Source organism: Diabrotica virgifera, chromosome 3 (assembly GCF_917563875.1).
Source record: "Diabrotica virgifera virgifera chromosome 3, PGI_DIABVI_V3a".
Taxonomy (NCBI): Eukaryota; Metazoa; Arthropoda; class Insecta; order Coleoptera; family Chrysomelidae; genus Diabrotica; species Diabrotica virgifera.
Window position 1 is genome coordinate 4,333,226 of NC_065445.1, and position 144,179 is coordinate 4,477,404.

Below are 144,179 nucleotides of genomic sequence, written 5' to 3' on the forward strand. Positions count from 1 at the left end.
ATTGTTTTTCCCCATCCAAAAATAGGTTTTACATTTATTTTAAATTTAAATACTTCTATACAATTTATATATACATACACATAATGTATATACGTACAAAATTTATTTAGCCGAAGAGATGGCGGTCGCGAAATAAATCCTTTTTCCCCATCTTAAAATATGTTTTACATTTATTTTAAATTTAAATACCTCTACACAATTTATTATATATACATACACATAATATATAGCATAAGCGATGACGGTCGCAATGACGGTCGCGATGACGGTCGCGATGAGGGTCGCGATGACGGTCGCGAATTCAATGCTTTTTCCCCTATCCAAAAAGTGCACAACGTCCCTAAAGAAGTTTTCACTTCAAAAACACAGTTTGCTTCTTACATCCGGTATACAATTAAAAATTTACCTGTTTAGCAACAACATTATTACAGCGGTATTGATAAAGAATCGGCCTATAACATACTCAAAAAATCGTTTAAATCGGCCAACACTTTTAGGAAATACGAGACATCAAAAATTGCCAAATTTTTAAGTGAGCGGATTTCTATGCACGTAAGTTTAGTTAGATTGTTTCGGATTCAATCTTGTTCTTACCGGCAATCATGATTTTTGTTTTTTATTTGTGTTCAGAGCCATTCCACCTCTCGCAGTACTGCGTAGTGCGATCAATGAAAATTTGCAGCCCTTCTTTGCTTTCCGCAAGGAATATTGTATCGTCTGCATATCCGAGAGTATTAACTTCTTCTTGTTGTTGTAGTTCCTTCTCCTATCGGAGGTTGGATATCATCACAGCTATCCGTACCTTTTTTGGCGGCTGCTCTGAAAAGATCTATGGAGCTACAACTATACCACTCTCTTAAGTTTCTCAGCCAGGATATTCTTCTTCTAACTGGTTCTACCATGGATCTTTTACTCTTAATTTTACCCTGAATTATGAGACTTGATATCTCAAATTTCACATCTCTAGTAATGTGGCCCAAATATTCCAGCTTTCTTGTTCTGATGTTCTTTATCACCTCGCAAACTAAAAAGCTTCAAACTTCCTTATACTGTCTACTTTTAGAGTCCAGCTTTCCATTCCATACAACAAAGACGAGAACACGTAGCATCTTAAAGCTTTTATCCTCAGCTCCAAAGAAATGTATCGATTAACAAACATTTTTTTCATTTTTATAAATGCTTTTCTTGAAATTTCAAATGAACATGAAATTTTATTGAAATTTGATTGTTAACTATTGTTTGTTTTTTAACCAAGAGGAGTGATTCAAATTTACCGTGCCGTAATGCTTGTTTCTAATTGGTCCAACCGCAGGCAACTTTACTCCATTGTTATTAAATTTTGACACTAATGACATTTGGCACCTCTGTCATATTATAGGTTAGTTAAGTATATCGGCGATTTTTTGTGTTTTCTGCATTGTTCCTTTAATTTTTAGATTTTTAGTCTACTTTCATATAAAAACAGTTGTTTTTAGAACTCTTTAGCTATGTGTTAGTATAATATAATATGTGTGGATTATCATCGAAAGCTGATATGATCAACGAAAAAAGAAGATGAATTTGGTGACTTTTCTAGTAACTTTCTTGGGTGTGAATCTCTCTTTTTAGTTTACTCCTCTTGGTTAAAAAATCAACTATAGTGTTCCGTTAATTGATATGCCTTCATTGAAGTCTTCTAGTGCCTCTTTAATCATCTGTTCTGAGCACATAATAAAAAGTAGAGTGATAGTGCACATTCTTGTCGTACTCCTCTTCTTACTGCAATCTCTTTAGATTTTTGTTGGTTTACTCGAAATTGGTAATGATTCTCACATCCTGATCATCTATGTCTTTGTTACGTAATATGTTGGCAAGCCATCTGTGATGTATTTTGTCGAAGGCTTTCTCCAAGTTAACCAGACATATGAATACGTTACAGTACAATAGATAAGTATGTATTAGTGGAAAAATTCGTTAAATATCTCTCTTGAGATGTCCTGAGAAAAACTGCCATCCCTGGACTAATTTACAGATATTCAAAATGAAATTTATTATTTATTCATATCTCAGATGCGGAACAGAAGCTTCAAAAAGAACAAACACTCACAATACCGAAATCGATGAATAAAATGGAAAAGTTTAAAACTTTGCTCGATGCTATAAGTTCAGGAAAAAGTAAGTACTTATATAGTTTTTTACTACAAAAATACGCTTACGCCATTTAAGATTTCTGACGTCATGACGCGTCAGAAAGAAATAAAGGCTTTGGATTTGTTTTATCTAAATTATGTATTCAAGGGTACTTTATTATTTTTTATATTACTAAACTAACCCAAGACTAAAAAATAAAAAAATACTAAAGTAGGTATAGTTATTGAAATAAAAATACGAAAATAAAGAATAAAGCGCATCAACTAGGATTATTTTTTCTACTTGATTATTTTAAGATACTTGTACTAAAAGAAACAACGAAGCCGTGTCGGTATAATGTAACAAATAGGTATTAATTATTTTTAAAATGAGTATTTTATCATTAACTTTAATAGTTTATTATTAAAAGTTAATGATACTCGCTTTTTAATATCAGTTTTTAAAAATTGCAATATGTTTGATTTCAAGATTCAAAAAGTAAAAGTTATTACATTTTCTGCGCAAAATATTGAAGTGCACCAATGAACTTATTTTTTTGTGCATGTGCAAACAGATTGTGAAAATGTTAATATACGGGATGTTGTTTCAAAGGCACAATTACTTTATATTTTTTTGTTAATCTGGACCTGAGTTTCTCTTATTATTACTAAGTGGATCGGTCCAGTGTAGTAAATAGGTATTGATTATTTTTAAAATGAGTATTTATTCCTTAACTTTAATAGTTTATTATTAAAAGTTAATTATACCTACATTTTAATCTCAAAAGCTCTTAAAAATTTCAATATAATTTCAAAATTAAAGCCATTAAAATGTCTGACCAAAAAATTAAAGTGAATCATTAAATTTAGTTTTTGGGCTCTTTTTAAATATACAAACGGATTTTGAAAATTTCGATATACAGGGTGTTGTTTCAAGGTCACAATGAATTTATCTTTTTTGTTAATCCGGATGTGAACTTTTCTTGTGATTCGTATTTGAGTGGTTTGGGTTCTAAATGAGAGAATATATGTACCAAATATAAAAAAAATATACAAGTTGGTTCTAAAGATATGGATCCAGAAAAAAATGGGCAAAATCGATAAAACACCCTGTAATTCGGTTATAGATATTAGTGGGCCATCTATGTAGTACATAATATATCGATGCCTCAGAAGCAAATCGGTGTAAGTCAATAAATGTTTAAAATGAGATGAGAAGATGTTTGTGAAAGTAGTTGCAGGAAAATAATGAGTCATAAAAAATAAATAAACCGTTTTTATTTATCAGGATATATGTTGTTATTGTTTGTATTTATTCATAAATAGAAACAAGGAAGTTATATTATTATATAATATAATAATATGGGTAATATCTCATAAGTCATTTATAGTCACTAATAGAAAAGTCCACCCAAACCAGATTCTAGATATTCGAACTTTAAACTCAGCAGACGCAGAGTGTAAAGACAAACTAGTCCTAGCAAAAATAAGAATAAAAATAACACCAAAACATTTTCTACAGGATATCATCGAGGAAAAATTCAACGCAGAATTACTGTGGAACAACTCTACAAGAGAAATGTACCAAAGGAAGCTAGCACAGAAGATACAGCTGAAACAAATAGACGACATCAAAGGTATAAACGGAAGCTGGGAGAAAATTAAAAACAACATTAAAGAGGCAGAAACAGAAGCTTTAGGAAAACGCAAAGTTATCCTGAACAAAAGAAACAACAACAATACACCATGATTCAGAAAAGAAATAAAACAGAAATGTAAAGTGAAACGAGAGGCCTACATGAAGTACAAAACTTCAAATACTTCAGAATCCAGAAGCATCTATAGAAGAATACGAAATGGAACAGAGCAGTTGTTGGTAAGAAGAACAAAAAATTTGGTAAGAAGAACACAAAAACAAATATGAGGATTCATAAGAAACCAACGGAAAGAGATGGCAGAATTGAAGAAATACAATAACATACTAGCAAACGAATCGGAAAGATACTAGACGGAACTGTTTAAGGGAAAGAAAAATAATAATCAACACAATAACGTACCTGAATTAGGACACAAAATAGAAATCAGTTTTCTGGAAGTAGAGATAGCCATAAATTCACTCAAATATAGAAAGTCACCAGGACCAGACGGAATAACCAACGAGCTTCTAAAATACGGAGAAGAACCAGACGCATGGAGAAACAGCATAATGATACCAATCTTCAAGAAAGATGACAAAGAAGACCCCGATAATTATAGAGGTATAAATTTACTGAACATCGCACTTAAGCTAACCACAAAAGTCCTAACCAACAAAATCAATAAACTAACAACTTTATCAGATGAACAACAAGGATTCAGGTCCGGAAGGTCCTGCGTAGACGCCGCATTTGTACTGAGACAAATTACAGAAAAGGCCATCGAGTACAATAAACCAGCATATCAATGTTTTATAGACCTGACAATGGTTTTCGATCACATCCATGTCGAAGACGTCTTACATTTACCGTAAAGAAGAGACATACCAATCAATATTATAAAAACCATCGCAAACATCTACTTCCACAATCGAATACAGGCAAAGATAAAAGGAAAACTAACACAGTTGATACCAGTACAAAGCGGAGTCAGACAAGGTAACTCGTTAAGCCCATTTATCTTTAATATAATAATGGACGAAATAATAGGTCATGGTTACAAAATGGGGAACAAAGAAATCCAAATATTATGTTATGCAGACGACGCGCGACGCCTCATTAATCGCCGAGACAGAAGACGATCTCCAAGGATTAACACACATATTCAATACAACAGCTAAGAAATAGAATATGATAATATCAGCAGAAAAAACCAAATGTATGACAACATCTAAATACCCACTACGATGTAAAATCGAAATTGATGGGAAAATAATAAAGCAGGAAGCAAGGTTTAGATATCTGGAAATAGATATAACCAGTTACGGAGATGTTGAAGAGGAAGTACGACAAAAAAGCTTTCTGGAAGAACAAACACCTTAGACAAGACACAAAAGCAAGAATCTATAAAGCAGCAAGTAGACCTATTATATTGACAAACACGGCGGGGACAAAACCTGACATACCCCAGGCTGTGGGTGAAAAAACGTGATATAATTCAGGAATTTTTGAAACCTATCAGGTGTTGTAAAGGACGATGCCAGGAATAACTTCTACTAAAATGTGACCAAAAATATTGTGAGCTTTTTTTTTTAATTGCGATTTAGATTTGTTAAATTTGCAATTTTTAAAGATTTTTAATTTTGCAGCTTAGAATATTAATTTTAGAGAAAAACTTTTTAATAGAAAGTTGTAGTAAATTAAAAAACCTACAATTTGAGCTATGGTAAGTTTAATTTCGTTTATTGGTTATTGCAAAACAGCATGCGAAAGATCCAAAATGGCCGTTTTTTACAATTGCGTTATTTATTGTACAAATAAATTTTTTTATTTTTTAAAGCTTTAAAATGAAGATTTTCCAATTCCAAACATAAAAAAATTGCAAGGCCGGATTAACGAATTTGTTGCTTAGATATTATAAATTGTTTATCCCAAGAGGTCAAATGTCGAAGGCTATAACTTTTTGAAGAAAAATCGTAGAGACTTGTTGTAACATCCAATATCCTTCTAAAGAGTTATGTTTTCATATTCTAATGTAAATAAATGCGTAAAACTTTTTTAAACCTCTAATTTTTGGGTTTGAAAATAAGGGGGCAAATTTCGTTAAAAACATTTCGAGCTGAAGCGGCCCAGTACATCCTATGAGTTTTTAACTTACAGATTATTGTTGCTGAAGAGGAAACGAAGATTTAAAAAAAATAAAAAATTTCTACGACCAGCTGAAGCCGAGCTAAATGTTGGGTTTGAAAATAAGGGGGCAAATTTCGTTATAAACATTTAACTTCTAACTTACAGATTATTGTTGCTAAAGACAAAACGAAGATTTATAAAAAAATAAAAAAAAATTACAACCAACTGAAGCCGAGATAATTGTTTATTTTTTCTTAAATCGTAGTGCCTTTATTTATAACAATTAAGAAATTATTTTACAGTCATTGACTAAAGAAAGACTTATATTATCTTAAAATCAAAATTATTATAAACTATAATTACATTTAATTATTAAAAATTATTTTTAAAATCGCTGCTTAAGCGAGCGGCCGAATTTTGCAAATCGGCCCGGTCGCTTCAAATCCGCGCGCTCGGAAAATTTTTACGTAACTTGTATTAAATTTTGACCGAAAACAATTTAATAATATTACCATTATAATATACAGTATATTTACCACTGTATTTGTTTTTCTTGATAAACTTTTTTATGTGAAATCTCATTTCTGAAGAAATAATATTACAAAAATGATACATATAACTATATTTTTAATTTTTGCATTGTTATATAAATATAATAATAAAAATGTTACTTCTTATTATACAATATAAAACTTTTTCTTCTTGTAGTGACTATCCATTTTGGATGTTGGCGACCATCATGGCAATTTGGCAAACCCCATTTGTAAACTGAGAACCAGGAAGGCGAAGGATTACCTTGCTAGAAAATTTACGTACGTCGTTCAACACAACAACTACAAATCTTTTTAGAGCAGCAGTACCGATTTAGTGTGCAAGTACAGATTGCCATGAGGGTCGCCAACATCCAAAACGGATAGTCACTACAAGAAGAAAAAGTTTTATATTGTATAATAAGAAGTAACATTATTATTATTATTATATTTAAATAACAATGAAAAAATTAAAAATATAGTTACATATTTCATATACAGGGTGGGGCATTAGTGTGACAAAGTCCAATTACTCGTTTGTCGTAAGAGATACGAAAAAAAGTTATTTAGGTAAAAGCTGGGGCACACATAGTATCAGATTTTTAAAATATTTTCAAATATACAGAGGCGTCCGTATTGACAGGGTGACACAAACTTATGTTTTTTTAAATGGAACACCCTGTATATTTTTACATTTTTGGATTCTCCTCGATGTTTTGTTTCTTAAAATATATGGTTTTGTGATATTATACGAGGTAGTTTAAAAGTTAATTACGTTTTTTTGTTAATTTCGTAGCAAAATCTACACCCTGTAGAATTGTAGTGATTTGACATCGAATTTTCTATTTACATTCAAACGATTTTTAGTATAGTCTACTACTGTTAATCATTAATAGTATAGCGAAATGTTTAATTTTAGTATACAGGGTGGGTCGAAACTCGGAATGAGTATTTTCTGAGTTTTCTTAAATGGAACACCCTGTATATTAGTATTGTAATGAAATTATATTTTATGGTATTTTTTTATTTTTTAAGCATTCCCTATACCTAAGTGCTTTAATTTGTAAGTTATTCGTCATTCTTTAAGCAAACATTAATTGCAACAAAAATTACGTAAAATTTCATTAAGTAACCGTGAAAATATCCAATAAAAAGTAATTTTTGGAAAAAAAATACATAATAATCTCGCCTGATCCTTAATTTATTAATATTGGATGAGATATCCAAATACATTCGTAGTTAAGGTTGTTGGTGCTTAAAATATGAATCAAACATACAAAATTCTGCCTAGTTGGCTATGACACAAAATTTGCTTAAACATTTGACATTATACTATTTATATAGTTCCAGTTTGATTTGGTACCATTACTAATATTAATTTTTCTAATGAGGAACGGATTAAAATGGCTTTGTGCTTGGAGAGTTTAACAAAAATTTGCTACTTGCAATAAAAATTTATCATCAGCAATTCCCTGATAGACGACAACCAAAAAGAGAAACTTTTGAAAGTATACTAAAACGATTTCAACAGACTAGATACTTAGATTGTAAGAACGATTGTACCAATATGCAGATCCTCAGTGACACTAAGGATTACATTTAATTGCTGTTTTCTTCACTTACAATAGTTTTTATTCGAGCAGATTTATCATAATCTAAGTGATCAGTCCGTTGAAACCGTTCTAGTATATTTTTAAACGCTTCTCTTCTTAGTTGTCGTCTATCAGGGAATTTCTGATGAAAAATTCTTATTACTACTAGCACATTTTTGTTATATTCCACTAGCACCAAAATCTTATTAATCAGTTTCTCATAAGAAAAATACATATTAGTAATGGTAACAAAGCAACTAGATCTATAAAAATAGTATAATGTCAAATTTTTAAGGAAATTTAGTGTCATAGCCGACTAGGTAGAATATTTGTATGTTTTTATTAATATTTTGCGCACCAACAACCTTAACTACGAATTTATTTGGATATTTCATCCAATAGTAATAAATTAAGGATCAGACTAGATTATGATGTATTTTCTTTTCCAAAAATTATTTTTGATTAAATATTTTCACAGCCACCTATTAAAATTTCATGTAATTTTTCTTACAATTAATGTTTGGCTTAAAGAATCACGAATAACTTACAAATTAAAGCACTTAGGTATAGGGAATGCTTAAGAAATAAAAAAGTACCATAAAATATCATTTCATTACAATACTTAAATACAGGGTGTTCCATTTAAGAAAACTCAGAAAATACTCATTCCGAGTTTCGACCCACCCTGTATACTAAAATTAAACATTTCGCTATACTGTTAATGTTCAACAATAGTAGACTATATTAAAAATCCTTTGAACATAAAATAAAAATTTGATGTCAAATCACTAAAATTCTACAGGGTGTAGATTTTGCTGCGAAATTAACAAAAAAACGTAATTAACTTTTAAACTACCTCGTATAATATTATAAAACCATATATTTTAAGAAAGGAAACATCGAGGAGAATCCAAAAATGTAAAAATATACAGGGTGTTCCATTAAAAAAAACATAAGTTTGTGTCAGCCTGTCAATACGGACGACCCTGTATATTTAAAAATATTTTTAAATTATGGTACTATGTGTGCCCCAACCTTTACCTAAATAACTTTTTTTCGTATCTCTTACGACAAACGATTAATTGGACTTTGTCACACTAATGCCCCACCCTGTATATGTATCATTTTTGTAATATTATTTCTTCAGAAATGAGATTTCACATATAAAAGTTTATCAAGACAAACAAATACAGTGGTAAATAGACTGTATATTATAATGGTAATATTATTAAATTGTTTTCGGTCAAAATTTAATACAAGTTACGTAAAAATTTTCCGAGCGCGCGGATTTGAAGCGAGCCCGGGCGATTTGCAAAATTCGGACGCTCGCAAAAGCACCGATTTTAAAAATAATTTTTAATAATTAAATGTAACTATATTTTATAATTATTTTTAATTTAAGATAATATAAGTCTTTCTTTAGTCAATGACTGTAAAATAATTTCTTAATTGTTGTAAATAAAGGCACTACGATTTAAGAAAAAAGAAACAATTATCTCGGCTTCAGTTGGTTGTAGAAAATTTTTATTTTTTTATAAATCTTCGTTTCGTCTTCAGCAACTATAATCTGTAAGTTAGAAACTCATAGGATGCACAGGGCCGCTTCAGCTCTAAATGTTTATAACGAAAATTGCCCTCTTATTTTCTAACCCAAAAATTAGAAGTTTAAAAATGTTTTACGCATTTATTTACATCAGAATATGAAAACATAACTCTTTAGAAGGAGATTGGATGTTTCACCAACTCTCTACGATTTTTTTTTTCAAAAAGTTATAGCCTTCGACATTTGACCTCTTGGGATAAACAATTTATAATATCTAAGCAATAAATTCGTTAATCCGGCCTTACATTTTTTTTATATTTGGAATTGAAAGATCTTCATTTTAAAGCTTTAAAAAAAATTATTTGTACAATAAATAAGGCAATTATAAAAAACGGCCATTTTGGACTTTCGCAGGCTGTTTTGCAATAACCAATAAACGAAATTAAACTTACCATAGCTCAGATTGTAGGTTTTTTAATTTACTACAACTTTCTATTAAAAAGTTTTTCCCTAGAATCAATATCTTAAGCTGCAAAATTAAAAATCTTTAAAAATTGCAAATTTAACAAATGAAAATCGCAATAACAAAAAAAGCTCACAATATTTTTGGTCACATTTTAGTAGAAGTTATTCCTGGCATCGTCCTTTACAACACCTGACAGGTTTCAAAAATTCCTGAATTATATCCTGAAATCGACCTATTTTTCACCCACAGCCTGGAGTAACACATCTAAAATAAGACGACTAATGGAAATAACAGAGATGAAAATACTTCGACGAATATCAGGGAAAAGTCTGTTGGATAGGGTGAGAAGCGAAAACATAAAAAGATCATGCAATGTTGAAGACATCAATGGATGGGTGACAAAACGGAAACAGAAGTGGAACGAACACATTAGTAGAATGGCAGAGGATAGGATAGTACGAATAGCACGAGATAAGTCACCAAATGGACGAAGAAGTATTGGCAAACCAAGAAAAAGATGGTGCGATAATTTAAACAATTTAGGAGGCTAATGTTGAAGAAGAAACAGGCTTTAAAGCCTACATACAAGAAGGAAAAAGAAGGCATCTTATGTCATTTTTAGGGAGAATGTGTCTTACACCGTTTGACTTCTGAAGCATCCATATCTAGAACCGCTTCATGATTCAATAAAATTGTGTTTTGACTGGGAAAGTTTTGGGGTAGTTCTGATTTCTTTCATTATATATAGATTTTGGGCCGCTGAATCCGAATATGAGGTTTGCGGACAAAATTTCTTGCCGGAACATTGAAAAAATCGCGAAAAAAGCGAAAAATTTCAGCTTTTTTCCGCTTTTTTGCTCAAATCTCGAAAACTAGTAACTTTCAGTAAATGGTCTGTTAACAGAAATTAAAGTACTTAAAATTATCTACAAATATCACTAATTACTTTTTTTTTCAGACGAACCATTCGGTCAAAAGTACAAGTTGAAAATTGCCAATTTTTAACGGTCTCGGCAAAACTCACTTTTTACATTCCAAAATTTTATTTTTTATTAGAATGCTGTCATTTGAGAAATTTCTCCTAGTTATCTGTACAGATAATAAATGTTAGTTCATAGGTGTGGTATTGCTTTTCCCTTAGAGCCGCAGAAGATCAGGCACAGATGAAGTCACATTTTCAGTTGGTGTGAACATTTCCTTCGGATCTGTTATCTTGATTTCTGATAAGCCTTGATGTTTTGTCCTTTTAAAATGAATTAGTTGAACAGCTTCCTGACTTCTATAAAACTCAGGTGCGGATTTCTTTTTTATTCGATGAATGGATTGCTTAGGAGCTACTGCATGTTTTGGTGCAATACAAGAAATGCCACATATGACGTGAACAGTGTGGTATTCGTCAATTGTATGTACGTTAAAATCAGCGTTATCGTACACCTGCTGTGTAAAGCACGGCAGGTCAATTTTCTGCGGATCGTTTGCGAATACTGACACTTCCAGGCGAACAGCTTCTGTATAGGATGAACAAAACCCCAAAGAGGAAACTACAACAACCTATTTTCTTGAGCCGTACTTTTTGTAGAGAAAACGGTCAACCCTGCAAGGAATGGTGAGACCAACTATCTGGGCCTTACTGCCGCTACAAGACTTTGAGCAAGCGCGTTGCTTATCTGGAAGTGTCAGCAATCGCAGGCGATCCGCAGAAAATTGACCAGCCGTGCTTTACACGACAGGTGTACGAAAACGCTGATTTTAACCTTTTCTATGCCAGGCCTTAACTTGCAAGTTGGTCCCTTACTCCCAAAGGTTTTTTCATGCTTAGAGTCCCATTGCCTTATACAGAGCTAGTCAAAAGTCCGTACCCCCCCTCGTATCTTTTGAACGGTTATACCTATAATAGTGAAATTTGGAGGGAGGATATAAACGGACGTAAGCTTCTTAACTAGTATTGACAGGTGACGTAATAGTGACAGATGACGTTACAGAGCCACTGTGACCGATAATTTTAAATGGAACCTTATGGCAAGTGATACCTCGTTTGAATGGTATTCAAAATACCTATTCAGTCATACTAATTTTTTTGGGTTTTAGTTGATTTTGATTTTGGTGAATAAATTAAATAAATATAATATTGTAGTTTCGCATTTAATTAATAAAAATTCAAATGTCCGCATATGGTTTTTTTTTGTCAAAAAAGTTGACCTTTTTCAATTCTCTAGTAGTTTTGAGGTCAACGTCAACCTTTTTGACAAGTAATCATATGCGGAATTTTGAATTTTTATTAATTAAATGCGAAACTACAATTTTATATTTATTTCATTTATTCATCAAAATTAGCTTAAACTCAAACAAAATTAGTATGACTGAATAGGTATTTTTAATACCTTTCAAACGAGGTATCACTTGCCATAAGGTCCCATTTAAAATTATCTGTCACAGTGGCGCTGTAAAGTCATCTGTCATAATAACGTCACCTGTCATGACTAGTTAAGAAGCCTACGTCCGTTTATTTCCTTCTTCCAAATTTCACTATTATAGGTATAACCGTTCAAAAGATACGAGGGGGGGTACGGACTTTTGACTAGCACTGTATATACGTCGCATATAAATAAACAAATAAATGACCAAAACATGTTTTTAACGAGTTTTTTTAACCAACTTAAACGTTTTCTTTTCAAAAGTACTCATCAGAGAGCAAAACCAAATTGAAAAAATGTAACTAACTTAAAAAAATAATGTAATGTAAATTGACATTAAAAGTTTTCTTTTGTGTGGTACTCCTCAAAACATGACACTACGCAAAGACCGACTCCGCATCTTACACACATGTATCTCGATTCACTTCTTTTTTTTTTGGTCTTTTCTGTGGCTAAAAACGCTTCACCTTCTAGCAGCTACCTGTAAGCGTTGCCACCAGTGCTACAATAAAGCATAGATTTAAAATATGTGAACAAATATAAGCGGCAATTGGTCCGTATGACCTGTCTTAGGTGCCAACATTTTGAGGTTTTGGGAACAATAATCTAACATTTTCGGACATATTTCTACCGCATTAGGGCACCAATGAGTCTAAAATTTTATAAGCAACGCATATTTTCGGCTTTGGTAAATTGAGACCATAACACCTTGAACGTATATACGGCGGCTGGGAATACAGACCCACTTTTTCAAAAACATATATATGCAGCGTTGGGAGAGAAAGGGTTAACGTACATACAATCGACGGATACCACAATTTTTACATCATGGGTGTCATTTCTTGTATTGCACCAAAACATGCAATAGCTCCTAACCAATCCATTCCTCGGCTAAAAACTAAACCCGCACCTGAGATTTATGGAAGTCAGAGAGCTGTTCAACTAATACATTTTGAAAGGACAAAACCTCAAGCTTTATCAGAAATCAATGTGCTGTGCCTGATCTTCTGGGCTCTAAGGTAAGGGAAAAGCAGAGACATTCTCGGTATTTTAGGATGGAATGGATTCATGGAAGCTGTGAGAAGAGACATACCATATTCATATTATAAACTAACATTTATTATTTGTACAGAAAACTAGGAGAAATTTATCAAATAACAATATTCTAATAAAAATTAAAGTTTTGGAATGTAAAAAGTGGGTTTTGCCGAGACCGTTAAAAATTGGCAATTTTAAACTTACACTTTAGACCGAACGGTTCGTCTGAAAAAAAAGTAATTAGTGATATTTGTAGATAATTTTAAGTACTTTAATTTCTGCTAATAGACCATTTACTAAAAGTTAATAGTTTTCGAGATTTGAGCAAAAAAGCGGAAAAGAGCTGAAATTTTTCGCTTTTTTTGATATTTTTTCAATGTTTCGGTAAGAAATTTTATCCGCAAACCTCATATTCGGATTCAGCAGATCAAAATCCATATATAATGAAAGAAATCAGAACTACCCCAAAAGTTTCCCACTAGAGGGCTCATAGAGTACAAATTCACTGAATCATCAGTGACCTCTATTCACCATTCAAGTATTGCTGTTCTCCAATGAAACACTCTGTGCCTGTATAACCATATAATCTTGTGCTTTTCTTTTAGGGTGATTCATCTTCGAGGAATGCTGTAACACGTCTGCAGATTGCAGCTATTGCACCGCCGCATGTGAGGCGTGCTGCGCGCTCTATTGGCCACTAAGTGGTAGATGTTTCCAATCTGACGTACAAGTTAACCAAATTTGTGTTTGTGGGTTTTTTTAAACTGAAAATTACTATGTACTATATTTTAAGACAAACATTTTTGTACCAGGAATCCTGAACTTAGCTAGATGTACTTAAATGAATCAATGAAGTGATTTGCAAATAAATTATCTTATTTATCATGTTTTAAAACTCGTTCTTTTTTCCCTTACCAGCAACTACACTGGGGTGTAAAATTAACCGGACACCTTAAAAATAGGTCATTTTTGATGTCTCGAATTTTCTAAATCTGTTGTCCGATTTATGATAAGTGATTCATAAGTGATTTTTTAATATGTTATAACCTTATCCTTTAACAATATCGCTGTAATAATATTGTTGCTAAACAGGTAAATTTTCATTGTATACCGAGTGTAGGGGAGAATAGGGGAATGGGAACCACTTAACTATATTCTTTAATAAAAAACAAATTTTAAGTTATATAAAAAATCGGTGCAGGTTAAGAGCTAGTTTAAAATGTTAATTATCCTTCCCTATTATTATTGCGTCAATTTATTTAGTTATGTTAAAGTTATTATGAAATTACTAAAAATAGTGAATGGCTCCATTTGCCCCAATAGGTCGGGTAATAGGAACCACAATTTATTTTGAGTTTTATCTGTATTAAATTTTTAATTTTCATAACAAAAATAGTAATAAATTGTTTTCAACTCATTTTGTTTAACCCTTAACTACAGACATCCGGTATTTTTTACCGGCGGGCATTCCCAAAATGTGGATTTCGTGGTAACCTCACAACTTACAAGTTCATGTGTCTCTGTACCTCTCGGGCAGTTTGTATAACAATGCTAGTCAAAGCGTGTATTGTGTATTGTCAATATTTTCTTTTCTGGTACACATCAAAAATCTTAACCGGTAAAAATTACCGGATGTCTGTGTTAAGGGAGTATTTTTATATGAGTACTATATTTGTAAATCTGAAATGTTTACATTATTTTTTTGTGTTTTTGGGGAAAAAGTAAAGAAATGGACTGTGGAAGACATCCTGGACCTTCAATGAAGGTTAAATTTGAAGATAAAAATTTTGAGGCCACTTTGCAAAAATGGAATTGCCATTTAATTTTATTACAATTTTACCCCTTGCAGATTTTTTTTCATGGATGTAAAAATTTTCGTGGATGCTATTTTATATTTCCTTTGTGATTCTATGTTACGTTTATTTGTTAAAAAAAAGTTTAAATTTTTGTCCATAGCATTTATGGCCGTTTGTTTCAATAGACCAAAAATGTTACCAAAATTCTGGTTTAATATATTATTCTTCAAAAATCTTGTATTATATTATTAAAATCACTCATTTTACCATTTTTCACATATCTAGAGACTCCATAAAAACACATAATGCAAAACGTTTTTGTTTTTTATTATTAACTTTATATTTTGACTCTATTTTATAATGACCGGTAAAAAATACCGGGAGTCTGTAGTTACGTGATAATATTGGGATGTCTGTAGTTAAGGGTTAAGCAAAAGTCACAGAGATAATCTTTAGCTGTGTCAACCCCCGAACAATTTGCACGTACCCATCGACCACAAACTGTACAGCGATACCACAGTTCTGCCACTAAACGCCTAATGGTTCGCATTACCCGTGTTGTTTAGAAAATTTTAACCTATGAAAAAAATTACCAAAACCAAGTGATTAAAAAACAAATCACATGTAGTTATTCTTTAGGTAGTTAAGTTTAGTTTGCATAAAATAGTTTTGAGGAAAAACATATTGGGACCAACTTACCGTGAATTTTGTAAACCACGTGTATTATAACGATTACTGCAAAAAGTCTATTATGCTCACACAATAATCAAACAACACTGAATAAACATCTGCAACGATATCGCTGCTTCTCTGCATTGTTCTTAGCGTGTCGTCAGTAGGGAGTTTTTGTTGCTACGTAACGTACGCATCTCCGTATACGTAAAGCAACTAACGTGTCGTAGAGGATGAATGTTAAAATAGGTAGTTTTTGTAACTCCCTTAACGTAACGTAAAGCAAATCGTAAAGTCATTTTTAAATTCCGTTGACATTAAAAAAATAAAACAATGTTCACACAATATACAATTAATATACAAATGTAAAAAAAGATAAATGAATGATGAAATTGTATGGTTTTAATTGGTTCTATTTAAATATAAATATATTATTTTTCCTTAGGTTAAATTTTTTTATTTTTGTTTATACCTACTTTTTAGTTGTAAATTATTGTACCTACATCAGAATTCCAGTATAATGTAAATAGTTTGGTAATATTTATTTGAAAATTTTACTGAAACTAGGTCATTTGTTTATCTAGTTATTAATTGTCGTGATCACTGTATTTCTTAAATTAATACAAGATCTGTTTGTTTTGCTTTATTAATAGACAACTTAAAAACAATAAAATTTTAAATATATTATGAAGTTCCAATTTCCAATTACAAACAGAATAATTTTACTCAAATAGACTAAACCAATATAACCTTAAAATGTTGATAATCGCTGATGAAATGTTCATTTGGTAGGTAATCGGGCAAGATCCTCGTGTGCATTCGGTGACTTTCGTCTCGATAGGGATGCGTTCTCACGTACGTATCAGAACGTTACTTTAGGTAATACGCATCGAGATAGGGGAGTTCAACCATTAATGCGCAAGCGTACATGTCAAAAAGATGCGTTACGTTTACGTATTTGTGTGCACAAAAACTCCCTAATGTCAGCAAGTATTTAAAAGCGCGTAATTTAAATAAAACTGGGTGGTTCTCATTACCCGATGGCTTCCATTCTCCCATTCTCCCCTACCAATGAAACTGTATTTTTTCTCAAACTTCCCATCACCCTATAGTCCGGTAAAATAAGGATGCAACCTCGGAATGAAAGATAATAAGCTGAAAATTTGCATACGTCTTTATTTTGATGGTATAAAACTTACCTCAAAAGTCTCATATAATCACGTGTCCGCGACTTACGATATTTGAGGTCAAAGGTCACGAAAATGAGTTTTCTGCAAATATCTCGTTTCCCTTACACTTTATGACATTTAAGGTGGTAAGAAAAATTGTAGAATGGAAAATTATCTTCAATTTTTGTCTCAAGTACTTTTATGTACCTTCAACCCTTCTTAAGATAGAGCGCAAAGAGTGGGGGACCGCTTACCTGTGTATACGGTAACGCGAAGTCAGCCAGTAGGATTCAATAAATAATAAGTTATATAGTTAATTATTCACTTAAAATACTGTTATTATCATTAAATTTTTATTATTTATTATTTAATAAACTATATTTATAGATATTAATTATAAAATATATATTTTTTATATAATATTTATTTTATTTTTAACAAACATACAATATTAAATGAAATATTTCAAATGAACTTTAATGATATTTTTAACAGCTGTATATACGATAAATTAAGATCAAGTGGAGAATTCAACAATAATCATTTTTATATTTAATTAAATACTGAAAAAATCATATTTATTATTTTTTTAAATTATATACTTATTTATTAATTTAATAATCGATTTAGTAAAGTTACAAATATAATATATATTCTTTTATTATTTATGGTTAATATTTTTGTATTAATTTTCTTCTTCATCGTCGTCTTCTTCTTCTTCTTCTTCTTCTTCTTCTTCCTCTGACTGCTCAATATCGGATTCATCATCATCATTCTCGTTTATTAAAGTATCAGAATAAAAAGATTCAAGAATATCAGGTGCATATTCACTTTCTTCATTGAAATCATCTGAAGTTGATGAAGCGTTTAGACATGATTGTCCATTACACTGCCCACAAATTAAAGTACATTGCAATCCTGATTTACTGCATCCGCTATTAGAACAACAACCTTTCTTGCAATTGCAAAATATTGTATTCAGCAGTTCTTCTGGTGCTGGCGGTAATAATGTTGTTATTGGTTCCAGAAATTCATTTTGCATTACCCAGCCGAATTCTTGGGGTCCTAAATCATTTCCCAACCAAATTTGGGTCTGATAATAGACACGAATGATATGCTGACGAGCTGCTGCACTTGAAGGTGGAAGACTTGATAACTGCACTGGTTTGTTGAGTCTTGTTGATTTGATGAACTGGGTGTATCGAAAAGAGTCTATATCGTCTTCTGATGTTGGAGCATTATACGCTGCTAAGAAAATACGTACTCCATTTTCAAATAATTCTTGTACAGAGCAGTTTTTTTGTTGAAATAGTTGAGGTGACTGATTTAAATGGTGATTTTTTTCGAACATTTTAATAAACGATATTTTACCTTTCCTATAAATCGCAGAAGTCGTATCACATCCACTAAACGCGTGTAAAAATAAGATGTGTTTCTTAGAATGAGGGTATTTATCAAAACTTTTTGATGAATATAATTTTGTCTCCGTATTACCCTTACCAATTTTTTAAAAAAAAATTTCTTGTTGATGTGATTGAGCTCGTCCTATCAAGATAACTAGCAAATCAATATCTTCTCCTACAATGACGGAAGTTTTTCCTACATGTTCAGACTCTGCAATAGCTGTTTCTACAATGAGAACATCAGCATCATCTCTGGCTTGTTTTGTAGTGATATTAACAGCTTTTAATTTGTCGATAAGCATGTCTATAAATATTTTTTTATTAGATGTGTTCGATAAAAATTGTTCTTGGCTGATAGGCACATTCATTGTTTCATCAAAACGGAGTTCGTAAGATTTTGAAACACCGGCAGTTCTTCTTAGTTGTTCATTTGCTTTAATGTTCTTAGTGTAGTCTGAGTAACCATCAAATACAACAACGATACTTGAGCCATAATGTGTTTGTAAATATCTGACGTATTTATGTAAAATATGACAAAGGAGCATCTGCTACAGCTTCGCAGAAACAGCAAACGCCGTACAAGAGATTTGTATTTCGAGATATAATATTCGTAGTAATATGGACGAAAAGTATTTTAAGTCGCGGACACGTGATTATATGAGACTTTTGAGGTAAGTTTTATACCATCAAAATAAAGACGTATGCAAATTTTCAGCTTATTATCTTTCATTCCGAGGTGTGCCCCCTTATTTGCCTTATTTTACTGAGTTACTATGGAATATTCTAGCATTTATGAAATACTCAAATTAAATCCCAACTATAGCCTCATGTTTTCTCAACATTCTGTTTTTTGATTCATTCGCTTATGTTGGACCATAAAAAAGTTAGGTACTTTAACAATTATCCATATTTTTCATCAATACAGGATGTTTTTAAATAAGTATGGCAAACTTCAAGGCATAATTCTGTATGAAAAAATTTGAAAAAATAATGACAGTTTGCGTTATAAACGTATGTCCGCAAATGCTTCGTTTCTGAGATAGAGAATGTTAAAATTTTTCTTACAAACTGAAGATTTATTTATTACTTTAAAACCGGTTGAGATATGCTAATGAAATTTGGTGAGTTTTAAGACGTAGTTATTGCACATTTTTTTAACATACAAGTAAGATTTTAATATTCACCATTAACGCGCATCCGGCTAATATGAGCCGTCATATTACCTGTATGCGCGCCAATGATGAATATTAAATTCTTACTTGTACGTGAAAAAATGTACAATAACTACGTCTTAAAACGCTCCATATTTCATTAGCATATCTCAACCGGTTTTAAAGCAATAAAAAAATTGTCTTAATGTTGTTTTGCAGCTATTTTCAGGAACGTCCATTTATTGAAAGCTATTTATCGTCCCAGGAACGCAACTCATAAATATTGGTGATATGATTTGGATGTAGATATAGAACAGGGAACCAAGCATCATTAAGTAACAACTGAGAAAATCAACAAAATTTATTGTCGTCAGTTAGAATCGATGACTTTGAACACCGGTTATTTTAAGATATTGTAGGTTACGTCCAATGTTAGTATAGGTAATTTATACTTTTGTTGTCTGAAAGTAGTTGAAAAAATATCATTCATAAAATAAATATGCTACTTGGTTCCTTTTAAAAAAATTAAATTTCAATATTTTTTATACAATTTTAAAAAGAACCAGTCACTTGGTTCCATGTATAAATAGGAATATTTTTTTTGTAAAGAAACATAAACTATTTATATTTATAAAGTAGCAACGAGTGGGTTTCAATGAACACAGGAAAATAAGTCACCAAATAAAACAGATTTATTTTCCAACAAAGTAATGTGGTTTCTTGTAAAAAAAACGTAAAAACAATATTAATGCTAGACAGGTATCAATAAAGGCAAAAAAATAAAAAAAAATGGTAATTATTGTTTTTGATAGAAGTTTAACAAAATCAGCCTCATTATTCAGTTTCAGTTTCAAACTCAAAATCAACGTCACATCATAACCATCTACATCGTCTATAATAGCGTCATTAGCAAGCATCGATGTAAAATAGTTTTGCTCGTTATACGGTAACCAGTATTTTTTTCAAACTGACTATAAAAAAAACGGTATCTAAATATATTTTGATTTATTACAAAACACCAAAGTAATTATGTCTGACTGCCTAATATGTGTTCATCGAATAAGATGATTAGAAATATTATCGTGAAAATCGTACTTCAAAAAACATCTTAGAAAATATGGAAACATTTAGGTACATACCTATGTGCACATCACTTCAGATTCCATAAATGTCATATTTCTGAACAAAGAACCAATAAGAAGAAAATAAATATTATTCCTACTAGACATTTTAGAACATGGAACCAAACAACAATAAAAAGTACCAAACCCCCACATTTCACTTAACTTCATTATTGAAAAAGGAACCAGGTAACATATTCGAAGTTATAAAATCCATATAAAAATGTAATAATTTGTAAACTTACCTGCTGTTTATTACGTGCATTGGCTTTTAAAAGATTTACATATTTGTTTCCACGCGAGATTCTTACAAACTTTCAGATTATTTCGAAATCAGTCAATCGTAGTCTAAAAACCGTGGATCTATTTAAATTACTATTAAGTTAAAGATAAAATTAAGATAACTTAAGATAAATTAGCAAGAAGCTAAATCACCTCAGATTCGCTGACGACATTGTGATTATAGCGAGCTCATTCGAGGAACTGCAAATTATGATAGAGGAACTCGCAGGCAGCTCCCAATACGTCGGCCTAAAAATGAACATGAAGAAAACAAAAATAATGACAAACACAGATGACCCCAGACGCATAACTATAAATGGCAGTGAGATAGAAAAAGTCCAGGAATATATCTACCTAGGCCAAATCCTGAAACTTGACAAAGAAAACCAAAGTGCGGAAATTAATAGGAGAGCAAGACTAGCATGGGCAGGATTTGGAAAACTTGGTTGGATACTTAAGAACCGCAAAATACCTCAATATTTGAGGACCAAAGTGTTCAACCAGTGCATCCTTCCTATCATGACATATGGGTGTCAAACCTGGACCCTAACCAAGGCAAATATGAATAAACTAGCTACAACAGAAAGAGCTATGGAAAGAGCAATGTTAGGTATACGACTGTCAGATAAAAAGAGGAGCGACTGGGTAAGATCAAAAACAAAAGTCGAGGACATAACAACAAAAGTTGCCAAACTTAAATGGAGCTTTGCAGGCCACACTGTTAGACAAAAAGACCAACGTTGGAATGCCACGATACAACATTGGAGACCTTACCAAAGTAAACGACCGAGAGGAAGACCACAGATGAGATGGGTTGATGATATTAAAAGAGTAGCCGGAACGAATTGGAAATATGTTGCTCATGATAGAGACCGATGGAAGGAGTTGGGAGAGGCCTATGTCCAAACGTGGACGATAGAAGGCTAAGAAGAAGATAAATTAAGATAAATTAAGATACTATTAAGATAAAATTACTATTTCGCGAAACTGTACAAGAACATAGACCTTTCGTCAATAGATGGCGCTAGGGGTATTATTTAAGTTTTATATTCTGGAGCTGGGTGCAGGGGTATTGTGTAAATCTATTTAACGACAGAAACTAATACTTCAAAATTTGGCGGTTGGTTCCCTGTTCTATATCTACATCCATTTAAAGTCTTCTACTTTAAAATGTATAATATACGTCGGAATTGCCAATATAAATGAGTCAGATTAAATAAATTATTAGCAGAATTTCTTTTACTTAGCAACAACATTTTTGTTTATTTTAGTAGTATTTTGTATTTTGACAACGAAACCCGATTTGGGCTTCGAAACGTTAATAAAATATTTTTTTTGGTAAAATTGTGGCTTATTTCCCATTGAAAATAGTTGATTAAATAAATCGTCAGTTTGTAATAAAAATTTCAACACCCCTTATCTCGGAAACGAAGCATTTGCGGACATACCGTTTATAAAGCAAACTGTCATTAATTTTTCATGCAGAATTACCCCTTAAAGTTGGTCATACTTATTTAAAAACACCCTGTGTTGATGAAAAGCATGGCTAGTTGTCAAAGTACATAACTTTTTTATTATCCAACATAAGCGAATGAAGAAAAAAAAAACAAAATGTTGAGAAAACATGAGGCTATAGTTTGATTTTAATTTCAGTATTTTATAAATGCTAGAATAGCAGGAATGTTGTTATGTAAATTTCCGCTAACCGGGGTTTACTCGGAACAGAAATTTGCAGAAAGTACCGGTCCTTAGTGTATTATAAATTATTGTAAATAACAAATGAATTAATAATAAGTGTGTATAATTATAAAGTGTTTTTATTTAAAATAAAGTATTTAAAACTGTGTACAACACACAGATACTTACAAATATCTGGGACACGCTATCAATATAAGCAGAGACAATCAGACACAATCTGATACATGAAATATAGTCTAGTAAAATAAAATTGCACTACATGTAAATCAAAATGTAAATTCGTACAGGTTGAAACAAATTTTATATCAAAGTTTAGGTGGGTACAAAAGATATTTTCAAAAAAGTATCCAAATCATACAAGGGGATCATTGTTTAAATAATTAAAAAGGGGTCATTTTTGCAAAAAACTGTTTTAACTGCTGAGGTCATTCAATTACTAATGAAGGTCTATAGTAATATTTTCTGCAAAGTTGAAGAGTAAATCTGTGACATAAGACTTACTAAATTAAATTTGACCCACTATTTATTTAAATAATTATACATAAAACTTTAAAAACAAATTTGCAAAAAAGTATTTTTGGAGTTTTAAATAAGCACTATAAAATATCTTATTTTACAGGAGAATTTGCGCTATGTTATCAGTATTAATAAAAAAAAATTGGTCTAAAAATATTTAATATTTTTTAAGATATGGAATTTGTTTATCAAATTAATGTTACTCTATTTTCCATCGCAAAAACGCGGTTGTTGCCAAAAAAATATTCACCTGTATTAAATGATGTTATTTTTATTCTTATGTATATTTTCGATAAATGTATTGATAAATTCAAATTTCAATTAAATTTCCTCCTAAAATGGCATTTGAAAATTATTCATGTTTGTTTATAATTTGTTTTTTTAATAACGTCACAGGTATTAAATATTTTGAAATGCCGTTTCGATAATTGGATTCCTGGGAATTTTTCACTAATTAACAAATTTTTTTTGTTTTTTTTTCCTCTTCTTTTTTTTTTCTTGGAGTTATATTACTATGGGGCCTTTTAGGGTTAAGTTTCATTAAAAATGTCGAATCTCTAAGTTGTCGATTCTAGACCTAAAAATATTAAGATTGGTCTAAAATCACTTAAATAAAATGTGACTACTTACTGAGTTACAGGGTTACATTTATTTAAAAATTTAAAAATTTTACCAAGTACTTTCAAACTACTTGACCAAATAGTATTAAAGTACTTGGTAACAATAATTTTTAAATTTTTAAATAAAACACCCTATAACTCAGTAAGTAGCCACATTTTATTTAAGAGATTTTAGTTAAATCTTAATATTTTTAGGTCTAGAATCTACAACTTAGAGATTCGATATTCTTAATAAAATTTAGCCCTAAAAGGGCCCGTAGTAATATAACTACAAGAAAAAAAAAAGAAAAAGAAAAAGAAAAAACGACAAAAAAATTTTGTTAATTAGTAAAAAATTCCCAGGAACCCAAGTATCGAAACGGAATTTCAAAATACTTAATCCCCACGACGTTATTAAAAAAACAAATTATAAACAAATTTGAATAATTTTCAAATGCCATTTTAGGGGGGAGTTTAGTTGAAATTTAAATTTATCAATACATTTATCGAAAATAAACATAAAAATAAAAATAATGAGATCTTAAGCAGGTAAATATTTCTTTGGCAACAACCGCGTTTTTGCAATTGAAAATATAGTAACATTTAATAAACTAATTCAATATCTCAAAAAATATTAAATATTTTCCGACCAATTTTTTTTTTGCTTAATACTGGTAATATAGCGCAACTTAATCTGTAAAACAAGATATTTTATAGTGCTTATTTAAAACTCTAAAAATAATTTTTTGCAAATTTGTTTTTAAAGTTTTATATACAATTATTTAAATAAATAGGGAGTCAAATTTAATATAGTAAGTCTTATGTGAAAGATTAACCCTTCAACTTAGCAGAAAAAAATCCCATAGACCTTCATTAAGTGAATTACCTCAGCAGTTAAAAAAGTATTTTTTTTTTGCAAAAATGACCCCTTTTTAATTATTTAAACAATGATCCCCTTGTATGATTTGGATACTTTCTTGAAAATATCTTTTGTACCCACCTAAACTTTGATATAAAATTTGTTCTAACCTGTACGAATTTACAGTTTGACTTTTTTTTTATTTTATTAGGCTAATACAGAAGTCAATAGGCCTGACATGGGCAGCATTTTACAAAGTAAGCCATTATAAAAAGTTCAATTCCCATGTGTTTCATGCGAAAGGTTTATAACCAAGGTGTTTTGCCCGTACAAACTTATGGAGCAGAGACTAACAATGACGCAAAAATCTGCGAATACACTCAGAGTTAAACAACGAGCATGGAACGTGCAATGCTGAACGTGAGCTTTCTAGACCACATAACAAACCAACAAATTAGGCAAAAACAGGAGTTCAAGACGCCATCTAAAGAATATTAAGTAGAACTGGGCAGGGCACTTAGGTAGAACACAAGATGGACGGTGGACAAGACGAATCATGGAACGGAGGCTCAGAAAATATAAAAGAAGCCGAGGATCACCACCGACTAGATAGACTGACGATATAAAAAGAGTACAGGGAAACTGGCTACCTTATCTAGAAAGATCGACGTGGAATGTGTATGTGGAGATGGGATCTATTATACGAGGGTCGGTCATTAATTATTTTGTTACACTGCTCCTCTCTTAAGATCTGAGCGTCCCGATCAGCAACTCTAGATGGCTCAGTATGGCGGAATCTACAGGATTCTCCAGCTCTCCATACACCCCTAGAAAAGAAGTAACAGTCTACTGTCTTTGAAGGGTATGACTTCTCACAATCTTCCAATCCAGATTTTCTACTGCATGGCCTATTTTTGGTAAAGCCAAATCTTTGATGTCATAATTACACACGATTTTCTTCCAATTAGTTAGAGCACGCCATAAGTTCTCGTAGCTTGGCGTGTCCGTATAAGACTTCCTGGTCACCATATACAGCAAAGATCGAGGACCATCTTCCAATTGCAGTACTCTTCCATTTTTAGGTTGCTGATTTCTTAACTCGTCCAGGCGGCCGAACTTTCTATTGAGTACGGAAGAGATTCATTTAGTTATCTCGAGGTTTTGGGCAACACAGTGGGCTAGAGATACGTTTTCTGGAACACTAAACAGATCTTGCTGAAGTTCTGTGGTCACGCTAAATCTAGCACTCTTTCTCTCTGCGTAATTTGACATAAATTCCTTAAAACTTGGTTGTGCGGCATCTTTCATCTTCTGTTGGAGAATTCGTGCTTCTTCTGTTTCATTTGAGCTAGCATATGGTGCCAGACGATTTATGTGAATAACTTTTGGTTTACCGTTTGGTAACTTCCTAATTCAGTATATTACGTCATTTATTTTCTTCTTAACTTTATACGGACCTTCCCATTGTCTTTGCAGTTTAGGACACAAGCCTCGACAGCATCGGTTTCTGGAAATGGACCTGCAATGTCGATTGCTACTCTTTCCATAGGACTGCCAACGTTGTACTGTCTCATGGGTGCTTTCTTTTTACCAACTAAACCATTACTGGATGCACACAGTTCACATTTCCGGCACCATCTTCGTAAATCATCTTTACAGTCCACCCAATAGAACCGTTCTCGAACCTTTTGTAGAGTCTTCGTAATACCAAAGTGTCCACCTGATGCACCGTCATGCAACTGACGCAATACTTCTGACACTTTACTTTTAGGTACAATCAACTGAAGCTTGGATTCTGTACCATCATCACTCTCAAAGATTCTGTACAGGAGATCATCTTTTAGTCCCAGGCAATTCCATTGGCTCCAGTAGTCCTTGACTTCCGGACTACATACACTAATGCACTAATCCAATACTCTTTTTATACATTATGGATCATCTTCTTGGGCGTCTTGTAACTGTTGGGGCCTGTAGATTCCGCCATCTAGAGTTGCTGATCGGGACGTTCAGATCTTAAGAGGGGAGCAGTGTAACAAAATAATTAATGACCGACCCTCGTATAACAGATCCCATCTCCACATACACATTCCACGTCGATCTTTCTAGATAAGACGCGATGTAGCGGGACGGAAGACGAGAAATTATCCGAATGTGTGGACATTGTGTCCACACATGTGAATGTAAGTGATATATATGTGTGTTTTGTTGATTACCAGAAAGCGTTCGATAGAATAAAACATGACGAACTGATGAAAATATTAAATTCAATTGGTCTAGACAGCAGAGATCGCCGTATAATAAACAATATCTATTACGAACAAACTGCAGCTGTTAGAGTAGGGGATCAGTTAACAGACGACATAAAGATAAAAAGAGGTGTGCGACAGGGATGTATATTGTCCCCATTATTGTTCAATACATATTCAGAACACATTATGAACCTAGCGCTAACGGACATAGACGAGGGAATACTTATAAACGGAGAACGATTGAACAACATAAGATACGCTGATGATACTGTCATTTTTGCAGACAGTCTTGAAGGTCTGCAGACACTTGTCTCCAGGGTGGCAGAAGTAAGTAGCAGGTTTGGGCTTGATTTTAACATCAAAAAAACCAAATACATGGTTATAAGCAAAAATAGGATACCACCTGGTCAATTACTAGTTAACCAACAACCTATAACACAAATCACCAACTTTTGTTATTTGGGTGCAAACTTAAATGAACAGTGGGACCAATCGACGGAAATTAAGATAAGGATCGAGAAAGCAAGATCAGCCTTCGTCAAAATGAAAAAAATCTTTAACAGTCACGATATAAAATTGGAAATAAAAATTCGTTTACTAAAGTGCTACGTATTCTCCGTTCTTTTATATGGCGTGGAGTCATGGACCTTAACTGAAGCATCACTGAAGAGACTCGAAGCATTTGAGATGTGGTTCTATAGACGCATTTTGAGGATTTCCTGGATAGACAGAGTTACCAACGAAGAAGTTCTACATAGAATGGGTAAAGAGCGCGAACTAGTCGTAACCATAAAACGTCGCAAACTGGAATACCTGGGCCATGTAATGCGCAATGAACAACGATATGACCTACTTCGGACCATACTTCAAGGTAAAGTGCATGGGAAAAGAGGTCCAGGACGAAGAAGAATATCCTGGCTGCATAACCTGCGAAAATGGTTTAACTTAACCACTACCGGACTTTTCAGGGCAGCAGTAAACAAAGTCAGAATAGCCATGTTAGTGTCCAACATCCGTAACGGATAGGCACCATAAGAAGAAGAAGTGGACAATAACTAGAGATGAGCGTCGATTGTTTTAGAATAACGACTGGGCTATAAATACGGATAAATTTTGTAAATAGAGTTAGTTGATAATATAAATTCGATCTGTAACTTGTATAAATAAATTCGTATAAACGAACAGAGAGTATTATTTTAAAACGTAATCACGCTACAATAATATGATCGTCCCAACTCGGAACGTGAGACTGATTTGTACCGGGAAAGAAACAGTCTTGTATAGAAATCTTACCAAAAGTGAGAAACAATGGTCTTAACAAATATGTTTAACGAGCTTTTGTGTATTTGTATTTTGGAACTCGATAAAAGTGTTGTAAAAATAAAAGTGTTTTTTTTTGGTCGAGTATGAAAACATTTTAGTAGAATTGTAGAAATAAAAAATGCTTAGGTACGGTTCGGAGAGCTAGACAAATAATGCTATTAAAAGAAAATGAGAATAACAGAAATGTGTATAGGGACTAGGGACGCAAGAAGAGAAATGAAAAGACAATGTAGGAGAAAAAAGAGAATATCCAAAGAAGATAAGCTAAAGGAAATTGAAGAAAAATTTCAAACTAAAGAAATAAGGTCATTTTACCAAGAGGTTAAAAGAATGGACAAAGGATATCAGAGCCGAAGCATCTATATTAAGAATGAAGAAGGATTGCTAATAAGTGAAACAGCGCAGGTGCTAGAAAGGTGGAAAAATTATTTCGAAGAGCTATTAAATAATGTTGAAGATGACGAGAAGGACATAACACAGAACATGGAAGAAAACGATACGATAGTGGGGACGCCAACAAAACAAGGGGTAATGAATATAATCAGCCAACTTAAAAACAACAAAAGTCCAGGAGCGACAGAAATAACAGCTGAAATGTTAAAGGCAGGAGGAGAACAACTGTACGAGCAACTATATTGGCTGGTAAAAAAGATATGGGAAGAGGAAAAAATGCCAAATGACTGGGTGCTGGCTAGAATCTGCCCCATACATAAAAAAGGAGATAAACAAACATGTGAAAATTTTAGGGGAATAGCATTCCTAGAGACAGGGTATAAGATAATAGCACAATGCATACGTAGAAGACTGAACGAATACATGGAGGCTACTGTGGGAGAGTACCAGGCAGGCTTTCGATCCAACCGTTCGGTAACAGACCAGATTTTCACGCTAAAAGAATTACAAGCAAATTGCTATGAGTACAAAACGACCCTGTATGCGCTGTTCGTAGATTTCAAACAGGCATATTATCGTATAAATAGAAAGGAAATGTATCGTGCTCTTAAACAACTACAAATCCCCAAAAAATTGATTAGCTTGATTGAAATGACGTTGGCAAAAACGAAAAGCGAAGTAGTGTGGAAAGAAATCTCAGAGGAATTCAAAATCAAACAAGGACTCAGGCAGGGTGACCCGATGTCAACCACGTTGTTCAATCTTGTTCTTGAAGTAATAATGAGGAATTGCAGCATAAAAATGGAAGAAACCATATTTAAAAACGAACATCAATGTATTGCTTTTGCGGATGATCTAACAATATTAACAAAATCAAAGAAAGAATTGAAAAGAATTGTGAAAAAGATAGAAAAAGAAGCAAATAGGTTTGGTCTAAAGATAAATGAAAAGAAAACTAAATACATGATAATGGGTGATACACAGCAAGACAATGAAAAGTTTATAAAAATACAAGGGGAGAAAGATTACATATACAGTTTTGACAGAGTGGAAGAGTTTACTTACCTTGGTGTGGAAGTAAAGGAAAATGGACATGAAGATAAAGAAATAGAATCCAGAATTACAAAAGGCAACCAGAAATACGGAATGCTGAGATCCTTAATGAAATCGAAGTGTGTTTCAAGAAAAACAAAAGAAAGAATTTACAAGACAGTGATTAGAGCTACGGTTGTATATGGAGCTGAATTATGGGTTTTAAGAAAGGCAGATGAAGAAAGATTAGAAAGATGGGAGAGGAAAATTCTCCGATCCATTTACGGCGGCATAAATACACAAATGGGATGGAGAAGAAGGACAAATAAAGAGTTGGAAGAGCTGTATACGGAACCAAAAATCACCGCAATAATAAAGGCGCATAGAATAAGATGGCTGGGACATGTGCAAAGATTGGAAAACCATAGAATGACCAGGATGATATTGAACAGGAAACCAGTAGGGAAAAAAGGAAAGGAAGACCCCGTAAAAGATGGTTTGACAGCGTCCAAGCAGATTTACGAGAATTAAAAATAGATAACTGGAGAAACAAGGTATTAGACAGAAAAGAATGGAGAGGAGTGGTAAGAAGAGCGCAAGAGAAATTGTAACAGAAGAATGTGCCATGAATTGTAAAATGAGAGCTATATATATATATATATATATATATATATATATATATATATATATATATATATATATATATATATATATATATATATATATATATATATATATATATGTATATATTTATATGATGTATTTTTTAAATAGACAAATTAATATTGTATATTGTAGATATGTATAGTAAAAAAAATGTAATTGTGTTTTTCACGCCCAGGGCCTACATGGCCTGTTGAGCAAAATATATAAAAAAATAGGTACGGTTCGAGTACATCACATACACATCAGAGGGTAGATGCAATTGTTTTAACGAGGATTTGAATAGATTAACTGTCAATACAAAAAACGATTTTGAAATTAAGGTATTAAAGTAAGTAGGGTCGAGATAATAAAAAGTTTGATTTGTTATAAATATAGGACAAGTTTTATTGATATACGAGGCAATAACATCATCATTATCATCTAACTAATTTGCGTCCACTGCTGGACATAGGTCTCCCCCAATTGTTTCCACACTTTACGATTTTGTTGCCAGTTTTTACGAGGCATCAGGCAGTTGAAATACCGACCTCTTTTTACGTTAAAGATATACTTATAAGCACTAGTTGTACAGAGGCGTACTCTAAAATATTAATAAATGTAGGGTATTAGGGCCGTATTAGGAAAGAAGAATGTTTTGGCAACGTTACACGGTTATAACAAAAAGGAAATTGGTACTGACTACTGTTACATGCCACACTCCGTGTGAAAAATGTTTATTGCAAAAAATGGCGTGTCCGAGCATTTTTTTGAACACGCTCCCATTTATTTCTTATAGAATTTATTCCATTTGGCTGTTCCACTCTGTATAATACATAAACACATAGTACACAAACATACCGGGTGTCCCAATAAGAATGGCTCTCGGTCATATCTCAGGAACCATTTATAGTACTTACATCTTTGAGAAAAAAAATATTTATAACAAAAGTTTCCTCGGGAAAAACCTGGAAATAATTTCCATAATTGTAGGTCCACTGCTTGAGGGCGTAATTGAATATCAAAAATAAAAAAATCAAAATTTTAAAAAATTTACCTAACGAAAGAGCACTGGAAATCCAGTCATGCGCATATTCGATTTCACAAGTTTAAGTCTACCTTTGCAAATAAGAGGTGGGGGTGAGTGGGAACATTCTTATGAAAAAATGGCTCTAAGTCCCGTTCTGCTAAATCGAATTTTGCATACTTGGTCTTGTTGAAAACAGCTCCTTTTCGTCAATGTAAGTGTCTTATATTCGAAGTAGCCTAATAAGTAAAATGCAAGCTAGGGGCGTTACTTAATTATTTTCAGAAATCTAGTTTTCTTTGGAAAATATTAATTACAAGTATGCATTTTTAACCCTGTATTACAAAATTAGACCAAATTAGCAACATAGTACCAAAAACCGCATGTCGATACCTTCTTTCTATCTCGAGATATCTTAAGAGATGTGTAAATTTTAAACATAACTGCTACTGTCACCGGTAAACGAGGTTAAGGAAAAGTAGTGTGCTATGGAAGAAACAAATAAACATTTTCCAGATTTAAATGTATATAATTAATTAAAACAATAATAAGACAAACAACACCATAAAATATAACAAAGAAATAAAAGCAACTACTTACTTAGTGACGACGTAAATATTCAAATTGTTGCCCATCATTTTCGATGCAAGCATTTACTCTTTCAAGAGTAGATTAAATCGCAGTCTCAATTTCTGCTTTCGCAATGCTTTGAATGGCGTTTCGTATTCTCTGGATTCTAGATCATGTTTTCTCGAGTAGTGGGCCTAGCGGCAAAAAAAAGGTCTTTAATCCGTCCCCATAAATAAAAGTCTAAAACAGTTAAATATGTTGCTATACAACCTACTCTTGAAAGAGTAAATCCTTGCATCTAAAATGATGGGCAACAATTTGAACATTTAGGCAGTCACTAAGACTAAGTAAGTAATTGCTTTTATTTCTTTGTTATCTTTTATAGTGTTGTTTGTCTTATTGTTGTTTTAACTAATTATATACGTTTACATCTGGAAAATGTTTATTTGTTTCTTCCATAGCACACTACTTTTCCTTAACCTCGTTTACCGGTGACAGTAACAGTTATGTTTAAAATTTACACATTTCTCAAGATATCTCAAAATAGAGAAAAGGTATCGACATGCGGTTTTTGGTATTATGTTGCTGATTTGGTCTAATTTTGTAATACATGATTAAAAATGCATACTTATATTTAAAATTTTACAAAGAAAACTAGATTTCTGAAAATAATTAAATAACGCCTCCTAGATTGGATATTACTTATTAGGCTATTTAGAAAATAAGACACTTATATTGACGAAAAAGAGCTGTTTTTAACAAGACCAAGTATGCAAAATTCGATTTAGCAGAACCAGACTTACAGACATTTTTTCATAAGAAGGTTCCCACTCACCTCTTATTTGCAAAGGTAAAATTAAACTTGTGAAATCATAGGTAAATGCGCAGAATTTTATGAAGAATACGATGATTGAATTTCCAGTGCCCTTTCATTAGGTAAATTTTGTAAAATTTTGATTTTTTTAATTTTTTTTTTTTTTTGAAAAATGGCTTTGGCAGAGCCAATTAGCCAGACTTGTTTGTGATTGATTGCAGATTCATAGTCATAAATTTCTTATAAACATAAGTACATTCTACAATATTATTTTTATAGATACAATGGTACATTGTGTAGCTTTTTTTTTATTTTTTTTTTAATTATTTTACTGTTTTTTTAAATATATATTTTAATTTGTGGGAAACACTTCTTTTTTTTTTGTTTCTATTTTTTTTCTTTTTTTTATGTTTGTTTCAATTTTTTTTTTTTTTTATTTATTATTTTTTTGTTATTATTTTATTATGTGTTTTTTTTTATATTTCTTTTTAATTTTTTCAAACCACATTAACAAATTATGCTTTTTATATTACGTTTACAACTTGTATTTACATAATTTAACATGTTTATAAATGAGATGAAGAATTTCCATATCATTTGTAAATATTAAAGTATTAAGATTTATTGGGAAAAAACATTTTAAATCTTTTAATTCCTTATAAAGGTCGTTTATGTTATTTATGTTTAAATGACATTCTAATATGACATGTGTTAGATCTCCGATTTTGCCACAAGTACAATTGGGAGTATCTGACAAGCCGATTCTATGCATGTAATATGGCGTAAGAGCATGATTGGCTCTCAGCCGATTAATGGTCTTTATAAAATGTCTGTTATATTCTGTGTAAAACCATCTTTTTGAGAATATCCTAGGGTTACAATGAGCAAAATTTGAGCCAGTATTACATTCTCTGTAATGCAATTGCCAATTATTTTTAAGTTTTTGTCTGCTAAAAGTATCAATATCTGAAGCTGGAATTAAATTTTTGTTTATTTTTTCTCCGATTACATAAGCTGATTTAGCAAAATTGTCAACTATTTCATTGTCTTTTATTCCCGAATGACCCTTAATCCAAGCAATTGTTACATATACTCCTAATTGTGTAATTTCAAACAGAGTTTTAAGTATATTCAATTCAATGTGGTTTATGTGTTTGACTGTTTGAATGTTACTTAATCTGTCCACCACGCTTTTACTGTCAGTAAATATAACATAATTGCTAGTTGGATTCAGTAGTACATACAGAACAGCAAACATTACTGCTATCATTTCTGCTGTGTATATTGAGCATTCAATAGGTAGGCTATATTGATGATGGTAATTTTTATTTTCGTGGAATACTGCACAGCCCGTTCCATTTGCGTCTTTTGACCCATCGGTAAATATGTACTGAAAATTTGACCATTTTTCTCTAATAAGTATATCAAACATATTTGGCGGTAAATGTGAGTTTAAATAACATGTTTTAACCTTGTTAGAAAATAATGTTTTTGTCATTGCACTGTAGTAAGGCGGAATTGGATATTCAATTACGATCAATTGGATATTCAATTAGAATTGGATATTCAATTAATTGGATATTCAATTACGTCCTCTAGCGTCGGACCTACAATTATGAAAATAATTTCCAGGCTTTTTGCGAGGCAACTTTTATTATAAATATTTTTTTCTCAAAGCTGTACTATAAACGGTTCCTGAGATATGGCCGAGAGCCATTCTTATTGGGACACCCGGTACAATTACAAAAGCATATATAAAACAAAAACACGTTAAATAAATACAAGTTGATCATCCTGAGGGTATAAATACCATCCTCAGCTTAGTATATAAATATACACCAAAAACATGGCTATTTGTCTACAAGATCGAGGCCAATCAAATCAACTGTCAATTTCGGAAAACATAACTAAGTGTCGGTTATGTTTCATTAGCACATTTTTTAAAATAATCTTTTTTGAGAGAGATTTCCGTAGTGAAAATCTAAACGTCAAACAGTAGATAACAGTGTACATTTGTTTGTAATGTAATTACAAACAATTGTGGCTATTACAAACAAATGTGGCTTAATCCCGTATAAACGTAATATTTAATTTTCTGTTTAATTATTGTTTAAGATTTAAATAATATTTTTAAAAGTATTAGTACAATACAATGAACAAACCAACCAAAAAAATATTGAGTTGATTAAAATAATGTTATTCGTAAATATTTTTTTATTTGTAGACTGTTGTGCACACATAAAAACTACAAATGGGAAACAAGATTTGAATTAAAAAATGACAAACAAAGCATTATTATAAAACATAAAGCTAAAATTATTTTGCTGTACATAATTTCATACAGACATTGAAGATGAAAGGTCTATATTTGTGGCTTTTTGTAAATTTATTAATTACCTACATCTCAGCTAAGGAACAAGAACTTCAAAAACAAGATGTACATACTAAAATATTGAAGTCGGTGAAGAATACGGAACACTTAAAAATTGTGCCAAAGACCAAGAGTTTAGGAAAAAGTAAGTATGTACTTCAATTAGCTTTTGTTTTTAAATCTTTATCATTAAAAATATATAATCTCTAACCATTCCCCTACATGGTCGTTTCAAAACAAAAATTACGACGAATAAGGCATCTTTAGACACGACGACGTTAGACCATAAAAACTGATAGACACGCCTTGTACCGAACCGTTGAAGCAAAGACCTTCCGCGAAAGTGACGTCACAATACGGCAAGAACTCGTTTGGATTCTTAGCAAAGCACTAATAAAATTACCCAATTTTAGATTAATTTTAGTATAACTTCAATATTTTGTAAAAAATATGGAAGAAGAATCATTAAGCAAAGTAATTCATAAATATTTTTGACTTAAAGTAATTTTGTAAAAATAAATGTTTTATTTGAAAGTATATCGTTGGTATATCTTTTCTTGTTTGATAATCAAAAATAAATTTAAAGGAGAGTAATTTTCTTTTGGGTGTAAGTTTCACGTTAGGTGAAAAAATATGTTAGAACATGATCAAACATATTATGTTCTTTGTATTCGTTAAACGCAGAACTATGCACGTTTAAGATCAATTTTGTCATTAATTTAGAATCGTTCAATTTTTTTGAATTGTGCCTACATAATTCTAATTTCGCTTTCAGCAATTTTGCAAATATGAATTACGTCTTTAGAAGGTTGAATTATAAAACAATTTTTGATATGCTATAATTTTTGTGTCTAAAGGCTGTATGACACTATGCATTTTATTGTATCATTTCTAATATCGTTTCTGATATCGTTTCTTGTATACATTTTCTTGTATCATTTCTTGTATGTACATTTGTGCCCTGTATGACACTATGCAAGTTCTTGTATCGAAAACTGTATGAAATTCGGCACGTGATTGGTCGAAATTTTATAATATTTATAAACTTTTAAAAACAAATATTTTATTGTTATAATAACTAGAATTTTTACGTTGACTGTTGATTATTTGTGTTTTTTATTTTGTTTTGATATTTGTGCTAAAATATTTGCATTATAATTATCTTCAGTTTGATCCAAATTGGAACTATTGTATTTTCCTCTATTAAAAAATTATGCAATATGAAACCCAAAGTTATTCTAAATATATGGTTATTAGTAGAACAGTAGTCCATACCAAACGGTATATTAAGTATCAATAAAATATTTATAAATAATACCTACAAAACACAAATAAATTTATCAAGACATAAATCATATGATCTCATTTTCAGCCGCCATTATGAGATTTAGAAGTTTTACCAGCAGGTTTTACGTTTTTGCTCTTTGCGCAGAAATTGGCGCAGTTATTGTACAAGAATCTGTGCCTGACACAAATTCTTGTATCGTTTCTGATATCGTTTCTTGTATCTGTGTATGACACTATACATTTTTTTGACATATCAGAAACGATATTAGAAATGATACAAAAAATGCATAGTGTCATACAGCCTTTATGAATGGACATTGTAAATTATAACATTCAATTGCACACAAACATAAATATGTCACAATTTAATGTTTTCTTAACTTTCTTAACTACAAACCCAGCGATATAGTCAACAGCATCACAAACATAAGCTGAGTGTTTTTAAAAAACTTAAATTATTTACAGTATAAGCATGGTTACTAGTTATTATTTCCCTATTATTTTCATCAGTTATAAGGTTGTCAATGAGTTGATGATCAACAGTTTTCATTTTCACAGTATTTGTTGTGCTCATTGCTAAATTTATGGAAGGTGCCTGTTCTATACAATTAGCCTGGGTAGATCCTGTAACACTTGTGTGCATTAAGAGTCTTTTATATGCATCTTTAAATTGTTTTGTCGTTGGGTTGTTGTTGTAATCTCCATGACTCCTATAATAGAACTAAAGAAAACTTCTAAGTGATCCGGAGAAAGTTTATAGGCTGAAAGATACTTCAGACCTCCATACATATTAATTATCCTTCACGTAATTTTTCCAAATTCGCATTATTGGCTTTAAATTAATGATCATACCAATAAAACCCGTTTTTCTTTGGCTTATATGCAGTGGTTCACCATTGTTGGAATATTTGAGTGAATTAAGATACTTTATAAATTTTTAAATTTTTTGAAAAATCGCTTGTTTATTATGCTGCTGTAAAGTGGATTTTAGGTGTTTTTCCCCTTTTTTTGTCGCTGCGTACAATTAAATGCTCTGCAAGATAACACCATAATTAAAAAATTAGTGTATTGGAAAAATTTTAAATTGGAACACTTTAAAAAGTTTACAACGCCTATAAACACTTCTAATCTCTAACGTTTTCTGCCGTAAACTGACGTCACGCACAGCTGCGTGAATCGTTTTATGTTGGCTTCACTCTTCGAGACGAGAGAATAGCATTATGGCGTGTCTATCAGTTTTTATGGTCTAAGACGACGACGAATATAGAAATAAGGCGACGAGTCTAATAGAATTTAAATATCTAAGAACAACAATAATGACAACAAAATAGAACAAGAAGTCGAAACGCTCATACGGACGGGATATTTCTTTCCAATGCAAAATCTAACGAAGTCAAAAATCCAGATATACGAGACTACAATATGATCAGCAGTCGCATATGGAAGCGAAACATGGTCGCTAACAAAAAGAGAAGTAAATAATGCTGATATGGGGACGCAAAATCCTAGGAGAGATATTATATTATGGCCTTTGCGGGATGCCGTGACAAGCAAATGGAGACATATGCACAACAGCGAGTAAGTCTCTCTTCGGAAAAGAAAATTTAGTAAGGTATATAAAGACTAATAGACTAAAATAGACAGGGCATGTGATAAGCAGTAACGACAATCGCCTTATAAACAATGTGTTTTGGGAAAACAGATGGGTGAGGGTCTGTAGGACGGCCTATAAAAAGGTGGACAGATCCAGTCAGAGAACATCTTTAGAAAATGGGAGTGAAAAAATGGAAAATAGTGGCACGGGAAAGATAAACATGGAAGAAAGCGTGACAAAATGTCTTATAAGGAGTTATAAATACATTAACCCATTAACGCAAAGAAAAATAAATTTTTGATATCGACAAAATTTATTAAAAATCTTTAAATATAACAGTATTCTGTACACAACGTAAGAAGAAAATTGTTTGTAAATGAAATAGTAATGGAGAAAAAAACTGCTCCCATATGGGACCACTAGGCGCAAATCCGATAGATGTTCATTAAGAGTTACTTGGTATGAAAATGGCGAAACAGTCAATAGAAAAGACCACATCAGATTTGCAGTACAGTGGAACCCCCATAAGTCTGCCTCCGATAACCCGGAAGTCCGGATAACCCGGACCGATTTTTATCAGACAAACATTTCGACAATAAAAATGTATGTAATATAATATTTGAGAGATGATGGGTATTTGTGTAATTTTTTAAAAAAGACTAAAAGACTATTAAAAAATTATTTTTTAAACAATGTTCCTAGTCTTCACTGTTATTAAATAACATAACATCGTTGCAATTGAGACCGTATTGTGTGTAGTACAGTCGTATTATTCGCTTCCGTTCTGTAATCGTTCGTAAATCTATTCATATTTTGTGTTAGCGTGTTTTTTTTGTCTACGTTGTGAACGTTGTCTACGAAATGAACAATACTCTATACTCTATACAACTATATGTAATTTAGATTTGTACTGTGCATATATATTTCATGTTATTTCAATTATAACGGAGTTTATCTGTAAGTATATCGTATTTTATTAATTTTTACCATTTTCTCCGGCTAACCCGGATTTTCGATAACCCGGATCGACCGCGGTCCCGATTAATCCGAGTTAACGAGGTTCCACTGTATATTATTTTCCTCCGGACTAAAAATCCAATCCCTTCGCATCTTTTTCTTTTTTTTCTGTTACAGAAACCACAAAATGATTTAATCCGTTATACCGAATAGGGCTTTCATCGATTGTCATTTGTTTCGAGCTTCTGTCATGTGTCACATAATATTAATATATCTACGCCATACGTCTTTGGTTTGTAATATTGTTATATACCAATAACGTATGACGTAAATATATTAATATTATGTTACACATGACAGAAGCTCGAAACAAATGACTGTGAATGAAAAGCCCTATACCTCCAATTCGAGATTCATTTCTTGCAGCTGCGGCCACTTACTATTCCTGATGATCTCGATGAGTTTTTAGCTCTTAGATCTCTATTTTTGGATAATAGCTCCGTAAATTCCAATTGGCTAATGTTACGATCAGATTTTATATAAAACTATCATGCGTTTTGAATGTTCGTGTCCACTAGGTATGTAAAAATGGACCAATACCATTTTTTGGAACGGAATTGAATTCAATAGCAAGATACATTGCTTTCCATTAAATCAGTACCACCCATATTATTATGTATTGAGTATTGTATTGTAAAACAATATTTTTGCCTCAGAACAGCAATGTTTCTTCTCCTGTCTTGAAAACCTTTTAGCAGGTCTAGTTGGTGTAATCCAAAAAGTTTTGTAGGGCATACTTTAAGTAATCAGACTCTGGAAAATCATACACTGTAGAAACCAAATATCCATTCTTCGCAAAAATCTGCATTTAGCTGCCGCGTAAATATAAATATACCTCCACCAGTTAAAGTTAGCGCAGATAGAATTGCTCAGCTAGTAATGGGTAAATCTAAATGGCTTCTTCTATGATCTTCTTAAAGTGCCTATCCGTTTCGGATGTTGGCGATCATCATGGGGCTATCTTGACTTTGTTTAGCGCAGCGCGGAACAGTTCAGTGGTAGTCGTGTTATACCACTTACGAAAATTTTGAAGCCAGGAAATGCGTCTTCTTCCCGGTCCTCTTTTACCATTTACCTTCCCTTGGAGAATCAGTTGGAGAAGGTCGTAACGTTCACGATTTCTTATTACATGTCCTAGATATTCCAATTTTTTTGTTTTTATGGTTATGAGAATTTCACACTCTTTCCCCATTCTACGCAGAACTTCCACATTGGTAATTCGGTCAACCCAGGATATACGTAAGATGCGCCTATAACACCACATTTCTAAAGCCTCGAGCCGATTCATAGATGCAACCATTCCGTAGAGCAGAACTGAGAATATGTAGCATTTCAACAGACGGTATTTTGTTTTTAATGCTATGTCTCGACTGTTGAAAATGGGTCTCATTCTAACGTATGCTGTTTTCGCCCATATTATTCGCTGTTTAATTTCTGTTGAGTGGTCCCATTGGCTATTTAAATTCGTACTCAGATATGTATATTGCTCAACTCTTTCGATATTCTGTTGGTTGATTGTAAGTTGAGCGTTTAGTATTGGTTTCTTACTAATTGTCATAAATTTGGTCTTCTTTATGTTAAGAGCTAGTCCGTATCTGTTGCTGACTTCTGTTATACGATTTGTTAATATCTGTAAATCATTGAGATTATCGGCAAAAACTATGGTGTCATCTGCATATTTAATGTTACTCAACCAATCACCATTTATTAATACTCCTTTGGCACAACCGTCTAAAGCTTACTTAAATACCCATTCAGAGTAAATATTGAATAGTAGTGGAGATAAAATACAGTCCTATCGTACTCCTCGTTCTATTGCAATTTTATCAGTTAACTGGTCTTTTATTTTGATTTTGGCCGTTTGATTGTAATAAATGTTTCTGATAATTCTTAGATCTTTGTTGTCAATTCCAATTTCTTGTATTAGAGTTATTAATTTGTCATGTTTTACTCTGTCAAATGCTTTCTGGTAATCTATAAAGCATACGTATATATCACAATTTACATCTATGCACCTCTGAAATAGCACTTGCACAGCAAAAAGGGCCTCCCGTGTTCCCAGAACATCACGAAATCCGAATCTTCTTCTTCTATGATCGTATCTTTAGCAGTGCCTCTGATTCTAGTATCATCCGAAAATACAATTTTCGCGCCTGAAGATAGCTGGTTACTATTTAAATTATCAATAAAACCCGCGTCATCTTCATCGACCGGATCTTGTTCTGTCAAAATGTTACTAGCTGGAGATTCTATATAAACGGCAGAAAAATCGTTATTACTTTCGTTTATTACTTTCGTTTTTTTTTTTCGAAAGCAATATCGAGATCTTCTTTTAAAGAAATTTGTCGAAAAAATAAGAAAGGTAAAAAAATAGTGAAAACAACATATCCAGCAAACCGCCTAGCGGTTCCATTTGGGAACACACATATTTTTGGCGTCATGACGGAAAAACCAAAAGATGAAATAATATGAAAACCTGTACAATTTATTTATTGAAGTTTGTAGAAAATCTTTTAGAAACAAAAACGAGGATCCTACTGCAAAAAGTAATAAATAAAACACTTACACGAAACGAATGTCTATATTTTGGCACAAACAAAACCAACCGTAAATTCAAAAAGTTATTATATACGCAAATAGGTATTAAACTAAATTTAAGTTGTTCATTCAAAAAGGGGTAACCTTGAACTACAAATAGGCCGACTCTCTCTGCGAAATTTTACCTAACAATGTGGTAAATAGGTTCCGATGGCTACGAATTCTGGTGGCTTCATATGGTACCCGTAGCCGTTAATGGGCCAATGATGATGACTATTCTTCTACACGTGTTTCAAGCTTTACCTTTCATCAGGAAGACTTTGTGAGACAACTGAATTGAACTGACACGTACCATCCAGGTGACAATTTTAGTAAAATACTGCACCAACATGCTAATAGCGGCTTCTAACGAGGAAAAATTAAGTTAAAGTTGTTAACGATTAAAGTAACCTGTATATCTAAGAAAGATAATAGCTATCAGGCGAAGTTAGCTATCATGCTAACATATTAATAATTTATCCTTATCAAACTAATTTTCGTACTCTTTTCGTGGAGTATAAATGGTAAAGAAATTTTTCATTAACTTTCCTTTAATCCCTTATTTATTTTTTTACTTTAATTTAAAGATCTTTATTCTTTTAATTATTTTAAGAAAATTTCTTGTTTTTCAAGTTGTAGCTTAAATTGGGACTCCGATATTCAACTTTCATACTAGTTTTGGGAGGTGCCTGGGTGGTCTGCCAGTATTTCTCTTCCATTTTAATCTTTGCAAGCCTGTTATCACCACATGGTCTCTATATTATGCTGTGTACTCTAGAGCATTTTACAACGGTCTCCATAACACTTTGCTCTCAATTTTTTTATGTCCTCACCTTTGTCTACACTCCTTGTTTTTCCGTATTTTTTATTTAGGCAATATATAGGCTCATCCAGAATTCTTGCACCTTTATTTAATATTTATATTGTACATAAATTTATGCACAAGATGAAAACTATAAGTGCTTTTTTGTAATTTTCTTAGCTGCTCACATCCCAGCTATAAAACAACATGTGCAAAAACAACAAGCACCTACAGTATCGAAATCGATGAATAACTTGGAAAAGTTTTTCCCCAATTTTATGGGTTTAGGAAAAAGTAAGTATACAGTTCAATTAGCATTAGTGCTCAATCGCAAATTAATCCCTTAATTTGTAATCTCACATTAATCATAACTTCCTAATATAATTGCATATTTCACCGTGTATAATTGTGAAACATACCGATTAATAGTTTAATCACCAGTTTATTAAACTGAATGAATTGTCAAGTAGTTTTGCAAATAGTTTCACGTTTAAATTATATTTGTCAGCTTTCAAAGTATGTACAAAGTTTTTGTTACTAGGTATGCTAGATGCATTAACCTCTATGCTGAAGTATACATTATTGGTGAACTTATAAATTAGGGGATTCGGGCTTTTTTGTGCGTCGTCTACTTAGAATAGTTACCTCATTAACATCTCTAGTACATAATTCATTGTTTGAAGTTACGTCCACAGAGTGTAATTATCAGTAGCTATCAATTGGCTAAATTTGTCTTTCGGCAAAAGGATCTGCCGGGAACTGGATGATGGTAGCTCAAGACAAGGAGACATGAAGAAACTTAGAGGAGGCCTATGTTCAGTAGTGGACGAGAACGGCTATATTATGATAATGATAGGTATTTTTAGGCGGCTCGCACCTTTGTTTTGAATTTATATTGTAGATAACGCATATTTAAGACGAAATCCGTATATTTTGTAATTTTTTTAGTTAACTATATCTCAGCTACGGAACAGAAACTTCAAGAACAACAAGCTGTATTGAACTCGATGAATAACATGGAAACCTTTTTCCCCCTTATGGGTTTAAGAAAATGTAAGTATTCACTTCAATTTGCATTAGTTTATAAAAAGTTCTCAATAACTTTCTTTTAATTCTGTTAACTGACATTTTTCTTTAAATTGACCGGACCAATTTATTTTTTTAATACGGGGCCATATCTATTATTCTTCACAACATCAATCAGCCAATCGCGTCCACTGCTGGACATAGGCCTCCCTCAGTTCTTTCCAGTGTTCTCTACGCTTGGCCGGTTGTAGCCAATTTCTCGCTACTCTTTTGATGTCAATCTGAGAGCCAATTTTACTTGAATACTTAATTCGATTTCAAAAAAGTTAAGGTGCACCTCCAGTCGGGAGGGGATGAATATGACGTTTATGATATTAGCGCTAGAAAGTGTCCCCCTTAAGTTAAAAGTTGATGTATTTCAGCATTTCTTTTTAATACAAAATTCTTTCTAATAGGTCATGTTCAAATTAACACACTATATAAGTCCTTTCAAACGGATTGCAACTTTCTTTTGTATTTATATTTTACATATCTTTACGCTTATTTAAGCTGAAAATCGTATAAATGTGCATTTTTGTAATTTTTTTAGTTAACTACATCTCGGCTGCGGAAGAGAAACTTCAGAAACAACAAGCTGCATTGAAATCGATGAATAACATGGAACAGTTTTTGCCAAATACAAGGGATTTCGGAAAAAGTAAGTATATGTAAGTATATATTCTACAGGGTTGCGAGAAAGTCTGGCAACACGGTAATTTCTCGGAAACCGCTAAAACGATTTTTATGAATTTTGGTGGGTGAGGGTCTTTTAATACGGCCGCTATTATAGTGGTAATTATATTGTTATTAAATCTTCTGTTTTTCTCGAAATATAATGAACTTTCTTATTTCAAATGGAACACCCTGTATATTTTTGCGTTTTGGAATTCCCAAGATATACTGATTATTTTTCATATGATATTCCCTATACTTAAATGCCATAATTTCGGAGTTATCGCTACATTTATTAAAAAAAATTTTTAAACAATTTATAAAAATCAATTTTTTCGCCCCGGGTAGACAGTATTTTAGGTTCATTGTATCATTGTGAACAAAAAAGGTCTTTTGTAATTTTCCTCTAATAAAGTTAATCGTTTCCGAGTTAGAAACAATTTAAAACTGAAAAAATCGAAAAATGACGATTTTCTAGGTTCAAAAACACAAGTAAAAATATTATTTTTGAAACTACGAAATACCGAAATTCAAGTTGAACCCTCATTTTATCAGATACAGGTAAGCAATTTGGTCTTGTTTCATTTTAAAATATTATTTTTTAGTTGTTAATATTTTAGAATGTTAACCTGACGCGGACGATTGTTATCCTTTTTTTTTTAATTTTGGTGTTGTTTTAATAAAAAAATTTTGAAAGTGGTAATATCAAAATTAGTTTTTTAATTAAATAAAATACAAATAAATTTTGGGTATATTTAATTCGTTGAAATTATATAATAGAAGTATAACTTCTTACGTGCGTACAAAGTACACACACATTATTTTTTTACTTGTGTTTTTGAACCTTGAAAATGGTCATTTTTCGTTTTTTTCAGTTTTAAATTGTTTATAACTCGAAAACGACTAATTTTAGAGAAAAATTACAAAAGAGCTTTTTTGTTCCCAATGATCCAAAGAACCTAAAATAATGTCTACCCGGGCCGAAAAAGTTGATTTTTATAAATTGTTAAATTTTTTTTTAATAAATGTAGCAATAACTCCTAAATTATGGCATTTAGGAATAGGGAATATCATATGAAAAATAATCAGTATCCCTTATAGTCCAGGGCGCATCTCTTTTGAGATGGACGTTGAGAGGTGACTCAATTTTTTTTGCAGAAAATGCTTGAAAATAACTCAAATAATAATATTTGAGTTATCCTCCCACTCAAATAGGTCCGGAACATTGTTTAAATAATCAAAATGTCAAAATATGAAGAACAAATTCGATTTTTTTCTTCGTTTTTTGATTATAACTTTAAAAGTATTCATTTCTGAGAAAAGTTGTATTGACATAAAAGTTGTGTAATTAAATTATCTACGACATAGAATTAACCAAAGATTTTAAAAATAGTCACCCTTGTTGCAAAATAGCACTAATTGCAAAAAAACCATACAAAAACAAGTATTCGCATTTTACGTTTTTAAACCATTCATGCTATATCTAGGACCTTTATATTTTACCTAGCAAAACTTTATGATATTATAGTAAAACAATACTGTAAATTTCATTAAGATCGGTTCAACAGATTTTGCAAAATAAATTTTGCAATCCAGCTTTCGCAAAAAAATTCATTTTTTCAAAATGTTGCAGGACTGAAAATAAAGCAGATGCAAGTTGATTTTTTTTGCCTATAGAAGTGTACTGTACCTTTCATTTCCAATTTGCAAAATTAAAATCGATTAACTAACACCGCGTCAGGAATTTTTTTAAATAAACATTCATTTTTGATGCTACGCGCAGGACAGCGATGTTCGATTCACACAAGTTGATTTCCACCAAAATTTCTTCCAATCTTTACCTAATATATTATTTTCTTACTCTATATTTTGTTCCATTTTAATATTTTAATTCCACAAAAATCAAACTAATTTTATTATTGTTTGTGAAATATTGTTTAAACAATGGCATATGTTTAAAAATAATAAACTTTTATTCTCTAAATTAAAATATATGCACAAAGAAAGTTTTTGCTAAAAAATGTGTTATTTAAAAGGAGAGAGTATGTGTTTATATTTTGCAATAAACAAATTTATTTATTTATATCGAAATGTAATAAAAATTAAAATGTATCAATTATTATCATAGGTCATTGGAATTCCAAATCAGAGCAAACTATCCGCTGTCCTGGGCGTAGCACCAATATTAATGTTTATTTAAAAAAATTCCTGACGCCGTGGTAGTTAATCGATTTTAATTTTGCAAATTACAAATGAAAGGTACAGTACACTTCTATGTGAAAAAAATTTCAACTTGCTATCTGCTTTATTTTCAGTCCTGCAACATTTACAAAAAATGATTTTTTTTTGCGAAAGCTGGATTGCAAAATTTATTTTGCAAAATCTGTTAAACCGATCTTAATGAAATTTACAGTGTTAATTTACCATATCATAAAGTTTTTCTGTGTAAAATATGAAGGTCCTAGGTGTAGCATAAATGGTTGAAAAATGTAAAATGCAAATACTTGTTTTTTATGGTTTTTTCGCAATTATTGCTATTTTGCAACAAGCGTGACTATTTTTAAAATTTTTAACCTATTTTGTGTTATAGGAAATTTAATTACGCAACTTTTATGTCAGTTCAACTTTTCTCGGAAATGAATACTTTCAAAGTTATAATCAAAAAACGAAGAAAAATATCGAATTTTTCCTTCATTTTTTGACATTTTGATTATTTAAACAATGTTCCGGACCTTTTTGAGTGGGAGGATAACTGAAATATTATTATTTAAGTTATTTTCGAGCAATGTCTGCAAAAAAATTTGAGTCACCTTTCAACGTCCAAATGTACTAATATTTTTACAGATGCGCCCTGGTCTATTAAGGATTCCAAAACTTAAAAAATATACAAAGTTCAGTAGATTTCCAGAAAAACGGCCGATTTGACAACAATGTAATTATCACTATGATATCGGCCGCATTAAAAGACCCTTACGCACCAAAATCTATAAAAATCTTTCTAGCGATTTCGCAACCCTGTATGTAAATAATATACGAAAAGTAATACTCACACCTTCGTCTCTCCTACCATTCGTAGACCGGTTTCTGCATTTCTGCGTCATCAGTACTACTTTATAGAAAAGACGAAGACTAAGAATATTCCTTTCGTATATCGGAGGCCGCATACAGCCAAACAGTCATTCACATGAAACAATCCAGATTGCACCAGTCTGTAAATGACTGTTTGGCGGCCTCCGATATACGAAAAGGATATTATCAGTCTTCGTCTTTCCTATAAAGTCGTACTGATGACGCAGAAATGCAGAAACCGGTCTACGAATGGTAGGAGAGACGAAGGTGTGAATATTGCTATTCGTATATTATTTACACATTATTTTCATACTTTTTAAAGTAGAAAGTAGCAATTATTGCCTTTTGTTTTGGCGCTCTAGATATTTTGTATTAAATACAAATGTTTTGTTATATGCCCTTCAACTGTTTGGCCGTTATTCTTCTTTTTGCACAATTAATATCACCACATCCCTATAATATTATACAGGGTGTCTGCGTAACTTGGAACCATATGGGAAACTTTTTTAATATCAATTTTACGAAAAAAAGTCATTCTTTATAAAGTGCTCTGCATAGTCTAAAACCTAAGATGCAATCATCAGATATCAAATTTTGTCAACAGTATACGAGGTATGTCAAAAAATATGAATTTTGCTAAAGAGCAAACTACCTTTATATTTCAAAATATCAAAAAATTTCATTATCAAAAGTGATTTGTAATTAAAAACCATATTCAAATATGCAATAGCAGCCTTCTTCTTGAAAAAAAATTTCTTAAATTTTCCTAAATTACCGATTCCGAACATCATTTTTATTTATTAGACATGTAATAACTCTTTTATTAATAACTTTAGGAAAAAAGTTATTCTTCATAAAAATCTGTGCATGGTCTAGACCTCAAGATGCAACCGTCAGTTATCCAAGTTTGTTAATTTTATACGAGGTGTGTCAATATGAATATAGAAAGAATTCTTTCTAAATTCTTTCTAAATTCATATTATTTGACACACCTCGTATAAAATTAACAAACTTGGATAACTGATGGTTGCATCTTGAGGTTTAGACCATGCATAGATTTTTATGAAGAATAACTTTTTTTCCTAAAATTATTAATAAAAGAGTTATTACATGTCTAATAAATAAAAATGATGTTCTTAGTCGGTAATTTAGGAAAATTTCAGAATTTTTTTTTTTCAAGTAGAAGGTTGTTATTGCATATTTGAATATGGTTTTTAATTACAAATAACTTTTCATAATAAAATTTTTTGATATTTTGAAATATAAAGGTAGTTTGCTCTTGAGCGAAATTCATATTTTTTGACATACCTCGTATACTGTTGACAAAATTTGATATCTGATAATTGCATCTTAGGTTTTATACTATGCAGAGCACTTTATAAAGAATGACTTTTTTTCGTAAAATTGATATTAAAAAAGTTTCCCATATGGTTCCAAGTTAGGCAGACACCCTGTATAATCCGCCGCTCTAGAAGAAGAATGGCGTAACTGCAAATTTTGTCAATTCCTGTTTATTGCGTAATTAACTTCTAAAACACTGTGTACAGATGATAAAAAACGAGAGAACTGTAATCATGTGCTGAACCACTACAGGGTAGTTGCGTCGATATTGAAATACGCGCCATTTTTGACCTTGTTTCCGATGCACAATGACGCAACTGTAGATAGGGTTGAAAATGGGAGGATTAAATTAAGGCAATGAAATTAGAACCAATAGGAAAAAAAACAAAAGCCATCGTTGTGAGAATAAACGCCATACCGATTATAGTCTAAGAGCTAGTGAACCCTCCGATTAACGGTCTTCTTGTAAGGTAAAACCATGATCTGGCAGGCATCAGCCCTGCACGTGTATCTACCAGGTGAATCTAAAAGTGCATAGTTTAGGGGAAAAATAAACTTTCTCCTGTAAAGTTTAAATTTAAGTATGACTTTGAGTAAGTCATTTAGAAGAAAGTGTACAATGACAGGCGATTCTGAACAGTACAAGACCTTGCCAGGCGAGGGGAAAGATTAGGGGTTTTTCCTAAAATTATTTTTTTTGCATCGAACAAAGTCTTTTTTAGGTTTTTTGAATCACTCTAAACAGAAAAGGTCTTTAGTGACTTTTCTCTTAGGTTAATAGTTTTTGTTATATAAGCGATTAAAAATTTTGAAAATTGCGAAATCGGCCATTTTTAACCCTAAATCGGACATTTAACTAAAAATTTCAATGTTGCCAAGGTAGATAGATATTCTTTAAACATTGTTTGAAGAAATCCCGAAGAGTTTTTTTGCAATACAATATCGAAAACCCCTTTGTTTTTTAATTGCTAATCAAGCGGGCGCGACACTGTAGTATCAGTGAGGACGTTTGAGTTTGCATATATTCATTATCTCGAGAATGGGCGAATTCGAAGACAGGTCGATTTTTATTTTTAAATTAGGACTTTTTGGCATATATATAATACTAGTGACGTCATCCATCTGGGCGTAATGACGTAATCAATGATTTTTTAAATGAGAGTAGGGATCAGTGATAACTCATCTGAAGGGTTATTTAATTCTCTATTCACGAATATAAACATTAACCTAATTATTTATACAGGGTGTACAAAAAATTTTTTTCTTCTTTTTGTCTAAATTAATTTAATAAAAAAAAATTTTGTACACCCTGTATAAATAATTATGTTAATGTCTATATTACTGAATATAGAATTAAATAACCTTTCAAATGAGCTATCACACAACCCCTAGTCTCATTTAAAAAATCATCGATTACGTCATCACTCCCAGATGGATGACGTCACTAGTCTTATATATATATGCCAAAAAGTCTTAATTTAAGAATAAATCACACAACCCCTACTCTCATTTAAAAAGTCATCGATTACGTCATCACGCCCAGATGGATGACGTCATTAGTATTATATATATGCCAAAAAGTCCTAATTTAAGAATAAAAATCGACCTGTCTGAGGATTTCCTTTCAAGTTTGCCCTTTCTTGAGATAATGAATTTATGCAAACTTAAACGGCCTCACTTATACTACAGTGTCGCGCCCGCTTGATTAGCAATTAAAAAACAAAGGGGTTTTCGATATTGTATTGCAAAAAACTCTTCGGGATTTCATCAATCAATGTTGAAAGAATATCTATCTACCTTAGCAACATTGAAATTTTTAGTTAAATGTCCGATTTAGAATTTAGGGTTAAAATGGCCGATTTCGTAATTTTCAAAATTTTTAATCGCTTATAATATAACAAAAACTATTAACCTAAGAGAAAAATCACTAAAAACCTTTTCTGTTTGGAATGATTCAAGAAACCTAAAAAAACTTTGTTCGATGCAAAAAAAAATAATTTTAGAAAAAACCCCTAATCTTTCCCCTCGCCTGGCAAGGTCTTGTGCTGTTCATAATCGCCTGTCATTGTACACATTTCTTCTAAATGACTTACTCAAACACATAGTTAAATTTAAATCTTACAGGAGAAAGTTTATTTTTCCCCTAAACTATGCACTTTTAGATTCACCTGGTAGATACACGTGCACCGCTGATGCCTGCCAGGTCATGGTTTTTAGCCTTGGTGTCCTATGAATTATCACTATACAAATTTCAAGCCTTACAGGAAGACCGTTAGGTTCACTAGCTCTTAGGCTATTACTGGACGATGCTTAATTACTATTTTAAATATTTAAAAACACCCTGATATTTTGCAAAATAACAAGACACTTACTCAACACACACACTACAGATTACACCTGAGTTAGTGTTAAGTTATACAATTACGTGGCTAAAGGTTCTAGTTCTAAACCAAGGCCAGAATCAGAGAAAAAAAAATCGTTTTTTGCACTCCTGAAAAATTTTGCTTTTTGCAGTTACGTCCTTCTTCTCCCTGTCCCGCGAATTATAACCCATATAATCTTGTGCTTTTCTTTTAGCGATATTTTCCTTCTCCCCTGGATGCTGGTCCTCCCAGTTTGGAAGTTGTGAGTATTTAGAATGTGAGAAGTGCTGCTCTGGAGACAAAGGGGTCTGCAAAGGTTACTATTTTTTTGGTATCTATCAATTTTCATATTGCGATTGTTTCTTTTATTAAACTAAAATATTATAGTACGACATTTTTGTAATAAAAACAAACAAACATTTTTGTACCATTTCTGTACCAAACATCCTAAACTTATCTGGATAGAATTAAATAAATGAAGTATAAATAAATTAAGTTTTTTTAACATGTTTTTAAATACATTCATTTAACCCTTCACCGAACTGGACGTAGTCCGAAGCGAGGACACGAGGTCCGAGCAAGTAATACATATCGAAGGACTAAGTTTTTCAACCTAATGAAAATATTTGTATATAAATTAAATATTTTTAAAAGATTTTTAATTGAAAAACTTATTGGCCCATCTTCCTGGTGACACCTCCAGAGTGCCGGCTGCACTCTCTGATCTAGGTAAAAATTAAGAGAGTTTTGGTTTCGCACCGCAACTGAATGAATAAAAATGGTATACATTTTTATTTTTATATTAGCATTACTCCTATAGAGTAACTAGGTCCATTTTCCGTTGGAACTTTACCACGCTGCAGACGGGGGTTGTGAATTGCATAGTGTAGAATTCCTTCCCTTTAGTCTTCACTGCAGCATCCATTTGGCTTGCATATTGTAGAAGCCTTGGAGGTGTCACCAGAAAAATGGGCCAATAAGTTTTTCAATTAAAAATCTTTTAAAAATATTTTATTTACAAATATTTTCATTTAGTCGAGGAAATGAAGCATTTTGGCTCGCAATTTTTTCTTCCAGCATGGATTTACTTGAAATTTTCACAGTAGGTAGGGAATAGTCCATGGATCATTTTCTATATCATGCCGCTGTACGCTAAAACCTTGGGGGTGGTTGCCACCCCATCTCGGGGCGGGAATTTTTTATTACATTTTAACTATGTAAATCGATGTAAAAAGTGATTATAAGAAAAAAATATTTATTACATTTTCTGCGTAAAACTAATATTTTTTCGAGTTATTCGCGCTTGAAAGTAACATTTTTTCGATGAAAAAATCGACTTTTTTAAAGGGTTTTTTGAGAATATCTCGAAAAATATGCATTTAATCAAAAAAACTGTAGATATCAAAATTGTATCTTTTAGTAACACAAACCAAATTCTTTTTCTGTAATATCGCTAAGATCAATACAAACCGAGATACGGCATGTTAAAGTTAGCTTTTTTCGTCAAATGCATAATTTGAAATATTCAAAGTAAAATAACGGAAAAACTTTGCATTTTTCGAGGAAAACTTAAATAATCTGTTTTCAAGTATACAGTTAGGCTTTTCAAAAAAAAAATAAAAAGTTTCTAGTCTGAAAAGTAAGCGATTTATGATCAAAAAAATGTCGGTACCTGCTTTTCTCTATGAAAAAATGAGTGAAAACAACCCCCTAACTACCCACCTGATTAAAAATTGTTCTTCACCTTTCTGTAATTCCTTTTAAATTTGTATTATCAATACACTCAAGAAGTTTGACCTATTTAAAAGGCCTAATTCTAGAAAAATTGGAGTTTAAAGGAAAATTAATTTTTTGGAATTTTCCATTTTTCACCTTTTACTTCAAAATATCTCCGAAAATACTGGAGATACGAAAAAAATGATAGTTTACTAAATTGTAGCTTCTTTAATAACTAAAATTCTCTTGTACATAGATGTTCATTACAGTGAACATTTAGCGAGATATAGCTGTTTAAAACCTCTATTTACGAGCAAACACCCCCTTATTCGAGCCCTTTAAACCCACCCTAATTAAAAACTAAGGGATCTTACGGAATTTAGTTTACACAGTCTGATAACTCTTCAAAAATCCTACAAAGTCATTTTTGAGAAATCTTTTCACCGCCAAAAATGAAGGAGCTATGTTTATAAAACGATTTTTTTTTTCGAAAAATTCGGATAGTCCGCTTATGGATAATTTTCAATGTATGTATAATACCACAAAACCGGTTCGTATACTGGAAAATGACTAAAAAACTTATTGTATTTGTATTTGTACATATTTGTAAATTCGTATTTTTGTGTAAATAAATGTTTTTGTAATTCTTTATTTTTACTTTTTTTTTCTGTACAGTCCTATTAAAATATCTACTTATAAAAACTGTAATGTTATTAAGGGTGGTTTTTAAGGGTTGAAATATTATGATATTATATCCTAAAGTATAAAACAATCATTATTTAACCAATCAAAACAAAATTTTACCCATATTAAAGTATACAATGGTTTTATATAATTTTTGACAATAAGGGGTTGTTTACACCCCTAAAAATAATCAACGCCCTTAAGCATGATATAGAATATGAAGTACAGGGTGAGATGATCCTAATCCCAAATTTTTATGTAAATCGATGCAAGCCGAAATTATTCTTTTAGGATAAGTAGATTTTTTAAGTGGTTTTTAGGTGGTTTTAAGGGTTGAAATATTATGATAGTATATTTTAAAGCATAAAACATTCATTATATAACTAATAAGAACCAAATGTTGACAATATTAAAGTTTAAAATGTCATTTTATAATTTTTTACAACTAGGGGTAGTTTTCACCCTTACAAAACCAAAAGCGTACAACGGCTCAATATAGAAAATGAACTAGAGGGTGTAATGAGCCTAATCCCAAATTTTTTTACAAATCGATGCTGGACGAAAAAATTGCGAGGTTTTTCCATTTTTTCAGCTTCATTTCCTCGACTAATTAGGTTGAAAAACTTAGTCTTTTATTTAGCAGATGCCGCTACGCACCTACTACCTTCTCGTCAGTTGCAATGGGGGATCAATTTGTCGAAAGTTTTTACCTGGACCAGAGAAAGCAGCCTATGCAGTCTCTGATGAACCTCTAACAAGAGGTGAAATCGTCGATAAGAGTGCTGGATGCACTCTCTGATCTAAGTAAAAATTAAGACAGTTTTGGCTTCGCATTGCAACTGAATAAAAATGGTATACATTTTTATTTTTTAATATATATCGGTGATCAGTCCCAAGATCAAGTTCCCAAGCGGGAATAGAGCGCCAATGTATCAAAAATACTACTTTGGCAGTAGTATTTGTAGAGGGAAATGATAAGATGAAAGGAAGATATATAGTGAGATGAACTAATAACAGAAGTATGAATAGACAGATGCAAACTGAAGGGAGTTAGGCTAGCTAGATATGCAAGAGATCGAAAACTTGACACTCAAGGATGGATACGGCCAATTTGCATGCCTGTCAAAGGACAGTAGGTCAAAGTAGATAGTGATGACGACTAGAAAAGGTAATATGAAGATAGGAATAAATGCTCAGAAAATAGATAGAATAAATATAATAATATAATAAAAATAGAAGAATATAGGAGATAAATAAAATAGACTAAGTTAAAGGCGCCTGACCTGCCTGACCTGCCTTGATCGGGGTAGGATTTCGTGTGGAAGTCCTTGTACCCAGGACTCCCATATGATAAACACTTTGCTGATAGATACGCCAGTCAATGGGAGCAAGAATAGGATATTACCTCCGAATTCTATCCTACTGCATGGATTTTAATGAAATTTTGGGCCTAGCCTCTACTTATCTCCTAATTCAAAATCTACCCTATGCCGATGTGTGCTTTTATCTTGGGGGTGGTTCCCACCCCTTCTTAGGGGTGTAAAATTTTTTGGTTAAAATTACCACGGAATTCGCTAGAGAACCTAATTCTAAGCAAAAACTGTTCTATAATTTTTTTTGAAAACTCAATACTTTTTGAGATATTCGTGGTTGAAAATTGGTCATTTTCATTGAAACATTATACCTTTTCGAACGGTTTTTTGCGAATACCTTAAAAACTATGCATCTAACTAAAAAAACTATTTTTAACATTTTTGTAGGTTATAAAAAAACAAAGAGACACTTGCCTTTATAAATCTTCTAGTAATAATACAAAAAGAGATATGGTAGGTGAAAATAGTTTGTTTTTTGGTACATTCTGAAATTGGTCTATTCAATTTGAAATAACAGAGAAACGGTCGATTTTAAGTGTATAACGCTACTAATACCTTTTGTAGTTCTTGAAAAGACCTTTAAAATAAGCTATATTAAAGGTTCATTGCATTAAAACTAAGCGAGATATGCTGCAAACAAAATTGGTAACTAATGTATTTGAAGAAAAAATGAGAAGTAATTTTAAACCCCATCCACCAAAATGTAACTGCATTGTTTTCTTTCCATAATATCTTTTATTATAGTGTTATTTCTATGTTCAAAAACTTGGACGGGTTTAAAATGAATGGTTTTTGAGCAAAAAAGATCAAATTTTAGAGCGCATTTTTAAATTTTCTTAAAAATCTTTCTCCATGTAACTTGAAAATGATAGATACAGTAATGAAAAATAAAAAGGAAATTTTTATCTGAAAAAGCCCTACATTTTTGTGTGGTATCTTTTTTTCGCATTTCTTACCTTTTTCGAGTTACATGGAGGAAAAGGAAGATTTTTAAGGAAATTTAAAAATGCGCTCTATAATTTGATTTTATTTTTTTCAAAAACCACTCATTTTAATCCAGTCCAACTTTTTGAACATAGAAATAACACTATAATAAAAAGTATTGTAGAAGGAAATCGATGTATTTAAATTCTGATGGATGAGGGTTAAATATAATTCTCATTTCTTCTTAAAATGCATTAGTCATCAACTTTCTTGCAGAATATCTCGCTTAGTTTGAACGTAATCAACATTGAGTATTGCTCATTTTAAAGGTCTTTTCAAGCACTACAAAAGTTATTAGTATCATTATACATCTAAAATCGACAGTTTCTCTGTTATTTCAAGTTGAATACACAGATTTGAGCATGCAGCAAAAAAAGAAACTCTTCTTACCTACCATATCCTTCTTTGTATTTTAACTAGAAGATTTATGAAGGAACGAATCTCTTTGTTTTTTTATAACCTACAGAAACATTTAATGTAGTTTTTTGTTAGATGCATAGTTTTTAAGGTATTCGCAAAAATCCGTCAGAAAAGGTGTCATTTTTCAATGAAAATGGCCAATTTTCAACCACGAATAACTCAAAAAGTATTGAGTTTTCAAAAAATAATTATAGAATAGTTTTTGCTTAAAATTAGGTTCTCTAACCTTCTCCGTGACTATTTTAACCAAAATATTTTTCACCCCCGAGAAGGGGTGGGAACCACCCCCAAGATAAAAGCGCACATCGGCATAGGGTAGACTTTGTTTCTTGAGCTATTCCCTACTTACTGTGGAAATATCAAATAAATCGATGTAGTAGGATGGAATTCAGAGAGAAATACCCTCATTGACAACCCTAAGAGCGCTGTAGCACATCAGAGTGCTATCGAGGGGAAATGGATAGTCTAGATAATTGGGCAGGGTGTAGTGATCCCTGCTTACATGAGCTAATCCTCATTGCCCTAATGAATTATATCACCTGAATATCATTCTCAAGGGGTGAGCAAGTTTTTTAGGCTAGATTAAACACCATTGCTTGCTTGCTCATCATCAATGATGATCTCTTCATAGATTTCCGACAAACATACAACAGCAATAAATAAATCAGATATGGAATGCAATGGCAGAACTTTTAGTTCTATAAAACCTATCCAGTTCTTTACAATATGTGTGAATGGCTGTATAGGATTGGTAAGAAATTAGTGTTGCCCAAAATCGGTTTTGGTCTTGCAGTCTTGGTCTTGTTCTTGCGTTTTAGCAAGACCAAGACCAAGACCAAGACCGCCTTATTTTAGCAAGACCAAGACCAAGACTGACCGTGCAAGACTTGAGCAAGAACAAGACTAAGCCTGCGAGACTCTTGCGTCTTGCAGTTAGGATTGAGTGTTGTTTTATGGAATAATACAGGGTGTAACAAAAATACAGGTCATAAATTTAATCGCATATTCTGGGATCAAAAATAGTTCCACTGAACCTAACTTACCTTAGTACAAATGTGCACATAAAAAAAGTTACAGCCCTTTGAAGTTACAAAATGAAAATCGATTTTTTCCAATATATCGAAAATTATTGGAGATTTTTTATTGAAAATGAACATGTGGCATTCTTATGGCAGTAGTATCTTAAAAAAAATTATAGTGAAATTTTATGGGGGTAAACCCACCCCATAAAAATTTTATGGGGGTTTTGTTCCTTTCAACCCCCCAAACGTTTGTGTACGTTCCAATTTAATTATTATTGTAGTATTATTAGTTAAACACAATGCTTTAAAAACTTCTTTGCCTCTTAGTACTTTTTCGAAAAGTCAGTATTTATCGAGATATTTTGCATATTTGTCAAATCCACCACATATTTGTATATGGCTAAGTAAGATTATGGAGACTTGATAATAATAGGAAAATTTATTTATGATTTACATTTTTAGGTATATTTTGAACCATATTAAAAAAGAAGACACATCTCGATAAAAGGTGCCTTATCGAAAAAATACAAAGAAGCAAAAAAGTTTTAAAAACACTGTGTTTAACTAATGGTATCCCAGTAATAGTTTAATTGGAACGTACACAACCATTTGGGAGGTTTAAAGGAACAAAACCCCCATAAAATCTCTATGTAAACATATTAGAAAAGAAGCCGCAACTCGATAAAAACTGCCTTGTCGAAAAAATACTAAGAACCAAAAAAGTTTTAAAAATATTGAATTTAACTAATACTATCACAATAATAATTTAATTGGAACGTACACAAAAGTTTGGGTGGGTTTAAGGGAACAAAACCCCTATAACATTTTTATGGGGTGCACAAATGTCACTATAATTTTTCTTTAAGACATTCCTCCCATAAAAATGCCACATGTCCATTTTCAATAAAAAATCTCTAATAGTTTTCGATATATTGGAAAAAATCGATTTTTATTTTGTAACTTCAAAGAGCTGTAACTTTTTTATGTGCATATTAAATTTGTACTAAGGTACTAAGGTCGAACTATTTTTGGTCCCAGAATAGGTGATTTAATTTATGATCTGTATTTTTGTTACACCCTGTATATTAGTTCGGGTATATATTTACTATGACATGCAAAAAAATATGTAACAAAAATTTGGAAAATTGGATTTATCTGCATTATGAACAATACGATAAACATACATACCGAATTAAAATATTCATATAAGAACACTCTTATTTATTGGATACGTACTCAGAGGTCATAATAAATTATTATACAATGTAAAAATAAAATATTTCATTCTTTCCTAATACTCTGGGCTAATTAGCAAAATTCATGGAAAAGTTATTTACCAGCAATTTTATTGCTGGAATCGAATTATAAGATCCTATATATTAATAATATAGGTATGCAAAGTCCGCAGATAGTGTGCTACTTTTTTTATAAACAAAATGGCGCCGACAAATCGTATTTTTTTCAATTATTGCTCTATAACTTCGAAGATTTTAACTTTACAACCAAAACAGTTTAATAAAAATTCACCGCAATTAAATTCTGCATAGAGATATGTTCACGATTTGCTCCGACGAAAATTTTCCTCGGAAAATGCGGGTTTTCCTAACAAAAACTCTAATTTTCAAATAAAGTTTTAGGTAAGTAATTATTAATCAATAATTAAATAACTTAGTGACATTAAAGATTTTTTGGTGTAGATTGTAATTCCAGAAGCCGGTGAAAATTAAACGAATATTTTAGCAACAATTCAATTGTTAATTAACAAATTACGATCGCAATAATAAACAAAATAATCATGATACATTGATCAAACTTATAAAGATTATAAAGATGAGATGCTTATTTAATATTTTACCGACAAAATATAAATTTTTCTTTTTTTTGCATAATCTTTAAAATTGGAAAAAAAAATAGTTATAATACGCTAGTCTAATTAGTAAAGTACAAAGAAAAGTTATTTACCAGCAATTTTATTGCTGGAATCGAATTATAAGATCCTATATATTATTAATATAAGTATGCAAAGTATTTTTAGACCTATTTTTGAAGATACGTTTACTAATTCTTGTTACGTAGGCAAAACGCAGATGATTGAGCATTTCTCCATCTATTTTTATTCCTCTATTTTCCTATTTTAGCATTTTAAAGGCGTATTCGAGGACCGTTATAAATAATTTAGGTGAAAGAGTGTCGCCCTGTATCACACCTCGCTTGATATGAATTTCTCTGGAGGTATCATGTAGTTTTACACGCATTGTGGCGTTTTGGTATAATGTTTGTACTAACTTTGTAAACCAGTAGTCTATTCTACTATTGTTCAGAGTAGTTATAATGCTGTTTAATTCTACAGTCTCAATCATATAGAACTGGAAATTATAACTCTTTATATAGGCCAATCAAGTTAGGTTTTTACTAGACATAACGGAAAAGACGAGGTTTGACAGTTGAAATGTGTAGTATGAGATACTACAAAAAGACTACCATCTTGGGATTCAGCAATTTTTTAGTGGAACATTTTTTAAATAAACAATCAAAACGTCAAACTTAGTTTTTTTCTAATAACTTAAAAACTTGTTTATTTAGAAATTTGACGTCCACAGGTAACTTTTTCAGAAAAAAAAAGATACATCGAATGAGATACGCTAAATGAAAATCGGTTAATAAACAAAAAAATTATTGCAAAACGGATGACAAAATCACTGTTTTTGAATATTGTTAATAACAATTTTATTGTTTATTACAATATGTTTTAATATACCTAAAATTTACGGCATTATGGTGTTTGAATGTTGTGCAAAAAATGGTCCAGATCTGTTAAATAGTTTTCGCAAAATTGAATTTGTTTTTAAAATTTTTCGAAAAACGAGCTAATTTCTGAGGCTGGTCCAGTTAATATGGCTGAATGTATCTCAATAATCCAGTGCTCATTTCCTTTAAGCTTATAAACAATTACAATAATTTCGTAGAAATTAGATCAAATTAAATGGCAATAAAAAATACGAAAAGCTGGTTAAAATACACAACTTTTAAAAAAAATTTTAGGTCCTACGACCCTTGGGGTCTGAGATGGCCCCTTTTTTTGAAAAAATCACTGTTACGTTAATTAACAACACTAAGAGCTGAAATTAACCAATCTTTATAAGAAAAGTCAAAGTTTTTAATAAAGTTTTTAGCAAGAAAAAATGTTAAAAATTGTTTCAATAGAAGTGTTATAAACAAAGACTATTTTGCGTTCTGACTAAAGTAAAAAATGGCGGGCGTAGTCGACTGACTGAATAGTTGACTGAATAGTGGACGCGGTTGGCGACCGGCAGCAACTCCTAAAATTACGTTATACCGAGCACAAAAATCAACTTTAAGGTGAATGACAAATTTTCGTCATTCCTTATGTTTTCGAGGTCTCTGAATCCGAATATGGAGTTTATTTTTTTCTAGAATTAGTGTAACATGTTCAAAAATCAAATTTTATGCAAAAATGCGAAAAATCAATTTTGATGATTTTTCAATTTTAACTCACTGTATTTTTGGTCGCTGTAAATATTTCCTTTTGAAAATTTTACTGTGTTATCTTTGAAGGATTTAGATAACAATGAGATTTGTCCAAAATTATTAACCACGTTAAAAGAGAAGTTGTTAATTTTTAAACATTTTGTCATCAGATTTAGTTAGTTTCATGTTTACTTAAAAAAGTTGAGTGACAAACTTTTTAGTTTATAATTTTAACCAACATAGAAATAAAATATCGTTCATGCAGAAGTTTTCCAAAAAAATTTATTTTATAATATGCAATAGGAAAAATGTTATGTGACTTTATACACGAGCGGCACACCCCAAAAAAAGCTTATTTCTCGAGATACTGATACTAATTTTACTTTATATTTTTGATGGTGCTGAAAACGAAAATTAGGGTTGTTTTGAATTTTACGTGAGGGAACATTATCAAAATCGCAACTTTTCCCTAAAAATAAAAAAAAATCATGTTTTTTTTTGCGTTTAACTTGCTACAACTCTGTTCCATTGTAATATCTTTTTCTGAAATTTTTATAGTATATATTTCTCACCTTTCTAAAGACAATGGGACCTGCTTCAATGTTTCTGTCTTGCTATAAAGAAAGTCATAAATTGTATGAAGTAAAAGGTGCAGATTCTTGAATTGCAAAGTTTAATCGCAAAAGTTGAGTGACAAAAATTGAAATTTAGCTGTTTAATTAATTTTATGTTAAAATCTAGAGTACAGAGAACAAAATGTTTTATAGCAAAAAAGTGGTGTAACTTTTAATTTTAAGAAAAACGTGATTTCATTTTTTTTTTCGTTTTAGGGTAAAATTGCGATTTTGACAATGTTTCCCCATCTAAAATTCAAAATAAAACTCATTTTCGTTTTCAGCACCATCAAAAACATAAAGTAAGACCAAAATTAGCCATTCACCACACCGTGGTTGATATCTCGAGAAATGAGCGTTTTTTTTAAATAATGAAAAAATTGTTTAAACAATTTTCCGGCCGCGGTAGCTCTTGGTACCCTCTGGATTTGTTATAAGGAACTTTTTTTTGAGTAAGTTTGTGCAAAAAATACGAATCCGAATAATTTACCTAACGGGGTCGACGATACAGGACTACACACGGATTCAAAATAGAGAAAAAAAAATGGCCTATACCTACCGATCGGGTTCTACTGTACCAAGTTTACTATTTTTTTTATCTATGGTACCACATTAAAATAAAAACGTTTATCTTATTTTCATTGCAAAATTATCCAAAACAAAGCAGCTAATGGGATGTATAAACTTTTTTTGAAGTGGCCTTTTTATTGTTATTTTTTAAATTTATTTATTTAAAATATAATTTTACTAAATAAATGTGCAACATAATAATATTCATAAAATTCAAGTTTCTACCAAAATATATAAATATAATATTAAGCTTCAAATCCGGTATACTGTCAATGTTAAAAATGGGCTGCAATGGTCTAGCGCTAGCGAATGGTAGTCCGCGAATTTATTCTCATTCGGCTACGCCCATTATTTTTTTTTTACTTTAGTCGCAACGCAAAATATTCTTTGTTTATAACACTACTGTTTAAACAATTTTTAACATTTTTTCTTGCTAAAAACTTTGTTAAAAACTTTGACTTTTCTTATAAAAGATTGGTTAATTTCAAATCTTAGTGTTGTTAATTAACGTAACAGTGATTTTTTGAAAAACAAGGGCTATCTCAGACCCCAAGGGTCGTAGGCCCTAAAATTTTTTTTAGGAGTTGTGTATTTTAACCAGCTTTCTGTATTTTTTATTGCCATTTAATTTGATCTAATTTCTACGAAATTATTGTAATTGTTTATAAGCTTAAAAACTGCTATTTATTAACAAATAATTTTGTGTACGTATATGTAATTTTTTTTACTTTTTTTTCATAGGCTATTAGTATACATCTTAACGAAGGAAATGAGCACCGGATTATTGAGATACATTCAGCCATATTAACTGGACCAGCCTCAGAACTTAGCTCGTTTTTCAAAAAAATTTATAAACAAATTCTATTTTGCGAAAACTATTTAACAGATTTGGACCATTTTTTGCACACCATTCAGATACCATAATGCCCTCAAGTTTAGGTATATTTAAACATATTTTAATAAACAATAAAATTGTTATTAACAATATTCAAAAACAGTGATTTTGTCGTCCGTTTTGCAATAACTTTTTTGTTTATTAACCGATTTTCATTTAGCTATCTCATTCGATGTATCTTTTTGTTCTAAAAAAGTTACCTGTGGACGTCAAATCTCTGAATAAACAATTTTTTAAGTTATGAGCACAAAACTGAGTTTGACGTTTTGATTGTTTATTTAAAAATTGATCCAATAAAAAATTGAAGAATCCCAAGATGGTAGCCTTTTTGTAATATCTCATATTACACATTTCAACTGTCAAACCTCGTCTTTTCAATTATGTTGAAAAACGGCTTATTTTTTACTAACTTGATTGATCTAATAATAAAATTGCAAATTTAGGAAAAACATCATTATATCATGGATAAAGGGACACGCAGGCATTAGAGGTAACGAAATAGTAGACAGGCTAGCCAAATCCGCCCTAGAAATAGGCGAAGAATTTCCCATGAACTTACTACCGATTTCGGATATTGATGTTATTAGTAGACGACACCAAAAAGAAAATTAGCAAAGGTATTATCGAAACACGAGAACTGGTAGTAATTACAAACAAATGCAGCCTCAAATTCCCATTCAAAGATGGTTTCATTCTGTATCAAATCGCCATTTCATAAGGAGTTATAAATAGATTGAGATGTAATCATGCTCTTACCCCCCCTTCATATGTACAGTTTGGGTCTCACCGAGTCACCTAACTGTGAGTGTGGAAAAGAAGGTGATCTACTACATATTCTCCTCGAATGTTCACATCAATCAGTAAATATAAACAAATTTTATGATAATCTTAATATATTAAAAATTCCACTTCCCGTCTACCTGAACAATTTGATATTTTCTGAAGATATTAATACATTAAAAACAATTTACGAACATATCAAAAACTGTAAATATAGATTGTAGCAATAAAATTTACCCTGTATTTAAGAAATTTTGTTAAAACAAAACAGGCATGTTTATTAAAACAAGACAAACATGTTTGTTTTGTTGTTATTTTTATTTAAACCCTGTAGATTTAAGTAATTATTGTATATTATAATTGAAAAAATAAAACAACAAAAAAAAAGAGAAAAGAAAAAAATATATAAGAAGATGTAAACCTCCGAGATGTTGAATCGGGTTTATGTCTTAGCGTAGTAAAAAAAACAATTAATAAAAAATAATAGTAAAAAAAAAACAATTAATAAAAAATAATAATAAAAAAAATAATAAAAAAAAACAAATCAACAATACAAAAAAAATAAAAATTAAAAAAAAATGTTACAACCAAAACAGTGTATTATTTAGATCATAATTCTGTACGTTAGAATTGAAAGGGCGGAAGTCACTTTCAGTTTGTTTTGCAGTAGATCAAAATTAGTGCTCTTAATTTGTACACCATAATTTTAAATGCCTTTAAAATTATCAAATTATGTTGCAGCTTTATGATTTAAAGGAAAGTGGTAAAACATGCTTTATATTTTATTTTACAGTAACATAATCGGCGTTAAGTTGTTTTGTATTGAAATTATAAATAGTTTAGGACAACAGCCTTTTTTGTTCTGTGGTACTATATCAATAAAAAAACAGGACAGCCGCCCTTTTGGTATCATTTTATTAGGAAAAGAACGTTATAATCAGAACTTAGTATTACAAAAATTATATAAAACTTAAATTAAAAAGCATTTAATCATCTTCGGAACATAAAGAATTATTTTTGTTAACGACAACTTTATTTTTTGTTGTTCTTAAAGATTTATAGTAGGAATGGTAAATAGAAGGTACCCATTCTAGCAATTCCATTAGGTGGTTATATTTTGAACTATCAATTGGAATTGAATTTTCATTATTTATTTGCTCCAATGTCTTTGGTAGGAGACCATCGAGAGAACTTCTCATTTTCCTTTTAAAATTGACAAATTTTCCTGGGAAAATGTTATTTTATAAAACATAATGCCAGGGTGGTCTCTTTCGACTTTCAAGTGCCCAATTTTAGAGGATAGAAAGGGTTCATTGTCTGCGTTCCGTTTCCGATTCACAAACGGGCTTGTCGATTCTTTGCCCATTTTTTCAAAGTTAAAAAGTCACTTGTTTTCATCTCATAAACAATAAGTCGTTTTAACGAACTGCAGGTCCTTATAAACTGGGCCCATTCATGAGGTACAGTAATATTTATAGTAGGCAGTATTTTCTTCTTCCTTTCAATTAGTGCATGTATTGTATCTGCTTCGTTGTGTGTATGCCCCTTGAGTAAATATTTATGATGAATTCTAACTACTGAGGTGTTATGGACCCACATATACATACAAAATAAAAAAGAATTCGGTTTTGGTCAGAGCAGTTGTCTGACCAAAATGTTACCTCTTCTGTTGTAGAAGGTAAATTTTTTAACCACATTATTACAGCGGAAGCTATCTCGTTGCCACCCCTTTTTGCAATAGACTCGTCCCACATGAAGCATGAACCTTCGGCAGTACTATCATTATAGACGGTAAAATTAAATGTCCATAACTGCTTTAAATAAAACGATTTTCCATTAGTTAACATAGGTGTAGGGAGGCATTTTTGCAAATCCATCATTGCTACGACTTCCTTTAAATTTTGCTTGCATCTTATCTTATCCTGCCTTTTTAACTTGTATCTGTTATCTCCGTCATTCAAATGATCTGCTTTTTTCTTTAAAATATTCTTCAACATTAGGATCTTCCTCTTTTCGCTTATTTTCAAAACTGTCACAGGTGTCACATGTATCAATGTTAGGGGGCTTAAAATGAAAATTGAACTCAGTAGAACCATCTTCTTTGCTCTTGATTCAGACATTTTTGGTTATTTATTATCACATTAATCTCGATTATAAAGAAAAAGTTACTTTTATCTATAAACCATGCAAAGACATTAGCTTATAACATAAATTTTTACACAGCTGACAGGCGGTTGTCCATAGAGATTGGACTGCCGTCTTTTTAACTATCAGTGTGCCATGCAAAAAAGACCGGTGTACCACATAGGGCTTTTTGCAACAAATTTCACAGTGGACACCCGACTTGCAATTTTAGTAATATTGCCTGTACAACCACGTATTAACCACCATTCGAAAGATAACACCTTTAAATGTATTATTGGCTGCATATCTCCATTTACTGTAAAAATGGACTACCGCCCTTTCAATTCTAACGTACAGAATTGTAATATGTTAGTTTGTATTTAGAGTTAGAAATACAGAAAAAATTCCTCTGATTGAAAAAACAAATTTGTTTGTTTAAAAAAACAAAATGTCTGGTTAATTGGCTCGGCCAAGGCCATCAAATTCACAAAAAAAAATTCCACAGTGTCGAAGGCCTTGTGAAAGTCTACGAAGATAAGTACCAGTGATATGTTATATGACAACAGGTAGCCAAAACGCGTTCCAAGATTGCGGCTGTAATTTTGATTATTTTTTCGAGATATTTGGCACACGTATTCGTAATATAATAAAGAATGGCGGTACAGAGCCCAATTTGAAAAATATATTAATATGTGGAAATTACTCTGTAATTAAATACAATTTTAAAAAACGAGCCTGTACCGCCATTAAGAAGAACAAAAAAATACATTTTTTTCAAATTAACTTCTTTATCCGATGCCTAGATTTTGTGTCATTTTGGAACTACTAATGAAATAAAAAATTTTAGTAATGTAATAAAAGGATGTAGTAAAAGGATGCTACTGTTTCCTCTTAAGGTTTTTACTCTTTGTAGGTGATCGTTTGTTCCGAATTTTGAGCGGAAGCCAGCTTGTTCTCGTAGCTGGTAGAAATTAAACTTTTATTCTAGTGTTGTCGTAATTCTTTGGGTAAACATTTTATAGATGTGATTCAATAAGCTGATTGGTCTATAGTTTTCTAGGTGTGCTTTGTCGTCTCCTTTCTTGTGTAGTGCTAGTATAGCTTAGTTATAGTGTAGTATAGCTTCTACAACACTATTAAATTCAAGAGCCTAACACGAATATCAAAAATCAGGATATATAAAACAGTGATCAGATCGGCGCTCACGTATGTGTGTGAGACATGGACGCTGACAAAGCAGTGGAAAGAAAACTCAGATTCTGATGTGTTAAGAGAACATCATCAGAACGAAATTCGGACACTATCACGACCCGAACACTAACCAATGCCGAATGAGAACAAATGCCGAGGTCAAATAAATGTATAGAGCTAGCGATGTAGTTCAAGAGATTAAATCCCAACGTCTAAAGTTAACTGTCCACTTGAGACAAAATCTCGAGAGAATATCTCGGGATTGTCTCAGGGTGTTGTCCATTTTAGATCACTTGCGGTCTGGCTGTAGGCATGGGAGACTCGCTGGTGACTTTAGTCTCGAGATCAAGACAATTTCCTGTCTACTAGTAGTCCAAGTCATTTTCTCGTGGAATTTTGAGAACCAAAGTCGATTTCCTTGAAAATTTGGATTTATGTAGTAATTATAACCTTTGTCAAAATCTACCCTATGCCGAATTGCGCTTTTGCTCTGGGGGTGAAAACAACCCCATCTAGAAGATGAAAATTTGTTAATCAAAATAACTATGGAAATCGATAGAGTGACCAATTCTGAGTAAATTTTGTTCTATAAAATTTTTTTGCAAAATTGACACTTTCCAAGTTATTTGCGATTGACACTATGCATTTTTTATTGAAAAAACTCACGTTTTATAACCGTTTTTCATGAACACCTTAAAAAAATTTAATTTTATAGAAAAAATCATGGGTCTAGGACATTTCGCCGTCGCCGTTTCGCCGTCGAGCCATTTCGCCGTCGCCGTTTCGCCGTCGAGCCATTTCGCAGTCGCCATTTCGTTGTTAGCATTCGTACTTATAATTTCGGGATGATTATTACTTGTATATAAGTTTTGAATGGTTTTCGAACGATTATATTATATAGGGTGTCTGCGTAACTTGGAACCATATGGGAAACTTTTTTAATATCAATTTTACGAAAAAAAGTCATTCTTTATAAAGTGCTCTGCATAGTCTAAAACCTAAGATGCAATCATCAGATATAAAATTTTGTCAACAAGATACGAGGTATGTCAAAAAATATGAATTTCGCTCAAGAGCAAACTCACTTTATATTTCAAAATATCAAAAAAATTTATTATGAAAAGTTATTTGTAATTAAAAACCATATTCAAATATGCAATAACAGCCTTCTACTTGAAAAAAAAATCTGAAATTTTCCTAAATTACCGATTCCGAACATCATTTTTATTTATTAGACATGTAATAACTCTTTTATTAATAATTTTAGGATAAAAGTTAATCTTCATAAAAATCTGTGCATAGTCTAAACCTCAAGATGCAACCATCAGTTATCCAAGTTTGTTAATTTTATACGAGGTGTGGAAAGAATTTAGAAAGAATTCTTTCTAAATTCATATTATTTGACACACCTCGTATAAAATTAACACACTTGGACAACTGATGGTTGCATCTTGAGGTTTAGACCCTGCACAGATTTTTATGAAGGATAACTTTTTTTCCTAAAATTATTAATAAAAGAGTTATTACATGTCTAATAAACAAAAATAATGTTCTTAATCGGTAATTTAGGAAAATTTCAGAAATTTTTTTTTAAGTAGAAGGCTGTTATTGCATATTTGAATATGGTTTTTAATTACAAATAACTTTTCATAATAAAATTTTTTGATATTTTGAAATATAAAGGTAGTTTGCTCTTGAGTGAAATTCATATTTTTTGACATACCTCGTATACTGTTGACAAAATTTGATATCTGATGATTACACCTTAGGTTTTAGACTATGCAGAGCACTTTATAAAGAATGACTTTTTTTCGTAAAATTGATATTAAAAAAGTTTCCCATATGGTTCCAAGTTACGCAGACACCCTGTACTATCACTTTTGGATAATGAAGTTTTTTATTTTTGATACAGTAAAAAAAATTGAAATTGAAATCCCTTTTTTCAATATTGTTTATTTCCGGGAATCTGATAATAGTCATATTTATCTATTTAATGATTTGTTTTTGGTTTTACTAGCAACATCAGCATTTTATTACACTAACATCATCATCATCTTGGTGCTACAGCCCTTAGAGGGCCTCGACCTTCTCAAGCTTTCTTTGACACTGACATTTAGTATAAAAAAAAGAATGTGTGTGTACTTTGTACGCACGTAAGAAGTTATACTTCTATTATATGATTTAAACGAAATTAATATACTTTTTATTTATATTTTGTTTAAATATTAAACTGATTTATACTTACTACTTCTCAAACATTTTTATTAGAACAGTGCCAAAAATTAAAATAATAAAAGAATAAAACACACACAAACACATTAAACAAGCCACAAATGATGTCTGAACATTAATTGTCGAAATTTTTTTTAACTAAATACGTATTTTCTGAAAATACAATTATATAATAAATATACATACAATCATAAAATGTATTAAAAAAAACAAAAAAGAAAGTTTCTATTGGGACTCGAACCAGCGCTGATAAGCGCGATTGGTATTTGAATTCATTCGCCTTCAACCCTTAGCCACGGACACTATGTGTTATTATTTACGAAGATCGACTAACTAAACGATTAAACTTCTGATATTTTGATATTTTGAAAATTGATCAAATTATTTTAATTTTGAATTGAAATGATTTAGAATTGAAAAAATACAACAAAACATAGAGTAATAAAACAATATATTAGGTGAATATTGATAGAAATTTTGATGGTAATCAAATTATATAAATAAAAGTATTACATACTATGTATTTTGGCAGATCAAATAGGTAGGTTTATACCCATGATACATTAACAATTATTACGTACCTGTTGCTTTTAAAAACTATTTAAAAGTCACTACAATATTATAAACTTTTTGTTTCTGTCCTCACAACAATAAAACTAATATATTATACATTTGTTTACCTTTACCTTTACCTCCAAACCACAGCTGTCCTACAGCTGCCATATCGGATAATTTTTGACATGTCATTTGAACATCCAATCAGAACAAAGTTATAATGCGCATGCGACGGGCTGATAGGTTTTAACATATAAAAATTCACCCTCTATCGCCGGTAAAGAAGTATAACTTCAAAAAAAGTTAGTATGTTATCACGTTCTTGCGACATTTAGTATAAAAAAGTTAGTATGTTATCACGTTCTTGTAAACTTAACCAATGCCGGGATGGCGACGGCGAAACGGCCGACGGCGAACTGGCTCGACGGCGAAACGGCGACGGCGAAATGGCGACGGCAAAACGGCGACGGCGAAACGGCGACGGCGAAACGTCCCAGTCCGAAAAATCGTTAAGAACAAAATTTTAGCTAATAAAAAAACAAAGAGATTCGTGTCTGAAATACCTACGTAAACCCAATAACGACTGAGTTATTGCTCTTTAAAGGATGGATATTTTCGAAGAACATCGAAATGGAGAACCTTTAATCTTAAGAGAAGAAAACTTAAGAGACATCTTTTAAAGTTCATTAAAAAAATTTTCAAATAACCTATGATAAAAGCTTTTTGCATAAGAACTGACTGACTTATGGCGAAAATAAAGTCGCACCTTGCTTTTTTCTTTTTGAAATGTAAAAATGAAACTCTCGTCGTTACAATCCTAATAGAAATGAATAGCTTCCCACTTGAAATTAAGTTTATTTAGGTAAAATTGATACGATCCATGTGATTTGACCGGTTTGGAATGCTTAGTTTAGATAAAATAGTTGATTAAATCGAAAATGACATTTTTTAAATTAAAAAAAAATTAATTTTTCTTAAATAAATTTATAACCCTATAACCCTACCAGCAAACCAATCAGCATAAGTTGGACGAATTAATATGATAACAACTAAGTGGCAACGCATCCCTTGTAACGGCATGTAAGTAGGTTTGAACAATATTACTATCTATTTGTTATTACTATTTTGAGTTTGGATGCATATTTAAGTTTGCTTAATGGTTTAATTTGTTTTTAATTGTTAATAATTTAAATTTCAACACATACTCACAAACTACATGCACCCATTTGCTCATATATGCTTATGAGCATTTTAACTCATAGGTGTGCATTTGTAGGTATCAATATTCTGAAATGTCAACAGTTGAAAACCTTTATTGCAAAAAACTTTATTGCAAAAAATTTTTTTCGAATTTGGCTTTCTGTTAACACTTGTGCAACCAGATAATGTTCTAACTCTGGTTTTCTTTATTGTAGCATTTAACTACTTGTAACGCCGACCTGAAGATGATCTGTATAATGTAGAGATCGAAACCGGTCGTCAAAGTATAATTAAATTATTGTGAGTAAGTCTGTGTTTCATTACTACATTTACTAAATTTAAAAGTATTTATAATATGAAAAATTGTTTCAAATATTAATTGTAGAATTTCTTTTATTGAAAACTGTGATTTTTTTGTTTTTGTATCATGAATACTTTTAGGTTTATTTAAGAAAAATTCACTTTTTTTAATTTTTAAAAATGTCATTTTTGATTTAATCAACTATTTTTTCTGAACTCAGCATTCCAACCCGGTCAGATCACATGGATCGTATCAACTATACCTAAATAAAATTAATTTCAAGTGGGAAGCTATTCATTTCTATATTAGGATTGTAACGACGAGGGTTTAATTTTTACATTTCAAAAAGAAAAAAGAAGAGACCGACTTTATTTTCGTCATAAGTCAGTTAGTTCTTATGGAAAAAACTTTTGTTAAAGTTTATTTGAAAGATTTTTTAATGGGCTTTAAAAAATGTATCTTAAGTTTTCCCAAAAAATTGCACCAGTTTCGAGTTATTTGAGATTGATGGTTCTCTATTTCGAGGTTCTTCGAAAATAAACATCCTTTAAAGAGCAATAACTCAGTCGTTATTGGGTTTACCTAGGTCTTTCCGACGACAATTTCTTTGTTTTTTATTAGCCACAATTTTGTTTTTATGATTTTTTCTATAAAATTAAATTTTTTTATGTTATTCATCAAAAACGGTTATAAAACGTGAGTGTTTTCAATGAAAAATGCATAGTTTTAATTGCAAATAACTTGGAAAGTGTCAATTTTGCAAAAAAAAATTATAGAACAAAATTTACTCAGAATTGGTCACTCTATCGTATTCCATAGTTATTGTGATTAAATAATTTTTATTCCCTAGATGGGGTTGTTTTAAACCCCAGAGCAAAAGCGCAGTTCGACATAGGGTAGATTTTGAAGAAGAGTATTAACAGAACAGAGCCTAAACCCAAATTTTCATTAAAATCAGTGTTGATTCTCAAAATTCCACGGTTTTACAGTTTTTTACCGCTGATAAGTGGTATTAGACCAAGAGGCAGCGCTGAAAAATCTCTTTGAATTTACTAAAGCTAGATTTTTCACAGTTGATTACTGTGAGTGTGTAGAGAAACATACTGCGTTCGGTCAAGCGAAACGTAGAACAGGGGTTACTGAGAGGGTATCAAAGCTGCTTTCCTACGAAGGTAATTATTTCCATTTACTAAGGCTGAAAATCAGTACACACACTCTAAATTAAATATAAATAAAAGTTATTATAGTCGGTCAGCTGTATGACGGGACAGAGTCGGTCGGTCGGCCCCAATAGTCGATTGAGAAAATGAAGCATTTTGGCTCGCAATTTTTTCGTCCAGCATGGATTTACATGAAATTTTCAAAGAAGGTAAGGAATAGTCCAAGGATCATTTTATATATCATGCTGCTATCATACGCTAAAACCTTGGGGGTGGTTGCCACCCCATCTCGGGTGTGGGAATTTTTTATTACATTTTACTCATGTAATTCGATGGAAAAAGTGATTCTAAGAAAAAAATGTTTTTTACATTTTCTTCGTAAAACTAATATTTTTCAAGTTTTTCGCGCTTGAAAATAACAGTTTTTCGACGAAAAAATCGATTTTTTTAGAGGGTTTTTTGAGAATACCCCGAAAAATATGCATTTAATCAAAAAACCTGTAGGTATCGAAATTGTGCCTTTTAGTAACACAAACCAAATTCTTTTCCTATAATATCTTTATGACCAATACAAACCGAGATACGGCATGTTAAAGGTTAGCTTTTCTCGTCAAATGCATAATTTGAAATATTCAAAGCCAAATAATGGGAAAAATTTGCATTTTTCGAGGAAAACTTAATTAATCTTTTTGCAAGTATACAATTAGACCTTTCAAAAAATAATAATAAAAAGTTTCTAGCATGAAAATTAAGCGACTTATAATCAAAAAAATGTCGGTACCTGCTTTTCTCTACGAAAAAATCAGTGAAAATAACCCCCTAACTACCTTCCTAATTCAAAATTGGTCTACACCTTTCTGTAGTTCCTTTTAAATTTATATTATCAATACACTCAAGGAGTTTGACCTATTTAAAAGGCCTAATTGAAAAAATCGGAGTTTAAAGAAAAACTGATTTTTTGCAATTTGGTATTTTTCACCTTTTACTTCAAAATATTTCCGGAAATACTGAAGATACGAAAAAAATTATAAACTACTAAATTTTAGCTTTTTTAATAACTAAAATTACCCTGTGCATATATTTTCATTCCAGTGAATAGTTAGCCAGATATACCTGTTTAAAACCTCTATTTACCAGCAAACACCCCCTTTAAACCCGCCCCAATTAAAAACTAAGGGATCTCACGGAATTTAATTTACACAGACTTATAGCTCTTTAAAGATCCTAAAAAATCATTTTTGACGAAACTTTTTACCGCCAAAAATATATAGAATATTTTGCGTAATTTACAATTATTTAAATTCTTACTCTGTAAATCGATTTTAAAACAAAAGATGAAGTTAATTAATGTCATTGTATAACATTGTCATTTTATGACAACACGGTCTGGTAATTATCTTATAATTAATGCATTCCATGATTAATTATTACACATTTATTTACAGGGTGTTCAAAATTTACAGTTTCATTATTAGATTATTCAATGTAGCATAATATGATGGGTATTTTAATAGAACACCATGTATATTAATCAAAGATTGTACTAAACACAGGTTTCTGGGTTAGGAAGTGCAGCATTTACAATATTTTTAATATAACCTTATTTAAAAAAATTCATCTTGGTCAATCCTGGTGACCTAGGTGGCCAAATATATGGACCGAATCAATCTATCCATTTATTTCTAAATTTTATGTTGAGGTTGACATCACGTCAAAAATAAGCAGGAGCTCCGTCCACTTAGAGCCACATGTTTGTTCGCACGCTAAGTGGAAGGTTTTAAGAAGGATTCAAAAAACTTGTTTTAAGAAATTTAAAAAAGTTGCTCCATTCAGATTTTCGTCAAAAAAATATGGGTCGATAACGTACTGGCTCAGATTACTGCCCCAAACATTAACACTTCATCGGTGTTGGCGATCAACAGTAAAATGTTTGTTTACTGTATCATAATAAAATGAAAGCTATGTCTATTAACTAGACGATTATTATTAAAAGTAGGTATATTCGTCTGTACACAATATATTCTTAAAAAAAACAGGATCTTCTCCAAATTCTAAAGTCTATAAACGAAAAGTTAAACGGTCCTGTTCTGTCTAATGCTGGTGTAGTTGAGTTTTATACGGATGATAGTGGTTTTTCTTATGTATTCTACATAAACTTGTTAGACTGATCTCCAATTGATTCGACATTTTTCACCTAGGTACTAGTATTTGGGTTTTCCGTAACAGAAAGCAGGACATCAAGTTCGTTGACGTCATCAAAAATAAATGGTTTATTTTTATTTAACTTTTCCTACCTATGCAAAATTACCAGCAGCACGGAATCTATCGAGAAATTTCTCAAAAACGTCCTTTTTTGGGTGTCCTCTATCAGGATACTTTTAAGCGTAAACTTTAGAAGCTAAGAGAAAATTTTAAAGATATTCCCCAATGCAAAGTAGCATGTCTACTCTTTCATATATAGTGTGATTATTCATTTTTAGGAACAATTAAATTTGAAAAAAAAAATGAATAACCATTTTCAATTTCGTTGCAAAACGAAAAAACACAGCCGAACCATATTCTAGTCCAATCAGAGAGTGCTGCAAGCACCCCTACCGGTTTCGAAACTTATTAGTCTCTCATCAGGAGGCACATATGCTGCTCTCCCTGATCCAACCAAAACAGACCCCAGCGTGCAGTCCCGGATGGCAACGAAAGAAATGGCATAGATGCCCTAGCGGCAACTGCTAGCAAAAAGACTAAGTTTTCACTCTAATGGCATATAAAACAACATAATGCTATTCTACATCCCACCAGAATGAAAACAATGGGAACCTTCTCTGGTTACACCTCCGAGGCTTCTACAATTTGCAAGCCATACGGATGCTGAGACTAATTAAATTTGAATGTAATTGGCTCTTCCAAAGCCATTTTTAAGTAAAAAAAAATTGAATATCATACACGAATGTTTATAGTTTTTATAATTACCAGACCGTACTGTCATAAACTGACAATGTTATACAATGACATTAATTTTTTGTTTTAAAATCGATTTACAGATTAAGAATTTAAATAATTGTATATTACGCAAAAACTATGACACCTAGGTATAGGACATTCATAAACCATTCGAAAGAGGTAAATTTGCTTAGTATAATTATTTATTAATATACATGGTGTTCCATTTAAAATAAGCATCATCTTCCACATTGAATACTCCAATAATTAAACTGTAAATTTTGAACACCCTGTAGACAAATGTATAATAATTAATCATGAAATACATTCAACCAATATCCAACTATTTAGATGTAAAAGTAATGTTTTTATAATTTCTTAAATAACTTAAAAATAAGCCTTCTTTTAAAACTTTACATTTTAAGAAAAGTCAAGATAACTCAAAACACTCTGTACATAGGTATAGGGAAGCCTTATGAAACTATACCTTATTTTTTGCGGACAATTAAAAAATGCAATAAAATACAGGGTGTTCCATAAGAAAAAATATAACTTTGATACGCCGCCACTTATTAGGGCACCCTGTATATTTTAAAATGTAGCTTTTATCAACTTAGAAACTATTCAATTTAAATTATTTTCAAATCTTTTACCGTTTAGCTGTAATGTTCCGTCCCGTTAGTGGTGACTCACCCTGTATAGAGAGAACAAAGGGTCTACTGTGTGACTTCATCGCGCGTATTCATATCTTCATTCTTCAAAATCGGGTCAGACACTAGCCTTTATAATTGCGCCCTAATAACCGCCTTACCTATTAAGTAAATTGGGGAGGAAGGAGAGAGAGAAGGCCCTTACGACGTCTACGAATGCGATGGAAAGATAATAATACGGTCAGATTTAAGAACAATGGGGCTACCAACTGACTCAACTATCATGGACGATCGTTCTAGATAGAAGTACGTAGGTTGGGCAGTCAGAAAAGGTACTGAATGCACTCAAGAATCAAGAATATGAAAAAAAGAAAGGCTTCTAGTCCGGACCAGATACCTGTTGAACTATTAAAAATGTTAAACGAAGACAGTATACATGCGCTTACTAAACTTTTTAATAGAGCCTATAAAACAGGAAAAATACCGGATGATTGGGTGACTTCTAGTTTCATTGCAGTCCCTAAGGGAAACAACACTATTATAATGTAAAGACCATAGAACAATAAATTTAATGAGCACTGAAACATACACTGAAATTATTTTTAAAAATTATACCAACTGCATTTACAAAAAACATCCTATATCCTTGCATAAGTAACACACAGTTCAGATTTCGCACTGGAATTGAAAATAGGGAGACTATATTCTGTGTAAATGTATTAATGCAACGCTGTTTGGATGTGAATAAAGATGTGTACAGCTGCTTTATAGATTATGAAAAGGCGTTTGACAGAGTAAGGTACTACCAACTCACAATAATTTTGAAAAAAAAAGCAAATAGACGACCAGATGTAAGAATAACAGAAAACGTATACCAGGTGTCCACTTATATTTTCCCCCATTTTAACTGCCTATAACTTCTAAGCGGCTCAAGATAGAAATATGCGGTTTTCGCTGAAAGGTTTTATTTTAGTAAAAGTTTTGTTTGAATAGATTGAATTTTTTTATATTGCCTTAAAAAATTGGCGGATTTTTGAAAAAACGTTGTTGACTTATTTTTAATGAAACACCCAGTATATTTTTTTGTAAATTAAAATACCGGTCATTCACCTATCCAGCGGTGTCAAGTTTTTTTAAAATCGGTTGTAAAATAACTAAACAGCTAAAAAGAATATAAACAACTACGCAGAGAAGAAAAGAAAACTCACCGAAGAAAAAAGAGAGAATATATGAACAAAGAACTTCAGGAACTGCAAGAACTAAGTAGATCGACAGAGACAAGAAAATTTTATCAGAAACTGAACAAAAGCAGAAAAGACTTCAAACCGAGAACGACGATGTGTAGAGATAAGGAAGGTAATATATTGACAGAACAGCAAGAGATACTAAGAAGATGGACAGAACATTTTACGGAAAAGCTTGAAGGAGATGGGAGTGAGACGAACCCTGATATACCATTAGACCAAGCAGACAACAGAGAAAAGAGTCCACCAACAATAGCCGAGATTAGAACAGCAGTAGACAAATTAAAGAACAATAAATCACCGGGATCGGATCAAGTAGCATCGGAATTACTGAAGGAAGGAGGAGACGCACTACAGAAAACAATACATGTATTGATAACAAAGATATGGTCAAATAAACAGCTACCAGCGGAGTGGAATAGTGGTATTATTGTACCATTACATAAAAAAGGGAATCAGTTAGAATGTGGAAACTACCGTGGAATCACGCTGCTGAATGCAGCATACAAAATAATGTCCAACGTCATTTATGAAAGACTTAGACCACACGCTGAAAAAATAGTTGGCAGGTACCAAAGTGGCTTCTGTAGACAGAAGTCAACAATAGACCAGATATTTGTTCTGCGACAGATCCTTGAAAAACAAGTGAACATAACATCGACACACATCATCTCTTCATAGACTTCGAAAGCGCATATGACAATATAAACCGAGAATTCTTAATAAAAGCAATGAAAGAATTTAATATACCAACACAACTAATAGACCTGATAAAAGAATCTCTAAAAGTAGAAAGTAAAATCCGGATACAAAACGAACTAACGGAAACAATAGATGTGAAAAAGGGACTACGCCAGGGAGACGCTCTATCATGCATCTTGTTCAACATTGTACTCGAGAAAATAATGAGGGACACAACAGTCAATACTCGAGGAACAATAATTAATAAAAGCGTGCAAATACTAGCATTTGCAGATGATGTTGACATAATCGCAAGATCAAGAAGAGAAATGATAGAGGCATTCAATCAAATAGAACGAGCTGCACAAAATATTGGCCTGAAAATCAACCAGAACAAAACAAAATATATGCAGGTAAGTAAAAACACAGAAATAAGGCAGACACAAAATATACCAATAGGAGAATACAACATTGAGGGGGTAAAAAACTTTACATACTTGGGATCCCTAGTCACATCTGATAATAACGTAGCAGAGGAAGTGAAGAGGCGAATATTTATTGCCAATAAAAGTTATCATGGCTTAATTCGGCAACTAAGATCAGACAACGTCGCAAGGAAAACAAAATGCCAAATATACAAAACCCTAATAAGACCGGTACTCACATATGGCTCAGAAACCTGGACACTCACTAAAAGAGAGGAAACATTGTTAGCCACCTTTGAAAGAAAAATCTTGCGACACATATATAAGGACACAAAAGAAAATGGAATTTGGCGAAGAAGGTACAACTTTGAACTATACGAAATACACCAGGATCCAGATATCATAACATTCATTAAAATAGGACGGCTGCGTTGGATGGGACATGTAGAAAGAATGGAAGAAGGCGAAATACCAAACAAAATATTCAAACAGATGCCAGTAGGAAAAAGAACAAGAGGAAGACCGAAGCTGAGATATTTAGAACAAATAGAAAATGATATAAAAACCTTAAAAATAAAAAACTGGAGAAGAAAAGCACGAAACAGATCAGAGTGGAGAAGAATCCTGGAACAGGCCAAGACCCAGAAAGGGCTGTCGAGTCAATGATGATGATGATGATGTAAAATAACTAAGTAATTAATTTTTAAAATGAGAGATGCAACGTGGAAATCACATAACTCAATAACATTATGATTAAAATAACTAAGCAAATTGATATTCTGTTAATACCTGTTAACTAAATAAAATATAAAAAAATATTAAATCAAAAACTTTATTGGGACCATTTTCTGGTTACACCTCTGTGACTTCTAAAAATGATAGCCAATCGGATGCTGGAGCTAAGTAGTTGAGGGAATTCTATAATTTGCAATTCACGTCCCATCTGTCCAGCGCGGCAAAATTCAAACGAAAATGGAAGCCCACATACTCAGATATAACCATTTTCATCTCATTGCAATACGAAGCCAAAGCCGTCTTATATTTAGTTCGTTTAGAGAGCACAACAAGCACCCTTACCAAACGGTTTCAAAACTCGTTAGTTTTTCCTCAAAGAATGCATATGTTGCTTTCTCTAAACCAATCTGAAATAATTCAGATGACTAGCCTCGTGGCTAGCTAACTAACGAAATGGTCTAGGTGTCATAGCATGATATCTAGCAGATGTCTAGCATGTTGCTATGACACCTTCAAATGGTCAGGATCAGACACACACACGGCTTAGTACAGCCGAAAAACTGAAAAACTAAACTTTGAAAATGTTGGTTTTTCGACTCAGAATTAATTACTCAAAACTTCAACCTAGAATTGCGCCAATAACTGAGCGTTTGGAGGAGGAGTCTAGAGGAGTCTGAAGGAGAAAATTCGAATTTTTAAGTTATAGGCTTCATAAGTATGGTCAAATGTATTTCCTATGGGAAAACGGTTTTTCAAGCTCAGTTAACCCTATAATACCTTCAATTATGATACTTGGACTTGCATGCACCAGATACTACTTATTAATACGTTTCAAACTTATTGTGTTGGGATACACGGCATCTCTTAGTAATCTTCTTATTAAAACAAATCCTTTTAATAATTTTAAATGTCTTTAGCAAAACAAACTACGTTTGTTTATAGTAAATACGATCGACCTAAATTAGCACATATCAGTGTAACAGTTTAGGTTTGACCAAGGTCGGTTTGCAATAACAATAGTATTCATTATTTTTATAACCGAGTCAACTCAGCGCTTTTAATCAAAACATTCTTACTTTCATTATATACCAAAACAATAAACAGAAGAAGACTAATTATTATCTTCTAATTCCATTGCGAAGAGTAAGTCATTAATATTTGAGATCCCAAAGGGAAAACATCACAGCTACTGAGAACTAACGTACCACCAGCTATTTACCGTTAGTACTCTAACTTATAAAATAAATGCATCTACGGTGATACAAGTTATTTCATCAACCCTTATGGTAGGGGGTAACCAACCCCTAATTATCTAAGGTGGCTCAGAAGCCAGGAGCCACCATATTATGATTAGTGATTAAAATCGGTTAAGCCGTTTAGAATTTATTGAGCTCCAAAAGTATAATCCGTTTAACCATTATCGCCGAAATGGTTTATATAGTTATAGTGGTTACGACGCTCAATTTGATCGGGCAATCCGAGTTCATTTGCCGGTAATCCCAATATTCTTCCTTTCAACCTATTTCGAATAGAAAAAAAAATCTAGTGTAGGTACATTCGATGGACACAAAAAATTATATTGAAAAACAAGTATTAGGATGGCGGGATATCAACTCGAATTGTCCTATCACAAGTTTAGTGTCGTAACCACTAGATCATTTGGGAGATAATGCGACAAATGCGACCATTTATAACGCTTAACGTGTAATCGAGAAACATTACATTCAACTTCGTACATTAAATTTATAAAAAAACTTAGAAAATCTCCTGATACAAGAATAAAAAACCTCCAAACGCCGTAAAAATGAGTAGCGTACACAATATTCCAGCTACAAAAGAGCTGATATGCATATTACGTGGCGTGAAAATATATTTTCATTTTGATGGAAAATAAAACTCTAGTTTTATTTTGAAAGATTTTTGCATATTTGCTAAACGTGAAGTAAAACGCGCCACAAAAGAGCTTCAAAATGCAAACTGGATCAAAGTTACCCTTTTGTGAAGCGTTTTAATTCAAATTTAGCTATTATTATGGAAAAATCTTACAAAGTAAAACTAGAATTTTATTTTTCATCAAAATGAAAATACATTTTCGTGCCACACAATATCACCTCTTTTGTAGCTGGAATATTTAGTCTGGGCTGATTATCAGAGAATAGGCCATTTTTGGGAAAAGTTATTTACCAACAATTTTATTGCTGGAATCGAAACTTATGATTGTATATATTAATAATATAGATATGCAAAGTCCGCAGATAGTGTGCTACTTTTTTTATAAACAAAATGGCGCACGAAAATCGTGTTTTTTTCAATTTTTGCTCTATAACTCCAAAGATTTTAACTTTAGAGCAAAAACACCCAAATAAAAATTCACCGCAATTAAATTCTGCATAGAAACTTGTTTTTTCTGATTTACTTCGACGAAAACTTTCCCCGGAAAAAGCGGGTTTTTCCAACAAAATCTTTAATTTTCAACTAAACTTTGAGATAAGTAGTTGTTAATCAATAATTAAATAACTTGGTAACGTAAAAGCCCTTTCGGAATATATTATAATTCCAGAAGCCGATGGAAATTTAATGAACAATTTAGCAACAATTGAAATGTTAATTAAAAATTTACGGTCGCTATAATAACGATAATAATTACGATGCATAAGAATAACTATGATTTTTTCATAAAAAGACACTATATCTATCTAATGTACTTTACAGAATTGAAATTGGACTATTTAAGCGGCCTCAGGAATTTTAAAATTATAAACAATTTTTTGGCTTATAAACAAATAGAATATCTCGGAAAACATTAAACTAAATTAAATTGTGAAAACGGTATTCGAAAGACAGCGGCAGGACGCTTCTTTTAAAAGAAAAAACGTTTAATTATGACGAGTGGTTCCTGAGACACAACCGGTCAAAGTTGACTGAAATTTACGGCAAAGATATAAACAATAGGATCATAATTTTCAAACCATCACCTTTTTATTTTTATCCTCTTTCTCCACACCAATTTTCATATCTTTAAAATCCTCATAACATATATTATTATAATAAAAACTATCGATAATACGTGTGAAAATTGCCAAAAATAGCAAAATTCCAATCAAAAATTAGGTTGGAGAAAATGTAACCCTCAAAGTTCAAAATCGGTATACGTTAAAAAAATGCATTTTCTCGGCTTCCCATGGAGCAATTTCCTTCATTCTTTTTTTGTTCCCAAGTAACTCGAGTAGAGCCATCGAACTAACGCATTATTAAATGTCAAACTTGCGTTTTTTTGTTATAATAAATTAATAAATTTATTATAACCCAATATTTTAATTTGTTTATAAAAAATTGTTTAAATAATTATACAGCTTTCAAATGAGAATATTTATGTTTTTAACTTTAAAAGGTACACTTGTAGTAAGTTTATCTAAAAAAAGCCTACAACTGGAAAAAATATGTAATTTTTTGTTCTTATAAATAAATTAATCTTATAATTAATAAAAACCAAATGTTATGGACAAACTTCTGATAGAATGGACTGTAATATATTATATTAAAAACTTCTTGTATTCAGCTAAAAATTAATTACAAATTGTTAAAAAATGTGATTTTATATTATGACAATCAATCTAATAATTTTAATGACAATCTGACAAATATATGTTGTGTAAAATGACATCTAATATGATTTTTTGTTGGATATGGAACTTTACCAACCACAATATAACCAAAAACAGTATTTTGGAGGGAGGGTAAATTCTTTCCAAGATCTATGCGACCATCTAACATTATATCCCAAAACAAACTAGCATCAAGTAACATATCTACCTTACTGCTTACATTAAATGAATCATCTGCCAAAGTTATATTAGGGGGTATTGAGAAATTTGAGACATTAAAAGTATAAGTTGGCAAATTCTCAGTAATCTGTTGCACCACTATGCAATGTAAATTTGACTTAAAATTGTTTAATATAGAACCAATTTTTAATTGACATTTTTTATTTAAAGATGAAACGGAATTATTAATTCCTGAAACACAAATATTTGCTCTATTTGTGTCTAAATCGAGTTTACTTAGAAAATCCTCTGTAATAAAACATGATTGGCTCCCTGAATCTAGGATTACTCGTGCGATATGAGTATTTCCGTATCTATCATATACTCTAACTTTAGCAGTACTCAACAGTACATAATCATTATTTGAACAATTATTTTTTAAAACAATCTCATTTCTATTAACATTATTTTCTGAAGTATTAGTTGACAACTTAACTTTATTTGGTTCATTCTCGGAATCATTGTTCGGGTTGAAATTATTTGAACTGTTGTCTTTAACATGAATATCAGATGGTTTATTTTCATGTAAAAGAGAACTGTGTTTGGCTTTACATATCTTACAACCGAACGATTTACATTGTTTGTAGGAATGTCCGGTACATAAACAATTTCGGCATACATTTAATTGTTTTATTTTATCCCATCTTTGGGTTACTGAAAGTTTAAGAAATTCTTCACATAGGTAAATCAAATGATTTTGTTTACAAAAATTACAACTTCTGCTTTTACTAGTTAGCAGAGATCTAGAGCGTTTATCTTGGTAATTAGATTTATAATCCGGTTTTGTCACATTGCTTAACTCTATAGTTTCCAAAAAATCAGCACGATTCTTCAAGAATTCAAGAAATTCGTTTAAACTTGGCAAAGAATTATCTATTTTTCTTTTTTCCCATTCCCTAGAACTAAATTTATCCAATTTACCACTTACCAAATACACCATAATAGCATCCCAATGTTCAGTCGGTAGTTGAAGTGATTTTAAAGCGAATAAATGCTTTTTAACTGAATCTATCATGCTTCTAAGACCTAATGCAGATTCTTTATTTAAATTTTCAATCTCAAAAAGAGCTTTTAAATGATTGTTTACTAACATCCGAGAGTTGTCAAATCTGTTGCATAGAGTCTGCCATGCAGAATTGTAATTTTGTGCAGAAAAATCTAAACTTTGTATAATTTTCAATGCATCACCTTTTAAACTCGCACGTAAATAATGATATTTTTGAATATCTGCCAATACTTTATTATTATGAATTAACCCTTCAAAAGTATCTTTAAACTCAATCCACGTCAAATAGTCTCCATGAAAGACAGGTAACTGAATAGGAGGTAATTTGACACCTTCTAATCCACTATATTCATGATTTATATCTAACCTTTTCGACTCTGAACTGGATGAATCGGAACATTTTCTTTTTAAAATCGTTCTTGCTTTAGACAAAGTTTTTGAAAATATAGTATCTAATCGTTGTCTTTTCGCATACTCTTGCTGAATATCTTGATCCTGACAATTTAATTCAATTGACATTTGGATTTCATCAAATTCCGTAACTAAACTTTCAGTTCTTTCAGTATTCCATTCTATTTGCGAAAAATGGTCTTCGCTTAAATCATTAATCGCGATATTTGTCATCGACTCTATAAATTTAATAAAATTGTTTAATCTTTGTTCAATTATATCTCTTTTGCGATATAATTGACGAAAATCAGAAGCTTTCATAGGCATTTTTAGCTTTATATTAATCAAAATACGTAGCAAATAATATTATTTAATTGTACGAACTCAAAAATCAACGCTAATCAATCAACTAATAAAAGTCAAATCTAAATCTGTCTTTTATCTAATAATCAAACTTAGCCGAATATTGGCTATGGTCCTATAATCATTTATATTTAAATAAATCCAATAATAATAGCAATATCTACTAATAATAATCAGAAATCGTATAGCATTCCACAAACTAATACTCCAAATCAACTCAAATACATATTTGCATACACACAAAGGTGTACAAATCAATCTAATAAGTAATTATTTTTTAGCTAAATAAAATTATAGGTTATAAATCAACTATTCAATGCGCAAAATCAAAATTTTTAATTGAACCCCAAAATCCTCAAAAATCTAATAATTTATTGGCACTTTGTTGAAAGGAAATAAATATGAAGGATAAACAAAGAACAATCAAGATAATAAATGGAAAAACCTCACATTTAATTCAATCGGCAGAGCGGATCCAATCTGGCTGAATCATAAATTCTTCAAAAACCAATAATCTTCATACCCATCTGGATCTATTAGACCATTGTCTCAATCATCGGGTTCGATCGGACACAATTTTATGCTTCTCGGGCTCGAAGGTACCAAATGTATTTTGACAACGGCACCCGATTTGGGCGTCGAAACGTTAATAAAAATCATTTTTTAATAATATTGTGGCTTATTTCCCATTCTAAATAGTTAAAATTAATCTATTATTACAAAAAACAAGTAAGTTTGACATTTAATAATGCATTAGTTCGATGGCTCTAGTCGAGTTACCTGGGAACAAAAAAAGAATGAAGGAAATTGCTCCGTGAGAAGCCGAGAAAATTCATTTTGTTAACGTATACCGATTTTGAACTTTGAGGGTTACATTTTCTCCAACCTAATTTTTGATTGGAATTTTGCTATTTTTGGCAATTTTCACACGTATTATCGATAGTTTTTATTATAATAATATATGATATGAGGATTTTAAAGATATGAAAATTGGTGTGGAGAAAGAGGACAAAAATAAAATGGTGATGGTTTGAAAATTATGATCCTATTGTTTATATCTTTGCCGTAAATTCCGGTCAACTTTGACCGGCTGTATCTCAGGAACCACTCGTCATACTTAAACGTTTTTTCTTTTAAAAGAAGCGGCCTGCCACTATCTTTCGAATACCGTTTTCACAAATTAATTTAGTTTAGTATTTCCCGAGATATTCTATTTGTTTATAAACCAAAAAATTGTTTATAATTTTAAAATATTCCTGAGGCCGCTTAAATAGTCTAATTTCAATTCTGTCAAGTACATTAGATAGGTATAGTGTCTTTTTATGAAAAAATCGTAGTTATTCTTATGCATCATAATTATTGTCGTTATTATAGCGACCGTAAATTTTTAATTAACATTTTAATTGTTGCTAAACTGTTCATTTAATTTCCATAAGACTTCTGGAATTATAATATATACGGAAAGGGCTTTTGCGTTACCAAGCTATTTAATTATTGATTAACAACTACTTATCTAAAAGTTTACTTGAAAATTAAAGATTTTGTTGGAAAAACCCGCTTTTTCCGGGGAAAGTTTTCGTCGAAGTAAATCGGAAAAAACACTCCTCTATGCAGAATTTAATTGCGGTGAATTTTTATTTGGGTGTTTTTGGTCTAAAGTTAAAATCTTTGGAGTTATAGAGCAACAATTGAAAAAAACACGATTTTCGGGCACCATTTTGTTTATAAAAAAAAGTAGCACACTATCTGCGGACTTTGCATATCTATATTATTAATACATACAATAATAAGATTCGATTCCAGCAATAAAATTGCTGGTAAATAACTTTTCCTTGTATTTTGCTAATTAGCCCAGAGTAATTGTGTACACCACTCATTTTTACGGCGTTTAGCGGTTTTTTATTCTTGTCATATATACAATCTACACATATAACCTATCAACTTAGAATGACACAAAAACAAGTAAAGCATTTTTGTAACACGGAAATACGAAATTATTTGTAAACAGCGTTCTATTTTTAAACTTAAAAACGAAAGCTTCCTTAATTAAACCTTACATATACAAATTAAATCCTTGAAAAAACAAACAATTTAATTTTGTATAGAAATTTCGAAAACAGTCACTTTACGTAAAAAAACACATATTTAGTATAAATATGTTATATGAACAATGGGAATGTCACTCTGGCACTCACATCCAAGCGAACACCATCAAAAATGAAATACATCTACATCTACTTCATTTTCGCTTACCTGTACTTCTATGTTGACGCTGATCAGGTCCATTTAGGTAAGAACAAGTTTTTGAATAACGTTACTATCAGTATATAACAGTTCTTCAGTTTTTTTGTTTTCTCTTTATTTATACCTTTTTCTAATATAAGACTTCAAAGTAGTGTTTTTTTTTTATTTAAACATCTATCCAAAATTTTGTTCCCATTTTTTTAGTAGCCCGTATGTTTTACCAGTATGCCAGTAGCCAGCAGAGTGAATGTTTCTTACAATGAGTCCCAACTATAAAAATATTTATAATTGAATCTCTAATTATTAGTTTCCTATACATCTTTATTATTTCTTTATTTGTTCGTCTTCTCCATATATATTCTCTGTCGTCTGTATTCCTATCTCCATCTTTCCTAGACCTCTATTTTCGTTTTTTCCTGCCGGTTCCTAATCCACGTCTCGCTGGTATACATCACTGTAGGTCTGAGTACTGCCTCATAGGCTCGCAGTTTCGCTATTCACATTTTTTGCTTTCAGTATTGAATTTAGTGACCCTATCGCTATGCTCCTATTAATTATTTTTTGTCTATCTCTTTTCCATATCTTCCCGTATTTGTTACGATTACTCTTAAAAATTTAAATTCTGGCACTTTTATAAAACTATGAGCAGGCTCTGCTCCATTCATTTTGATATATGTATTTGCTATTATTTTTTGTCTCCTTTTGCTTTGCTATTATCATCTGCCTCCCTCATTTGTGGCCTTCCTCTGCTTCGTTTATTTTCCCACCTTCTCCAATTTATAATAATTTTGTTCCATCGGTCTTCTTTTTGTCTTATAGTGTGTCCGGCAAATCTCCATTTCAATTTTGCAACTTCTTGTCTAACATCCCTTCTTCTTCTTCTTCTTCTTCTTATTCAATCCACTAATGGATGTTCGCGATCACGTTTGACCATTTTCTCTATCCCTTGCAGTATGTATTAGGTCTCCTATGTTTTTTAGTCCTGTCCATTGTTTGGCATTACGGAGCCATGACATTTTCTTCCTGCCCACTCCTCTTCTTCCTTCGATCTTTCCTTCAATTAAGGTTTGCAGAAACTGATATCTTTCATTTCTAATTATGTGTCCCAGGTATGCCGTTTTTCTCTGTTTAATTGTGCACATCAGTTGTCGTTCTGTACCAATACTTCTCAGGATTTCTTCATTTGTTATTCTTGCGGTCCAGGGAACTTTAAGGACTCGTCGATAGATCCACATCTCAAATGCCTCTAGCTTATTGATTGTGTTTATTTTTAAAGTCCATCCTTCCATGCCATATAGGAGCACCGACCATATAACATTTCGTGAATCTTAGTCTTAGGTTTAGGTCAAAGTCAGAGTTCGTAAAGACGTTTCTGAATTTCATGAATGCACTTCTGGCTCTTTCTATCCGACATTTCTTGTCTAACATCCCTAACTTTGGTTTTTCCTCTTATCCACTCGTTTCTCTTTTTATCCATTAGTCTTATGTGCAAAATTTGCCTTTTCATTGCTCTTTGGGTTTTTATGATCTTGTCCATGTTTGCTTCTGTAAACGCCCACGTTTGAGAACCGTAAGTGAGAACAGGGAGTACGCATTGTTTGTATACTTTGGTCTTAAGGTGTTGTGGATATCTTTTGTTTTTAAGGATATAGCTTAGTTTTCCAAATGCCGCCCATGCCAGTCTAACTCGTCTTTTGATCTCTGCTGTTTGGTTTTCCTTGTTAAGTTTTATAATTTGACCCAGATATATATAATCGTGAACTTGTTCTATTTCACCCTGTCCGATCCTGAATGTGATGTTCTCATCTGGATTTCTTATGATTTTGGTCTTGCTGTAATCTTTCCGGCTTCTATGTCCAGTTCTTTCATCATTTCAAACAATTCTTCTTTTTATCGGTTATCAATACGATGTCATGGCCGTACCTTACGTGGTTCAAGCGTTGTCCACAAATTCTTATACCTTTTTCTTCCCATTCTACTCTTTTAAAAATACCTTCCAGAGCCTGAGTGAAAAGTTTCGGTGATATTGTGTCACCCTGTCTTACGCCTCTATTTATTTGAATTGACTGTGTTCCTTCGTATACTTTAATATTTGTTGTGGCTTCTTTATATATATTGGCTATTAGGGCTGTATATCTTTACGATTACACTTGAAAATTTAAATTCTGGCACTTTAACAAAACTATGAGCAGATTGTGCTCTTTTCATTTTGATATATTTGCTATTATATTTTGTCTCCTCTTATTTCCGCATATTTCGTTTTTGTTTGTTTACTGTTAGTCCGAATCTATTACTTTTAAGCTAGCTTTACAAGCTTTTCTGGTATTGTTAGTATTATCATGGCTAGTATATAGCATCGTTCAGTTTATGGAGTCGTATGCCTGTTGAAAATCAATAAATAACATATGTAATCCTAAGTTTTGTTCATATATATTATTTTTATTAATATTAACTCACTTATTTGATCACTAGTGTTGCTCTTTCTGTTCTAAAATCTCCCTGGTATTCTCCGGCAACTACGTTATCATATTATTATATCAGTATTATTTTCTTCATAATTTTGCAAGAATTTTAGAGACTGCTTCTAATATTGCTATACCTCTAGCTTTCGCATTCCATATTTCGCCCTTTTCTTCAGATAGGACAAAGAAGAGCTTCATTCCATTGTTTTACATTTTTTCCTTTTGCCAAAATGATAGTGTCAAGCGGAATATTCTTTCTTTTAGTCTTTCCACGCCTTCTTTAAAAATCTCAGTTGGGATACCACTTTCTCCTGCTCTTTTGATATTTTTAGGTCACTTGATATTGCTTTGACTTCTTTCAAAGTTGGTCCTCGTTCGTTCCTTCTTCGTCTTCCTGCCATTCATTCTCATTTCCCTCTAGTTCCTCTTGTTGATCTGTATTTAACAGATCTTACAAGTATTAAATCAATCTGTTTAATTTTTCCGTTGTTTCTCCTAAACCATTTTTTGTTTCTCCAGCCTTTTATTTAGTCCTTCCTCCAGTCTGTTTACGAACTTTTTCTCTTGAAGGCGCCCTAATGGGTTATTTAATTTGTATCTAACAATTTTTGGAATTATTGGTAATTCTTGTTTGAATTTTGGTATTACTAGTGTATGGTAACTGTTGGTATTTACCCCTCTGTAACTCCTGCAATCGACTATTACCTTATGCCTCCTTCTCTCATCTCCTTCTTCTCGCCAACTCTTCCGTGGTCTCGCCTTCTCGTCTTCTTTTCCTTTTGGGTTTCACTGTGACATTTTCTTTCTGATTCTATTATTATGCATTCTTTGTACATGTCCGTACCATATTAATTGTATACTTCGTATTTCATCTATGATGTCATGACTTTTTGTTCGATTCATTCTTTCAATGGCCATATTTCGCAGCTATAGGTATGTACATTATTATGCTCTTTACTACAGTGTCGTATATTCTATTTTTGTTTTTGTTGTTTATTGTTTTATCCCATAAGACTCCGTTCAACATTTATATTGCCCATCTTTCCTTCATATTTCTATCAAATATTGCTTCATCGAGTACTCCATCCTTTGTTATTTTCATTCCCAAGTATTTGTATACATTTGTGTGTTTGATCGTTTGACTATTTGACAGTTGTAAGTCTTGTTGTCTTCCCCCAATACAAATGTGGTTTGTTTTTTCTACGTTTACTTCTAGGCCCCAAATACTGTAATATCGTCAATGTCTTGTGCTATAATAATTTGGTCGTCTGAGAATGATAGTGTATATAATGTATCATCATCTAGAATCTAGAGGTATGCCCATGTTTTGGCATTTCCATTTCCAAGTAGCTACCGTCTGCTCTAAGTTTATTTTGAACAACGTTGGTGATAGACAGCATCCTTGTGATAGATCTTTTATGCCGAATCCTGTTGTTATGCTATGTTTCATTTTGATTTGTGATTTGCTATTATTGGAGAATTATTTTACGGCTTTTATTAATTCGACATTGATTTGCTTTCGCCAGAGTTTGCTTTAGGAAACGCAACGCTATCGTAGGCTGTGTTTAAGTCAACGTACAATATATGGGTTTCTTGGTTATGTGCTATTTTTTTCGCAATAATGTGGGTTACAGTAAACAGATGGTCTATGGTTGATCTTCCCGGCTTGTTCTTCTGCCTCCATTTGACTATACATATTTCTTTTCAATTCTGTTTTTAATATCTTACTATATATTCTACTGAGCGTATTTTTGTTACAGCAACCTCACAATGTGACTGTCCAGACAGCATAACCGCCATCCAATCAGCATTGGACCAGAGCTGCGCCCAGGTGAGATCCATCAGAGCAACAATTAAAAGAATCAGGTCAGAACTTGCCGAAATTGACACCAATCTCAACGTCAATGACAACAAAATCGACAGGCTCAACACCAACGTTACCACTTTGGAATCTCTCCTCAACGATAACTATGAAAAAGTAACCAAAGAGTCATTGATAATCGGCGACATCGATATTAGAGCTAAAGAAATTCTCAGCGAACTTCTAGAAGTTAATGTTCTTATTACAGAGAACGATGTCGAAATCAAGGATATCAATAGTACTCTTGTAGACTTAAAAACGTGTGCTTGTACTCCTAGAACTACACCAACTCCACAAACAACCACTCCTTACTATTTCAAACATTAAAGATATGTTAACAACACCTTTCTGTGAATAAATTTTGTTTAGTGACTTACGTTTATGTAATTTTATTTTATTTGGCAATAGATTATATGGATTTTGATTTGTCTTAATATAGCCCAGAATAATATCTTTAGGGAGTCCGGTCCTAAATATGATAACTCAAACTGTTTACATTTCAGTCACGAAAAATCATCTTTTTCAAAGTTATCTATATCCAAATAAACTTGAATATACGCAATAAGTGATAGTATAAATACAGTGATGACCGCACTAATAACCGGCAAAATAACGCAAAAGATGTAAAACATATTAAGTTGTGAGATAAAAAGAGGTGAACATAGTGGAGGTGTTAATAGGTGTTAAATTTAGCGATAGTAACTTATAGATTGACATTATATTGATTGTTTCCCACCTTTAGACGTATCGGGCGAGTTTGAGAAATGCCACTGTCACAGTGACAGTTATAGTTGACATACTCATCTGATACCTCTAAAGGTAGGAAACAATCAATATAATGTCAATTTATATGTATGTATATACACCGTTCTTAGGCGTCAACGCCCTTCGGTAGGGATCTATGGGGGAGTATCACCGAGCCGCAAGCCCTTATCCCTTGCCGTACTGCTCCCTCATAGGTCGATCAGATGCCCGCATATTCAGGTCTAAGCGCCAGATTCATATTTAGAATTTTATACTGACGCGTTAGCCTTTTTGTTTTCCGATGGCCTGGGCTGGGCTTGAACTCTCGTACCTCACGGCGAAGTGAAGTGCGGGTCAGCCGCTAGTCGCACTGAGCTATCCGATCGACTTTATATGTTACTATCGCTAAATTTAACAACTCTACTAGTTTTATTTCTTTTTATCTCACAATTTAATGTGTTTTCCATCTCTTGTGCTATTTTGCCGGTTATTAGCGCGATCATCACTGTATAGTGCAGCTACGTTACGGAATAAAATAGTGAGCTATAGGGCAGTAAATGAGGATATTTGGCCCCGAATTCCGTCCTACTAGATCAATTTACTTGATATTTTCAGAGTATGAGTAGGGAATAGATCAGGAAACAAAATCTACCCCATGCCGATGTGCGCTTTTATCTTGAGGGTGGAAAATTTTTTGATTAAAATAACCACAGAAATGGTTAGAGAAGCGAATTCTAAGTAAAGACTGCTCTATAATTTTTTTTTGAAAACTCAATACTTTTTGAGTTATTCGTGGTTGAAAATTGGCCATTTTCATTGGAAAATGACACCTTTTCGGAGGGTTTTTTGCGAATACTTTAAAAGCTATGCATCTAACGAAAAAAACTATATAAAATATTTTTCTAGCTTATAAAAAAAAGAGACTCGTTCCTTCATAAATCTTCTAGTTATAATACAAAAAGAGATATGGTAGGTGAGAAAAGTTTGTTTTCTTGGTGCATGCTCAAATCGGTGTATTCAGCTTAGAATAGCACAGAAACGGTCGATTTTAGGTGTATAACGCTACCAATACCTTTTATAGTGCATGAAAAAACCTTTAAAATAAGCTATATTAAATGTCGATTACATTCAACCTAAGCGAGATATGCTGCAAAACATTGATGACTAATGTATTTAAAACAAATGGAAAGTATATTTTTAACTCCTCATCCATCAGAATTTCAATACATCGTTTTCCTTCTACAATACTTTTTATTATAGTGTTGTTTCTATGTTCAAAAAGTTAGACGGGTTTTAAAATGAACGGTTTTTGAAAAAAATAAGATCAAATTATTGAGAGAATTTTTAAATTTTCTTAAAAATCTCTCTTTTTCTCCATGTAACTCGAAAATGATACCTAGGAGATGCGAAAAAAAGATACCGAACAAAAATGTAGGGTTTTTTTAGGTAAAAATTTTGTTTTTGTTTTTCATTACTGCATCTCTAATTTTTTTCAACTTATAGGGAGAAAAAGGAAGATTTTGAAGAAAATTTAAGAATGCGCTCTATAATTTGACCTTATTTTTTTTTCAAAAATCATTCATTTTAAACCCGTCCAACTTTTTCAACATAGAAACAACACTATAATAAAAGGTATTGTAGAAGGAAAACGATACGCTTAAATTCTGGTGGATGAGGGGTTAAATTTACTTCTCATTTTTTCTTAAAATACATTAGTCATCAATTTTTGCAGCATATCTCGCTTAGTTTGAATATAATTCACATTTAATATTGTTCATTTTAAAGGTCTTTTCAAGTAGTACAAAGGGTATTGTTAGCATTATACACCTAAAATCGACCGTTTCTCTGTTATTTCAAGTTGAATAGGTACACGATTTGAGCATGCATCAAAAAAACAAACTCTTCTCACCTACCACATCTCTTTTTGTATTATACCTAGAAAATCTACGAAGGAACGAATCTCTTTGTTTTCTTATAAGCTACAAAAATGATTTATATAGTTTTTAGTGAGATGCGCAGTTTTTAAGGTACATGTTCGCAAGAAACCGTCCAAAAAGTTGTCATGTTTTAATGAAAATGGCCAATTTTCAACCACGAATAACTCAAAAAGTATTGATTTTTCAAAAAAATATAGAACAGTTTTTGTTCCATAGCCACTTCCGTCGTTATTTTAACCGAAAAATTGTCCACCCCCGAGAAGGTGTGAGAACCACCCCCAAGATAAAAGCGCACATCGGCATAGGGTAGACTTTGAATTAGGAGAGAAGTAGAGGCTATTCTCAAAATTTCATTAAAATCCATGCAGTAGGATAGAATTCGGAGGTAATACCCTATTCTTGCTCCCATTGACTGGCGTATGTATTATTCTTATTTTATTTATTAGAAACATTACAAAGCATACCGTTTTTAAGATTAAGTGAACGAACTTTTGGCCGAAAGGCCAGTTCTGGCTCTACAACTAGTTCCAGTATTTACTAATGAGTTTAACAAATGATACCAGATCAAACCTCACAAATTTGTCAACAACGATGACTGACGATCAACAATCCCAAAAAAAAACATCATACTCCGCTGTGCTTAAAACCACTTCAATTCAGTTTCCTTCTAAGAATCATGCAATTTTATTTAATGCGCTACATGATACTAAAATAGAAGAGTACTTAGTAGCACTTGGTGAAGTTGTTCATCCACGAAATATTTTATTTTCATCAAGACTATCAAATAACAGAATATGTATTTATCTCTCCAGCGAGTCTTTGGTTAAAAAATGTATGTCTAGTCCAGCAGAAATAACAATTAAAGGCCAAAATCTAAAAGCACGAAAATTGATTACCCCGATCGAAAGACTTTTACTATCAAATGTTTGCCCTTCTATTCCACATATTCTAATAGAAAATGAGCTAATTAGATTAGGTCTTAAATTAATGTCACTTTTAACCTTCCTTAGAATCGGTAGTCAACTTCCAGAATTTCAACACGTCCTCAGTTTTAGAAGACAAACTTACATTCAACCACTTGTAGATATAGACCTAACTTCTTCCTTCTTAATTACATATGAACAAACTTCGTATCGCATGTTTAGATAAACCTTCATGTTTTACCTGTAAAAAACAGATCACCTTGCAGAAAATTGTTCATAATCAACAAAATCCTTCAATCAGTAATTCTAGTGCCAAACCTTCACTTATCCAACAAACCGATACTAATAGGGCTTTTGATTCACAGTCATTTGTTTCGAGCTTCTGTCATGTGTCACATAATATTCATATATCTACGTCATACGTCTTTGGTTGGTATTATTGGAATATCAATACCAATAACATGACAGAAGCTGGAAACAAATAACAATCGATGAAAAGCCCTATTGAATACCTCCCCTACTTATGAAAACTATTTGTATATCTAACGATCAGTCAAACACCAACAAGAGAACAATTTCGGAAATTAATACTACTCCATCTCCCACTGAAGAATTAAATAAATAATTTGAAATACCAAAAGATACCAAAAAGAAAAAAAAGCGACCTGAAACTACCACATCAATTCATGAAGTGATGATGCCAACAAAAACAATATTTCACAATATGTCAAATAATTTTAATATAACATATGAACAAACTCTTAACTTTTTGAAAATTATACTAGCTCGACTGATCCCTGTGTTTACTAAAAACGTACACAACGGATATACCCAATTTTATTGGCATGATAATAAAAACTAAGCCGTATTTTACAGAAAATAGCATGAAAACCTAATGCACGAAATTAATAAACAAAATTCATAAAGTGCTAGACGATGCCGATGATCAAGAAAGTGATGGTACAACAAATTCAACTCTAGAAATAAACTAAAATCTTTGATCCGATATTTCAATGGAATATTAACCTTTTCTATCCCCGTCTAGGAAGATATCTCTCTCACCATAATATTCAATTCCCAAAATTTTTTGATCAGACAAATACAGCCATTCCTCCTCCCTGTACCTTTCCTCCTACAATATCTGATCTGAACTCTTTCTGAATACAATAAGCTTGATACCACCCATGCAGCAATTATTCAATCGTTTCTCAACATACTTGCTTCTTTCCCAGATCATTGTCATATTTATACAGATTCATCCAAAACTATTGATGGTGTGGGATCAGCAGTTATAGATTCGAACACTATATTACAATTTAAACTATCTTCCACTTGCAGTATTTACTCTGGAGAACTCTATTCAATTCTGCAAGCCCTCATTCATATTCGTAATCAAAAATTTTCAAATTCTGTCATAACTACCGACTCTCTCAGTGTATTAAATACGATAGAACAGTTATATACAAGTAATCCTATTAGACAAGGCGAAATCGGCAGGTTCTTTGGGAAAAATATTCCCATGAGATTTTTTTGCGTAATTACATTCGTGAGACATCCCAGAATAAGGCTCAAAAAGTCGCCCACGTGAAAAGTGGGCCAAATTTTTTTAACAATTTTTTTAATCAAATTGCAAAAAGCAATATTTTTGGCCCGGACAATTTTTTTGTAGGTTTTTTTGGACCATTCTAGCTAAAAAAGGTCTCTTATAATTTTTCTCTAAAGTTGATCGTTTTCGAGTTATAAGCAATTTAAAATTGAAAAAAACGAAAAATGTCGATTTTCAAGGCTTAATAACTCGGTTAAAAGTTATTATTATGAAAGTCAGAAAGTGACTAAATCAAAGTTTAATGCCCCCCCCCCCCCTACAAGATCCCGAAGAAATTAATAATAATCATATTGAGCGCCATGCACGTGGTAGGCATCCGTAAATGTGAGTGCAAGTAAGATGCACAATTGGACTGCCGGAGTGGCATCTCTCTCGCACTCAGCATTTACGGCCGGCTACCACGTGCATGGCGCTCAATATTATTACTTAAAAATAACAGCTTAGTAATAAAATAATGGCAAAAATTTCTTCGGGATCTTGTAGGGGGGGGGGCATTAAACTTTGATTTAGTCACTTTCTGACTTTAATAATAATAACTTTTAACCGAGTTATTAAGCCTTGAAAATCGCCATTTTTCGTTTTTTTCAATTTTAAATTGCTTATAACTCGAAAACGATCAACTTTAGAGAAAAATTATAAGAGACCTTTTTTTCCAGAATGGTCCAAAAACCAACAAAAAAATTGTCCGGGCCAAAAATTGTTAAAAAAGATTTGGCCCACTTTTCACGTGGGCGACTTCTTGAACCTTATTCTGGGATGTCTCACGAATGTAATTATGCAAAAAAATCTCATGGGAATATTTTTCCCAACGAACCCGCCCTTTTCGCCTTGTCTATATAGGCATTTTAATAAAAGACAATAGAAACATTTCCTAAAGAACACGAGTAGACTTTATAAGGGTTCCATCACACATTGGACTTCAAGGAAACAAAAAAGCAGATTTTCATACCAGAGAAGCAATACACAGTGCGTCTTCAGTGTTAGTGAACTTAGTGTCTGTTTCCGACTACAAATCGTTCCTTAAAGAAAAAGTGATAAACAAATTAATGGGAAAACACTCAATACCTAACAGTATAAAAGCAGTCTTAGGACCACACTGTAAGCTTACAAATTATTTGAAAGACATTAATAATTTAAACAAACTTTAACCACTGTTAACATTTTGTAAATCTCATTTTTAATTTGTCAATTATGATATTGTTACTTAAATTTGTACATATGTAATAATCAAAAATACTATTATATTTAAGTAACCATGTATCAATTATAGTACAGCTAATAACTAATAACCCAAAGTGGTTGATGCTGTTATCAATAAAATTAAAAGAAAAAATATCTTTAACCCAGTAAATGACAGTTTTGGAGTGTAATTTTCAGGGTCAACTCCGAATTGCATAAAAATTTGGTTTTAGGTTCTATACCCTCCACTTCAAAGTTGAACTTTTGCCGTTGGTTACTTTTAATTGGTGGGGGGTGAGTAGTTAATGGATAAATAGATAATGGAAATTGATAAAATGACTAATTCTAGGTAACTTTTGTTCTGTAGAGTTTTTTAACTACGTTAACACTTTTCGAGTTATTTGCGAGTGAAAATGTGTATTTTTCAACGAAAAAAGCACGTTTTTAAACAGTTTTTTGAAAATAACTCAAAAAGTAAGTATTTTATCGAACAAAATATTCTTGACAAAAATGTAGCTCATAAAAATAACGAAAAAAACGGTGTTTTACTGAAGTCCATAAACCCTGTAAAAGCAAGGTTGTAGCTCATGAAAAATGCGTTCTCTTTCGTCAAATTAAAAATCGAAAATTTCAACGTGAATTAACCAAAAAATGAAGCAATTTTCGGGAAAATCTTGTTAATTGTTTTTAAAGTGATTAAAAAAGCTTTATTTTTATTTTTTATAAAAGTTTCTAGCATATAAACTAAGCGAGTTACGCTCAAAATAAAGTTTGCCCTCTTTTTTGCTAAAAGAAATCGTGAAAATCTCCTTCTATTTAGCACCTTAAATAAAATTAATCGTTAACGAATTAATCGTTACCATTTACTTTATATGAATGCGTATTATTTATACGATTTGTAAGGTTTGTTTTATTTTTGTTTGTGAGTGTTTGTGAGTGCTTATTTTTGAAAAAATTTGGTTTTATAGTAAAAAAAAAATGTTTTCTAAAAATTTTTGAAAAATGATTTTTTTTTCAAAATAACTTAAAAAGTATTAGCGATACGAATAATCTCAAACAGTAAAAAATGTAGGTTTTGCTTTGTCAAATATGCTAGTTTCATTTTTTTTTAGAATAGACAAAAATTAATTAAGATATGGCTGTTCAAAGTTTGCATACACTCGTGATTAGTGCCTTTCAAAAATAAGCACTTTAAACCGGTAAATTTCATTTACGGTGCTAAATAGAGGGAGATTTTCACGATTTTTTTGCCAAAAAAGGAGCAGACTTTATTTTAAGCGCAACTCGCTTAATTTTGATGATAGAAACTTTTATAAATAATAAAAATAAAGATTTTTTAAAACGCTTTAAAAAAATTATAATGGGCTTTTCCCGAAAAGTGCTTAATTTTTTGGTTATTTCACGTTGAAATATTCGATTTGGAATTTGACGAACAAGAACGTATTTTTCATGAGCTACAACTTTGCTTTTGCTGGATCTATAGACTTCACGGGAACACAAAATTGGCCGTGATGATCGCCATTGTCCTAAAAGGATGATGCACGCGAAGAAGATGAAGATTGAATTAATTAACAAAAAAGATTTCAGTTATAAAAAGAACATGTAAGCTTACCTACATCAATATTTTCGAAATTCTCTTACATAATATAGCACTTTTCATTCACATGCACGCGTAATTTTTGAAGTTATACTTCTTTAGGCACGAGGGTGAATTTTTACATTCCCTGGCGCATGCGCACACCGACAGTATGTTGTTAGTTGCTAAATCATCCAATTTATGCATGTATCAGCGCAACTAAGGTTTGAAAATAATATATTAGTGTTTTTAGTAAATATATTTATTATAATTTTTGTGTCTTTGGATTTGTCTTCCTTGGGAGTAAGATAATAAGTATTTTGAACATTTTTATATTTAATACTTCACTTGATCTGTTTGTCACCGTCGTTTGTAATTACGTCAAGTCAAGTCAAGTCAAATTTATTCATCACATGCGACATTGTACAAAGTACATGTATGAGACAAGTCATAGTTTATACAAAAAGTATATAAATTGTAAATACAAAAAGTATATAAAAAAGTATATAAATTAATAAATATGACAACACATACTTAAAAGTTATTTTTAGAGTATGGCTCTAGCTCACAAATGTATTGATGTACACACCTCCGAAAGTTTGGCTGATGTAAATTCATGCGTATATCTATTGGCAATTTGTTAAAGAAACTTATGGCTGCATAATGTGTGCTACCTTCCAACAAAACAGAACGATGTTGTGGAAGCATAAAGTGATTGTCTCTGAATCTTGTTGAATAAACATGGTTAAATTGAAATTTATTGAATTCATTAATTTTGCAATGTAAATACATTATACACGAAAATATATACAGACCAGGAATTGTAAGAATATTGTTTTGTCTAAAGATGCCTCTACAAGAATCTCTAAATTTCATTTTATACATTATCCTAAGAGCTCTTTTCTGAAGTACAAATATCTGCTCTAATTCAGAGGTACAACCCCAGACTTCAATGCCATATTTGGCTATTGAGTAAAAATGGGCAAAGTATACTGTTTTTAATATTGATGTATTAAAGAGACGTGAAAGAATTCTCAGTGCATAACATGCGCTACTTAATCTGGATTTCAAATTAGAAATATGGTTTGACCATTTAAAATTACTGTCTAACAGAACCCCCAGCAACTTCGTGCAGTCTGTTTTATCTATTGCTGCTTGTATAGTGGCTTGATGGTTTAATAAATTATTTGACGTGAAAATCATATACTTTGATTTCTCTTCATTCAAAACTAGTTTGTTGGATAAGAAATAACTGTTGATGGAGGATAGTATCTGTGTAGTTTTATTTTGCAAATTTTGATCGGATGTTGCTGTGACTAGAATGTTGGTATCATCCGCATAACTGATGATGTTAACTCCACTCAGTGAATTACTTACCAAAGCTATATCATTAATATATACTATAAAAAGTAGAGGTCCCAATACACTACCCTGAGGGACACCATAATGGGTATCCAATGTGTTTGATTCGTTTACATGTCCATTAGATGTTATCTTTACTTTTTGTCTTCTATTTTCTAGGTACGAAGTAAACCATTTTAGAACTACACCACGAATACCAATCCCCTCAAGTTTTATTAGCAACAAATTATGATCCAAAGTATCAAAAGCCTTGGACAAATCTGGTTTTTCTCTGTCTATTCCAATAATTTTTCAGGTGACTTTTTGTCCACTTAGATACGGTGTTGATTCTAAGTGGACAGTTTTTGAACCAAGATTCATCCTTCCAGTTGGGGTGAACGGTAAGAAAGAGTCTGTCTGTTTTTCCATTAATTTCAAAAATAATCTAACTGGGCATAAATTTTGGTTTGATTTTTGAATTTCTTACCAGCCATTTGCTGCTTGCCAAACTTTTCGAACCGCCTTGATTTGTTTTGGTTTAAATAAATGCTGTTGTATTCAATTCGTCCTGTAAATTCTCCCATAATATCAAATTCCTTCTGGAAAAAGTGAATCTTGCAGTTTACGACCTCACTGCTTCTCCAAGCAAGTTTAAATGAGCAAAGGTGAAAAAACTTTTTTTGTGTTCCATCGGGGGTTTCCTCGTCGTAGGTTTGGATGATTTTGAATAATTCTTCGTGAATAATGCTTTTGAACTGAGTTATATTTTTTGCTCAACACTTTGAAGATGCCTCCGCTTGGTATCTCTGGCCAATCTTGCACATTTGAAAGATATATCTCTGAAAGTGTCGATTTTTATCATCCGTATTGACAGTACATTGATTTTTATGCCGTACTCCGTAAAATATTTTTTTTTACCATTTTTTCTGTAGTATTCCACATTGACTTTACAGACGACTCTTTATAGTCTTCGCCATTGCCTTTTTCATGTTGAAGGCATAATCCTCGAGAATTTTTGCTGGTTATGGTAGTACATAAGTTCCGTTATGGTAGTACAAATTTCAAGTAGCCCAATATGTGACCGTTTTGGAGTGTAATTTCCAGGGGCAACTCCGAATTGCATGAAAATTTGGATTTAGGTTCTACTTACCCTCCACTTCAAAGTTGAATTTGTGCCGTTGGTTGCTTTTACTTGGGGGGTGATATTTACCCCTTCTCGGGGGGGTGAAAAACGCGTCTTTAAAATAAGGCCGGAAATGGATAAATTGAATTATTTTAAGCACCTTTTGTTCTATAAAGTTTTTTACGTAAGTCAATACTTTTCGAGTTATTCGCGATTTAAAATGTTGATTTTTCGACAAAAAAACTACGTTTCAGACCGTTCTTCCCAAATAACTTCAAAAGTAAATATTTTATCGAAAAAAATATTTTTAGCAAAAGTGTAGCCTATAAAAAAACGAAAAAAATGGTTTACCAGTAAAGTCTACAAATTGAGTAGAAGCAAAGTTGTAGCTCATGAAAAATACGTTCTTATTCGTCTAATTCCAAATCGAATAATTCAACGCGAAATCACCGAAGAAAGAAGCGTTTTTCGGGAAAACCTTATTAACATTTTTAAAGTATCGAAAAAAGCTTATTATTTGTTTTTTACAAAAGTTTACAACATCAAAAATAAACGAGTTACACTGAAAAAAAAAGTTGGCCCCTTTTTTTTGGTAAAAAAAATCGTGAAAACCTCCCTCTATTTAGCACCCTAAATGAAATTAATCGTTTGGCTTTACCATCTATTTTAACTGTATGTGTATTGTTTATATGATCTGTAAGTTTGATTGGTTTGAAGTGCTTATTTTTGAAAACATTTCGTTTTATAGTAAAAAAAATTTTCTAAAAATTTTTTAAAAATTTAATTTTTTCAAAATAACTTAAAAAGTATTAGTGATACGAAAAATCTTAAAGAGTGAAAAAATGTACGTTTTGCTCTTATAAATATGCTAGTTTCATGTTGTTTCTCCGTAAGACAAACATTGGTTAAGATATGGCTGTTCAAAATTTGCATACACTCGTGATTAGTGACCCACTCAAGCTTTCTCAATTATAACCCTTTCAAAAATAAACACTTTAAACCGGTGAGACTGACAGATCATATAAAAAATAGATAGGTAAGTAAATTTTTTGTAAAGCGGTAGCGATTAATTTCATTTGGGGAGCTAAACACGGCGAGATTTTCATGATTTTTTACAAAAAAAAGAGGGCCAACTTTATTTTCAGCGTAACTCGCTTATTTTTAATGCTAAAACTTTTGTTAACAATTAAAACAAAGCTTTTTATAAACACTTTAAAAAAGTTTAAATGGGTGTTTCCCGAAAAGTGCTTAATTTTTCGGTGATTTCACCTTGAAATATTCGATTTGGAATTAGACGAATAAGAACGTATTTTTCATGAGCTAAAACTTTGTTTTTATTTGATTGATAGACTTTACTGATACACCATTTTTTTGGGTTTTTTATAAGCTACACTTCTGCTAAAGATATTTTTTTCGATCAAATATTTACTTTTTGAGTTATTTGCGAAAAACCGTTTGAAAACGTAGTTTTTTTTGTCGAAAAATCAACATTTTCAATGGCAAATAACTCGAAAAGTATTAACTTACGTAAAAAACTCTATAGAACAAAAGTTGCTTAATATCAGTCAATTTATCCATTTCAGGTCTTATCTTGAACGTATGTTTTTTCACCCCCGAGAAGGGGTGACTGTCACCCCCCAAGTAAAAACAACCAACGGCACAATTTCAACTTTGAAGTGGAGGGTAAGTAGAACCTAAATCCAAATTTTTAGGCAATTCGGAGTTGCCCCTGAAAATTACACGGTATCGCCGAATTTCCCGTTCATTTACTGGGCTAAAGCGTAAAATTTCTCGAACGTTGGAACTCCGAAAATTGGGTACAAATAGAGCTTCTGTACCTTTGCGTGTTCGATGGGACATTTTCCGAAACCAATTTTTTGATTTCTTCACCTGACTGACATCCAATTTTTGATTTTTCGTCTGGATTTATTATATTTCCAAAATTGATTACGCCTCAATGACGTTTGTCAAACTGACAACAATAGAATTACCAGACACCTTCGTGACGCATCTGTCCTAATTTTATCCCTGAGAAATCATGGGCAGCTGTGGGAGCACGCCAAATAGAATTCTATTTTAGTGACGTCACGTTGCCTAGCAACCGTCGATACTCCCATTATGAAATTCTATTTTGTGACGTCAGCAAAATAGAATTCTATTTGGCGTGCTCTGGGCCCTGGGAGGAGTTTTGTCAGTAGGAAACGTGGCATCGCTATGCATGACGTTTTTTCAGTTAAAAATAGTCCAGTGAAATAGTCGCTTGAAAACTCTGAATTCCGAAGAGTTAAGACAAAGTTGCCAAGAATGTGCTGAAATCTATTATGAAGAAATAAACGAGAAAGTTAGTAATGGAATGTCTGCATTTAACAGAATACTTGAAAATTAATCAATATCGAAATGAAGGAACTAATAGTATTCTGGAAATATATCGTCTTTTTAATGAGAACAAAATTGAAGACATCTTTCCTAATATAGAAATGACACTGAAAATATTTTTAAGTATGATGGTAATAAACTGCAATGGGGAACGCTCCTTCTCCAAATCAAAACGAATAAAATATGAATTAAGAAGTAAAATGCTTCAAGATAGATTAAACAGTTTGTTGCTGATGTCTGTAGAATGTGATTTGCTCGAAAACATAGCTTTTGAAGACATGATTAACGATTTTGTTCAACTCAAATCTAGAGGGGTGTCTCTTCAATCAGCATAGATAGATATTTACATATAAGGGCTAATCTTGGATGCTAATTATTTTGTGTGTATGACATTATTTTAATTATCTATCGATTATACATAATATCTAATGTTACTGTAAAGAAATAAAAATAATGCTAAAACTTTGCATATCTATTTGTGTTCCTTTTTTTATTCTAACAAAATAGTGCTTTATTATAGGCCAGGGGCTCCATTTTCCTAATGTGCCCAATGCCTCTAACAGGTGAAAGACTCTATGTCTGCTTTATAGATTATCAAAAGGCTTTTGATAGAGTACGACATCAGAAACTCGTAGAACTTTTAAAAGAAAAGAATGTGTACAGTCGAGATATACGGGTTATTGTCAATCTGTACTAAACCAAAAAGCAAAGGTTAAAATCGCATTTGTCGAAACTGAAACCATAGAAATAAAAGAGGTGTTACACAGGGTTGCGTGTTGTCTCCATTGTTATTCAATCTTTACAGCGAAGCTATTTTTAAGGATCCAATATCAGAGGAAGAAGAGGGTATATCAATAAACCGGAAAATCTTGAACAACATAAGATTACATCTAGTCAGTATAAAATATGGACTACAAATGAACGTTAAGAAAACCAAGTTCATGGTTATTTCTAAGCAACACACAGTAGGAAGGTTAGATATCGAGTGAAAACAAGTAGAACGAGTAAATACCTACAAATATCTGGGAACCTGGGTAACAGAAAACAACGACCACGGTGGAGAAATCAGGACACGCATCGAAATTGTAAGAAAGGCATTCATAAAAATGAAAAAAATGTTTGTTAATCGAGACCTTCCTCTGGAGCTGAGAATAAGAGCCTTAAGATACTACGTGTTCTCGACTTTGTTGTATGGAATGGAAAGCTGGACACTAAAAATAGACAACACAAAGAAGCTAGAAGCATTTGAGATGTGGTGCTATATAATGATTTTGAAAATACCAGGGATCCAACGAGTTACGAATGCAGATGTGCTAAGAAGGCTACAAAAGGATTGCGAGGTGATAAAGAACATCAAAACACGAAAGCTGGAATATTTGGGCCACATTACTAGAGGTGCGAAATATGAGATATTACGGCTCATAATGGAGAGCAAAATTAAGAGAAAAATATCCATAGGTAGATGAAGAATTTCCTGGCTGAGAAACTTAAGAGAGTGGTTGCAGCTCAGTAGATCTTTTAAGAGCCGCTGCCGATAAGGTACGGATAGCTGTGATGATAGCCAACCTCCGATAGGAAAAGGAACTACAAGAAGAAGAAGGTTATCTGTAAAGGTAGCAAGTGAACGGTGCGTTTTTTTCTGTTTTTCTATTATTTCCACGTAGGGATAGATTGACATTATTTCCGCCTGGAAAATTCGGACATCTTTAGATAGGCCCCTTGGTCCAGGAACCGAAGCTTTTCACCTCGCAATTTTTACAGAATGGATCGATTTGCTTGAAAATTTGAGAATAAGTAGTGGATAGTCCAAGGATCAAAATCTATATGATGCCGAAAGGCGCTTTTACCATGAAGGTGGTTGCCACCATATCTCATGGGCGGAAATTTTTTATTATATTTTGACCACAAAAGTTGATAAAACATTAATTCTAAGCAAAAAATATTCTATGAAGATTTTTGATAAAATTTAAAGTTTTCGATTAATTGGGTATTGAAAATGTTAGTTTCATCAAATGAAATAGAAAATGAGAAAATATTTCACACATCCACCATTTTCGGTTGGTTAGTTTTATATCGAAAAAATCAATATTTTTCGATATACTCATTTACAATTCACTCAATTTTTGCCGTAGAAAAAATTTTTTCAAACAAGTTCTTGGGAATAAAATAACCTACAATTTCATATTTAAATATTTTTTCGTATCTCTGATGTTATTAATCTTTATATTCTGAAGAAAATGACATTTTTTACCAAACTACAAAAATTCGTTACTCGCTTTTAACTCCAGTCTTTTAAAAAATAATCATTCTAAGCCAGTGAAATTTCTAGAATCTATTAATAATGCATAAATAAAGAAGAATGAATAAGGCCAATGACTAAAAACACCGCTAACTTACATTATTGTGCTTCCAATTGGATTTCTCCGTTTTTTTTTTTCAAAAAAAAATATTGATTTTTTATCCGTAACCTTTTTATTTTTTATCTTAGAAACTTTGTTAAAAAAAGATTTTTGTAGGTTTTTATAAGATCTATAAGCCAATTTATATTAAATATTTTTAAAATCCTCAGTCGTAAAAAGAGGTGACCTTGAAAGGGTTGGTAAAGGTGGTTTTTGCATGTTATTACTAGTTTTAATTGTCAATAGCTCACTCAAATTTTACGTCAGAAAAAATTTTTGCAAACCAGTGTCTTGGGAATTAAATCGTCTATAATTTTATATTTAAATATTTTTTCGTATCTCTGTTGCTAATCTTTGTATGCTGAAGAAAACGCCATTTTTTCCAAACTACAAAAATTCGTTATTCGCTTATAACTCCATTTTTTTTTTTTAACTAATCATTCCAAGCTGGTCAAACTTCTAGAATTAATAATACATACATTAAGAAGACCAAATAAGGTCAATGACTAATTTTAATTAGGATGGTGATTAGGGGTTGCTTCCAATCACTTTTTCGCCGAAAAAAATAGGGACTGATATTCTTTTCATTATAAGTCACTTAATTTTTGAGCTAGAGACTTTTTTTATTTCTGGAGATAGATATTTTTAAATAGGTACTTTAAATTAGTTTAAACAATTTATCCTCAAAAAATGTTTCCCATATTTTGACTTTGAAACTGCAATATTTAGCATTTGACGAAGAAGAGCTGACATATAACAAAGTATAACCCGATGCCTATTGGTTTTAAAGAAAATTAAAAAAACGGTTTTTTTTATTTTTTTCAAAAGGTACATTTTTGATAAGTAAAGTTGTTGTGATAAAACGAAAGCTTTTGGAGTTATTAGCAGAAAACTTATTAAAAAGATTGATTTTTTCTATATAAAACTAACACTTTCGATATCAAATAAATCGAAAACTATTAATTTTATAAAAAAATATATGGAACGTTTCTTGCTAAGAATAAATTTTTATCAACTTTTGCGGTCAAAATATAATAAAAAATTTCCACCCCCGGGATGGGGTGGCCACCACCCCATTTTAACACTTGGACTATCCACTACTTATTCTCAAATTTTCAAGCAAATCGATCCATTCTGTAAAAATTGAGAGGTTTTGTCATATTTTAAGCTTCATTACTTGGGCTACCTACCTATAATATATAGTTTCACTATCTGTGAAAAAAAATTGCGCTTTACTTATCTGTTACAAAACAATGGTACATGGTACTCTTGTAACACGACGTAAACAATATATACATAGTAACATTTTAGAATAATCGACTAAAAATATATGTATAAATATAGAACAGGGAAGCAGATTTTTAAATCTTATATTTATTTACCCTAAAATTACAAAACAAATTTATGTTTCGTATTTATACAAAACAAAACTAAAGCAAATAAACTCAAATACGAATCAACAAAAGCTGGGGATTGTTATAAACATATTTTGTCAATAAACAACAATATTGCCTTATAAATAAGTACCCTGCTCTGGTAAGATCATCATTCCTGTTCAGAACAACTAAAGACCAGCGTCAGCAATGAAATACTTTTACTTGACATACGTCTTGATCTCTTACTTCTACTATATAAATGCCGAAGAGTCTCCAAGTCTAGCAGGTGAGTTTGGTTTGTCTTTGGAGTGAGTATATATAGTTTTCCCACCTTTATAAAAAAATATTTTTTGTCGTTTCGATTGACAGAAATTTGTACCATTAGATTATCAACTCTGTCTATTTTGTGCATTGCCACACTCTATTCGCTAGGTTTTATCACTTATTTTCTTCAGACAAACATCATATATGTTTTTTCCACGAAATTCACGAAGAAAAAAATTCAGATACAGCAGTAGCAATAAAAATACCAAAATAAACGTTTTTCAAAAATGTGTGGCTAAGATAGCATTTTCCTTTTCATATTCTTTCGTCTTTATTTCTTCAGTACTTTCCCTTTTATCACTTCCCATTTCTTCGATCTGATCTGTGCATTTCCTCCAATATGTCCGAACCAGAACATCTGTTCAGTGTACTCAGTAATAGGTTTATTCTTTCTCATTTCTCTAATGTTATTACCACTATTATCACTTTTGTTATTGTTGCCTGTTCTTCTTCCAGTTTTGGTTCAAAGTTCTCCTTTAGTATTTATTATATTATCATGTACATTATATTGTCTGTAGCTACCTTGGCCTAGGCACATTGCTCTATAATTTTCACATTGAGTATCCATGGGTATATTATTTTTTCAGTACTCAGTCACCTTTTTATTCTTCCAAGTTTTTTTGAAAATTATTTACAGCCATTCCTTATCCTTTCCCCCTAGATACTTAATTCTGGTAATCTCTCCTTTATTCGTATTCCTCTAAATATCTGCCAAGTCGCCCCCAAATATTTCTTCTTTCCAAGTTTCTGGTATTTCTATTTTCTTTGTTTTTAGTTGACTGTTTTTGTCTTTTATTCTCTTATTTTTTTTCTTTTGCTGCCTTGGCTAAGATGGTAAATAACAAAAAATGACACAAGAGAATAGCTCCAAAATCTTATTCTGTGAATATGTTGTTAAAATTTTGTGGACTTCTTAATATGCAACATTCTTACTTTTGATTCTGCTTTTGATGTCAGTGACATCACCCAAATTTAGCTTTTTGTCATCAATTTTACACCGCCTTCTTGTTCTTATGCCCGTTCTATAGTTCCGTTCTTTAGGATCTACAAAGTTAAGGGTTTTCCAACAACACAGTATCGTCTGCATATCTTATGTTATTTACTACTTCCTCATTGACAAATATTCCTTCATTTGCGCTTGATCTTTCCCGGCCAAAGAGTCCACTATAGACGTTAAACAATAGTTGCGATAATATACAGGGTGTTTGGTAAAAAATGGGCCATAGCTTAACCTCAGGTTCCTGAGATTAAAATAGGCCGATTTAAGCTAACTTACCTTAGTACAAAGTTTATAATAACCGAGATACAGGGTGTCAAAGTTAAACTTTTTTTATTTATTATTGAATATTTCCTGACAGGCATGAGATATCAACACGAAATTTGGTATGTGGGGGTTTTTTGGGACGAGAAAACTAAATTCCCTACCAAAAATTATGTGTTGCCCAGAGGGCGCCACATACGCCTTTCAGCACTCATTTAATACGTTCAAATTTTTTTTATCCGTCACTCCGCATAATTTTGAAATTAAAATTTTTATTCCCCCATTAGTTTTATTTAAAAAAGGTATACATACCTCTTTCATCTCCCTAAACTCAACCGTTTTCGAGATAAACGCATTTTAAATCTGCGGTGCAACATAATTTTTAGCAATTTTAACTATTTATAATGGGAAATAAGCCACAATATTATTAAAAAATGATTTTTTATTAACGTTTCGACGCCCAAATCGGGTGCCGTTGTCAAAATACAAAATACTACTAACATAAACAAAAATGTTGTTGCGTAGTAAAAAAATTCTTCTAATAATTTATTTAATTTGACTCATTTATATCGGCAATTCATTTATTTTGGTGGCTTATTTCCCATTATAAATAGTTAAAATTGTAAAAATGCCACAAGAAAATAGCTTCAGAACAACAATAATTTTTAGTATAATATCATTGTAGTTACACCCGAAAAATAACTTAAAACCATAAAATTATTCAAAAGAAATTTGCGATGCAATGACATAAATTTGAGAATTGGCACAATTATTATGGTTTTAAGTTATTTTTCGGGTCTAACTACAATGATATTATGCTAAAAATGATGGTGTATCGCAGATTTAAAATGCGTTTATCTCGAAAATGGTTAAGTTTAGGGAGATGAAAGAAGTACATATACATTTTTTAAGTAAAACTAATAGGAGAATAAAAATTTTAATATTAAAATTATACAAAGTGAGGGATAAAAAAAATTGAATGTAATAAATGAGTGATGAAAGGCGTATGTGACGCCTTTTGGGCAATACATAATTTTTGGTAGGGAATTTAGTTTCCTCGACCCAAAAAACCCCCACTTACCAAATTTCATGTTGTTATCTCATACCTGTCAGGAAATATTCAATATTAAATAAAAAAAAAGTTTAACTTTGACACCCTGTATCTCGGTTATTATAAACTTTGTACTAAAGTAAGTTAGCTTAAATCGGCTTATTTTAACCTCAGGAACCTGAGGTTAAGCTATGGCCCATTCTTTACCAAACACCCTGTACAGTCCTGTCTAACTCCACGTGTTACTTATTACGCGTTATTTGAACCGCCATCGAGACTCAAATATTATTTTTTTAGCTCTTGCACCAAAATGTGAATGCGGGGACATCCTTGACAAGATTCTGTGCCAATTGACAGAAAACTCTAAAGAAATTCTCACACTCAATGTAAAACTAGTGTCAATTAGAAAAGAATCAACAGAACTTCAAAACAACGTAGCTGAGAACACGTGTCTGGTTAACTCGATCGAAACAGACGTCACAGTCATTGAACAACAACAGAACCAAACTGTGACCGTTATCAATAACCATACAGCTATCATCGTCGACATTGAGACAAAACTAGAAGTCATCATCCAGGAACAAAATGTACTCGAGACCAATATCGAGGCAAACAGTTGCACACTTGCCGATATTAAGAAGACCTTATTAGGATTGCAACTTTGCCAGTGCTCATGTCTTAGTTGTTCATAATGATGCGATTTGTAATTAAATTTTATAATTACGAACATTTTTTTATTAAAACGAACAGAAACTGGTCAAAATGTTCCATCTAAAAATGTACTAGATCTCTATAACCACAATAAAAACATTCTACATGCAATTTTGAAATTTTTATTTCATTTTATTTTTTTTACGAGCGTTTTAATAACCTAATGACGCATGTTAGCATGTGAACGGTCTCAAGCAGTGGCGGCTGGTCAGAGGAGGCAAGGGAGGCTTAGCCTCCCCATCAATTTTTTACACATGCTACAATGTTTTGTTTACTTTGCTATTTTGCTTCGCGTTAGAGATATCGGAAAAAGTTATTTGAACAAGTTATTCCAAATAATATTCTAACCCCACATACCAAATTTCATCACAAAAGTCGCACTTTTAGTTTTTTCATTATTTGTAGTTCAGGATCCTAAAATCGCAGAGGAGGCTGCTGGCCGGAAAATCTCACTTGCTAATGCTCCGCGCAGCCCAGCAGCGTTTAAGGATGGTTTAAGGAGACCCGGTCTCCTTAGAGCTGCATTATCGCTTAACGCACACGCTGCCCGGAGATTGGGCAAGGGCGGCTAATCGGCCAGCAGCCTCCTCTGCGATTTTAGGATCCTGACTACAAATAATGAAAAAACTAAAAGTGCGAATTTTGTGATGAAATTTGGTATGTGGGATTAGAATAATATTTGGAACATCATCATCATCATCATCATCATCAGCCCATAGTCGTCCACTGCTGAACATAGGCCTCCTCGAAAAACTTCCATTCAGATCTATCCTGCGCTGCTGCAATCCAGTTGGTACAAATCCTCTTTATGTCGTCAGTCCATCTTGTGGGTGGTCTTCCCGGGTTTCGTCTATCCGCTCTCGGTCTCCATTCCAAGATTTTTTTGGTCCACCTATCATCTTTCATTCTAGCGACGTGTCCTGCCCACTTCCATTTAATTTTGGCTATGTGTTTTATTATGTCTTCTACACCACTTCTTCTACGAATTTCTTCGTTTCTTACCCTATCTCTTAACGTTATGCCCAACAATGATCTTTCCATTCTACGTTGCGTCACTTGTAGTTTTCGTGCAGATGTCCTTGTTAGGGTAAGTGTCTCTGCGCCATATGTAAGAACAGGCAGGACACATTGATTAAAGGCTCTTCTTTTTAAGCTGATAGGTATATCACCTTTAAAAATATCACGTAGTCTTCCATATGCTGCCCATCCCAGAGTTATTCTTCTTAGCAGCTCAGCAGTTTGATTGTCTCTGCTAATTTTTACCGTATGTCCAAGGTATATGTAGCTGTCAACAACTTCAATTTCGACGTCTTCTACCTTTAAAGGATGGCTCGGAACTAAATTCGTCATCATTTTGGTCTTTTGGTAATTAATATTTAGACCTACTTTACGTGCTGCATTGCGGAGTTCATTCAACATATCATTGGCAGTTTTTAGGTCATCTGAAATCAGAACAATATCATCTGCGAATCGTAGATGACTGAGCATCTCACCATCGATATTTATTCCTTTATTTTCCCATTCCAGTGATTTCAAAGCATGTTCAAGTACAGTAATGAACAACTTAGGCGACATAGTATCTCCCTGTCGAATACCTCTCCTGATATATATCTTATTGGTAGGACCGTGCAGATTTATAGTTGTTGTAGCATTTCTGTATATATTTTCTATAATATTGGTGTACCTATGATCAATTCGACACTCTTCCAATGCCTTAAGTAGTGCGGGTAATTCGATAGTATCAAACGCTTTATGGAAGTCTATAAACGTTAGAACTAGAGGTCTATTATATTCAATTGATTTTTCAATCAAGACTTTGAGGCACTGTAGGTGGTCATTTGTACCGTAGTTGGGGCGAAAACCAGCCTGTTCTTTTGGTTGGTACAGCTCAAATTTTGCTTCCAATCGATTGGTTATTATTCTGGTGTACAGTTTGTATAAATGGTTGAGTAGAGAAATTGGCCTGTAATTCTCTAGGTTCATGTTGTCACCCTTCTTATGCATAAGAATTGTAATTGAGTTATTCCAAGCTATAGGAATTTTTTGGCTATACAAGCAGAGATTGAAGAGGTCTTGTATTTTTTTCAGAAGAGAAGTTCCGCCAAGTTTTATAGCTTCTGTAACTATTCCATCATCTCCCGGAGCCTTGTTGTTTTTCATTTTTTGGAGTGCATATCGTATCTCATCTTGACTAATTTCTGGAATATCCTCAGATCCCTGGTTTTGTACCGTGTGTCTATTTTCTGGATTTATGACATTGTTAACTTGGTTTGTGTATAATATAGTGTAGAACTCTTCGACTATTCCTAGTATTTTCTGTCTGTCTGTTGTTATCTCACCATTTTTATCCCTAAGCTGGAAAATTTCTTTTCTACTTGTCGTCATTTTTCGTCTCATTACCTTCATGCTCCGGTTTTGCTCTATAGTCTGTACTATTTTTTCATGTTTAAATTTCCTAATATCTCTTCTCACAGCTTTCGATATGTCTTTATTGAGTGCCCTAATGGTTTGGGGATCAATGTCCCTTTCACTTTTTAACTGTCTTCTTTCTGTTATTTTGTGTTGTGTTTCTAAAGTGTTTTCTAAAGTGTGTTTCTAAAGTGTTTCTAAAGTGTAGAAACACAACACAAAATAACAGAAACACAACATATTTGGAACAACTTGTTCAAATAACTTCTTCCGATATCTGTAATGCAAAGCAAAATATCGGTAATTTACCGTGTTTTTGGATTCACAGTAGGCCGCTGTTAGAATAAAAAACAATTCAGTTGAGTATCTTAAAAAATATGAACTTTCAACTTGTATGGACTGCAAAACTTCAAATCTGTATTTATTTTGATTTGCATATCTACTTACAGAAATAAAATTGTTAACAAATAAACGACACAAACTTTGGTAATACACTTTTACAATTAGACTGTGAAATTGTGAATTATGATGATATTATAAAATGTAAATAAAAAATGGTCAAAAAAATGGGGCCTTAAATTAGATTTTTTGACGGATTTTTTTTTGCTAGTGCGTCTAGGTATTTTACAGTTAGGTATAGCCTCCCCTATTGTAAAACTCACGAGCCGCCACTGGTCTCAAGTAAAATGTATGGACCGGGTGTTCCAATAAGAATGGCTCTCGGCTACATCTCAGGAACCGTTTATAGTACAGCTTTGAGAAAAAAAATTTTTATAACAAAAGTTTCGGGAAAAGCCTGGAAATTATTTTCATAATTGTCGGTCCACCGCTAGAGGGCGTAATTGAATATCAAAAGTTAAAAAATCAAAATTTTTCAACATTTACCTAATGAAAGGGCACTGGAAATCCCATCATCGTATTCTTCATAAAATATACGCATATTTGATTTCACAAGTTTAAGTCTACCTTTGCAAATAAGAGGTGGGGGTGAGTGGGAACCTTGTTATGAAAAAATGGCTGTAAGTCCCAGTACCGGATTTACCACTAGGCCGACTAGGCCTCGGCCTAGGGCCGCAAGCATAAGGGGGCCGCAGCGTTTTGTAAAAAAAATTTTTTGGTAAGAAAATTTTTACTAATTAAATTGAAATCAGTAAACAATTTTTCAACTTAGAGAATGGTATTCTACTAAACACGTGGTACGATATTTTACAAGGTTTTGACTAGAGTAGCAAAACATTTGAAAAAACTGCTACATACTTGAACGTGGCTTTCAACCTACAAATCGTACTAAAACAGTACGCATTGAGTCTGAGAGACTACTTTGATTCCTATATGAAAAAAGAAGAAAAGAGTTGTCTAAAACTGAAACCTATATGCTTGAAATAAAAAGACGCCCGAAAAGAAAAGCTCTCCCAGACTAAGACAAAGGAGATAAACCCACTGAACCCCTTTTTAATTGCAAAGAAGACTTAAAGATTAATACATTCAATGTTGTAGTTGACAGGTTTTATTCAGAATTAAATGAAGGTCCCGAAGTTTACATAATGAAGAATTTGGATTTTCAAACAACGTATCGTCAATTTCCAATGAAGAAATCAGGGGAAAAGTTTCTATTTTGGCTAAAAAGTATCGAATCGACATAGATGGTGACTTTAAAGAAGAGTGTGTACAGTTCAAAGGCTTTGTTGAAGGTATATTTGATGAAGAAAGAGAACCTCATAATAACTAGATTACCAAGCCTCCGAGGAATACACTTTTGGAGTATCTGAAACTCATTCATGAAAAACAGTTGTTATATGGACACGGCTTTGAGAAGAATCAAAAACTACTTGAGGAACTCGACTTCTGTGGAAGATTCTAGATTGTCTAGTTCGGCTAGTTTTGTTTCAAATGCTGAGCTTTTTCAAGGCTTAGACTTTAACGATTTGATTAAAAATTTTGCAGCCAAAAAGATAGAAAAGTGAGTGTTTGAGTTTAGATATGAGATTTATTATGAGTATGGAGTGGAGTGAGTGTTAATGTTAATCACTAATCCAACTTTATCCAAATTAAGAACATAACAGTATAAGAGAATAATGTGAAAATTGAACGATCTAGAAGTTTATTTGTTGTATTCTTAATATTTTTATTTTTTAGTACCGTAGCCTGTTACTAATAATACAGTTCATATTATTTTATTTGTTCTTTTATTAATAATGTCTTTTCAACTCGATTTTTTAGTCTTTTGTTGTCATCTGTACTTTTCCCTCCGAATGAAACAAATGATATTTAATTTTAACAATTAACTGCAATACTAATTTATAACATAATAATTTTAGCAATATTAATAATTTTACAAATAATAACTGCTGTTTGCTAACATTTTGAATTATAGGACTGGATCCCGCGTATGAAAAAAAAGTTGATTAATAGCAAGCTGAAAATTTGTTAATAGCTTAAGGGTGTCTAGTCGGAAAAACTTTGATATATAGGAACACTGGAATAGGGAAAGTTTTAATTGTGGAACAGGTTAAAAATTTGGAACGGTCAGACCACGAAAACGTCACATGTATTTTGTCCGACAGAACTTCCAATTAATTTGTTACCCTTTCATTAAACTCTCATGCAAAAATCAGGCTGCTATTTATCACCAAATGGGAATTATAATGAGTGGAACACGTAGAATATGTCAAATGACAGGAATTATGACAGGTGGTAAATAGCAGTCTGATTTTTGCATGACAGTTTAATGAAAGGGTAACAAATCAATTGGAAGTTCTGTCGAACAAAATACTTGTGACGTTTTCGTGGTCTGACCGTTCCAAATTTTTAACCTGTTCCACAATTAAAACGTCCCCCCTTCCAGTGTTCCCATATATCAAAGTTTGTCCGACTAGACACCCTTAAGCTATTAACAAATTTTCAACTTGCTATTAATCAACTTTTTTTTCATACGCGTGATCCAGACCTATTATACATAATATTTTCTATCTTCTTCTTAAGGTGCCTTCTCCATTACTGAAGGTTGGCTATAACTACAGTAAATTGCTCTCTATCTTGAGCGGCTCTTAGTATCGAATGTGTGTCCATGCCTGTCCAGTCTCTTAAGTTCTTCAGCCAGGAGCATTTTTTTCTTCCTGGACCTCTTTTTCCTTCCATTTTCCCTTCCATTATGAGTCGTAAAAAGTTGTATCTTTCTCCTCTGTAAATATGTCATAGATAACTCGTTTTTCTGTTTTTTACAATATTTAGGAGTTCTCTCTCAGTCCCCATTCTTCTCAGCACCTCGACCTCATTGTTGGTCACATGCTCTGTCCAAGAGATTTTCAGCATCCTACGGAAAACCCACATCTCAAAGGCTTCTATAAATATATAAATCTTTCTATACATTTTCTTTTTAGAAATTTTTATAAATATAGAAATTGTTGTTTGAGCTGTTTTGGGGTTTTAGAAGTAAACCAAGATTATTTCTTTAGTGAATATAACATTTTAACCTATTTATGTACCGTATTCAAATAGAACATTAGTGGTATTTCTATTCATTTATGTTATGCTTTGTATGTTGTACCAATTTTAAAAAGTAAAATTAAAATAAACGTTATAATATGAAATGTGCTTTATGCTTTAATTACATAATCGTGAAGTTCTCGGATGCCGCTCGGGGTGATTTGGCCTAGGGCCGCAAGTACCCTAAATCCGGCACTGGTAAGTCCGGTTCTCCTAAACCGAATTTTACATACTGGGTCTTATTGAAAACAGCTCTTTTTCGTCAATGTAAGTGTCTTATTTTCGAAATAGCCTAATGAGTAATATGCAAGTTAGGGAAGCGTTATTTAATTATTTTCAGAAATCTAGTTTTCTTTGGAAAATATTAAATATAATTATGCAGTTTTAATCCTGTATTACAAAATTAGACCAAATTAGCAATATAATACCGAAAACCGCATGTTTATACCTTCTTTTTATCTCGAGATATCTTAAGAAATGTGTAAATTTTAAACATAACTTACTGTCACCGGTAAACGAGGTAAAGGAAAAGTAGTGTGCTATGGAAAAAACAAATAAACATTTTCCAGATGTAAACGTATATAAATGTTGAATGGGTTGCATGTGAGAGTTCATTTTAAATGAAGTAAAAGACAGACGTACTCTCAATCATTCAATCAATGATTACTATAATTACTAGTCACTATTTAGTGACTTGTAACCGTTGACCTGAAGATGCTCTGCATAGTTTAGAGAGCGAAACCGGTCGTCGGATGTTAACAATAAATCTTTGCGAGTACGTCTGTCTTTTACTTCATTTAAACGTATATAATTAATTAAAACAAATTAAGACACACAACACTATAATATAAAAAATATAACAAAGAAAAATAAAAGCAACTACTTACTTAGTCTTAGTGACTGCCTAAATGTTCAAATTGTTGACCTTCATTTTCAATGGAAGCATTTACTCTTTCAAGAGTAAATTGAATAGCAACAGATTTAATTGTTTTATACTTTTATTTATGGTGACGGATTAAAGACCTTTATTTTTGCCGCTAGGCCCACTACTCGAGAAAACATGATCTAGAATCTAGAGAATACGAAACGCCATTCAAAGCATTGAGAAGCCAGAAATTGAGACTGCTGTTAAATCCACTCTTGAAAGAGTAAATGCTTGCATCGAAAATGATGGGCAACAATTTGAACATTTAGATCGTCACTAAGTAAGTACTTGCTTTTATTTCTTTGTTATATTTTATAGTGTTGTTTGTCTTATTGTTGTTTTAATTAAATTATACACGTTTACATCTAGAAAATCTTTCTTTGTTTTTTCCATAGCACACTACTTTTCCTTAACTTCGTTTACCGGTGACATTAACCGTTGTTTAAAATTGACACGTTTCTTAAGATATCTCGAGATAGGAAAAAAGGTATCGACATGCGGCTCTCGGTATTATGTTGGCAATTTGGTCTAATTTTGTAATACAGGATTAAAAATACATATTCGTATTTAATATTTTCCAAATAAAACTAGATTTCTGAAAATAATTAAATAATGCCTCCTAGCTTGCATATTACCTACTTATAGTCCATTCTTTCACGGTTTTTGCTCTAAATTTTAAAGAACCGCTTGGATTGACGTGAAATTTGGTTTACGTATAGCTTACATGTCAAAGAAAAAAAGTGATATTGTGCCGATGTGTACTTTTGCACTGGGGGTGACTTTCACCCCCTCTTGTTGGTGAAAAAATATATATCCAAAATAATCAAGAAATGGGTAAACTGACTAACTTTAAGTAACTTTTGTTCTATAGAGCTGTTTCGCCAAGTCAACACTTTTCGAGTTATTTGCGAGTGAATATGTTCATTTTTCAACAAAATAACGTAACAAGAAATAAGTATTTTATTAAAAAAAACGTTCTTAGAAAAAATATAGCATATAAAAAAGTAAAAAAAATTTTGTACGCGTTAGGCCTCTGGCTCTCGTAGAACCAGAGTTATAGCCAATGAAAAATAGATTCATATTCACCAAATTTCAAATAGAATATTTCGACGTGAAATATCCAAAAAAATAAGCACTTTTTGGGGAAAACCCATTAAAAATTTTTTAAAGTGTTTAAAAAAATCTTTATTTCTGCTTTTACGAAAAGTTTCTAGCATTAAATTTGAGCAAGTTACGCTCAAAATAAAGTTGGTCCCTTTTGTTTTTGCAAAAAAAATTCGGTAAGACCACCCCCTAATTAGCAACTTAAATGAAATTAATCGTTATCGCTCCACAAATTATTTTACTTACGTTGTGTTTATATGATCTGTAAGTTTCATCGATTTAAAGTGCTTATTTTTGAAAATATTTGCTTTCAAAGTAAAATTTTAAAAAATTTAAATTTTGAAAAATATGCTTTTTTTCAAAATAACTTAAAAATTGTTAGAGATAACAAAAATCTCAAAAAACAAAAAAGTCCGATTTGCTTTTCTGAATATCATGTACTTTTTGTTTTTCTGTTAGACAAAAATTGATTAAGATGTGGTGTTTCTAATTTTGAATACATTCGTGATCAGTGACTCGTTCAACCCCTTTTAACTACATCCGTTTCAATAATAAGGACTTTGAACCGATGAAACTTACAGATTATATAAACAATATCTACACGAGTCAAGAAACTTGTGAAGCCGTAACGATTAAGTTCATTTAAGATACTAATTAGGGGGTGACTTTCTCGATTTTTTCACCAAAACCAAAAGTGACTAACTTTATTTTGAGCGTAACTTGTTTAATTTTGATGTTAGAGATCTTTTTTATAAAACAAAAATGAAGCTTTTTTTAAACACTTTAAATAAGTTGTAATGAATTTTCCCCGAGATGTGCTTAATTTTTGGTTATTTCACGTTAAATTATTCCATTTGGAATTTGAAGAATATGAACCTATTTTTCATTAGCTATAACTCTGCTTCTACTAGGTGTAGAGACGTGATATATACACCATTTTTTTAAATTGTTTACAGGCTATAATTTTGCTACGAACGTTGTTTCGACAAAATACTTACTATTTGAGTTATTTACGAAAAACCGTCTAAAAGCGTGAATATTTTGTTGAACAAATGAACATATTCACTGCCAAATAACTCGAAAAGTATTGACTTAGTTAAAAAACTCTATAGAAAAAAAGTTACTTAAAATTAGCCAGTTTATCCATTTCCTGACTTTCTTTGGACGAATATTTTTTCACCCCCAGGAGGGGGTGAAAACCACCCCCAGGGCAAAAGCACATATCGGCACAATATCACTTTTTTTCTTTGACTTGTGAGCTATGTGTATGCCAAATTTCATGTCAATTCAAGCGGTTCTTTAAAATTTAGAGGTTTTGCAATATTTTACCGTTAAAGAACGCACTATTATTAGGCTATTTCTAAAATAAGACAATTACATTGACGAAAAAGAGCTGTTTTCAAAAAGACCAAGTATGCAAAATTCGATTTAGCAAAACTGGACTTACAGCCTTTTTTCATAAGAAGGTTCCCACTCACCCCCACCTCTTATTTGCAAAGGTAGACTTAAACTTGTTAAATCAAATATGCGCAGAATTTTATGAAGTATACGATGATTGGATTTTCAGTGCTCTATCATTAGGTAAATTTTGTAAAATTTTGATTTTTTAATTTTTGATATTCAATTACGTCCTCTAGCGGTGGACCTACAATCATGAAAATAATTTTAAGGCTTTTCCCGAGGCGACTTTTGTTATAAATATTTTTTTCTCAAAGCTGTAGGTACTATAAACGGTTTCTGAGGTATGGCCGAGAGCCATTCTTATTGGGACACCCGGTACAGTCGAACCTCGATTACTCGGATTAATAGGGACCACGACCGATCCAGGTTATCGAAAATCCTGGTTAGCCGGAGAATATGGTAAAAATTAATAAAATACGGTATACTTACAAATAACCTCCGTTATAATTGAAATACGGCTATAATATACTAAATTTACAATCAAGATGCAGTAGAAATAAACAAACCAAGACACGTTAAAAGCTACTACTCGGGAGGAGCACTCCAGAATCATAGTTTACAACGTACATACATGGTAAATCCCAAATCATGATTTCCAAAGTTTATACATTTTAAATTAAGATTCGGGAGTGCTTCTAGTAGCATTTAACTTGGTTTGTTTATTTCTACTGCATCTTGAATGTAAATTTAGTATACACACCATACGGTCAAGCCTGGGTTTCCTCGAAAGCGGCACCGACAAACTGCAACCGTAACACTGCGATGAATTACGTCAGATTACGGTGAAAAATTCAAGGTTCTTCACTGCGGCAATTGGCGGGTCTCGGTGAATTCGTAACTATTTTAATCCCCCATCCTAATTACAGGCCAACTCGTAACTCTGGCGCGCAGGTAATTCTTCGACAGCCCACTAACTACCGGTGAATTAGTAACTTTCATTTTTAAGTAATGTTAATAATTTAATACCGGTATTCCAGGTATGTACCTGTAAAAATTACTCTCTTTGAAGGTGGTGTAAAATCATTTATGTATTGTCTCTTGGAAGAGTTACTAGAGAAAATCCAAATAAATTTGGTGAAAATGACTGAAATTCTTGTAACAGATAACAGATTTCGTAATGAGTGCACGTGGGTGTAAGTTATTGGTGGTAAATAATTTTAAATTTCAATTAAAGAAAGTGCTAAAAAGTGGAAAACATTTATGGTACTGTTCTGCATCTGGTTGCAAGGCAACCTGTTATACCGACGGAATCATACGGCCTGCTATCATACGGCCCCTATTTTCATTTAAAAAAAATCATCGATTGCGTCATCACGCCCAGATGGATGACGTCACTGGTATGATATGTATACCAAAAAATTAGAATTTAAAAATAAAAATCGACTTATTTCGGGATTTATCTCCAGAGACGCCCATTCTCGAGGAAATGAATTTATTCCAACTCAAACGCCCTCACTGTATTTGTTTATAAGCCAAAAAATTGTTTATAACTTTAAAACAGTGATGAGGCCTCTTAGATAATCCGATTTTAATTCTGTAAAGTGTATTAGATAGGTAGAAAGCCTCTTTATATGTGAAAAAATTAGCAAACTTCTAAATGGTCTACTTTCTGTTCAGAAAGTTTTTAAAAAATTTGAACTATTTTAAAAAAATTTAGATTGCAAAATTATTATGCAAAATCTATCAGGTAGATTTTAATGAAATTTGGTGGACCATTTAAGTATGTTATAAGGATTTTCTATGCGAATTACGAAGGTTCTAAGTGCAACCAAAGTTGTTGAAAAACACTGAATAAAAAGAGGCTTACTTTGCCCCCTTATTTTGTATTTATTGCTATTTTTCAGAAAGGGTAATAATTTAAGACATTTTTAGCTAGTCGTATATCATAAAAAATTCAATTATCTTTATTTTAATTCCCTACGACTTTGCTCCAAAATGAATCGTTTTAAAGTTATAAGAAAAAATGTAGAAAAAAATTAATGTTTTTCGAAAATTTTAAATCTTTTAATTGTTTTATTAATGTTCCGGGCATATTTGAGAAGGAGCATAAGTCAATTATTATTATTGAAGTTGTCACCTAACTTCATCTGCAAAAATCCGAATGCCACCTCGCACATCCACAAATAGACGTTTTTTTTTACAGATCCGCCCTGGTCTATACATATAATATTGTTTCAATCAAAAGAGATTTCAATTTTTGTTATTTTTTTTTTATAGGTACATATAATACACAACATGTTTTTAAGCAAACCAAGAAGCATTCGCTTACATAATAATATGCTATATGCCCCGTGTTGGCTTAATCCGTTACTGTTCAAATTTATTTCTTACCTTTTAACCTATTAACAACTATTAAACAATGGTTTCGAATTCACCTGTATAAAGTTGCGAGTTGGTCAGGTAGAAAAGTTACGAATTGGCCGGTGTACATTTTGATTTAAAAAAGTTTGTCATTAAGAGTTACGAGTTGGCGCGTGTCCCTTGTCTGATTTTATCAAAACTTCAGCGACATAAATATGATGACGAATAAACTTCTTCCCTCGCCCTTGTTATCATCAGCAGAACCAGAACGAATAACTTCCCCGTTGTCTGTACTGCTTTCCTTCAACTCATTATCATCATCACTGCTATCTTCTTCCCCCCATCTCCCAAAACATAATCGTCATTGTCGTCTACACTAAGCCCGTCAATATCTGATAAGCCTCAATTAGCTCTATTAGTTGTTTTTTATTTACCGGCTTTCTTTTACTCACTTTTATATGTATTTTAATACTGCAATATAAAATAAGTATAAACAATTGTAAATATCATGTGGCTTTGTACCATACCTGTCGACCTCCGTTTATTCACACTGTACAGTATACTGTACAGTAATTTTTACTCAAATATAGAAAAAACAAACAAACTTAACGCAAATTGGAAAGTAAATGTAGCAAATACAAGTGTTTCTTAACATCAGCCAAAATATTATATCTGATTTTCAAAACCAATCTGTTAACTATTGTACCGTTATAAACGTCACAGCTTTGCTATTTTATTTTTAAATAATTATTTTATTTTTTTAATCTTTCATTAATCATTATCTTCTGTATTCGTTTTAACTTGTTTCCTGTTAAAAACTTGTTTGGCGTCCGTTCTATAGGCAACTCTCTTTGTTCTTTTCATCTAAGTCATACTGAACATACTTCATAATCTTACATTCTAGCATCTGATCTAATCTTGTGTTCCATAGTCGTTATTTCAAATTTGATGTTCTGTGCTGTGTATTTTGTTACAATAAATTAATTTATTTATGACAAAATAAAACCACATATTTTTGCTATGTTGCAGAATCTGTCCTATGTTTTTTAGAAAAACTTTGTACCCGTCACAACTTACCACACGTATATCTTTTAAACTTCCATCTTCTATACAAATATTAGAAATAAAAAAATAAATTATTTATTAAATTAATTTAAGGTTATTATATGTTTATCTAAGTAATGTACTTTAACTAATAAAATTTAAAGAATTGTAACGAAATAATTGTAAAATTCAATAGCTTTTATTCGCGGTGTGCAAGTACTTGGAAGGGAATTGAGAAACGATCGTGCGCGAATAGCGGAGAAATATTGCAACTTTCTTAAATAGTTCATATTGTCAATTGAAATTGTCAAATTGACGTACATTTCATATCTACTCTCAATGAAGAAGAAAAATTATATGTTGCTCCACAATATTGATATGATATGCAATTATTATATAAAGGTAAATTTAATTAATTGTATTTTGCTTGCAGTACTGCATTTTAATAACTAATTTTATTTACTACATAAAATTGTTTACGTTTTAATAACATAACCTTAATCTTATTTTTTTTTTCTTATTATTATTTTTGACTAATGCCTTGATCATTATCCAGTAACCAGGACTAATATAATTGGCCAATATAATTAAAAGTGCGAATAAAGTTGCAGAGCGTAGAAATAGGTGTCGCTTTGCCGAACTTGCACGGTCCCAATAGAAAAATTGAATAATTTGATTTTTCCGGGATATTCCATAATTTTAAAGGGTCATAACTTTTTATTATTTCACTGAATATGCAATCTAAAAGAGTGCATTCTTGAATATGAGCTCTGCGTTCAAGAGCCATGACATCACTCTAAAAACAAAAATAAGGCTCCTTAAATGTTACGTGTACAGTGCTTCTATACAGAGTAGAAACGTGGACATTGAAGGCAGAAACTCTATCGAAACTTCAAGTGTTTGAGCTATGGTTGTACAGAAGGATCCTGAAGATACCACGGACAGACAAAGTCACCAATGAAGAAGTGTTACGGAGGATGAACACAACCGCAGATTTATTCAACATCGTGAAGGGCCGTAAGCTGCCATACTTGGGACATATAATGAGAAATCAAGGCAGATACGAGCTACTCCAGTGAACTTTACAAGCTAAAATTTAAGGGAAAAAGGGCCCCAGGACGAAAAAAATATCCTGGCTTGCTAACCTGAGAGCATGGTATAGAAAGACCTCAACACAACTATTCCGTATAGCAACCAAAAAAGTCATCATAGCCAGAATGATCGCCAACGTTCGGAACGGACTGGCACCCTAAGAAGAAGCAATCTATAAATTGGATCATAAAATGTAGTTTTTTATATATGATCTGTTCAATTCTTAGCTCTTAATGTTTATAGACAATAGAAATATGATTTATAAAAACAAATGCTAACTTATAAAATATTGGTTAAATATTTTTTTTCTTTCATAATGTGTATTTTTTATCAGCTTTTCAGTGAGCCTACATTCAAGAGTGTGGCATAAAAGTGTCAAAGTTATTCTAATTGTTAAGGTTATTAAGGTATAAGCTAAAAATCAGGGCTTTTTTAATGTTTTTTTTTGTAATAACAATTTTGATATAATGTTGAAATTTTTTTAATACATCTTAAAACATAGGTCTCACTCAAATAATTGATTGCGATCTGCTAAATACATATATCTAGAGGCGCTGTTAGGAAAAGAACCGTTGTTTAAACAATTACTCTCTGCACACTTAAATAACTAGCACACTTAAATAACCGTTTAATTGACATAATTTAAAACAGTTAAATTATGTGTCATTATGCAAAAAATACAGTTATTAATGTTTATAAATTACTGAAAAAATGAGGGTTTTTTGCAATTATCTCCGTCAATTGTTTATGTAGTTCAACATACATACTATCAAATTAGAGAATTTTTTCACATCTACAACATTTACTTGAAACATTTTTCTTTAAAATACACAAAAAATGTTTTGTAGTCAAAAAACGGATTTTGTCATTATTTATAATTTTTTAAAAAAAGAAGAAACAGCAAAATTAGCTGTACGTCTTCACGGAAATATCATCAGTTATCCCTCATTTACCGTTTAAAACCTTCAAAACCCTGTATAACATTTTTACGTGAAATCGATGATTTTTTTCCAGATTGACTGGGGTAATAAGGTTTCCGTTCAAGAAGGTGTTGTAGAATACATATTATGCACATAGAGGTATATATTCACATAGAGTGAGCCCTGACGACAAGATCTCTTGGACTGGTTTGGTGCTATCTCTTTCTAGCACATTGTATCGAGAAACTAAGATGGCATTAAGTGTGAGTATAGGCACGAAAGGGGAGGACTACTGTCGCAGGTTTACTATGCGTAAGAGTGAAACAGCACTGAACCAAATAAAAAGGATGGTGTCATCACTTCGCTCTGAATTACACTCTGTCGATGATAATAATATATAAGTCTACGATTATGCAGTATTCGTGATAAATCATATTATAGAGAAAGCATTAGAATACAATAGACCCTCATTCCTACCATTAATTTACTTGAAGAAGGGCTTTGACGTAGTAAGACTTAAAGGTGTAATATCCCGCTGGATATTATCAAAACAATGGAAAATATCTATCAAAACCACAGAATCAAAACAAACAATAAGATGAAAGTTAGAATAGATAGACAACTTACGGAACATATAGTTACAGACAATGGGCAGAGTGACATTCACTAAGACTAAGCTATTTGATCGTATCATGGATTAAGTCATTAAAAGCGCCAATAAAGGAAGATAATACAGAATGGAATAGAATGAAATTAAAATTATATATTACGTAGGCGTAGATGCAATCTTGATAACCGAAAATGTAAAGTTTTTAATTTTTGTCATTTTAATTTTTGTTAGTATATTGTCCGACAAGTTATACTCTTTTACATCCGAAAATCCCGACAGATTGTTGGCATAAAAATTTAACCCGTGTTGAGCTGGCCCCCCCCACTTGCAAAAATTAAAAAACAAATAGCCCTGATTTATGAGCTATTTATGAGCTCTCATATTCCGCAAACTAAAAATTTTGAGCTCGTTCCACTGAGCAGGAATTTAATACCCTAGTGGGGGGGCTGAGTCAGCCCCCCCACTACTTAAAAATAGGAATATTGAATCGGTTTTTGCGGCAGAATTACGAGCTATTTATGAGCTCTTGAAATTATATAGTTTCGATTTTTGAGCTCATCCCCTTCACCCCCAAACAACCCTTTAATTGATTTAACTTAAGAGAAAGATGCTGAGAAAACTTAAAATATATCGTATTGCGGATATAATTCCTATAGCTTATATACTCTCAGAATAAACTAATAAATCAAGGGCATTTCGATTATTGAGCTACAACCCCTTCGCAAGAAAACCACCCTATCTTCCCGGCTTAAGAGAAAGTTGTACTTAAAATGCGTTAAACTAATTATTTGGCGACTACATATCATTTAATAATTTATAAGCTTCCAAATTACGCGCATTTAGATCAGTAAATTGCAATTTATTTTGTATAGTGCAGTCACTGAAGGTAAAAATCAACGATTACCTTCAATTTCGGTGAACCTTCATCGATTTTCACGAAAATTGGTCAGTGGTTAGAGGATACGTCAAGAAACAAAGGTGACATGGTACCACCTTGCGCCTTTACCCTGAGGGTGGATACCGCCCCTTCTCGGGGGTGAAAATTAATTTATTAAAAATAACTGCACAAATCAATAAAAGAACAAATTAAAAGCAAAATTTATTATATAAAGTTAATAAAATAAGTCAATACTTTTTAAGTTATTAAAGATCAAAGATTTTAATTATTTGTGAAAAAAATGCATGTTTTGAAGAGGTTTTTTTTAAATCACTGAAAAACTGTAAGTTTTTACAAAAAAGTTAATAGTAGTTTAATTCGTATAGCTTATATTCTAAGAATAAACTCTTAAATCACGCACCTTTCGATTATATAGCTACAACCCCTTCGCAAGAAAACGACCCCATTTTCCCGGCTTAAGAGAGAGTTGTTCTTAAAATAATTTAAATTGATTATTTGGCGACTACATATCGTTTAATAATTTATTAGCTTGCAAAATATACGCGTCTCAATTATTGAATTACCATTTTCTTTCTATAGTGCAGTCACTGAAGGTAAAAATCAACTATTACCTTCGATTTCGGTAAATCTCCATTTATTTTCACGAATTGACAATAACAACTTGGGGTTTTAGCCTGGGGTATATGTCACCCCTTCTCGGGAGTGAAAATTACTTTATTAAAAATAACCCCACAAATCGAGAGAGGGACAAATTGTAAGCAAAATTTGTTATATAATGTGATTAAAATAAATCAATACTTTTTGAGTTATTAAAGATCAAATATTTTAATTTTTGGAAAGAAAATGCATGCTTTAGAGCGATTTTTCATAAATGACTCAAAAAGTGTAAGTTTTTACAAAAAAGTTTTCATCACGAAAATTGAAGCTAATAAAAAATATAATAAATTGCTTACTTGAAAAACTTTTAATGTTAATTTAAAGTAAGTTATTGGTAATTAAATGTATATTTTTTTCCGCGACTGTTCAAATCTAAGGGTTCAAGCTTAAATAACGGGAAAAGGATGCATTTTATAACACTTAGGTACTAAATACTTAGGTAAAAATACTCAAAGTACTTAGAAATACCCATCAAAAATAAGATCCAGAAAAAGTTGATAGTATCAAAATCCGCTCACCAATTTTCGTGAAAATGAATGGAGATTTACCGAAATCGAAGGTCATAGTTGATTTTTACCTTCAGTGACTGCACTATAGAAAGAAAATGGCAGTTCAATAATTGAGATGCCTATATTTTGCGAGCTCATAAATTATTAAATAATATATAGTCGACAAATAATTAATTTAAATTATTTTAAGTACAACCCTCTCTTAAGCCGGGAATATGGGATGGTTTTCTTGCGAAGGGGTTGTAGTTCAATAATCGAAAGGCGCGTGATTTTAGAGTTTATTCTTAGAATATAAGCTATACGAATTAAACTACTATTAACTTTTTTGTAAAAACTTACAGTTTTTCAGTGATTTACAAAAAACCTCTTCAAAACATGCATTTTTTTCACAAATAATTAAAATCTTTGATCTTTAATAACTTAAAAAGTATTGACTTATTTTATTAATTTTATATAATAAATTTTGCTTTTAATTTGTTCTTTTATTGATTTGTGCAGTTATTTTTTATAAAATAATTTTCACCCCCGAGAAGGGGCGGTATCCACCCTCAGGGTAAAGGCGCAAGGTGGTACCATGTCACCTTTGTTTTTTGACGTATCCTCTAACCATTGACCAATTTTCGTGAAAATCGATGAAGGTTCACCGAAATTGAAGGTAATCGTTGATTTTTACCTTCAGTGACTGCACTATACAAAATAAATTGCAATTTACTGATCTAAATACGCGTAATTTGGAAGCTTATAAATTATTAAATGATATGTAGTCGCCAAATAATTAGTTTAACGCATTTTAAATACAACTTTCTCTTAAGCCGGGAAGATAGGGTGGTTTTCTTGCGAAGGGGTTGTAGCTCAATAAACGAAATGTCCTTGATTTAATAGTTTATTCTTAGAGTATATAAGCTATAGGAATTATATCCGCAATACGATATATTTTAAGTTTTCTCAGCATCTTTCTCTTAAGTTAAATCAATTAAAGGGTTGTTTGGGGGTGAAGGGGATGAGCTCAAAAATCGAAACTATATAATTTCAAGAGCTCATAAATAGCTCGTAATTCTGCCGCAAAAACCGATTCAATATTCCTATTTTTAAGTAGTGGGGGGCTGACTCAGCCCCCCCCCCACTAGGGTATTAAATTCCTGCTCAGTGGAACGAGCTCAAAATTTTTAGTTTGCGGAATATGAGAGCTCATAAATAGCTCATAAATCAGGGCTATTTGTTTTTTAATTTTTGCAAGTGGGGGGGGGGCAGCTCAACACGGGTAAAAATTTAGATTTTTCAAGACACGATATTATCACTATCTCTCGACTAAAATTTGGCCATGCCTGTTATCCCGCAGATCTATATAAAATCAATGTAATACAGTCGGATTTGTGCGAAAATTGCAATACAATAAGTGACTTGGATCATATATTTTTTGCATATTATGACAATATGTGACACAAAGAAATCCATTGATTATGCAGCTATTGCAAGAAAACGTTTACCCCATATAATCTGATCAACTTACTAGCTTTGAACAAACCGTCAATCTTTAGGATTCTTCTAGATTATGTTAAGTCGTGTAAATTGAAACTATAGATTAGGTCTAGCTTTGCTACCTTTGCCTTATCTCCCTGGTAATAATACCCCGTATCACTACTTAGTCTGTGGTTGGTCACCCTGAACGACCTGGGTGCGAAAAGTTTTTTGTTCTTCCCTTCCCTACCCTTGATTGTTCGATTGGATTCGTAATGGTCTTGGTGTATGGTAGGTTTGGTTAGGCGTTGATTTTAAGAAGTATTGCTGGCTAAATGGACGCCGTTCTCAAAGGCCATAAATGAAAAAAAAAATTGTTAGTAAGGGTCGGCGTAGCTCAGGTGGTAGTATGCTTGGCTCGACTGCTGGTAGACCGGGGCAAGAAGAACAACTAGACATTTTTAAAAACGTCTATAGGCCCCAGGTCGACTCAGCTTGAATAAAATGAGTACCTTGGGTAAAACCAGGGGTAATAATAGGCGGTTGAAGCGTAGCACTGGCCCTGTTACCTTCCTTCTATACCGTAGGCCCTAGATATAGCAAACTACCTTGCAATAATCCCAAATCCTTGTCAGCGGTATAAAACGGGATACTATTATTTAATTTTAGTTAGTAATAGCCATTGATGATGCCACCTGGCTTTTAAAAGGACACCCTTTTTTGAAAAAAGTACCATATTTTTAGCAAAAACTCTTCCACTTTACTTTTGTAAACATTAATAAACTTTGAATTTAAAAAATTCAAGAAAAAAGTTTTGGTCTTATCTGGGTTAATATCATATATACCAGGGATCACCAATTGGCGGACCGCGGTCCGCATCCGGGCCGTGGGCTAGTTTTGTGCCGACCGCCATTAAATTCAGAATAAGGTGTTTGGCAATTTTGAAAATGTTTGGCCATGAGATTGTGTACTATGTTTATAATACGCTTTATCAAAAATGAACTTTATTGTAAAAGACTCATTGTCGAGGCTCATATGTAACTCATATGTAAATTATTCGATTTCAAGTTGCCTTTTTCTTATGGTGCCTATCCGTTACGGACGTTGGACACTAACATGGCTATTCTGACTTTGTTGACTGCTGCCCTGAAAAGTCCGGTAGTGGTTAAGTTAAACCATTTTCGCAGGTTATGCAGCCAGGATATTCTTTTTCGTCCTGGACCTCTTTTTCCATGCTCTTTACCTTGAAGTATGGTCCGAAGTAGGTCATATCGTTGTTCATTGCGCATTATATGGCCCAGGTATTTCAGTTTGCGACGTTTTATGGTTACGACTAGTTCGCGCTCTTTACCCATTCTATGTAGAACTTCTTCGTTGGTAACTCTGTCTATCCAGGAAATCCTCAACATGCGTCTATAGCACCACATCTTAAATGCTTCGAGTCTCTTCAGTGATGCTTCAGTTAAGGTCCATGACTCCACGCCATATAAAAGAACGGAGAATACATAGCATTTTAGTAAACGAACTTTTATTTCCAATTTTATATCGTGGCTGTTAAAGATTTTTTTCATTTTGACGAAAGCTGATCTTGCCTTCTCGATCCTTATCTTAATTTCCGTCGATTGGTCCCACTGTTCATTTAAGTTTGCACCCAAATAACAAAAGTGGTCAAGTACCTGAATTGAAGTTTATACATTCAATTTCAATATTTTTATACGTAGTCATTATTAATAATTAATGATACGCAATTTGGGTTTCGCAAAGGCCTGGGAACTCGTGAAGCTCTTTTTTCACTTAACATACTTATACAAAGATGCCTGGACGTCAATCAAGATATATATGCGTGTTTTATTGACTATAATAAAGCATTCGACAAACTACGACATGAACAATTAATGCATGTTCTGGAATCAAGGAAGCTGGACTACAATGACCTCAGGATTATATCGAATTTGTACTATAAGCAACGAGCAAAAGTACGTGTTAACGATCAGCTGTCGGACGAAATTGAAATCAGACGTGGAGTGAGACAGGGATGCGTGTTGTCGCCGGTTCTTTTTAATGCCTACTCGGAAGAGATCTTGAAAAAAGCTCTGGATGATGAAGCTGGAATAAAGGTAAATGGAGTTCCCATTAACAACATTAGATATGCGGATGACACTGTCATCTTAGCTGAAAATATTGGGGATCTTCAGAGGCTGGTGACCAGAATAGCAGAGTTTGGAGAAGAATGCGGGCTAACAATGAATGTCAAGAAGACAAAGTTTATGAGAATATCGAAAACTCAAAGAAATAACGAAAATCTCGTCATCAACGGATCCAATATCGAACGAGTCGATCAATATGCATACCTTGGAACAATGGTCAACTCCACAGGAGATTACTTACAGGAAATCAAAATCAGGATAGAAAAGGCTAGAGCAAATTTTAACAAAATGAGGAAAGTGCTCTGCACAAGAGATTTGAAGTTGGAGCTAAGAGTTAGGTTGGCTAGATGCTACGTTTTGTCGACTCTGTTTTATGGAATGGAACCTTGGACCTTGAATGCTGCATCAATGAAAAAACTAGAATCATTCGAGCTGTGGGTGTACAGGAGAATTCTGAAAATATCGTGGACAGAACACGTTACAAACAAAGAGGTTCTGAGAAGGATGAATAAAGAAATGGAAATCCTAAATACCATCAAAACAAGAAAATTGGAATATCTCGGACATATTACACGTGGAGAGAGATACAGCTTGCTCCAATTGATTATGCAGGGAAAGATTCAAGGAAAGAGAAGCATAGGGCGACGCAGAATATCGTGGCTGCGCAACCTGAGAGAGTGGTACGGATGTACATCAAATGAACTTTTCAGAGCAGCCATCTCTAAAATACGAATAGCTATGATGATTGCCGACCTCCGCCGCGGAGATGGCACTTAAAGAAGAAGAAGATACGTAGTCACTGTTTATTTCAATATAGACCGTTGTTTTTAATTGTTAGTTATACGCCTCTACGCGACTTTAAAGACGCCGCGCGTCGCACTTTATGGTGCGTCTATGTCGATACTTATTATACGTACTTATGCAAAAAATACCCAACAAATACCTGACATTTATTAAAATTTTATAATTTATTGTTAATAAAGTTTTTTTTAATAATTAATTTTTTATTTATTCAATTAATTATTGTCAATGTGCTAATTACATAAGCTAAGAAAAACAACGGTCTAAATTGAAATAAGTCCCGAATACTCATCAGAATCTTGAAATTGAATGTTTAAACTTCACTCTTGCATAAACTTCAATAATTGCACTTGACAATCGCAGAAACAATAATTTACACACAGAGCCGTGCCGTCCTATGATGCGGTGAGGCAGTCGCATCAGGCGGCATCACAAGGGGGGCGGCATAATCAGTAAAATCTAATGTAATAATGGATAATTCAAGATTGGGGAGAAGTTGTGAAAAGAATTAGACTTTTGGCCTCACAATGTTTAGCTTTTCGTGGAACAACTGATCATTTGTTTCAACCTAATAATGGAATTTTTGAAGTTATACTTCTTTACCGGCGATAGAGGGTGAATTTTTTATATGGTAAAACCTAGCGACCGGGCGCATGCGCATTATAACTTTGTTCTGATTGGATGTTCAAATGACATGTCAAAAATTATTCAATATGACGGCTGTGGCACAGCTGTAATTAGATTATTTATGGTTGTTGCGTTTTAAAATTTGTGTGAAAAGAAACAACAAACAAAAGTTAGTTAATAGTTATACTGCCTTTTTAAATAGTTTTCATATACCTATATTTTTGGACTTTTGGACTATTTTGGACAAGGAAAACTCATTCTAATTTGGTAAGTAGTTTTTATTTTAATCATATTGTAACTATACATTTGGATTAGGTTGAAATACATACATTTATTTTCTCAAGAATGCGGATTTTAGAGAGAAATCCCAAATTAGGTTCGATTTTTATTTTTAAATTATGATTTTTTGGCGTAGATTTATTTATCTAGTAGGTATGCAATGCTTTGATTTACATACTTAATTTGATTATTGTCGAAGCGAAGATCGGTGGAATATGCGCATTTTATCAATGAAATTCGATATTTTTAAGATATTTCAGAAGCCGCTATAGATAAAATGTTTTAACGACCTATTCATCATTCAGAATTACTCAACGGATATTAGTACAGTTAAAATAATTAAGACGATAACCGGACAACATTGATTTAATGAGTAAAATTTAGTTTTTTTTTACTTTATTGACAAAAAAAGCAAGCCCATTAGCAGAACCCAATTAAAAATGATTTTGCACATCATATTTGAAACATTATTTGGTTGAAAAATCTCATTTTTGTTGGCAAAAAAATATATTAATTTGTTTGGACTAAATTACAGTTGTGCTTATCTTAAAAAGGATATGTTACTATCAACATTCGCACAGTGTTGCCAAACTGGATTTTGTTATTTTGGGTGTAAATTTTTTCCACGGATCTCCGAGGGTACAATACCAACAAAAGTTCTACCAATCTTCATCTAATATATTGTTTTCTTACTGTTTTTTTATATTTTTATATTTTCTTCCACAAAATTTGAACTACATAATTTAATTTTCAAAACAACTGTCAAACGTTAATAAATTCATTTTTTAGTAAAATTGTGGCTTATTTCCCATAAAAAATACGTAACTGTCAAATAGTAAAACGTTCAGTTACCGTATTTTTCCACACGATAAATAATGTGGGATTGGACGAGTGAGTCTACGCTTCGATTACGAATCAAAGTGCCACGAAGTTCACGGGTTCAATTCCCGATGCAGGTTTTATTTTTTTATTTTTTTTATGCATGTTATGATTGTAAGTATATTTGTTATATAATTTTTTTTTTCAGAAAATGCGTATTTAAAATTTTTGCCAACAATTATTATCGTTCAAAAATCATTTTTTCTTTGTGGCATTTTTCAATGTGTTTGTGTGCGTTTTATTCTTTTATTTTTTTAAATTTTTGGTATTGTCTTAAAAATCACATAATATGTAGTAGAAGTATAACTTCTTACGTGCGTACAAAGTACACACACATTCTTGTTTTAAAGTTACTACAACTGCTCTCTGAGTTTGATCTAATAATGGAAGAACATATCAGGAGAGTTTAACGAGAGTCTGATAAGTGGTTTGTGACTTATTTAAGCAACAGTAGGCAAGATGAATTGATAATTTTGATGGTTAATGTTATTTTAAACAAAATTGTCGAAATAGCAAAAATCGATAAATATTTTTCGGTAATCGCCGATTGTACCCCAGTCGTAAGTCATATTAAACAGCTCTCATTGACGATAATAGTTGTCTCTTTTATTTAATTCTAGTCAGAATAAATTATCGAAGAATTTTTTACTGCTTTTTTTGAAGCTAGTGATTCAACCGGTTAAGGTTTAACAGGACTAATTTTGACAAATTTGGAAAAGTTATGGAAAAGCGGTGTAGTATAAAGATGTTACTATAACATGTAACTATAAATTTGTCAGATTGTGTAAAAATGTTGTCAGCAACTACAGAAAAAATGAAAAGTTACAGACAATCTGGCTATGATCAAATGAAAATTATTGCTAATGAAATTGCAGAAAATCTTGATATAAGTTCCGAATTTCCAGCTGAAAATGAAATTCGAGCCACGAGAAAAAGGCACCAATTTGATTACGAAAAATCTGTGGATGAGTTCCTAACAGAAGAAGATAAGGTTAAAATAAATTGTTTCATCTATATTTTAGACATCGCCATTAATTCTTCGATTGGCCGATTTTCGCTTCTATAGATGATAAAACACTAGAAAAATATTATAATATGAACCTTCATTCAATAATTTCAATAGACAAAGAATAAGAATTGGATATAGATTCAAATGATCTTCTATAAGAATTGCGTGTATAAGAAGAATTGCAAAGGTTTTGAGATTTTGCACTGTTTGTGCTAAAATACCCAAATGTAGTTGTATCACTAAGAATTTTATTAACACTGCCTGTCTCGGTAGCTAGTGGGGAAAGAAGTTGTTCAAAATTAAAAATTATTAAAAACTATTTACGAAGCTCCATAAGACAAATAAAACTAAAAAATTTAGCACTCATTTCAAGAGTCCTCACTAGCTGCTATTTTAGACTACACCAATCGGATTGACAGTTTCCCAAAACTAAAGTCAGAATGGCAAAATTGTAATTTTTGTAAATGTTATAATATGTTAATACATATTTAATTTAATTTAAGTAAAACAGCCATAAGACCGGCTATGATGTCCGAAACTGAATGTTTGGCAGTGAAGAAGAAAGAGGAACAATGAATGCATGTGGCGGAAATGAGAATGCTAGATGGATGAGTGGAGTGACAAAGAAGGATAAAATTAGAAATGAGTATATTAGGGGAAGTCTAGGTGTGGCACCAATTGATGCCAAAATGAGAGAGCATAGGTTAAGATGGTTTGGTCATGTTCAACGTCGAGACGTTAATCACCCAATACGAAGAATAGCTGAAGTGCAGATTCCTGGAAGGAGTAGGAGAGGAAGACCAAAGAAGACCTGGGAGGAGACGATAAGGCAGGACATGTTGGTAAAGGGAATTAACATTGATATGACCCAAGATAGAATTGTGTGGAGAAATGCAATTAGGGAAGCCGACCCCGCATAGGGATAAGGCAAAGAGAATGATGATGATTTAATTTAATTTAAGGTATGTTTCGTTTTTAAAATAAAAGTTTTCGTTCAATTTGTGTCGTTTCATTTAATAAAAATAAAAGTTAAGTTTCAATAATACTTAAGGGGCGGCATTTCGAAGACTTGCATCATATTGAAAAGATATACCGCACGGCTCTGTTTACACATGAGTTTTCAAGCTTCGAAAATGCTTATTTTCGCATTTTTCAGATTTTAAATCGTTTAAAACTCAAAATCTATCTAGTTTTGAGAAAAATTACTCTTTTTGTTAGGATGACTGGAAAATGCTAAAAACATATTTTCCTGCAAAAAAAGTGATGTTTTGGATATGTTAAAAAAATTGTTCTTCCAAAAAATTTTGCATAAATAATCCGCAAAGAAACCGAAGTAGAACAATGAGACACATGTAGCAATAGGACCCCAGAAGTGTCATAGGTTGTCGAAACGGACCCTCAGGGAATCTAATTGGTGACCCCTGATATATACCACCTAGTAGCAATGCATACAGAAGCATTAACACCTTCACAAAAAGTACAATTCTTCCAAATACATACCGGAAAAACAACTTGTTTTGATCCTTTGCAAACGCACCTCAGTTATTTTTGTAAAATAAAATCAAACGCAAACAAACCTAAACAACAAAACACAACTTAAAATACATAATACGGATTACAAAAGGATTAAACCATATTCATAAATAGAATAACAAAAGAGCATGATATAAATAAGAAAGCTCGGATATTCTTCCATCATACCGATTTAGTCCTTACCAAGAATAACATCTAAAATGAAATACATCTACTTTTTGTTCATTTATTTCTTGGTTGCCTTAGCAAAGGCAGAAGAAACTGTTAGCTTAGAAGGTAAGTGAAAAACATAAGAAAATTGATTGAACCCCACATTGCTCCGAAATATTTTCGAATCTCGTCATTGTTTTTGTTATTTGTTTAGTAAATATTGTCGTTTTATTTTTTATCATTCAACACATATTGTCTTTCAATTCACTTCTATCTTTACTCAGATTGTGAGTATGTACTAAGAACCTTTTTTCGTATGTGTTCCTAGATGAATGAAAGCGGAATTTGATTGTATATTGTAGAATTCTTTTCGTTTTCTATATTCGTCGTCTATATGCCTTCTAAATTGTAAAATATGGTGAATCCGATTTTTATGTTTTCTTGAATGTTGGTATAGAATTTTTGTACTGCTTTGGTTAAAGTTATATTAATAGGGTATTTTCCAGGACTTGCCATAATTTACACAGTGGCACGGTATCAATATGCCTTAGTTAGATCGACGAATAGTAGATGTATTTCTCTGTCTTTGGCTACTTTTTTCTTTGAGTTGATTAAGCGTGAGGATGTGGTCGAAGCAGGATCTTCCTGCTCGGAATCCTGCTTGTTATTCGATCTCTAAAGCTGCATATTCATTTTCTATTAGATTTTTTATAGCGATTTTTGAATACAGCGATAGTTCTTGCAGTCTTCATTGTTACTCTTGTGTATTAGGGTTATCCATCCTTTTTGTGAAACTACATTTATATGTAACATACATTTACATACATCTACATGTGAAACTATATTTTCCATGCTTTTATTTGCTCGCTGATTCCAATATAAATTCAGGATTATTGTCAGACTTTTATCATCTAGGTATGCCATTGCTCTCAAGAACATATTTAAGTAAATGATGATGACCATGTCAAAAGCCTTTCCAAAATCTATAAAACACGCGTATATCTCTTGATTAGAGCAAACAGAGCTTCTCTAGTGCAGCTTTCTGAATCCCAACTGTGCCTAGCTAATATCAAGTTCCAACTTTCTGTAAACATGGTTATGAATAATTTTTAGAAACACTCTAAACAAATGACTCATTAACGAGATTGATCGATGATCGGAACATTCTTTTGTATTATAGGTCTGGATCCCACGTACCAAAAAAAGTTTATTAATAGTAAGGACAAAATATTTTGTCGGACAAAACTTCCAATTGATTTGTTACCCTTTCATTAAACTTTCATGCAAAAAATCAGACTGCTATTTACCACCAATATAATTCCTGTTATTTGACAAGTTCTACGTGTCGGACTTATTAAAATGCCCAACATATTTGTCGGACAAACATTTTTTCATAAATTATATAAAGTTTGCTATTGAATAAAATTAAAAACAACCTGCTAGTTTTCACAATCATAAACTCGTGAGAATGACACGTTCCACAATTAAAACTTCCCCTCTCCCAGTGTTCCCATACATCAAAGTTTGTCCGACTAGACACCGTTAAGCTATGAACAAATTTTCAGCTTGTTATTAATAAACTTTTTTTTGGTACGCGGGCTCCAGGCTTATTAGCTGTCTTTGGTATTGGAATAGCCATGATGATTGCCAATCTCAAGAAGAAGGTATTGGAAAGAATGTGAATAACAGCCATTCTTGAGGAATAATACCAGTATTGTATATGGCGTCAAACATGTGTAATCAAGTTGTCATAATTCATAAGTTTTAATGGTTCTGTAGGAATTTAGTCAGGCATTTTTAATTGCGCTTTTTACGTCTATTTTCAATGTACCAGGCTAGTTTCACTCTATATTTGTAGACGATTGTTCCTGTTGACAGAAAATAATTTATTTATATATTCAGCCCATTCAATTGAAATTCTCTAGTACATCCGAATTGTGACAATTCTCTACTGGAATCAGACAGCCTGTGTAAAAGTTGGCAATACGTCCACAGAGAGCATTGTTATCAGAAAAGATGTGCGACAGGGATGTGTTCTCTCCCCTCTCCTTTTTAATATTTACTCCGAACAAATTTTTAAAGAATTACTGGATGAAACAAACGAAGGCCAAAAAATCAATGGAGAATTGACAAATAATATCCGGTATGCGGACGATACAGTCGTATTTGACAGCAGTATCGATGAACTTCAGCATCTTACAAAGAGCGAGTGGACTTCAACTACAAGTAAGAGGACTTAATCTCAACATGAATCAAACAAAATGGATGCTGGTCAGCCAAACTCAAAAACCTTTCAGACAATTGAAAATAAAAAAATCAATTAATTTAACACGTTGACTCGTATATATACCTTGGAACAATTGAAAAGACCAGAGCAACATTTAACATGAGCAATATACTCACCCATTGCGACATATCTCTCCCACTAAAAATACGGATGCTAAAATGCTGTGTATTTCCAGGCTTGCTGTATGGCGCAGAGTCATGGATAATAACGGAAACATTAATAAAAAAGTTAGAGGCATTCGAAATGTGGGTGTACCGACGTTTCATCAAACTATCCTGGATGACTCACACTACCAACGTAGAGCTATAGCGCCGAATAGGAAAACAAAAGAAATTTCTTTCAAAATTTAAGAAACGAAAGCTTGAATGCCTCGGTAAAATAGAGAGTAAACGGGATCCGGAAGAAGAAGACGCTCATGGCTTCAAAATTTACTCCAATGGTTTGGACTAACATCGATCGAGTTATTCAGAAACGCCGCAAACAAAATTAAAATTGCTGTGATGATAGCCAACGTCCTCAACGGACAAGGCACATGAAGCAGAAGGTGCAGTCCGTCTCTGTAGTTTATTTTTTAAATTCATGATTATCTTTCCATCTCTGTCTTCAATTACTCCGATAGTTTTTTCGATGAGTAATAAATAAACTCATTAAACAAAAGTACTGATATAATTATTTGAAGCGTACAGGGAAAAACCAGGAATGTCACATTTTATACATAATATTGAGATAAACACCAATAAAGGTTGAATTCTTCTATGATATCTAAAAACTACTAGGAGATTCTTAGCAAAATTCTAGCAATTCTTACTCTGCAATCTTAATATAATATTAATCTATCTTAACTTATTAATTTAATGCACCAAAAAACTGCTAACATTCTTTATTTTTGTTCAGTGGCGTGCGGACAATCCTGTTCCTTCGCCTGGATACAAAATCTTAGAAAATTTATATAGACTGATCTTTCTGGTTATTGTTCTGAATGGATAGTCTAGTTGATAGTACTTGATTTTTGCTACCACATGGCGAGAAAAGCCAAAATTCGTGAAAAAATGGCATTCCTTATTTTTCCCCTTTACTCTTCATTTGATCTAAATGAAAGGCAGTCCAGATTTAATTTTCCACTACCACCATCTGTTTACGTACGTTTCAACTTCTTGTTTTCTTCAGAACAGCCCGTGATGAGCTATTCAATCAGAAGGTTGAATCTACGTAAACAGATGGTGGGGGTCTCTGAAACAAAATGAAATCTTAACTTCAATCTTTCATTTACCTTCGTTCTTACTCACGAATTGAGTAATGGGATCAAAATTCGTTTGATCATTACCTAGAAAAATTGATGCGTTTGTGGAATGCCTATTTTAGGTTCCCCACGTCTATTAATTTACCGCCCGTTTTTCTTGTAAATTTTACAAGGATCTGGTACAAGTAAAAATCAGAATTTGCGTCCGTCCTTAAGGCCATCGGTACATAATTCGCAAATATTTTACGGCTATCCCTACTTCTTCTGTCTTTACACGGCATATTACGTGTAGTAAAATTCTCACTGGTATGGATAAGTAAACATTAGTACTTGACAATATCATCATTACCTTTAAAGAGGTGGCTTTTGAATGTTATTCGATAACTGTTACTTATATAATTGCAAATTATTAATTTAGTTAATAAATATGATAATTTTTTCGATAATTTTGTATTCAGTGATTGTAATAATTTATATACTTTACAACAAAAACTAGTTCACGTCTTAAATCAATTATTTATCAAATACACTATCAATATTATTTAATCAACCACTCAAAATATTTCCGATACCATGTCAAATATTTAAAATTGTCACTGTCTTGTCATCATATTCTATTTGACTCAGTGCGTTGTATGACAAAGATAGCGAATGTTCGATTTGGAAAATATCACCACGGACATGGTATCCATTTTTTTTAATTCCTGAATAAAACTAATAAATATTAAAAAAAAATTAAAAGTAGAATGAAAGACTAAATTATTATCGAGGGCCGAAAGTCCCTTAGAATAAATAAAAAGTTTCCTTTGAACGAGATATTTGAAATTAAAAATCACACTATATTTTTCCTTAGATTTTCACCCCTGTAACTTATTAAAATAAACATTACAGAAGTTTTCAGGTACTTTTGACCCTCGGTAAGAACGTAATCTTTTATTCTGCGTTTAAATTTTTCAAAAATTAGTTTTCTCAGGATTCGAAAAAGATAAATCCCATTTAAATGGCATTAGAGCCGAAACTATGTACCCATCCCCTTAATTTCTTAGTTGCTTATGTGATCTAAGTTGTTTCGTAATCATTTATTTTTATTTATACAGTAAAACCTCGATATAACGGACTAATTTGGGGGACGGGGTGTCCGTTAAAGCCGAAAGTCCGTTATATAAAAATAAGTTTCAAACAAATCAAAAAACTTTTTTTTGAAAATATGTGCACTGTATTTAAATATAAATAAAAAAGACAAGTCACAAATAAATTGTATTTAATTGTCTTGCTCTGAAGTGACGTTGCTGTTTGATATCGACGCGCCTGCTTTCGGTAATCCTGCTTTGAAAAAGGAATCAAGTTTTGTTTGCAATTTTGAAGCTTGCTGTTTTTTATAATCACTTCTCTAAAATTATGCTGCTCTCTTGTATACCCTGCGGTATCTTCATCGTGCAATACAACCATTACATAATCTAAAAAATGTCAGCATTATATTCGTTTGGTTACCAAAATTACTCCCTGATCGATGAGTTGAATAAGCGATGTTGTATTTTTTTGAGCAAAAAAAAGTACAGCAAAAATACAGCTTAAAGTTGCTTTCTTCTGAACGTAGAATATTTCAGAGGGATGAGTAGCAGCGTTGTCTACAATCAATAAACATTTCACCTCTTCCGGCGGTATTCCCAGTTTTTCTCTTGAAATTATCTCACTGCAGATCCAAATTCTTAAAAAGAAACCAATTTTTGATCCTGTCCTTGCTGATTTTTCTTGAAGAATTCAATTTTTCATATTTTTGCCGTTAAATAGAGGTTAAATTTTTTTGTCCGTTATATCCGAAGTCTGTTAAATAGAGGTCCGTTCTATCGAGGTATTACTGTATTTATATTTGTATTTATATTTTAGGAAAACTCCCAAAATGTGAGTGTAGGGATATAATCGATGAGATCTTGTGCAAGCTAACAGAAAACTCAGAAAAGGTCCTCAAGATTCAAGCCAAACTAGCCAAAGTAGTGAAAGAAACCAATGAAATTCTAACAGAAGCTAAAGAAAACTCAGCCCAAGTGAAAGAAATCGTCGCTGTTAGCACATTGCTTAAATCTCAAGTCAACTCTACGGTCACAGTCGTTACTGCCAATACCGCAGCTATCATTAAAATTAAAAATCAAGTCCACGACCATGTCCTTAACAATGGTGGCGACTTGGAACAGACCCTGATTGGAAGCAGCTGTAAATTGAATCAGATCAGGAGGGTATTTATCGGTCTTGGAAACTGCCAGTGTAGAAAACCAGATACTGACGAAGCAAACACAGAAGGTTATTAGAGTTTTTAAATATGATACAATACACCTGTAAAAATAAATGGACTATTCCTTAATGCGACCTTTTCAATAAATACCAACCACATAAAACACTGTTTCTATTTTTAACCCTAAAGCTAACCCCTATTCCTCCGTGGCTCATTGGTGAGAGAGCCTACCATTTAGTGTTAGTTGCCCAAAATCGGTCTTGATCTTGCAGTATTGGTCTTGTTCTTGCGTTTTCGCAAGACCAAGACCGCTTTATTTTAGCAAGACCAAGACCAAGACTGACCATGCAAGACTTGAGCAAGAACAAGACTAAGCCTGCGATACTGCGAATACCGGGTGTCCACTTATATTTTCCCCCATTTTAACTACCTATAACTTCTAAACGGCTCAAGATAGAAATATGCGGCTTTTGCTGAAATGTATTTTTGTAGTAAAAGTTTTGTCTGAATGGATTGAATTTTTTATATCGCTTTCGAATACGAAAACAAAAATGGCGGATTTTTGGAAAAAACGTTGTTGACTTTTTTTAAATGGAACACCCAGTATATTTTTTTATAAATTAAAAGAAAGGTCATTTACCTATCCAGCGATATAATTTTTTTTAAAATCGGTTGTCAAATCACTGAGTAATTAATTTTTAAAATGAGAGGTGCAACATGGATATCACATACCTAAATAACATAACTAAGCAAATTGATATTATGTTATGTGATTTCCACATTGCATCTCTCATTTTAAAAATTAATTGCTCAGTTATCTGACAACCGATTTTTAAAATTTTTATATCGCTCGATAGCCAAATGACCGTTTTTTCAAGTTTTTAGGTAAATGACCATTTTTTATATCGCTTTTAAATACAAAATGGCGGATTTTCAAAAAAAAACGTTGTCAAATTTTTTTATTAAAACACCCAGTACATTTTTTTATAACTTGAAAAAATGGTCATTTACCTATCCAGAAATATAAAATTTTTTAAAATCGGTTGTCAAATGACTGAGCAATTAATTTTTAAAATGAGAGATGCAATGTGGAAATAACATAACATAAATCAATTTGCTTAGTTATGTTATTTAG

General features: G+C 32.1%; 5 protein-coding genes across 7 annotated transcripts; 4 read left to right on the forward strand and 1 right to left on the reverse strand.

Annotated features, from left to right (window-relative positions):
- The first annotated feature begins 34,993 nt into the window (after positions 1–34,993).
- On the forward strand, positions 34,994–51,350 carry LOC126881774 (uncharacterized). Of its 3 annotated transcripts, XM_050646259.1 has the most exons (5): positions 34,994–35,287; positions 42,600–42,713; positions 43,368–43,472; positions 44,035–44,142; positions 51,144–51,350. In XM_050646259.1, exons 1-5 carry the CDS (start codon positions 35,125–35,127, stop codon positions 51,299–51,301), a joined length of 648 nt encoding a protein of 215 aa, XP_050502216.1. In that variant the 5' UTR covers positions 34,994–35,124; the 3' UTR covers positions 51,302–51,350. The 3 variants fall into 3 exon arrangements, with proteins under 3 accessions (XP_050502216.1, XP_050502217.1, XP_050502218.1); XM_050646260.1 differs by lacking the exon at positions 43,368–43,472; XM_050646261.1 differs by lacking the exon at positions 42,600–42,713 and having other exon boundaries at positions 35,000–35,287.
- Positions 51,351–51,455: 105 nt separating this feature from the next.
- LOC126881737 (uncharacterized) lies at positions 51,456–84,458 on the reverse strand. Its single transcript, XM_050646206.1, has 2 exons — positions 83,025–84,458; positions 51,456–51,542 (listed from the first exon to the last, which is right to left on the reverse strand). The coding sequence occupies exons 1-2, from the start codon at positions 84,456–84,458 to the stop codon at positions 51,456–51,458; spliced, it is 1,521 nt and encodes a 506-aa protein (XP_050502163.1).
- A 2,213-nt stretch (positions 84,459–86,671) lies between these two features.
- On the forward strand, positions 86,672–91,437 carry LOC114326589 (uncharacterized). The gene is made up of 2 exons (XM_028275003.2): positions 86,672–86,784; positions 90,961–91,437. The coding sequence occupies exons 1-2, from the start codon at positions 86,712–86,714 to the stop codon at positions 91,386–91,388; spliced, it is 501 nt and encodes a 166-aa protein (XP_028130804.2). The 5' UTR covers positions 86,672–86,711; the 3' UTR covers positions 91,389–91,437.
- A 16,329-nt stretch (positions 91,438–107,766) lies between these two features.
- On the forward strand, positions 107,767–111,099 carry LOC114326590 (uncharacterized). Its single transcript, XM_028275004.2, has 2 exons — positions 107,767–107,927; positions 110,575–111,099. The coding sequence occupies exons 1-2, from the start codon at positions 107,849–107,851 to the stop codon at positions 110,967–110,969; spliced, it is 474 nt and encodes a 157-aa protein (XP_028130805.2). The 5' UTR covers positions 107,767–107,848; the 3' UTR covers positions 110,970–111,099.
- Positions 111,100–137,253: 26,154 nt separating this feature from the next.
- On the forward strand, positions 137,254–143,201 carry LOC114326591 (uncharacterized). Its single transcript, XM_028275005.2, has 2 exons — positions 137,254–137,413; positions 142,702–143,201. The coding sequence occupies exons 1-2, from the start codon at positions 137,338–137,340 to the stop codon at positions 143,118–143,120; spliced, it is 495 nt and encodes a 164-aa protein (XP_028130806.2). The 5' UTR covers positions 137,254–137,337; the 3' UTR covers positions 143,121–143,201.
- The last annotated feature ends 978 nt before the right edge of the window (positions 143,202–144,179 follow it).

What these genes read in the sequence shown, in the direction of transcription:
- LOC126881774 (XM_050646259.1), top strand. Translation starts at nt 35,125, where the DNA reads ATGAAAGGTCTATATTTGTGGCTTTTTGTAAATTTATTAATTACCTAC. An exon ending in GACCAAGAGTTTAGGAAAAA is followed by an intron (nt 35,288 to 42,599) that starts GTAAGTATGTAC and finishes TAATTTTCTTAG; the next exon opens with CTGCTCACATCCCAGCTATA. An exon ending in TACAAGGGATTTCGGAAAAA is followed by an intron (nt 44,143 to 51,143) that starts GTAAGTATATGT and finishes CTTTTCTTTTAG; the next exon opens with CGATATTTTCCTTCTCCCCT.
- LOC126881737 (XM_050646206.1), bottom strand. Translation starts at nt 84,458, where the DNA reads ATGCCTATGAAAGCTTCTGATTTTCGTCAATTATATCGCAAAAGAGAT. An exon ending in GAAATACTCATATCGCACGA is followed by an intron (nt 51,543 to 83,024) that starts GTAATCCTAGAT and finishes TATTTTCATTAG; the next exon opens with GTTGAAAAACTTAGTCCTTC.
- LOC114326589 (XM_028275003.2), top strand. Translation starts at nt 86,712, where the DNA reads ATGAAATACATCTACATCTACTTCATTTTCGCTTACCTGTACTTCTAT. An exon ending in CGCTGATCAGGTCCATTTAG is followed by an intron (nt 86,785 to 90,960) that starts GTAAGAACAAGT and finishes TTTTTGTTACAG; the next exon opens with CAACCTCACAATGTGACTGT.
- LOC114326590 (XM_028275004.2), top strand. Translation starts at nt 107,849, where the DNA reads ATGAAATACTTTTACTTGACATACGTCTTGATCTCTTACTTCTACTAT. An exon ending in AGAGTCTCCAAGTCTAGCAG is followed by an intron (nt 107,928 to 110,574) that starts GTGAGTTTGGTT and finishes TTATTTTTTTAG; the next exon opens with CTCTTGCACCAAAATGTGAA.
- LOC114326591 (XM_028275005.2), top strand. Translation starts at nt 137,338, where the DNA reads ATGAAATACATCTACTTTTTGTTCATTTATTTCTTGGTTGCCTTAGCA. An exon ending in AGAAACTGTTAGCTTAGAAG is followed by an intron (nt 137,414 to 142,701) that starts GTAAGTGAAAAA and finishes TTTATATTTTAG; the next exon opens with GAAAACTCCCAAAATGTGAG.